Raw genomic sequence first — 144,179 nt, forward strand, 5'->3', positions numbered from 1 at the left:
GAGGAACTTATATCCAGAATATATGAAGAGTTCTGTTGGAGCCCATCTGGGTTTCCTGGCGGCTTTGCCCAGCAGGTCTGCATAAAGAGGATGATTGGATCACAGGCCTGAGTATCAGGTGTTTGGAAGGGTCTACACTTGGCTGTATCTCACAAGGGGGAGGTCTTTGCTCCTCCCCTGGGCATTATGATAAGGCCCTTTGAAATAAAGTTCTGGGCTGGTGGGTTTGTACCCAGGCCCTCCCGAGGCTGTCCTGTGTTTTCTGTCTTTCCTCTCATCATCTAGGTATCTCTTTCTAGCTACTATTTCTCACTTCTCCCTACTCAAGAGTACCCTGGGTCATAAAAGTGGCGGCTGGTCCATCACAGAACTCCCAGAATTCCATGGTTCAAACACAACTAACCTATATGACAAATCAAAATCAAGACAATAACGAAAACATGTTTGCAGAACACGTATTAACAGTTGGTGGGCTTGCCGGGTGGTGGTGGCGCACGCCTTTAATCCCAGCACTCGGGAGGCAGAGCCAGGCAGAGCTCTGAGTTTGAGGCCAGCCTGGGCTACAGAGCGAGATCCAGGAAAGGCACCAAAACTACACAAAGAAACCCTGTCTCTAAAAATAAAAAAAATAAAAAACCCAAAAAACGGTAGACTTGACTGAAGCTTGTGGCTCTTTAGACACATCCAGTGGCTCTCCATTTGTCCTGTAGTGTCACTTGTGGGGCCGCACAAGATGTTAGGTTCACACATGGGTGGCTGCTCGAGGTTCTGCAAGGAGAGCAGGGGGATTGCCCATCATTTAGGAAAGTTCTGACTAGGCTCCCATAGGCTGCATTAGACCTTCCCACCACGAAGCATCCAGGGTTATCATTTACCCAAGTTTCTGCTAACTACCACCCCACCGAAAGGATCAACTCTAAATTGGAACATGTGACGACAAATTCACTTACACGTCACTCAAACCACTGCCTTGAAGACTCCCCTAAACTAGTGTGAATGTGTCCCCTCCAAAGTTCAGGGGCGGGACCCCAAGGGTCAAGGTGGCAGTATGAAGAAGTGATTTAACCAAGATGGTTCCTCCTCTGTGAGTGGAATTAGCTGTCTCTATTCAGGGGCTTGGAAGGAGTTCATCCCTTGGCCCTCTGTCCCTTCTGCTGTGGAGGGCACAATGTTCCTCAGCTCCAGAGCTGGGAAACAGAAATCAGATCATCATCAGTGAATCCTGCTGGTGCATTAGCCTTGGACTTCTCAGCCTTCAAAACTCTAATAAAGAACTTCAAAATATTTATTTTATTTTTAACAGTGTGTGTGTGTGTGTGTGTGTGTGTGTGTGTGTGTGTGTGTGTACATGAATTCAGCTGTCCACAATGGCCAAAAGAGGGTGTCAGACTCCTAGATCTGGAGTAACAGGCAGTTGTGAGGTGTCTGACATGGGCGCTAGGAGCTGAACTCTGGTCCTCTGCAAGAGCAGCAAGTGCACTTACCCACTGAGCCATCTCTCCAGCCTCTGGACAGATAAACATTTGCTTTTTTTTAAAGCTTTTTTTTTTCTTTATTAATAAATTTTCTACTCACTCTACATACCACCCACAGATCCCACCTCCTCCCACCCCCAGCCCTCTCTCTCAAGCCCCCCCCCATCCCCACATCCCCCAAATCAAGGTCTCCCATGGGGAGTCAGCAGAGCCCAGCACACTGAGCCTAGGCAGGTCCAAGCCCCTTCCCATTGCACCAAGACTGTGCAAGGTGTCACACCACAGGCACTGGATTCCCAAAAGCCTACCCATGTACCAGGGATGGATCCCAATCCCCCTGCCTTGGTACCCCCAAACAATTAGAGCCAAACAACCATCTTCTGTATCCAGAGAGCCTAGTCCAGTCCCATGGGGGCTCCACAGCCACCAGTCCACACTTCATGGGCTTCCACTAGTGGAAACATTTGCTTTTTATGAATTATGTTTTTATAGCAGCACAGAACAGACCAGGACACTCCAGCATCCACTTACCTTCTGCAGAAGACTACCCTGGCAGGTGGATGCTTTGGACTGCAGTGCAGCTTCTCTGTGGACACACTGTTCCCCTGGCTCCTAGAACTCAACCTTAGAGATTTGAGGCCCATTGTATAAATCATCGACCCCTGTGAGTCCTTCCTAACCATGCCACATGGGTAAAAGTAAAGAACAGTGAAGTGAAAATTCAAAACCAACTCCAAAACTTCCTCCACATATTATTGATGTAATTCGGTATTTTGTTTTGTTTTGTTTTGTTTTGAAACGTGGTTTCTTGTGTAACCCTGGCTGTCCTCGAACTCACTCTGTAGACTAGGCTGGCCTCGAACTCAGAGATCCACCTGCCTCTGCTTCCTGAGTGCTGGCATTAAAGGCACGCAACACCACCGCTCAACTGTAATTCAGTATCTTATGGCCCCAACCCTTGGAATATAAATGACTATACACAGTTTCCTGCTGTCTAACTAGTTCATTTTAGTTATTACCACACAATGCAAGTTGGGGACGGGATTTAAGGCTAGACAATCCTGCAGTAGTGTGGGTTCTGAATATGATCTGACTAGTCTAAGCACTGTCTTTCCAGTAAGGAAGAATGCCTCTATACGTTACCATACATTAATTAAGAGTGAGGTGTTCTTTCATAATATTTGGCTTGGTGGCCCAAGGAGCTCACTGATTACCACTTGGATTTGATGAGTCAGACTCAGGGTATTAAGTGTCCCTCCAGGCCATGTCTGTTTCTTGGATCTGCCCTTTTGAGGTATCCTGGCTCCCGGCAGGCAGCCGTTTGGGAGCTGCGTGCTCTTCCAGCCCTCCCCTGGAAGGGATCACCCTACACAGAGGCAGGTGGCCTTCTCTGACCTAAGGGGAAAGCCGAGGAAACCTGCAAATGACACGTGTTGTGGGCAGCCTGATGAGAGACTGGAGTCGTGGAGGCTGTGGGTGAGCTGCCTACCGGGATCTCCGCCATCTTCCCTCCCATCCCCCTCCTTCCAGCTCTCCAGTCAGGAGCTAGGAGCCACCCTGCCAAGGACTGTACCAATCAGCTCTCCTGCTCTCTTCCAGCTGGATCTGGATGAAGGAGACATTAGAGGCCAGGAGGAGAGGGAAGGAGGGAGAGGGGGAGGGAGGGGGAGGGAGAAGGAGGGAGGGAGAGGGAGGGAGAGGGAGGGAGGGAGGGAGAGAGAGAGAGAGAGAGAGAGAGAGAGAGAGAGAGAGAGAGAGAGAGAAGGAAGAAGAGGAGGAGGGGAGGAGAGGGGAGGGGAGAGAGGGGGGAGGGAGAGGGAGGGAGAGAGAGAGAGAGAGAGAGAGAGAGAAGAAGAGGAGGAGGGGAGGAGAGGGGAGGGAAGGGAAGGGAAGGGAAGGGAAGGGAAGGGAAGGGAAGGGAAGGGAAGGGAAGGGAAGGGAAGGGAAGGGAAGGGAAAGGAAGGGAAGGGAAGGAAGAGTATTAACTCTCATGTTCTTCCCGGTTAGACCAGCATTTGGCAATGGTGGTATTCCTTTGGCCAAGCCAGTGGCCTGTTTAGGGCCCTTTCCCATGATGGCTGGTCTTGCTGACTGGGTAGTCAGTCGGTCACTGGCTTCTCTGGCCCCATCAGGCCAGTGAGTGACAAGGAAGTGTCTGCTGCTCCCCATGAAGCTTCTATTCCCCCTGTCTCTTAGCCTTGACTGCACCTTTTCAGATTACTTGATAATCATTCTTTGGTCACCCTCTTTTCTGAGCACCATCCATCCGTTGCCTGGCAAGCCAAAAGCAAGGGACTGTGGTAGCAATCAGCCAGTGGAACCAGCAGCATGGGTGAAGCATTTAACATGGCATTTGATCCTGATCCTTTTCCTTTTTTTTTTTTTTTTTTTTTTTTTTTTGGTTTTTCGAGACAGGGTTTCTCTGTGTAGCTTTGGTGCTTGTCCTGGATCTTGGTCTGTAGACCAGGCTGGTCCCGAACTCACAGAGATCTGCCTGGCTCTGCCTCCCGAGTGCTGGGATTAAAGGCATGCACCACCACCGCCCGGCTTGATCCATACTTTTATAATATTTAAAAATGTAATTAAACACATCATACTCTAGTGTTTTCCAAAATTAAAAAAAAAAAAGAGTAAAATCAGCTTAAAAGTAAATAAATATACATAATGGAAGGTGTCCTGGTTTCGTTTTGTTATTGTAATAAAATACCCTGACAACTAGCCGGGCGGTGGTGGCGCACGCCTTTAATCCCAGCACTCGGGAGGCAGAGGCAGGCGGATCTCTGTGAGTTCGAGGCCAGCCTGGTCTACCAAGTGAGTTCCAGGAAAGGCGCAAAGCTACACAGGGAAACCCTGTCTCGAAAAATCCAAAAAAAAAAAAAAAAAAAAAAAAAAAAAAAAAAAAAAAATACCCTGACAACTAGCAAACCGAGTGGACAAAGGAGTTTATTTCAGCTCACAATGCCAGGTTACAGTTCACCAGAGCGGGGAAGTCACAGCGTCAGAGCTGAATCACTTCATATCCATGGTCAAGATGGGGATTTAGGCTGGGCAGCAGTGGCGCACACCTTTAATCCCAGGACTTGGGAGGCAGGGCCAGGCAGATCTCTGTGAGTTCGAGGCCAGCCTGGTCTACAGATCGAGATCCAGGACAGGCACCAAAACTACACAGAGAAACCCTGTCTCGAAAACAAAGAAAGAAAAAAAAAAAAGAGGGGATTTAGAACACAGATTGGAGATACGAGCCCCACAGACATGAATTTAAAAAAATAGAATAAAATAAGGAAGATGATGGAGTGGCCTCTCAATCGTGTGGAAGTGAGTACTGTCATTTTGAAATTTTGGAGTAAGAGAGCAGCAAGAGTTAGAGTATCCAGAGACGCTTCCGTGATGAAGAGAAACACCGGCTGGCTGCTGGAAACAGCGTTGGTACCCCACCAAGTTCATGCTTGAGATGCTGCTAGTGTAACATTTGAGAACATACTAGAAGACAGTTGTACATGAGCCTGGAAGGGACCCGCCCCAGACATCCACCCACCAGACACTGACCTTGGACCCCCAGACTCCAGAACTGTGAAAAGTGCCCATGTTTACCGACACCTAGCCTCTGGGATCTGGTTATAGAAACTCAACACAGACTGTTCACGGTGTGGAAAGGGTAAGGCCTTTTTCTTGAAGGAGATATAGTAATCAGGAATGCTGCTTACTGCTGCCTAAATGAGGAGATGAACTCATGTGCTGGAGAGCAAGCAACCCATGCTACATCTTTATGATCTATATATCCACCCACCCACCCACCCACCAGCACCTGGCACTTTATAGACCTTAGCTAATGTGTTCCGAAATGTAACTCAAGCCAGGAATTACACTTGGGGCTCCACCACAGAAGCTCTTGGAAGGCTGGTAGAAGATTCTAGAATCCATAAACACTTCATCGACTGGAACAGAATGATGCTCTGTGACTCCAGAAATCCTTAGGGAAAGTTAACCTGCAACATTCCCACAGAACAGAAGGGAACACATCACCGTAAAAACGTCTGACTATGAAGAGGCCTCTGCTGGATGAAGCGCCAGTGGAAAGGGGCAGGGAGTTCGCTCTCAGCACTGACCACACAGCAGTACCTCCTCGAGAGAGTCTTACAGAGCCCTCAAGCCAATCTTAAGTGCAAACAAAATGTCCATGTTCAGAGAATCACCAAAGCATTCGCCTAATATGAGTGCTCCGTTGGAGAAAGCAACTGATTATTTTAAATTGTGAAGTTCTTCACTTGCTACAATAATACCATGGTGTTTCTGATCAGTCAGATGTCGGAAGTAGGGACTACACGATCGTTGTACTCCTTATTAGCCAGCTTTTCGTAACTCTAATGAGATGACTGATTCAAGGACAACTACCACAGGCTCTCCAGGGTGAGTCGAAGGTAATGTGAGACTCCTCTGGCTTGGTTGTCTGATGACACACTCACCTCTCCAGGTGTGAGCATCTCTTTCCCCCAAGAGATTCAAACATGACCTCTGTGAGTGACTCTCTTTTCATCACCCAGGCACCTGTCTGACAGGGCACCTAATTACCAATCCCTGACTTGACAATGCTACACGATGCCCCTTCAAAACCTGTGTGGTGAGAGAGCAAATGGCAGAGATATGTATGCTGTGAAGAGTTTCACCCGAGGCAGACCAGCTCACCTGCTTAGCGTTTCCAAAGACATAAAACGGCTTTATTGTTGGTTTGGCTGTGTCTAACTAACTACTCATGCCTTAACCAGCAGCAGCCGAAGAAAACGACTTTCAGACCTCTGAGTTCAGCTAACAGCTGACTGACTCCTGACCTCTGAATTCAGCTAACAGCTGACTCCTGACCTCTGAGTTCAGCTAACAGCTAACTGACTCCTGACCTCTGAGTTCAGCTAACAGCTAACTTGAGGCCATAGCAAGTGTGGCCCTCGCTAATGGGACTTTAAGGCTTACCGACACCACACATTGGACTCTGCAGACTTTGGAGTCCTATCCTGTGCTCAGCTGGAAGCCAGTCTGGCTGGTCTCTGATGGCTGGATGAACTTGAACTGGACCGCTCCTTTGTATTAGTTCCCCGGATGGTAGAATTCCACCCATGAGTTCCTCATTCAGGCTGTAGCTGAGGCTGTGTCTGGGATTTTGCAGCGGTAGCAGATTCAAGCGAATGTTTGTAAATGAATAAAAGAGTATCCTGAGCACACTATGTCCAAAACATAGATGAACACATAGGTCTTCCCACAACGTCAGAATAGATTAAATAGCAATAAATTCACAGGTGCGTCAGCCTTGTTAGCAGCAATTTGCCAAATAGTCTCACTTCCCTGCTACGCCTGGTTAAGGCGAACACAATTTCTTTTATTCCCATCTTAATGACTCTACTGGCTGGTTTTGTGTGCCAACTTGACACAAGCTAGAGTCACCAGAGAGGAGGATTGTGGAAATCCTCCGTGAGACCCAGCTGTAAGGCATTTTCTCAGTTAGTGATCAATGGGCGAGGACCCAGCCCATGGTGGGTGGTGCCATACGCAGGCTAGTGGTCCTGGGTCCTATTAAAAAAGCAGGCTGAGCAAGCCATGGGGAGCAAGCCAGTAAGCAGCACCCCTCCATGGCCTTTGCATCAGCTCCTGCCTCCAGATTCTGTCCTGTTTGAGTTCCTGTCCTGACTTCCTTTAGTGATGAATAGCAATGCTGAAGTGTAAGCCAAATAAACCCTTTCCTCCCCAACTTGCTATTTGGTCATGGTGTTTTGTCAAAACAATAGAAACCCTAGTTAAGACAATTACTAACATTAATTAGTAATTAATGCTAGTTAATTATACATAAATCACACATTACACATCACACAGGGGAAAAAAATTCTATAGGTAACACAAGGGCTGTAAAGAGCCAAAGAGGCCACGGTAGAGTTCCAGGAGTTTCAAAGAGCCCCGAGGGTCAGAGAAGATGACAGAGACGCAGAGTCTCTTGAGGCAGTTAACTAACGCTGTGGGTCCACTGGAAGTAGACCTCTGGGGTCAAAGTTGAGATGCGTGGTATGGTGGAGCCATAGAAGACAAGAGCAAGACCGACTGACTGACTGACTGACTGACAGACAGGCAGACAGATGGACGATAGGGCCACGTGGATGTATGGGTGGAGGGACAGACAGCAGCTTCCACAGGCACACAGCAGGGACCGAGCCTCGCTGAGACCCTTTATGGTTAAGAGTTCTCTGACTTCTAGTCCCTTGATGTGCCCATTCAATGGTCACGTGACAGGTCAGGATCACTGTCATCACAGTGCCAAGTGTCCTCCTTGTCATGGGGTCCAGATGAGGGAGTTGCACTCTTTCCTTAGTCTGATACGTCCGATAAGTTCTCAGGCCTGGCTTTCTTGATATGACTTTAATACTCATATGTGCTTTTCCCAGCCCAGTTCACCCCAATAAATCTACACAATGGCATCTTTTATACTCCAGGAATAAATCACAGGCCTATGGCACTGCGTGGTGCTGGACAGAAGGTGCCAGGTGACGTAACCATTCTCCATCCTCAAAATGGAGTCAAAAGCTGTTTGCTACTCTCATGGCAAGTGTGGTGGTGTGAATAGGTGTGGCCCACATAGACTCACTCACGTGTTTGAGTGCTTGGCCCATAGAGAGTAGCACTATTAGGAGGTGTGGCCTTGTTGGAGGAAGTGTGTCACTGTGGAGGCGGGCTTTGAGGTCTCCTACGCTCAAGCGAGGTCCAGTGTCTCAGTCTCCTCTGCTGCCTGCAGATCAAGATGTAGAACTCTCAGCTCCTCCTCCAACACCATGTTGGCCTGCATGCCACCATGCTTCTCACCATAATGATAATGGACTAAACTTCTGCAATGGTAAGCCAGCCCCAATTCAATGTTTTCCTTCATAAGAATTGCAGTGGCCATGGTGCCTCTTCAAAGCAATAGAAATCCAAAGCTAAGACAGCAAGGCACAATCAGAAAAATCACCGTTTTAAACAATATGGAGTAACTTTGGGCAGGGCACAGCCTGATCTCAAGAGTCCCCCCTACCCAGCCTCACTGCCATCATCTATACAAGCATCAACTCACCATGAATTTCCCTGCCTGCCCTTGATCTTTAGTCTACACTGGTCATTCTAGAAACAGTTCTCCTTCAGTCTACTCATTCAAGTTTCAAGTGTGTGCTCACTGAGTATGGGGCATGAGTGGCTGGAATGTGCCTCGCTGATAAGCCTGAACTTGTCCCTTAGGCAAAAAGAAGAAATGAATATATCTAGTTGGATGCATAAACATTGTCCAACCCTAGGAAGACATTAGTTAGGACTTTTAGAAACATGGAATTGGCGAATACAGCTCAGTATTAGAGTATTTGCCTTGAATGTATTAGGCTCTAGGTTTGATCTACATAGTTGATCTTCAAAGAGGCCAGCCCAGGCTAACCATGAAGTTCACTTCCTGTGTCTCCCCAGGCAGCAGTGGGGATAGGCACTGTCTTCGTTGGTGCTTTTATTGCTGTGAAGAGACATCATGACCATGGCAACTCTTATAAATGAAAACATTTCATTGGGGTGGCTTGCTCACAGTTTCAGAGGTTCCGTCCATTATCATCATGGTGGGGAGCATGGCAGCGTGCAGGCAGACATCCCAGAGAGGTAGCTAAGAGTCCTACATCTTGCAGGCAGCAGGAAGTCAACTGAGACACTGGGCAGTATTCTGAACATAGGAAACCTCAAAGCCCACCTCCACGGTGACACGCTTCCTCCAACAAGGCCACACCCACTCCAACAAAGCCACACCTCCTAATAGTGCCACTGCCTATGAGATTATCGGGGCCAATTACATTCAAACCACCACAGGCGCATTTTCTGCTCCTGCCCCGGCATTTCCCTCTACCTGCTCAATTGCGCCACCTTTCCATGCTGACTGTGACACAGAACTCAATCAACAATTTGTTTGAAAGATTCCGTATCCTCTCTCCCCAACACTGGGCCACTATCTCCCCTGGGCTGCCTTCCAACCTGCTGAAGTCTGTCTTAACTGCATTGAAGTCCGTTTCCTCTTGCCCTCAATACTTGCCAAACACCTTCACTTGCCTCTCATCTTAGAAAACACACACACACACACACACACACACACACACACACACACACACGCACACACACACACCAAAATAAAACCAAATCCTGGTGCATTTGATTCCATGTGGAATTTAAACCAAAAAGCAAAAATCCAAATCCTTTTGAATTCATGTTTTCTGGTCGTTCAACAAATCTTATTTATTGCTTGTTTACTAGTGACAGGGGTGGAGATTAGTGCTGAGCGTGTATCAAAGCCACTGGGACAGGATTTCGGTCATGGAGAAGTCTGTGAGCCAAGGAGAAAACAATAAGGAAGCAGGAAATGACAGCCCAGAGTGAAAAGTGCGGCAGCAGGAGGTTCGAGATGGGTGGAGAACACAGGCTGGGAGCGGGTTTGGGTACCTGCTGGAAAGATAGGCAAAGAATATTCCAGAAAAAGAACAGTAGCACAGACTCCCACATCAAAGGGAGCTTGTCAGGACTCAGACTGAAAGCCAGAGGTGTTCCTCAATGCTCCCCCTGCCCCGGGAGAAGAGTGGACCCAGCTCTAGGAGCAACGCTTCCTGTCTTTGCAGGAAGCTCTGGCTCTTCCTTTTCAGGAGAAAGGAATGCCTATGCTTGGAACTCAGCTGGTGCTGTTCCCCGCGAGGTCTCCCCTTCTCTGCCATGGTCCCCTCTCCTAAACTATAGGTGGGATGACATACATTGTTGCGGTAGTAACACACATTGTGTCAAAGCAACCTGGGCACTCAGCGGTGTGATCAAGATGTCAGGAGTGCATCTACCAGACTGGTGAAAAGACTTTCTGCACCGTGGAGGTAACAGTCTGAGATCCTGCAAACCCTGGGCCCAGACCGTCTTCTCTGACCCTGTGACTTGTTGTCACAAGTTCTAAACTTCTTTCAGAATCTTGTCACTCTCCCTGGATAAACACTAGATAGTGACTGCACACATGCATGTGTACACACATACATGCAAGCACACATTGATGTGCCTGTGGAGACATGGTCCTAATGTGTGCACGTGGTTAACTTTTTAAGTGTAAATGACAAGTATCTGGGTAATCAACACTCTCTCTGTGTGTGTGTGTGTGTGTGTGTGTGTGTGTGTGTGTGTGTGTGTGGTTTCTTTGAGACAGTCTCACTATGCAGCTCTAGCTGTCAATAAACTTGCAACAATCCTCCTCCTCCTCCTCCTCTCTCTCTCTCTCTCTCTCTCTCTCTCTCTCTCTCTCTCTCTCTCACACACACACACACACACACACACACACACACACACACCCTGGGATTACAGGCATGAGCAACCACATCCAGTTTTTCTTCTTAATTAACACAAATGTTGTAGCATTCATTGTGATATTTTAATACAGGTATATGACAGACTTGTATTTCTTAAATTTTGTGAGTGTTTAAAGATACTCATGGTAAAATTAGTAAACAAAATTCCCATCCTCCAGTCATTCTTAAATCTGTGATGTGTCTTCCTACTTAGGCAAGCCTTTGGGGTCCTGTGCAATTTCATGCTCTCTTCCCCTCCCCCCCCACCCCCCACCCACCCCCCGTGGAGAAACATGCTCAGGACTGAATGAGTGTTCCCGAGCTGAGCTCCTTAGCTTTGCATGTTCATGCCAACCTCTTACCCCCCTGAGAAGCGCTCCTGTTCTATCTCTACCTGTGATGTAAAGGTTCTACATCAGTGAGCTTCGAGATGAGTAAACACGTGAGGTATGGAAGGCTTAGGCCGCCTCAGAGCCACAGAAGAAGAGATTCTGGCAACAGCTGGTTTATTCCGCAAAGTGTCCCTCTTTAAGTCATAGGTCTCCAACTGGGTCTAATTTAACTGGCTGCTGCTCTCTAGAGCTGTGACTGTCCTTGTGTGACACATGGTCGTGGTGCCAGCTGGTGGCTACAACTGATCACCGGGGTGGCGAGTTAAGTACATAGGTTCCCAGGTAGTCCTGGTGCAGGACACTGGGCTGGGTGACTCCAGGAATCACTTGAGAGGTAAGGTCCCATACGTGTGACCAAACAATGTGATCTGAGTTATTCTCCTGATCTCCCCTCCCCACTCCACTCCACTTTCCCACCCCCACTCCATCCTTTCAGACTCATTGTCTCTACCTAGGTTGGGCCCTGTCACTCCAAAGGGAGAAACAGAAACACTACTGGGTTCTGTTGACATGGGTGCCTACAGGAAGCCTAGTGGGCGGGGGACATGGCTCAGTGGGTTAAGTGCTTTCTGTCCAAGCATGAGAGACTGAGTATGGATTCCCAGCACCCACATAAAAGCAGGCATAGTGATACATGCCTGTAACCCCAACACTGAGGAAGCAAACACAGGCTGATCCCAGCAGCCTGCTGAGCAGCCAGTCTGGTCAAAAGGCAAGCTGCAGATTCAGGAAGGCCCTGTCTCCTAAATCGCTGTGGAGCAAGGCAGAACATTCTCAAGGTTGTGTTCTGGCCTCCACAAATGCGCATACCGGCAAGCTCACCACACACACACACACCCCCACACACACACACATGAAAGCAGAGGGAAGGTGCATACTCTAAAATCAAGAAGCTTTTAAAAAAAAATTGTTTCACCATTGAAATAAAGCAAAATTGTTCACCCCTTCCTCCTTGTAGAAGCAAAATCAGCTATGGTTTAAGATGTATCTTTCCGTTCAAAATACTTTTTTAAAGTGTGTTTTCTGAGAAAACCATTGTAGACACACATTTCGGTCTAAAACTATAAATACTATCCTTCCGGAAGTGGCCACTCCCTTCCCCTCAGATGTGAGGAAACATCGCTGCTCCAACTGTGATGGGGTTTTTAAAGGGGGGTGGGAAGGAAGCCGAGCCCCCACTCATGAAGCAGCTGGGGCCACAAAGCTGTGCCCCCCCCCCCCCCCCCCCCCCGCCGCCTTCCTCAAGGTCATGTCTTACCTTCCGACTTCTGTGGGCTGGACGTTAAATAAATCTAAATAAAATTCCACAAAGGCTTTTTCACTCTGGGGCCTGCCTCTCTCCTACCTTCCAGTGGCTGAACGAGCTGCTGGAATTTGCTTCATAATCCTACAGAATGACTTTCTTCACAGAAAATCTAAAGGTGAGCCCCGCCTGCCCTCCTTCAGAGGGTGACCCCTCTTTCTTCCTCCGAGGCTCCCGTGCCCTGACTTGTCTGGAATATGTGGTTAGCAGGACATCCGAGCAAAGCTCTTTGCGGGAGTTCTGACTGTCTTTCAAAGGCTTGACAAAAAAAACATTTCGAGAAAGAAGCTCTTTCAAGGTTAGCGCTGCTCAGCCCCGAAGACCTGCATGAGGAATTCGCCTCACCCTGAGGGTCAAAGGCAGAGTCAGCACAACTTACTGGGACTGGCTGCTCAGCAGGCTGCTGGGATCGGCCTGTGTTTGCTTCCTCAGTGTTGGGGTTACAGGTACGTATCACTATTCCCAAGGTGCAGATAAGTGTGCATCACCCTCAGCAGCACCAACAGAGAGCGTGCAATTTCGGTACCCAAGAGTTTGGTGTCTAGTTAGAGAGGATCTTTATCAATAAACACAACTGTCAGGTGTGGGAGCGCACACGCCTGTAAGTCCAGCACTGCCGGACAGAGGCAGAAGGACCGGAAGTTCAAAGCCACCCTTGGCTACATAAAGAGATTGAAGGACATGAGACTATGTCAAAAATGAAAAGGAAGAAAGAAAGAAAGAAAGAAAGAAAGAAAGAAAGAAAGAAAGAAAGAAAGAAGGAAGGAAGGAAGGAAGGAAGGAAGGAAGGAAAGGAAGGAAGGAAGGAAGGAAGGAAGGAAGGAAGGAAGAAAGAAAGAAAGAAAGAAAGAAAGAAAGAAAGAAAGAAAGAAAGAAAGAAAGAAAGAAAGAAAGAAAGAAAGAAAGAAAGAATAACCAATAACACTGCTAAGGGACAAGAGTGACTCCGCCGCCTATTAAGCTAAATGAGGTCCTTCCCTCACAAGTGCCTGGTGCACAATGGCTTCAGACAGCCATCTTCTTGGTAGTGTCTGCAGTCTGTTGCTGGTAAGGGTTGCACCAAGGACCTTGGAAACACATTTCTGGTAGAAATATTCACTTATCTTCATTTCAATGCTCTTCCCAATCTAGGCTTCCAGACAGGTGCTCGGATGCCTCTGGGAAGCTCTGGAGCGTGGTGCTCATGTTTCACATTGGCCAGGTCATCTTGTCCATCTGCAGCAAACCACAGACAGGCGCACACACACATGATTGAGGCCCATCATAGAGCCAAGTTGGATTTATCTGGCCACCAGAAGATCCATATCTCAAAGAAGTGGGCCTTCAGCAAGTTTGATGCAGATGATTTGAAGAAGACTGGAAGCTGAGAAGCAGTACATCCCTGATGGTTATGGTTGTTGTTGTTGTTGTTTTAACTTTCTGCCCTTTGGGGGCTCACCACCCAGCTCCCAAATAAATACACGGAGGCTTATTCTTTCTTATGAGTGCTGGGCCTTAGCTTGGCTTGTTTCTAGCCAACTTTTGTTAATTTAAATTATCCTGTCTACATTTTGCCTCTGGGCTTTTATCTTTCTCTATTCTATATACCTTTCTTTACTTTGTACTCCATTACTGGCTGTGTGACTGGGTAGCTGGCCCCTGGCATCCTCCTCTCCTTCTCCTTTTTCTCTTTCTTAATCTTCTCGTCCCAGAGATTTCTCCTCCTATTTATTCCCTCTGCCTGGCAGCCCTGCATATCCTTTCTCCTGCCTCACTATTGGCTGTTCAGCTCTTTATTAGACCAATCAGGTGTTTTAGACAGGCAAAGTAACACAGCATCACAGAGCTATTAAACAAATGCAACATAAAAGAATGCAACACATCTTTGCATCATTAAACAAATGTTCCACAGCATAAACAAATGCAACACATCCTCAGCTAATATTGCATAACAGACGGCCTTCAATCTAACATCCCCAGTTATCGTCCACTGGACAAGTGGTGAGCCCTGCATTCCTGAAGGCTTTTATTATGCTGAGTCCCACACTCCACCATGTTCAGGAATAAATCTCACATCCAGTCTAGAAAGAAAAAAATAAACAAAAGTGGGCAAATGCACTAAACTATTAAAATCTGTTCTACCACCCCAAGTTTGAGTGTTTGAGAAAGGCCTTATGCAGAATTAACAAGTAGCAGTTAATGTCAAGGGCTTTGACTGCCATCCACCTATGTCCAGAGCTTGGCTTCTCCATTTCCTGGGACCTACGGCACATACATAGTCTATTTCTACCTTACTTTCCTCATCTGTAAAATGGGGGTATTACAAATGCATAACTCAGAAGGCTGTCGTGAGAAATGCACACACAGACACATTTGTTTACTTACTTATTTATTCATTTGTTTGTTCCTTATTGTTTGGTTCCTCACTGCCATGTGAATTCTGTGACAATGGGAAGATCCTTTGCTGTTATGATGACTTTGTACTACACAGCCTAGTTAGCTGGAACTGCATCCCCACCGCCGTCTTTCCCATATGTTACTGGGTTAGAATTGACCACATGCAAGTTTGGAAGAGAAAAGCAAAGATCCGGCCATACATGCATGCTCCCAGGCCAGCGTAGGCTTCAGGCAGCATATACCAGTTGACGTCATCACTGACCCTCTGGCACACCCCATGGCCTGGTCTAGCAGCCAGCCTGGAGCTTCCCCAGTCCTTACCAAATCTCTTCCACTCTGAGTTCAGGGCCAGACCTGTGTATAACTCCATGAGGATGTCCGTCCAGCTGCTACAGTGGCCTGTGGCGTGAGGGTTAGACGCAGTGAGGTAGACATCAGACACAGGTTCCGTTTTGTTCTCATAGGTCAGTCTGCCTTTGTTGACCCCATCTCATCGCTAGCTTTCCTTCCCATCCTGATCCAGGTAACCTATAGATACTTTATTGTCAGGTGGAGAGTTGGCTTCCGCAGTTGGGCAAAAGCTGCTCCCTAAAACTAATCCCTATTCTACATCTCTTACAGATTCTCTGACTGAACCTTGATTTCTACAGAATTCAAGACCAGAAGTAGTTCTAGAAGATGTGTTGTCTGAACCATGTTTTTAGGGACCCAGCACGCTTCCACTGTGCAATGCTGCTACCTGTCTGAATCATTTTTAGGCTGTACAAATTGGTTCCTTGACCTGATTTTACAGGCAGTGATGACCTCATTTCCACCAATAAAAAGAAAGAAGTATAGTGAGTGAGATGGGATGGTCAATCTCCCTTGTCAACTTGACTGGATTTAGAATCATCTGGGAGACACCTTTGAGGGCATGTGTGGAGAGTTGAGGAGGGAAGACTCACCCTGAATATGGCAGCACCATCCTGGGCTGAAGGAAAAGAAGTAAGTAAGGGAAGCACAGCGTTCATCTCTCTCGGCTTCCTGACGGCAGGCCAACAGGACCAGCTGCCTTCAATTCTTGCTGTATGTTTTATCTGATAGTTGTCCTTACTGTAGATAGTTTTGCTATGTTAGACTTAAAACCTTTCCTTTTCATTTAGACAAAAGGGGGGAAATGTTGTGGGATATTTGTACCCCGGGTGAAGATGTGTTTGCCGTGACTGGTGTAATAAAAAGCTGAATGGACAATAGCTGGGTAGGAAAGAATAGGCGGGATCTCTGGGGAGAGAAAGGAAGAGGAAAAGGAATCTAGGCATGCAGAAGATGCCAGGGAGACACTGAAGAAATTGGACATACAGTACAGAGTAGAGGTAGCCAAGCCATGGGGCAAAATGTAGATTAATAAAAGCAGGTTAATTTAAGTTATAAGAGCTAATGGGACAAGCCTAAGCTAATGGCCAAGCTTTCATAATTAATAATAAGTCTCAGTGTCATTATTTGGAGCTGACGAAATCTCTTTTGGTAAAAGTTAAGGCATTGGCTGGAAAATAGGCCCCCAAATTTGGCTAAAGTACATATATGTGTGGTCAACACAGCTGGAGAGCTTAAGTTCCCAAATTCCATCAAATGATCTTCAGCAGAAGGCATAATTCTTTCTTCCCTGTCTAATGCTTGTCAACAATGTGCCTGAAGATTTTTCAATAGTCTCTTCCGGGACCATAAAGGTCAATGGCCACCTTACAAAGAGCTGACGATCCCCCTCAGTGTCAAACACGCACCAGGCCCTATTTCTCATTGCCAGACTCAAACTGTTCCCAGCATAAATATGACCCATGGGGTTGTAATACATAACAAAAGAACTACAAGATGCTACTAATTACTACCAACAGAAACCAAGAGGAAGTGTGGAAATCCAATAAGGTATTGGACCCATGTGTTAAGAATGTAATGTTGGCTTGACTAACTTACATATGTAAAACTATCATAATACACGTATGTAACAGATTCAGAGATTTGTGATTCATTATGTGTGCTCAAGTGGTCAGTGGCTCTTTTTGTTTGTTTGTTTTTTTCGAGACAGGGTTTCTCTGTGTAGCTTTGGAGCCTGTCCTGGAACTCGCTATGTAGACCAGGCTGGACTTGAACTCACAAAGATCCACTTGCCTCTGCCTCCTGAGTGCTGGGATTAAAGATGTGCGCCACCACTGCCCAGCATGGTTTTCTTTTTTTAAGACTTGTCTATTTTAGCTAGGCAGTGGTGGCTCATACCTTTAATCCCAACACTCAGGAGGAAGAGGCAGGAGGATCTCTGTGAGTATCAGGCCAGCCTGAGCTACAGAGCAAGTGCGAGGACAGCCAGGGCTGTTACACAAAGAAACACTGTCTCAAAAAACCCCAAACCAAAACCAAACAAACAAAACACATCTATTACAATGTTTTGTTTGACTGTATGTATGTAGGTGTACCACTTGGTGCCCATGGAAGTCAGAAGAGGTCATTGGATCTCCTGGAACTGGAGTTGTGAACTACCATGTGGGTGCTGGGAACTGAACCCAAGACCTCTTTCAAAGCAATGAGTACTTTTAACCACTGAGCCAGCTCTCCAGCCTCTTGTGGTTTTCTTGTTTGATCAAGCCAATCTAAACCCAAGGAGGCTACGTTCAAACTTTAATCAGCAAGGAGACAGCTTCTCACATAGAATGAACGGAGATAGGAAAGGGCAATAATGATTTCAAATGCATTCAGACTTTGAGAACTAGTGCAAGTCTGGTGTAGTGGCATATACCTTTAATCCTAGCACTTGAGAGGCAGAAGCAGGCAGATCTCTGTGAGTTCAAGACCATCCTGGCCAAGATCCAGAATAGTCCGAGCTGCATAATGAAACCCTATCTCAGGAAAAAAAAAAAAAAAAAAAAAAAAGATGGGGAAATAAATTGGTTCTTTTTGCACCTGTATCGAAGAAATTTAGCCTTTGTGAAGTTGGTCTTACTCTCATTGCGAGCATGAAAGTCACAGGTCATACATCCCTGCCTTGTGTGCCATTGGCGATTTTCAAATATTCTCTCCTCATACGGTCTGCATGGTGTGGTTAATATTAATGAGCGATTCTAGCTGCCTCACTTAGCCATCCAAGCACGAAGTCCCCTGTCACCTCACCGCTGTTTTCTCTTTTTTGGAATTCGTCCCTTGGGCTGAAGTGAGCACATTGCTCTCCCCAGCGACTCGGTGCCAACCACGCTCCCGTGAGTTCGTGACTTTGTCATCTATGGCCCCAATTTCCCCAACTTTGTGTGTTAGGGAAATTTGGGCTCTGTTTGCAGGCTAGTTTTGTTGACACAGCAGCAGACCCCAGGAGCCAGCACTAGAGGAAGAAGGACATGGGTGTGCTGGCTCTAAGGTTTCCTCTGCCCCGTCTCCAGAAATGCTCCAGCTCTTGAAAGTATCAGCCAAAAAGCCCTTGTGAATCGAACAATACCGTGGGCCACCTGAATGCTTCTTTAAGAATGATTAGTCCTGAATACTAATATACAAATATGTTTATATGTTTATAAACATATATATATATGTGTGTGTATATATTTATATATATAAACTTTTTGGGTGGAAAATAAGTTTTTTATTTTTATTTCAAAATCATATATATATGATTTTAAAGTTAGACCATTTGTTAAAATTTATATTTCAATTTAATAATTAATATATTTTTATTTTAAATGTGTTACAATTTTTTTGTAAGGGATGTGGTTATTAAATTTTTGTTCGTGATTTACCTAAATTTCAATTTTAACTTTCATCTTGTTTTTAAACAAATTTACACATATTCCCATGTATCATAAAATTCTTATGTGCAAATCACTAAGTTTTAGTGCAATCATGCCACAGAATGAAGTTTTGATTAATAAGGAAGTCCATGTAAGGCATTGATTATTGGATATTAATATAATATTCAATATAATATAAGGTTGAATCAAGTGGGGATATCGTAGCTGTCTTTGTGAAGGTATATTTCATGACATTTGTTCAATGATGAAATCATCTAATGGCACATTTCTCAGTAAGTGTCCCACTTATTAAGTAACCCTTGACTGTTTATTCAAAGGCTGGCACAACTCATATCACAGCCTAATTTTCAATCAGTCCTCTCACCCCAAAAGGAAGCTGTCTTGCTATCACCAGTTACCTTAGGACACAGTTCCTTCAGTCTGTTATTTTGGATTATAATTAATTTACTTTCTTTCTATACTTTCCCATTCTGAACATTCCATGTACAAGGCCTTATGCGGTATGTGGTGTTCTGTGACTGGCTTCGTCCGCTTAGCTGGTTTCCAGACTTTATCACACATTGGTGAGTTCTATACTTTCCTTGGAATCTGGTGAGTTGATATAGAATAATCCCACTTTACCTAGCCAAAGATCAGTGCTTTCCTAAAAGACTCAGGTCCAGCCTGATCTTTTTTTTTTTTTTTTTTTTTTTTTTTTTTAAGATTTATTGATTTAGTATACAGTGTTCTGTCTACATGTACCCCTGCCCAGCAGAAGAAGGCACCAGATTATAGATGGTTGTGAGCCACCATGTGGTTGCTGGGATTTGAACTCAGGACCTCTGGAAGAGCAATCAGTGCTCTTAACCTCGAAGCCATCTCTCCAGCCCCCAGTCTGATCTTTTTACCTCTCTTTTGTCTCCTTTGGCTCCCACAGTTTGTTATTCTAGATTTAGAGAGTTAGATCCAGAACAATCTGGGGCAGCTGTTGAAGTCACCTGAGGCGGAAGGGAAGACATAGAAAAATACATGGAGTACCAAGTTTAAGGCCTGAAGTCATCTGATGCCATCTACCCTCTCTCTAGGCTGGTTGGTTTTATTGTCAGCCTGACATAACCTTGAGTGACCTGGGAAGAGGGAACCTCAGCTGAGGAATGCTCCAGATCAGATTGGTCTGAGGGGTTGACTTGATTGGCGATTCCTAAGTCAGCCCACTGTGGGTGGCACCGTCCCTAGGCAGGTGAGCCTGGGCAATAGAAGAAAGCTAACTAAAGATGAGCCAGTGAGTGAGCCGAGAGCCGAGAGCCAGCTAGCAACCAGCGTCCCTTCATGGTTTCTACTTCAAGCTGCTGCCTTAAATTCCTGCTCTGACTTCCTTCAGTGAGGGAAGTGTGAGCCACATAAACCCTTTCCTCCCCAGATCACTTTTGGTCAGAGTGGTTTTATCACAGCAACAGGAAGCTGACTAGAACACCTCTTTAGGCTGTGTTTCCTTTGTTTGGATTTTTTTTTTTTGGGTAGGTCCACTCAATGTTAGTTACCATCACCCAGTTTTCCCCTCTTGAAACACTAAGGAAGAAAGGTAAGGAAAGCCGTGTGATTTCACCAGAGTGTGTGCACTTGACTCTGTTCTAGCTGCTTCCTCTGACCCCGGCACCTGCAGGTTCCAGCCTAGACTGCCCAGCAATTTCAAGCTTTCTCAGCTACTGCCCTCCTTCCTCGTCTCCTGATGCAAGCTAGCTCCTCTCCACAACTGGGCGATCCCCACCCACAGTCCCGATCATTCCTCCTACTCACTCAAGGCCTCACTGCAACAAAACCTCTTTTGTCAGGGCCCACCGGTTTTCTGTCAGCTTATGGAGGAGAAAACTTTAACGGTTCAGCCAAATCTCCCCCTTCGCTCCTTTCCTCGGGATTCTAGAATTTTACTCTCTTCGGGCAACTTTGCTTCTGAGAGCTCGGCCTCCCTGCAGGAGGCCTTGGTTGGAGCCCTTAGCTCACCACCCCCTCTGCCTTGCGTGACAGGCTGCTGCGTGCATGCCTGACAGAATCCAGGACACGATCCCTCGCCCTCTGCTTGTTAAATATGTATTTCGAACTGGATGTAGCTTTCAGCTCGAGCTTTCGTCACAGCATCAAGAACGGCCCCCGAGGGCCTTGCCCTCGCCCGTCCCTTTTCCCACAGCAAAACCTGCTCCAATCCCACAGAGCATGCTCAGCTGGCGGAGGGAATTTTTATCACCTTAAACGAAGAAGAAAAGTAGCCAGGACCATCGCTCTCCGCCAACCCCGGAAGAGAGGTCACCTCGAGCGAGGCACTCGTCAGTCAAACACACTTCAGAGGAGCTAAGCTGAGCCAGCTTGCTCCAAACGTTGAGTTTCTTGGAGTGTTTTATTTCTAGTGTCCGATCAACTTCAAATCCCAAATATGTATGGTTCCGGACAGCAGGCTGTCTGCTTTGCAACATGGCTGCCCTGAGGCCGCATTCTTGCTAGAAGTCTAGAGAGAGAGTGACAGACAGGGGAACGGTGGGATCTCCTTTTGTGCTGTGGGAACAATAAGCCGTGGTCCTCAGCTGAGGTGCCCAGGGGTGGTGGCCCACACTTGTAATCCCAGCACTTGGGAGCTCGAGGCAGGAGGATGACTAATTGGAAGTCAGGCTGGGCTACAGTGAGAGAGCTCCTCTGAAAATATTTTCTCAGGAAAAGAAAGGAAGAAGAAAAAGATAGAACAAGGCCTCACCCTCCCGATCTCTCTCCTCAGCCTCAGACTCCTGACCAGTTTAAAGATGAAACATTAGAACCTTACAAATTAGATTGTATCGTGTTAACAACTGCAGGACAAAATGGGATTAAGCGTTTGTCATACGGTAAATAGTAAAACTAAAAGGAAACACCTTAAACATGAGAAATGGATGGCTAGTGACATGGTTCTTTAGTGGATAAAGGCACTGGCTGCCAAGCTCAGTCTGAATTCCATCCCCAGAACCACACGGTGGAAGAGGAGAGAAGCAACTCCTGCAAATTTTCCTGATTTCCACCTGGACACTTGGCATGTGCACAACCCCCCCCCCCCCAACACACACACACACACACACACACACACACACACACACACACACAAATATGTAATTTAAAAGATAAGAATCCTATAAGGAACAAAATATGAAAACATTTTGTGTTCTGTTGTGTTCTTGGGTCAGGATGGGGAATGGGGTGGGGTGGAGGTGGGGTGGGGAGTGGGGTGAGAGTGGGGATGTATCTACATATGCGAGCTAGTCCATACTCAGAATTAGTGCTGAATTTCGTTCTGCCACCCAGATATGAGCTGTTCTCCACAGATGGGGCCTCTTTCTAAGCCGGCCCTACTCGGTAAGAAGGAACCATGTTCAGCTCCAGTGCCAAAATCGGGAAGCCCAATGGCGAGAAGCCGGATGAGTTCGAGTCTGGCATCTCCCAGGCGCTGCTCGAGCTGGAGACGAACTCAGAACTCAAGAAGCAGCGGCGGGAACTCAACATCACCTCGGCCAAGGAAATCAAAGTTGGTGGCGTTTGGAAAGCCATTATCATAATTTTGGTACCAGTTCCTCAGCTGAAATCTTTCCAGAAAATCCAAGTCCGGATGGTTCGTGAATTGGAGAAAAAGTTTAGTGGGAAACACGGGGTCCTCATTGCTCAGAGAAGGGTCCTGCCCCAGCCAACTCGGAAAAGCCGAAGGAAAAATAAGCAAAAGTGTCCCAGAAGCCATGCCCTCACTGCAGGGCGTGAAGCCACACCCTCACTGCAGTGCGTGACATCACACCCTCACTGCAGTGGGTGAAGCCACACCCTCAATGCGGCGCGTGAAGCCGCACCCTCACTGCAGTGAGTGAAGCCACACCCTCACTGCAGCGCGTGAAGCCACCCTCGAGGACTTGGTCTTCCCAAGGGAGATTGTGGGGAAGAGGATCCGTGAGAAACTGGATGGCTGCTGCCTGCTGATGGTTCACTTAGACGAAGCCCAGCAGAACAACGTGGAGCACACGGTGGAAACCTTTTCTGGTGTGTGTAAGAAGTTCACAGGGAAGGGTGTTAATTTTGAATTCCCAGAGTTTCAGTTGTAAAGAAAATGACTGAATAAAGTGTCATTCATAATAATAATAAAAAAATGTTGCTAAATTTCATTTCCCTCAAGAGGCCTCTTGTGAGGCACAACCAAGAGTTATTTAAACAACCTATCCGTTTCCATCGTGTGCTGGCCACACCCATGGCAAGCAAGTCGCTAGGAAGCAATCACCTGAATTCAATGCACTGAACGTGTTTCTTGCAAATGCACGGAACGCTATAAAGTATTTCAAAATAAATATCCATATAAAACAGAAGTTATAAGACTCCAAAGAGACTTTTAGCCTCATAACTAAACAATAAAGTCTCATAGCAAATGTTCCCAAGGAAGATAAGGGCTCACTAAGCCCTTCTGGTATAACGAAGTCTTGGGTTCAGCTCACTGAACCAGAGAGATAAGACACTTCCAGCTGTGGATTCTTCACTGAGCCGGTCCCAGGACGGAGAGAAGCTTTGATTGGGGTACTCTTCCCAAGTACCTCTGCAGGATATCATATGTACATCTGAGCATCTGTATGTTGTGCAATACTGTTCCTAGGGAGACACGAATAAATACTGGCTCAAACCAGATAAGGAGCCGAAGACAAAGTACAGATACCAACAACATCTAACTCAAGGAACCAAAGAGTTTTATTGGGGCTACTTATAGAAATAAAGATGAGGGGTGACTTTCAGCCACCGAAATGACTGAAAGACAGCTGCATCCCCACAGCCCACCCCAGCGTGGGTGACGGACAGCTCATGAGAGCTAGACACCCCGAGCCCACACTGCACAACCTGCAAGCAGCCTGGCAGGGTGGAGGGTGTCCTATCCAGGTGGCTCAGCTGGCCGCAGCCTCTTCCAGACCATTTGGTAGGTCTCCCATCTAAGCAGCTCAGCTGGTCTGAGCGTGTCCCTCAACCGTCCTTATGGTTTACAGATGCTTGGGACGGGAAGAGACTCATGTGTAGATCACTACGGTTCCTGCAGGATGGAATGCCTCATCTCCTCTTAGAAAACCCAGATGCTTTATCTGCCTTTTAACATACAGCTTCTCAACAAGCTTGCTTCCAAGATGAAGGTTTATCCGGGAAGAAGCTATACAAAAGGAGGCAGAAGCAGGTGGATCTCTGTGAGTTCGAGGCCAGCCTGGTCTACAAAGCAAGTTCCAGGAAAGGCGCAAAGCTACACAGAGAAACTCTGTCTCAGAAAAACCAAAAAAAAAAAAAAAAAAAAAAAAAAAAAAGATGGGGTTGGGGATTTAGCTCAGTGGTAGAGCGCTTACCTAGCAAGCACAAGACCCTGGGTTCTATCCTCAGCTCTGGGAGGGAAAAAAAAAAGACAAAATAACAGATGTCTATGTATGCATGCACATACTTGTACCCACACATGTACATGAGTACATGTGTATTCCTTTCTAGACCTTTCCCATCTTCTTTTCTGTATTGGAAATTCAACAATCCTGTGTTGGGCTAATCAGTATCCTGCTCTTTTTTGAGGACACGGAACAAAGGACAGAGGAGACGTCTTCAGAAATCGAATGTTCTGGAACTTCAGGTTCAAATGGAAAGAGAGGGCTCCAATGAAGATCTGGAGCAGAAGGAAATACCCCCTAGGAGGGGTCTTTCCATCAAATGGAAGGGACGAAGGCGGAATTATAATTTTTACCAGCACTGGGCCTAGAGGTGCGAAGCTGAGTTTGATGGCAAAGTGCCTAAAAATACTGTCCGGGATAAAATGGCATCACCCAGCCTTCTCCTTGGAAGAAATGACTGTGGGGCACAGGGAGGTCGGCACCAAGTCCTCACTTTAGTGTCTAGGAAAATCTGCATCTACACATTTGGCTCTCCCCCTCACTGGGAGTTTAAACTTGTGACTTCCCCTTTGTTGAATCCTGGCAGAACAGGGCCAGAGAGAGGCTAATGCTCTTGGGAGTCTGAGGCTCAGTAATGTAAGAACTATTCTTTCCATCATCACCTGAGCTTCCACGCATGGTCGGACTAACAGTCACACCCCACTCAACCACAGTTCACTTATCCAGCAAGTGTGGATGTAGGGATCAGAAAAACAGAAAAAGGGTCTGTTAATGGGGCTGAAATTAGGATATTAGTAAAATGCTCTAAGAGAGACCAGGACAGAAAAACAGGTAGGCATTTATTGTTCGTTGTTTTATTACTCTTTACTCTTTTGGGAGGCCCGCCACCCAGCTCCCAAATAAATCACACATGGAGGCTTATTCTTAATTATAAATGCCTGGCCTTAGCTTGGCTTGTTTCTAGCCAGCTTTTCTTAACTTAAAATTATCCCATCTACCTTTTGCTTCTGGGCTTTTTCCTTTTCTTACTTCTGTAAATCTTGCTTTCACTCTTACTCTGGCTGTGTAGCTGGGTGGCTGGTCCCTAATGTCCTCCCCCTTCTCTTCCAGTCCTCCCAGATTTCTCCTCCTATCTATTCTCTCTGCCTGCCAGCCCCACCTATCCTTTCTCCTGCCTTGCTATTGGCCATTCAGCTCTTTATTAGACCATCAGGTGTTCTAGACAGGCACGGTAACACAGCTTCACAGAGTTAAACAAATGCAACATAAACAAAAGTAACACACCTTAGTATATTCTACAACAGACATTTGTGGAGACCAGGTCAAGATCATGGCCTCCAGAGAAGTTGGTGAGGAAGGACCCTTCCCTAGAACGTCAGAGGGAGTGTGTCCCAGCACAAAAACTTGACTTCAGCTTTCTAGCCTCCAGAACCGTGGCTAAATGATCTTCTTTGTTTACAGCTTCCCCGGTTTGTGGTCTTTAGCTTTGACATGGAAACCAATACAAGGACTTGTTCTGCCTATTTCATTCAATTAATGCAGGCAGTTTCTTTGAGAATAGGCTTTGTTTGCTGAATGATTACCATGTGTTAAACACCCTTCTTCCTGGGTCAACTCACTTAATCCTTATGATGACCCTCTATAGTGGGTATTGTTATCAGAGTGTGTTTTGAAGCTCTTTTGGAACAAGTGGAGGGAAAAAATGAGGCAGAAAAAAAAAAAATGTTCAGGTCCACTCAGCAAGTGAGTGTTGGGATAAGAAATGGCACCCAGCAAACTGGCTCCAGAATCACACTGTTTCCTATAGGGCACACGGGAGCCTAAAGAAGAAATCTTCTCAGACTGTGTCCATAGAGCCAATGATCCCGATGATTTGCTTCTCTGCCTGTGGATTCTTCAGGTCAGAGGTCAGCACACTAAAAACGTCATGAACCGTGTGACTCCTTGGTGATTCTCTACACTGTAATGCTCGTCTTTCATTCACTGGTCACACAAGACTCTCGTTCATTAGCACTTTTTTTGTTTTGTTTTGTTTTGTTTTGTTTTGTTTTTGTTTTTCGAGACAGGGTTTCTCTGTGTAGCTTTGCGCCTTTCTTGGAACTCACTTGGTAGCCCAGGCCGGCCTCGAACTCACAGAGATCTGCCTGGCTCTGCCTCCCGAGTGCTGGGATTAAAGGCGTGCACCGCCACTGCCCGGCCCATTAGCACTTTTAAATAGCCATTTCCTGCAGCGCTCTTCCTGGTTCTGGCATTTTAAAAGTTGCATTTGGGGGCTGAAAGGTGGCTCAGTGGTTCAGAGCATACTGTTCTTGCAGAAGTTCGGTTCCCACCGACGTTGACCAGTTCATGACATGCCACTGTACTTCCAGCTCCAGGGGACCCAACACTCTGGGCATCCATACTCACCTGCACTCACATGCACATAACCCCACACACAGTTGCAAGCAGAGACACATAAAGAAAAAGTAAAATAAGACTTCAAAACAAATCAGTAAGTTTTTTTAAATGCAGACTGTCTTTCATGTCACATCTCACACGCAAGAACACAGGTAAAGGCATATGCATCTAAGTTTGGAGCTTCGTGATACAGGAAGCAAAAACTGACAGAACTGCTGAGAGATTTGGGGAATCTGTAGCTGTACTTGGAGTTTTTACACTCCCATTTCAGCCATGGGGAGAAGTACAAGACAGGCAGGAAGATTCCAGGAAGGATTTCGGAGAATTTGAATGGTATCATCAATCTACTGGGTCTCGGTGACATGTCTAGAACACTGTACCCAGTGACAAAATATGTAATCTTTTCAAGTAAGTAGAAAGAGTAGGAAATATTCATCAAGACAGACTAATCCTGTATCATTACATAAGCCTTTATAGCTCAAAGGAACACACAAAGTATGTTCCTGGGCCATAACAGAATTAAGCTAAAAAAGAAATATAGGCTGTGTATTCTAAATGCTTGAAATCAAAAGTGTTTCAAATTTCATTTTTTTTCAATTTGGAGTGTTTGCTTTTGCATAATGAAATCTTTTTGGTATAGGGCCCAAGTCTATACATGATATCACTCATGTTACATTTATATATAAACACAGCCTGAAACCAGTGTTATATAGTATATTAATAATGTTATGTGTTAAATAGTTTTATGGTGTAGAAATTTTCATTTGTGGCTTCGTGCCAGTGTTCAAAAAATTCAAAAATTGGAGACATTTGGAATCTCAGGTGTTTTGATTACAAAGGCTCAACCTTCCATAGAAAGATAGATGGGAAATCCCCCGATGGCTAGAAATTAAACATTGCACTAATCTCTCCGTGATAACCATGTCAAGGAGATGCTATTATCCTCCTCATTTTACAAGTGAGAAAGTGAGACAGGGAGAAAATAAAGAAGTTCAGGCAACCAAGAGCTTAGTCGTGAGCTGACCTCAGAGACTGGCTCTGGCCTGTACTCTACTACACACTGTGAAGCTTAAATCATCCAGACCCACGTGTCTCAGTTTCATTTTCTATTGTTGTGATAAAACACCATGGCCAAGCCAGCTTACAAAAGAAAGCATTTAATTCTGGATCCATAGTTCCAGAGAGTTAGAATCCATGGCCATCATGGTGGAGATTATGGCAGCTTGCAGGCATGCACGGTGATAGAGGAGTTGCTGAAGGTTCACATCTTGATCCACAACCACAAGACAGAACCAGAGATCATTGAGAATCCCGTGGAATCCTTCTGAAACCTCAAAGTCCAGTCCCAGGGACACACCTCCTCCAAACAAGACCACACCTCCTAATCCTTCCCAAACAGTTGCACCAACTAAGGACCAAATAATCCAACACATGAGCCTATGAGGGCCCTTCTCATTCCATCCACCACACCAGGTTTCCACTGATTTAGGTCTCTGAGCTTCGTTTTGGATAATTTAGAACTTTTGCTATTATGTAATTCTAGGTTGACAGATTTTTTTTCCTTTTGTATGCACTTCAGAGATTTTTTTTTTCCCTGTTATTTTCTTTGTTGTTTTCCAACATTGTTCACCTGTATCTAAGGCACCCTTTTTCTTGGTTGTTTTATTTTTTGTTTTGGCACTTTGCCAGTGCTGTGCCTAATAGTATTTTTCTTTGACTTTATCCTGGTTGAGACTTTTTAAGCTTCTTTAAGTGATTCAATTGAAATAGGTTGGGGGTTTTTATTTCAAATTTAGAAATTTGGAGGTCATAACCCTCTTCGAATTTACATCCTTCCTCTCTCTCTCTCTCTCTCTCTCTCTCTCTCTCTCTCTCTCTCTCTCTCTCACACACACACACACACACACACACACACACACACACACACTGTCTTCTCTCTTTCTGAGATTCTCACTGCACATCAACCTGTCAGACATTGCCACAGTCACAGAGATATTTTGTTGTTGTTATTTGAGAGAGGGTTGCATGGCGCCCAGACTGGCCTTGAACTCACCACATAGCTGATGATGATGACCTTAAACTCTTGGTCTTCCAGCCTCTACTTCCCAAGTACCAGGATTACAGAAATTCGCTACCACCCCCAACCAAGCTCTGTTCATTTTTTTTTTTATCTTTTTTTCTCTGTCTGTGCTTCAGTCTGATTTCTCTCCATTTGTCTTCAGTTTCACGTGTCTTTCTCTGCTCAAACCACCTTACCTATTTTTAATTTTCTGATAGCTATCAATCCCATGGTATCTATTTTTAAGCTTTCATGGAAGAACTGAAATTGAGTTTCTGAACATTTCCATGCCCTTTTTAGCTGAAAATTTTTTACAGAGACCCAGGTAGCTAGATACACAAATCCAACATTTACTGATAATAAATCATACAAAAATTCATTTTAATGCAATTCTCGTATATGTAAAACTTTACCACTTGTTCATCAATTATTTATAGCCAGGCATGGTTTTGCACACCTTTAATCTCAGCACTGAGGAGACAGAGGCATATGGATCTCTATGAGTTTGAGGCTAGCCTGGTCTACATGGTGAGTTCCAGGACAGCCAGAGCTACATTATAGAGAGATTCTGTCTCAAAAAAAAAAGAAAAGAAAAGAAAAGAAAGGTTATTTATATTTAAAATATTTATTTTATTTGTGTGAGATTTATGTGTGTGTGTGTGTGTATACACGTATGTGTATGCAGGTGCCCATGGAAGCCAGAAGGGGCACTGGAGTTACAAATGGTTCTGAGTCCCTTGATGTAGGTACTGGGAGCTTTGACTTTTCTATGACATTCCCATCAGTCATTGGCTTGAGCACTACTAGAGTCGGAGACAGGGACTGCCAGGGGCTAATTCTTCCCTGTTCGTCATCTGTGGTACTAACTTTCTTGGAAAAAGCATGGAGTCAAAGACCTCATGCAGTCTGAATCCCTGTGGGGCACACAACAACGAAGAGGCAGGACATGGGTGGAGTGCTCTCATCAGGCGACACTCATTCACGCTGAGAATAAGTATGAATTAGGATACACACTTATGATACAATGCCAGGTTCACATAAATATTAGCCTTTAGTATAGATGAATCCCAGATCTGGAGTCATCCAACTTGGGTTTACTTAGAACCCCTTCTGGTGATCTTGTGGCCCTGAAATATTTCCTGAATTTCCCTGAGCCTCAGTTCCCTCATTTATGACAGGTATAAGACTGACGAGAATATAAACAAGATCGTGCTGGGCACAAGCCAGGCAGAAATTGACTTTGCATCCCTTCTTCTGGCTTTAAGTCAAAGCAGTAAATTATGGAGTTTCAAACATCAGTGAACCAGGAGGAATCTCTGTGGCCATCAGAGGAAAGGGAAAGACAACTTTCTGGCATCACAGCCTGGAAGGACACTCTTTGCCCTGTTCCCTGGCTGAGTGCTCAGAAAAGTAAGGTGTGATTTGGCAGGAAAGGGGACATGAGAGATACAGGTCATTTCTGTGCAAAGATAACTAAACAATTCAGCCAAGCATCTGTATATTTAATTTATAAAATGCTGAGTGTCTAAATATTGCCTTCAAAGCTGGGCAGTGGTGGATTTAATCACAGAACTCAGGGGGCAGCGGCAGATGGATCCCTGTGAATTCGAGGCCAGCCAGGTCTACAGAGCAAGTTCCAGGACAGCCCGGACTGTACAGAGAAACCCTGTCTTGAAAAACAAACAAACAAACAAACCAACAAACAGCAAAAAAAGAAAGAATATAAACATTGCCTTCAATTTTAACAAGTTATTAGTTCAAAGGAAGCATTTCTTCCAAATAAAATTATATTTTAATTCAGATCTTTAGATCTGAACGAGAAAACAATTCAGAATTTAGCATTTAGCTTTGTCCTTTATCAACTACAAATAGGGAAAGGTTTTTTGTTTTTTTTGTTTTTTTTTTTGTTTGTTTGTTTTTTTGGTTTCTTGAGACAGGGTTTCTCTGTGTAGTCCTGACTGTCCTGGAACTCCCTCTGTAGACCAGGCTGTCATTGAACTCGGATCTCTGCCTGCCTCTGCTTGTCAAGTAGCATTTGATTCTTGTTGACCTCTGTTTCCTGTTCTACTTCATAAGAGGATCAAGTGAAAGCCACACCAGATACAAATTGTTATTACAGCCCCTGTGGTTGCCTGCACAAGATCCGCCCAAGATCAAGCCATCCCACATCCCAGCACAGAGAGAAAGATGATCTCTAGGCTCCACCCCTTACTCAGGAGCTGTTGGCCATGGATAGTTGCTGGGGGAGGGAGAATCGTTCTTTATTTTGAGGATGTGGCCACTAGTAGATTCTCCAGGCTCCAGTAGATGGCCCCACATCCATACACATATGGCTAGCACTAACTGGACTTATTGGGTTATCAAAAATATGACGTTGAAGGGAGAACATGTTGAAGGGACTATGTGGGAGGAGGGGCATTGAAGGAGAACTGAGGGCAGATATAATTAATTTCATTGTATGCTCATGTGAAATTCTCAAGATCAAGGGGAAATGTTAAATACGAAAATGCTAATATTTCTGGGAACTTTCGATCCTGGCAAGGCTGTTAGAAAACTTTGCAAATATCTCCAGAACTTAAGATTGCAATGTTTACATAATTCTCAATGCTTTCCATTCAAGTAAGAGACAGAGTTTTCTCAGGGACCCCAGGAAAATCACAATTGTCCAAAACCTGTCCAGAACCTTTGTGGGCTAACAGTTGGGTGAAGAACCCTGGGGAAAGAGGAGAGGGGGTAGGAGAGGGAGAGGAGGAGGAGGGGGAGAAGAAGGAAGAGGAAGGGGGGTGGAATTCTTTACGGCAGAGAGCCATCAAGGTTTCTGTTATTATCCTCATGTTTCAGGTGAGAAAACAGGAACCCACAGTGTTTAAGGTCAAACAACAGACACATAGAAAAGTCAGGGTTCGCTCATGGGACTGGTCACGAACAGCACTAGTCTCCCGAAGTGCTGATGTTGCCTCCACAGCCAACATGACTACTCCCTATTTTAGCAGTATTCACTCCAGCTGCCGAGCATCGCTCCGCATGGAGGCCCTCCTGACAGTTCTTATTTCAGTGAGTATTTATAGTGGTGCCTCATCAGCTCCCCTCCCATGCTTATTGTTCTCAGAACATCACCCGGGAGATTATTATTAGTGCCACTGAGTGTGAAGAGGAGGCTCAGTCCTCATGTGTGCTCAGAAAATCTACCAAAGACCAAGGCGTTGTTAAAGCATGCTGGGGGGTGTTGGGAAATTCTAGCCGTTTCTAGAATACACTTGGGACTCCTACCTGTGTGTTTGTATTACTTTTATATTATTCACATTATATTTATTCCCACGGAAGTGGTCTACACACAAATCTACAGATGGTCTGCTGTGGACCCGAGTGTTTTGAAATAATCCATCTTGCTGTTTTGTGGAAAGACAGTGGGAACCAAACACACATCGGCTGAAGGAGCAGTTCATCAGTAGAGGGCTTGCTTAGCATGGGTGTGCCCTTCAACTCCGTGAAACAAAACACAAAGAATAACAACCAATCAGCAAACAGATAATAGTAAGTAAGCAGCTTTTTTTTTTTTTTTTTTTTTTTTTTTTTTAGATTTACTTATTATGTATTCAGTGTTTTATCTGCATTTACGTCTGCATGCCAGAAGAGGGCACCGGTTGTGAGCCACCATGTGGTTGCTGGGAATTGAACTCAGGACCTCTGGAAGAGCAGCCACTGCTCTTAACCTCTGAGCCACCTCTCCAGCCTGTAAAGCAGCTTTTGAAAAGAATAAAAGCCAGAAGTAAACTTTCTAATATGCCCAAGGTTTTCATCATTTAGTAATTATTTGCATTTCTTCTGCATTTTTCCAAATTTTCTACTATAGCTACACATGGCTTTTAGAAATAACATAAGAAAATAAATGATCAGGGTCAAAACCTTTTACAAGGGGGCTGGAGGGATGGTTCAGTGGTTAGGAGTACTAGCTGCTCTTACAGAGGACTTAGGTTCAATTTCCAGCACCTACATGGTGGCTCATGGCCTCCTATAATCTAATGCCCTCTTCTGACCTTCATGGAACCTGGCACACACTATGGAGACATGCAGGCAAAACATTCATACAATAAAAACAAATACGAATATTTGGAGGGGGGAGCTGGGGGATTGCTCAATGATTAAAGACACTGGCTGCTTTTCCATAGGACCCAAGTTCAGTTCCAAACACTCACATGGTGGCCCATAACCAAATATCTGGCTTCCACGGGTCCAATAATGCACCTGATACAGACACAGAAAGACGTGCAAGCAACATGCTAATATACATTTGAGAGAGAGAGAGAGAGAGAGAGAGAGAGAGAGAGAGAGAGAGAGAGGGAGAGAACTTCTACAAGCTTTGAAATTGAGAAAAGAATACAAGGTATTCTGGTACTGTCCTTTCCTACCCTAGGTCTGAAAACCCAGAACCAAAGTCAAGCAAGTACATTAAGGCTTTGTTGAGACAGTAATCCCAGGCAGTACAGGCAAGCAGGGCAAAAAAGAAGGGCAAATATTTGCACATCTCTAGGCTGTTCAAAACACAGCTAATTCCTTGTCTTTATTATTTTTCTCTTCTTTCTCTTTCTTTCTTCCTTTCTTTCTTCTTTCTTCCTTTCTCTTCTTTTTGAGATTTTCATATAATTGCATCATTTCCCTCTTCCTTCTCCTCCCTCCACCCCAACATACCCCTCCTTGTTTTCAAACTCATCACCTCTGTTCTCATTGTTACATATTTAAGTATTCGTGTGTGTGTGTGTGTGTGTGTGTGTGTGTGTGTGTGTGTGTGTGTGTGTATTTCTAAATACAATCTGTTCAGTCTGTATAATGTTACTTGCATGGATATGCTTTCATGGCTGACCATTTGGTGCTAGGTAACCAACTGGTATGCTGTTCCCTAAAGACTATTTCTGCAGCCCTCAGCATCCCTTAGTTGCCTGTAGTTCCTTGTGTAGGGCTGAGGCCTCCTGAGCTTTCGGCAGCCATGCTGGTGAGACTTCATGGGTGCAGCTTCTGACATTTCCAGGAGACACAATCCCACTTCAAACTCCCTGTTCCTCAAGGACTTCTAATCTTTCTGCCCTCTCTTTGGCAATGGTTCCTGAGCCTTAAATGAAAGAAAATGTGTTGTGCATGCATAAGCTGGGACTGGGCTCCACAACTCCGAGTTGGGATGGTTGTGGTTTTCTGTAGTGGTCTCCGTCTGTTGCAAAGAGAAGTTTCCTTGGTGAGGGTGAAGACTACACTTACCTGTGGGAAAATAGACAAATATTTAGGGATTGAGCTGGTTTAGCAAAGTGGCGGTTGTAGATTCTTCTCCAAGATCCGTGACTTCTCTAGCCCTGTAGTTGGCCAGGTTTCCAGTCCCAGGCACAGCTTCCCCCTCATTGAGCAGTTTTTAGCTCAATTAGGTCGCTACCAGCTAATGTCAAGGTACGCAGGTCACCACTGCACTGAGGGTTATCCAGCTATACTGGGTGTAGTTGGGGTTCCTAAGCATCATAGATGGGTAGGTCGGTTGTTACTTCCTTCCTTTGGAAGCTTACGTGGTACCTTCTAGTACCATGAAACTTAGTCCTCAGGGAGAAGGCTTTCAGATCAGTCCCATTTTAGTGGCCTCTGGGCCCTGTGTGTAAGGTACATGGTGTCTTCAACAGGGACTTACCTTCCATCTTCAGAGGGCAACCAAGAACAGCAAGAAAATTTAGTCTGTAAGTTTTGGGAGTCTCCTGGACATCCCTGACAACTCCAAAGAAGGCTCCTCTGCCTGCTGTTGGAGTTTGGGGTGCATAGACTTGACTCTTGGAGGAAGCATTTTTATCAGTTAAGATGGAAACTTTTCATTTAAACTATATGCGGTATTTATACACTAACTTATATGTACTGTTAGTATATATAACAGTATTTTAGGTACATAGTTAGTAGTATGATTCCTTATGACTTTTTTTCAGATGTCCTTACTATTATTTTATCCTCCTCTTCCCCTTTTCTGGATTATCTCCCCTCCCCTCCTCAACTAGAGCGCCCTCCCCCTCCCCTTTCTTAAAAGTCTAAGTGGAGAAGGAAGAGAGAATTTACCCTGTGCCAACAGTTGCTAATGGAGCTGGACTCATGGGTCTTGGATTCTTTATTTATTTATTTAGATTTATTTATTGTATTATTTTATGCGCATGGGTATTTTGTATGCATGTGTGTATGTGCACCACAGGAATGCCTGGTGCCCTCAAAGATCAGAAGAGGACATCAGATTTCCTGGGGCTGGAATTACAGATGGTTGTTAGCCATCATACCAGTGCTGGGAATCGAACCCGAGTCCTTTGCAAGAGCAACAAGTGCTCTTAACTGCCAAGCCAATTCTACAGCCCAATCTGGTGGGTCCCAGATTCTTTATTTGCTTTCTCCGTGGGGTTCTTCAGCTAGCCATCAAGAAGCCTGATTCCAAGACAGTACTGGCAGTCTCCCTGCCCACCTTCAAGCTTGGCTTCAGGAGCCTGGCCAATAAGTGTGGACCCTAGAAGATTTCCAGGAGTCCTCTGACTGCTGTGACAGAGATACATCAGTCAGGAGACCAGTGCCGTATGAGGTGCCCAGGAACATCTGCCATGCCAAGAGCTCCATGACAAGCCAGTGCAGTGTGAGCAGGGAGACGGTGCTGGCATCACTGAGCCCAACACGTTCCCTTCCAGCTGAAACCGTGCCATCTCCTGGGACATGTGGGCTGTTTAGGAGTCAGGGACAGGGCAGCTCTCAGGTGGGTGTCCGCAGTGTGTACTGGGTGTGTGCTGTCAAGAACAGTCCTTCTCAATGGCTTTCGAGGAGGGAATGGTACATGTGGGAATCCCAGGGCTCTAGGTACCTCTGGCATCCCAGCCGTGGGCCTTGTTTTCACTGAGAAAGTTTAAGTTCACTCTGTGGTTTGTGGGAGAGAAAGTGAGAACACAAAACCTTGCAGGTTGCTTTCACTGAGACATAGAAATTATAACCTGGACTCGATGATGTGTGTGGGTGTGGCTCAGACGCGCTGGTCCCATCGAGGACCTCCATCAATCCAAAGAGTCAATGTGATGTGGTGAGTGTGTGTGTGTGTGTGTGTGTGTGTGTGTGTGTGTGTGTGTGTGTAGCTGGCCACTCAGGTGACTGTTTCTCCTATCAACGGAGGAGACAGGCTCCATAGGCATGAACTACAGACAATGGAGTCGTTCTGGGGATTCCAGCAAAGGGCGAGTGTCTTAGTCAGGTTTTTACTTCTGTGAAGAGACACCATGACCACAGCAACTCTTACACAGGAAAACTGACGTTGACTTACAGTTCAGAGGGTTAGTCCATTATCTTCACGGCTGGTGGCAGGCAGGCAGCAGACATGATGCTGGAGGAGTTGAGAGTTCTACATCTTGATCCACAGGTAGGAAAAGGGGACTGTGTATCACACTGGGCACAGCTTGAGCATAGGAGACCTCAAAGCCCGCCTCCACAGTGACACACTTCCTCCAGCAAGGCCACACCTCCTAGAGTGCCACTCCCTATGGGCCAGGCATTCAAACACGTGCCTCTATGGAGGCCATGGCTATTCAAACCAGCACAGGGAGCCAAGGAGAGAGAGGGTGAGTTTCGTTGGTCAGGGCCACTAGCCCCTCTTGCCTTGTGCTTCAGGTCTTGGGCGTGTGACTCAGTTCCCAACGTGGTTGATGATAATGCGGAAGAAGTTGCTAAGAAACAGGACATCACCGGCGCTACTTTTGGTCCTTTTTAAAGATCCTCCCAAGTCACTCCCTTTTATTCCAGAAGGTATGACAGTCTCCTCCGGTGGGCAGGACCCAGAAACAGCTCGCTGACGGGGGGACTTGTTAGGAAGGAAGTAGGATTAGTCTGCCTGTGGAGTCTGAATTGCACAGGATACGTCTGTCTGCCCGAGAATTCTCCTGCGCGTGTTTTGACAGAAATCACTGGCACCTTTAAGGCACATCATGTAGGTCACAGTCTCAGATTTACACATGGCTGGCAACAGCATGAAGGAGCATATTTGAATCATTTGTGCTTGGCTTCCTGCTCTCAACAGCCTCAATATGGCTGGGAGGATGGTTCGGTCGGCAAAGTGCTGGCCTTGTGAGCACAAGGACTCACATCAAAATGCCAAGTGTAGTCAGGTGTGGAGGCTCGCGCCTCAGAGGCAGGTGGATCTCTGTGAGTTTGAGGCCAGTCTGGTCTACATAGAGTTTTCCAGGTCAGCCAGGACTATATAGACCCTGTCTTAAAATAAGATCAAAAGCATGCCTTTTCTTTTTTTAAGTATGCTTTCCTTGACACTTTGAGTTTCTCCAACATTTTGGGCTCCCTTACTCTTTCACTGAATGTGGTTGCTTGTCTGCTATGGGTCCAACCTCCATGCCAGCTTCAACGGCATGGCTTTTTCCTCCTCTCTTCCATTCTCCCCTGGTTTGGTTTTCCTTTTAAATCTAATAAAATTGTCTTTGAACTTCCATTTGAGTCCATTCTTAAATTCTTTTATTAATAAGACTAAGAATTCCAAGAGGGGACCCTGATTTCCCTTTTCTCACCTGATGACCATGAAGGGACCCCCAAATTCACAGTGTATCACTGTGGAGCTCAGGGTGGGGGAGGTCTTGTTTGTCCATTAGCATCTCATAGCAGCCAGGAGGGAGGCAAAAAGGGATGGAGTCCCGACAGACCCTTCAATGGCACTCCCAAATAAATCACACATGGAGCCTTATTCTTAATTATGAATGCCCGGTCCTAGCTTGGCTCGTTTCTTGCCAGTTTTCCTTAACTTATCCTGTCTACCTTGCCTTGGCTTTTCCCATTCTCTTCTGTAAATCTTACTCCGTGGCTGGCTGTGTAGCTGGGTGGCTGGCCCCTGGAGTCCTCGTCCTTCTCTAGCTACCTCTTTCCTCTCCTGCTTCTCAGATTTTCCCCTCTATCTATTGTCTCTGCCTGCCAGCCCCGTCTATCCTTTCTCCTGCCTTGCTGTTAGCTGGTCAGCTCTTTATGAGACCATCAGGTGTTTTAGACAGGCACAGTAACACAGCTTCACAGAGTTAAACAAATGCAACATAAACAAACGTAACACACCTTAAGATAATGTTCCCCAGCACCCAACAATGCCTGACCTCTTAGGGTTCAAGCGTTTTGAGGGACTTTCTAAAGTATAGCCACCTCTCAGGACAGCTCTGCAAAAGCCTTAAGACATTCTGCTCTATTGCTTCACAAACGCAAGAGTTCCTTGTGCCTGGAGCCGGGTGTGTGAAGGGCATGCTTAAGGAAGTTGCCATACCAACTTGGAAAGTGGAAGCAGTACTGGCAACTTCCTCACGGATGGATGGCTTTCCCCTGGGGTCCAGGACAGACCCTGCAGATGCCATTTCACCCTAACCACTCCATGCTGTCCCCACTCTCACAGAATTCAGGCTTGGGCCGTTGCAGACTTGACTCGCAGCTGGAGATGAAGTGAACTCCCGTGGTACACAGCAGGTAACCCATTCACTCAGCCTGCTAGAGTTTCTGCAGCCGCCTCCCTACCCCCCAGCATACAAGCGTAGAAGAAAACCTCCCCTGCCTGTCACAGCTGGGGTCCCAGTTTCAAACATAAAAGCTCATTGTCCTAAACTCACCCAGCTTGTCCGACCACTTTGGAAATTTCATTATGCACCATTGAACTTGGAACTGGTCACTCCACACCATCCCGGGTCGGGAGACACGCTGTTTATTATTTGTGCATTGGAGCGTGACACAGTAAATCTCTGCAAAAAGGCCACTCTAGTTTAATTTTCAATGAATAAAAAAAGGGAAGCATCACTTAAAATGGTCCTCACAACCTCCACACTTGGGCAAAGAGGACCGTAACTACAGTGCACACCAGAGGAGCCCAAGAATAAAACTGCAGATAGCAGTCTGTGTGTGGTTAGGATTGGTGTGTGGCACAAGTTCCATTCCTGAGTGATTAATGTAAAATGCCTTTTAAATATAACCTCCGCATGGTGCCAGATCCTGCGGTCATTTCTCAAGGCTGTCCTTGGAACAGCACAGGTTAATATTGACTTTAGGTGTACAATTAATAAAGGGTTGTGTAGGTAGCTATCTTGATTTTACTCCCACGGCTGAAGATTCCTTGTAAACTTTACTTTTCAGAGAGGAGTGATCTAAAGAGAGTTAAGAGCTCACACCCCAAATGCCAGAAAACCACCACAACCAGTCCAAGATCCTTGTCTGCCAGCTAGTCATTTCTGTTATTATTTCATGGAATAAAGTATTTCTTAGAGGAAGGAGCACATAAAACCAAAGCTGAATGCCACTCTCTTTCTTTTTTGAAACACTGTCTCACTATGTAGCTTTGGCTGGCCTGCAGCTCACAGTGTAGATCACACTGGTCTCGAACTCACAGAGATCCCTCCCAAGCAGTCCAATTAAAGGCATATACCCCCATGCCCAGCTTGAAGCTCGTCTCTCTCCTGAAAATGACCAAGAAAAAATGTCTCTCATAGAAAATGCATTTCAAGGTGAGTGAATATACTTAGCAAACAGGAAGAAAAAAGGCTTTTATGTAGAATTCTAGTTGAGCTTAAGAAACATTTTTTGGGGAGGGGAGGGTCTCAAGTAGTCCAGGCTGGCCTTAGAGTGGCTATGTAGCCAAGGATGACCTTGAACTCTTGCCTACATTTCCCAAGTGCTAGGATGACAGGGATTGACTAACCACTTTAGACTCACAAACTCTTAACTCTCTCTCCCAGTCGACTAGAAATACTGGAGATCAAGAAACTAGCTATACAAACGGATCTGGAGAAGTGGCCAAATCTACAATGTTGGATGTTCTACAAGTGACTCCATTTCTTCAACTGCGTTGATGCTGTGAGGGTCGCGGGAGTCTTGGACCAGTGGATCATCAAGCCAACAACAAGGAATACAAAGGACTAGCTTAAGCGGAGTGTCAGGCACAGCTAAGAATGACTGAGTTAAATTATGATCTTGATTCACAAAAGCCAACTATGAAAACAGTGCTTGGTCAATCAGGAAAAACCGCACATGGACTGTGTATTAGACAATTTCAAGGAATCACTGATTTGTTAAAGACACTAACACATGGTTGATTTAAGTGTTTATAGGTGAAGTGATTTAACGAGGAGGTGGATGGTACATGGCTACATACTAATGGCTGAAGCTGAACACACGTGCAGTATCTTGTGTGTGTAGAGAAACTCACACTAAGAATTAAAAGAAAATGATGACAATCTGAAGGGTTGAATATTATAACTGTAGTCTGGCCATCCAAGGGTCTCAAACAGCTCTCCCTTGACAACATTGTCAGCTGTGGCTCACGCCTGTAATCCCAGCACAGGCCGGGTGGAGGCGTGTCTGGGAGCTATGTAGCAAGTTCCAGGCCAGTCTAAAACTACATAGTGAGCGCTGATCTCAAAAACACAGCACACCATCAGCTATCTGATTAAAAAATAACCAGAAAACCAAAAGACCAAACCAGCTACAGTAGTACCTCTCCCTCCGAGCTTCAAGCATTCAGCATCCCACCGCAACAGTGGACTTCTTGGCTTTTTTTTTTTTTTTTTGCTCCTGTTAGGGATGGTATGTGGATTTGGTCCTTTCACAGACCTTGAATTCTCACCAAGATCAGATCGTTTTCAAAATACAAGCTCATTTATTACTCCAATTGGATAAATCACGACTCAAATCCAGAAGGCAGTCTTGCCCTTCAGTTGCGGGGTTGGAAGGTGGGGGACAGCTGCCAGAGCTCTGGGTTTTAAGTGAGTTTCATCTTCCCTGCCCAGCTGCCTTATCAGGGAACGCGAATCTCCAAATCTCCGGGGGAGGAAACACTGGCTTTGCTCAACAGAGGTCCAGCCTACCTTGGAAGTCCTTGCATGCCTTGGTGCTGCCAAGGGCGGATGCCAGCATTCCTTTTCATCCCCTGGAATGTTCTCCTTGTTCTGTTTATTTTTACAAATCTTTCTGTGTGCTCCAAACCTCAGCTTGCCCACTATATCTGCCCGTGGATGATGGAGATGCATTCTCGTATAAGAAAAACACGGAATAACTGTCTTATGAACACGAGGACTAAAACAACTCCCCTGTCACTCCTTGAAGAAGCCCTACCTCCCACCTGGCTCCTCACCCTCCCCTGGGCTTCCCTCCTGCCTTTTGTTTTTATTACGGAACATTTCAAACACATCCAAAGGGAGTCTGAATAGTCTAACGGGCCCCCACGTGCCCTCCCATTCTTTAACACGCCATAGCATCTTGCAGGTTTTACCATCTCCTCCGAACTAAGGGTTTTTGTTTGTTTGTTTTTCCAACAAGGCCTCACCGAGTATCCCTAGGTGTCTGGAGTGCCCTATGTAGAACAGGCTGACCTCAAACTTGGGGTGATCCTCCTCCCTCTGCCTCTCGAGTTGCTGACAATAGAGGCACCCTATCTGATTTCTGGTTTTGCTTTTGGAAGTACTTTAAAGCAACACCAGCTCTCCCACCAGCTTGTCTTGAGCAGCCTACCAAAGGCTGTCGGTCAGCTGTCACTTGTCATGCATGCTGAAACATTTTGGGTGAGGGTGTACTCTAAAACGCAAGACACAGGCCTCATGGCCGCTTTGAGTTTTGCATTCTCCCAAAGATTAGACAAGAAAACTTAATTGCTCAAGTTATCGTTTGCATGGTCCAAAGACCCCGAAACGCAGGCACACTTGGCACTCTTGAGTAAATCTTTCCCTCTGGTAAAAAAACGCGCTTCAGAAAGCAGAGAATGAAATCTTGTGCTAACTGGCTTTTGTACTTGGCTTAAGCAAACTGAATGGGAAGGACAGTTGTTTACAAGTGTGATCTTTGAGAGGAAACTGAATATAACTAAGTTGTTTTTTGTCATTCAAAAAGTGGAATTTTGTATTCATTTAGTGAATTTTATGGAGCTCTTTAAATGTCTGTGGGTGGAAGTTTGTTGAAAGTGAGATGGCTACCAAGCACCAAAGAATGTGAGACTCACTCTAGAAATTTCCAAAAGAGTGACTGATCTTGAAGTAAACCGCTCCTCCAGAAGACGGTGACAATGAGGTGGAATTCGCTTTCTTAAGGTCCTCCTGCCCTGGGTTGTGGTTTTCAGTCAGCAGTCATACATAATGACGGAGAGGATTAGGCCCCCAAGGTGGGAGCCACCCATGTGCCAAGGAGAAACTGAGAGGACAAAATGAAGCTCCATTTGTATTTGGCATCATGGATTTGCTTGACAGTCTCCAGCCGTTAATGGGACAGATAACTGTTTCTTGAAAATGATAAGTCATTACGAGTTATTCATTAAATATAACCCATCCCTAAGTCGTTTTTAAATTCAGAATTGGGCCGTAGGGTGCTTTTTCTGGTTCTGAGGTCAAGAGAGGGAGCTACAGAAAGGTATTTGCTGGGATGAGGTGCTGGCTAGGTATGTCAACTTGGGAGAAAGGAACCTCAAGTGAAAAAATGCCTATAAGATGGACTGTAGGCAAGCCTGTAGGGCATTTTCTTAATTAGTGATTGATAGGGAATGGTCCAGCCCATTGTGGGTGAGGCCACCCTGGGCTGGTGGTCCTGGGTTCTGTAAGAAAGCAGGCTGAGCAAGCTGTAGGGTGAACAAGCCAGTAAGCAGCATCCCTCCAAGGCCTCTGCATCAGCTCCTGCCTCCGGGTAACCACCCAATTTGAGTTCCTGCCTTGGCATCCCTCAGGACTGAGTTTTAGGATATGTGAGTCAAATAAACCCTTTCCTCCCCAAGTCGCTTCTGGCCATGGTGTTTGATCCCAGCAACAGTAACTAAGACAGACTGCACGGACCTGCCCCTTTAAAGGGCGGAGTTTAACTTCCAGGGGCTTTTTTTTTTCTCCTTTGAACATGCCTCCTCTTCCACTGCCGTGCTAATGTGGAAACTACAGCTCAGAACTCTGAGTTATCATTCTGCAGAGGATTGGCAGGAAGGAACGCTACTCTTGGTGGTGATAACATGGACTGTGAAAAAGTGACTCCATTAAAACAAAACAAAAACCAATTCCCTTCAAATAACACAGAGATATGTTCAAATCTCCCCACAGCAGTCACACTCTTTAAAGTGATCTAACTCTAAGAATTCGAGGACAAGGAACCCACGATGGTACAGGTGATCGGAGCTGAGGGATCAGAGTTACAGGTTGCTCCTTTAGGATCACAGATGGTAACATCTGGATCGTGTACCAGTGTTTACAGCAGCGTCTGGGAGTCATGCTTGTATACAAATCTCCAGACTGATACTGTCGGGGTTAAAAACTACCACACGTGGTGTGCACAGGTAAACGGCAATACTGGAAGTGAACATAACACAGGCCAAGATAGGAGGCATTCTCACTCACAAGGAGCGGATGTCCCCAGTGACATGATGAAGAAAGGGGGGAAGACAGGAAGTTAATCAAACAGCAGCTCTTACACCATTATGACAGATTCATCAGATTGGTTTTTGAACCCAAAATAAGTCACAATTATGTTTTTCAATAAACAAACAAATCGGGGCAGTTGTGGCACATACCTTTAATCCCAGTGGAGGGAGGCAGACAGGGACAGATCTCTGAGTTCAAGGACATCCTGGGTCTACCAAGGGACAAAGGGAGTTCCACAGAGGAGCTACACAGAGAAACCCTGTCTTGAAAAACAAAAAAACAAAAAAACAAACAAAAAAAAAGAAACAAAAAATCAGTTTAAAACTAGGCAAGTAGAATATAGTCACAGAATTTATGATATGGGAGAATTCTTGGCTAGAAAAGATACTTTATCACCAGCTGTATGGAAAATTAAAAAGAAAAACAGACTTGTTTATTTGGTAAAGCAGACACAGTTAAGTAAATCTCACTAACGTCAATGCTAAAGTTGCGTATTTATCAGTGACTTGTGTTACAAGCACATCTTATGCTTGAAAACAGCAGTGTCGATGCAGGGGACTTCATTGTTTGTGCACTGCATCCAAGCACCCTACAGACCACGGGGACCTTAAAGACCTTCATCCGGAAGTCTTCAACATTCCAGTTACAGAGGTCATGGGATCAACCTGCAGGTTACAACGAAGAATCAAAACAAAACACTAGGACACAAACCAGAGACCACTAAAGTGTATTTTATGAACTTGTGTATAGTTTATATTAATATGTATGTTTATACACAGGTATATACTCATTTACATTCTGCATTATGTACAGTGTATGACAAATCCGCATACCTGTCCTCCTCGGCCTCCCAGTGAGATGTTAATATTAGCTAATCGTGAACCTCGGCTCTGGCCATGTCCGGCTGTCCTCCCGTGTTAATCTACGTCCTCACAGGAAGCTGTGGGACAGGCCTAGTCAGCTTCTCTTCCAGAAAACTCGGTACACAGGCAGAAACAGTCTCCTGGCCAGCAAGCCACACAGATGAGATCTGATCCCAGTCCATTGCAGAGTCAACCGATGGCCCCTATCTGAAAATCTGTGACATACGGAACTCATGTCTCCCACAAAGCCTTCCCCTGTCCGAGCAAGGATTAGCAGAGCAAGTCTTAGAACCCAGAACACTCCTGACCGCTTTCCGGTAATCTCTTGATGTGTTCTTGGTAAAGGCTGTTATACACACCTGAAACCAAACCAGCTAAAAGAAATCAATGATATCTACAAGCAGATGTGAAAGAGAACATATTTATTTACATCACTATTACCTTTTTACAATATGCCCACGGTCTACATAATAAAATTTTCCAAGAAATTTAAGTAGTTTTAAATTAAGATATTTTACAAAGAAAATGTTCACCATATGATTTTTTTCATTTACATGAATTTAAAGGCATTCTAAATAGCACTTATGAAATTATGTAAAGTGACTGAGAACTCTTACTGCGACCTTGAGTCACTCTCAAAAACTCAGGTTAGGAATTATGTTTATGGTCAGGTCCTTTTAGGAACATACACCTGTTTTATAAATGATGTACATGTGGGTAGAATTTGAAACTTTCTGATGGTAAGTATAAGGTTGACACCTTTCAACTGCCACAGAGTGAGTGAGGTCCAGGACAGCCAGGGCTACATAGAGAAACCCTGTCTCAAAACAAAACTAAACCAAAAAGCCCTGGAGGTCTATACATCAGTCAGACCTGCGATGCTTGTTGAGTGGTGGTGCTAAGCAACAGGGAATTTCTGGGATGGGTCATCTCCAGGCAGAACCAGGTATGATGCATCTCCTCTGTCCAATCACAGTTGGTTATCTGTTTCCACTGATGTTGTACATCCAAGTCACCTCTCTTGGACACACTGTGCTCACCATAAAATGACTTCTGACGGGAACAATGACCTGACGTCCTCTCACGTCACAGACAGATTTGAAATTTTTATTAGTGAAACTGTACGAGAAGATGATTTTCTTAATATTTTAAGCATGAGTTTCTCTGAATAGCTGGTATCATAGCCATTGAAAAATAGGCAACATTAACTTTTCACCATGATCAAAGCTACAAGTCACAATGGGTCTCCTAGGCACTCTCTCGACTCCTCTGGAAGAACACAAGGGCTGGTCCCGGACATCATGCGGCAGCAATAGAGTTTTCATCCAAGAGTCGACCCTGCGGCTTTACAACAGGAAAAGCAAAACGGAATTACAAAATAATAACAAGAAGAGCTCTGTTATGGAAGCACTGAAATTTCTATGACTATTTTACAAAACCGAAATACCACTGCCCGTGTACTTCCACCTGCAGACCCACCTCGGTGGGCACTTCTCTCCTAACCCCGGACTCCTGCAGCTCCCACAGAGCCTCACAGCTGGAGTGTAAAATGGGAGCTCCTTACCATGCCTACCCACCATGGAGGCTCGGGCCTCCTACATCCCAAGACCTGAACTGACAGAAAGCTCCTTTGGGGGATTCAAGATCTTCTCATCTCCTGTTTGAAAACATGTGACTTACAATGAACTCCAAAGTATACATGCATGGATGCACACATCTACCTTCCTACCTACCTACCTATCATCTTTCTTTCTTTCTGTCTGTTTATCTATCTATCTATCTATCTATCTATCTATCTCTCTATCTATCTCTCTATCTCCATCTCAAGGATAAAAGCAAACACTTTCCCTCTCTAAGTATGCTGACAATAAAACACCACACCACATCTATCTATCTATCTATCTATCTATCTATCTATCTATCTATCTATCTATCTATCTATCTATGTGTCTGTCTGTCTGTCTGTCTATCTATCTATCTGTCTGTCTGTTTATCTATCACCTATCTCTCTCCTTCTCTCTCTCTCTCTCTCTCTCTCTCTCTCTCTCTCTCTCTCTCTCCATCTCAAGGATAAAAGCAAACACTTTCCCTCTCTAAGTCTGCTCACAATAAAACACCACACCACAAACCCAGTGCTAAGAACAAATAAAGACATCACAGGGTGGAGGAGCTGGCTCAGTTGGTACAGTACTTGCTCTGCAAGCATGAGGATCTGAGGTTGAACCTCAGCAGCCATGGAAACAGCAGGCATGGCGGCACGTGCTTGTGACCCTAGCAACGGGAAGAAGGCAAAGATGGGCAGACCCCGGGGCTCACTGGCCAGTCAACCCGGCTTACTGACAAGTTCCAGCCCAGCAACAGAGCCTGTCTCAGAAAGCAAGAGGAACAGTGCCTGACAAACAACAGTAAGATTGACAGGCACACATGCATGTGAGCACACACGCACACATGCATGTGAACACACACGCACAGACATCCACAGCATTACAGCTGTTTTGTTCGCTTTGTTTATGGTGTTGAGGATGAATAGACTATTTCAGCTGTAAAACTCTTTTTTTTTTTTTAAAGATTTATTTATTTATTATGTATACAGTATTCTGCCTACATGTGTCCTTGAAGGCCAGGAGAGGGCATCAGATCTCATTATAGGTGGTTGTGAACCACCATGTGGTTGCTGGGAATTGAACTCAGGACCTTTGGAAGAGCAGTCAGTGCTCTTAACCTCTGAGCCATCTCTCCAGCCCCCAGCTGTAAAATTCTTAATAAGTCAGCAACATACTAGAGAACCATCTAATGGGTAAAAAAAAATTTTTGGAGACACAGTCTCTCTGTGTAGCTGGATGCGCTAGAACTCTCTTGTAGATAAGGCTGGCCTCAAACTCACAGAAATCCTCCTGCCTCTGCCTCCCAAGTACTAGAACTAAAGATACACACAACCATGCCTGGCTGTAAAGGAATTTTTGCAAGTAATATTATCACAGATACTCAATAGCCAACTTCTGTAGGGAAAGCATAAGAGACAGTGATCAGAAAATGAAGCAGAAAATGAAAACAGAATAATAAATATGAAGTTGTTTAGTTATAACAACTTCATAACTAAAAGCTATCTGCTAAGCCTGAGGCAGCAGAAGTCTCCAAAGTCGTAAATATACATATATGTAGACGAGTGTACAGGTATACACAGTTATATGTATGTGGATGAGTGTACAGGTATATATAGTTGTATGTGTGTGGATGAGTGTACAGGTATACATAGTTGTATGTGTGTAGACAAGTCTACAGGTATATATAGTTGTATTGTGTGGATGAGTGTACAGGTATACACAGTTATATGTATGTGGATGAGTGTACAGGTATATATAGTTGTATGTGTGTGGGTGAGTGTACAGGTATACATAGCTGTATGTGTGTGGGTGAGTATACAGGTATACATAGCTGTATTTGTGTGGACAAGTATACAGGTATATATAGTTGTATTGTGTGGATGAGTGTACAGGTATACACAGTTATATGTATGTGGATGAGTGTACAGGTATATATAGTTGTATATGTGTGGGTGAGTGTACAGGTATACATAGCTGTATGTGTGTGGACAAGTATACAGGTATATATAGTTGTATTGTGTGGATGAGTGTACAGGTGTACATAGTTGTATGTGTGTGGGTGAGTGTACAGGTATACATAGTTGTATGTGTGTGGGTGAGTGTACAGGTATACATAGTTGTATGTGTGTGGGTGAATGAATGTACAGGTATACATTTGTATGGTATGTGTGTGGACGAGTGTACAGGTATACATAGTTGTATGTGTGTGGACGAGTGTACAGGTATACATAGTTGTATGTGTGTGGACAAGTGTACACATACATATTTGCCTAGTATGTATGGGTGTGAGAACATGGTCCAAGAATGTCCAAGAATGGAGTCACATGTGAAGAGATTTCTAATTGCTTGTAAGTAAACTCCAAGAAAATAAGACAAGAGTCTTGTGACCTCAGTTTCTTCAAAAACACAGAATTGGCCGGGCGGTGGTGGCGCACACCTTTAATCCCAGCACTCGGGAGGCAGAGCCAGGCGGATCTCTGTGAGTTCGAGGACGGCCTGGTCTACAAAGTGAATTTCAGGAAAGGCGCAAAGCTACACAGAGAAACCCTGTCTCGAAAAACCAAAAAAAAAAAAAAACCCCCCCCAAAAAAAAAACCCACAGAAGAGTTTCCTTTAGATTATTCATCACAACTGACTGTTGCTATTTGTTTATATGCCTCCACAGAGAATCATGTTTCTACCATGTGTGGCTTGCCCTGTGACTGGACACTGTACTCAGGTGACTCTTCCTAACCCTCTGAGTATAAGCTGTCGGATACTCTGCATAATGCTGGCTGTTGCATGAGACTTTAGTCCACCTCGGGTGTAGGCTCCATTCTCCCAAGTTCCAGTGCCTTTAGCATGGTGAACATAGGGGTCTTTACCATCTAAAATGGGAACCAAACGTTGAAGAATAGTTCCTATTCCTTACTTTGATTCTTTATTTAATTGTTTAGTATTGATGGAGATGGCTCTTTCAGGAACAAAAGAGTGGCTCCACTTAAGACCTAGCCAAACACAGCTTTACATGTGCAGCCACAGGAACGTATTCACATTACGCAATAAACTGAATCTGATTATTCAAAGAAAAATACTGACCAACTCTGCTTTACAATAGCCCTGTTCGATAGGTGACTAATCATATTTAACTTTGGAGCACCTGAAGTGTGGTTAATGCAGACACTAAGAATTAGTTTAACTTAATTTCCCTTAAATCTCAGTAGTGGCAAGCAGTCACCTAACTAGACTGACCAGCCTAGAATGACACAGAGGTGTAGTAGGATATAAAATCTTAGTCAGTGATAATTTAGTATGTGGGAAAGGGTAGCCCTCAAGTCACTGACAAAACTGACAAAAGTTAGTAGGCTATGGTGACATGCTTATAATCCTATCTCTGTGTAAGCTGAGGCAGAAGGATGGACCGTTTGAGGCCAGGCTGGCTGCATATAAAGACCTTGTTCCAAATGGAATGCAATGTATGTTAAAGATGCACACTCTGTAGAAGAGCAAACCCGTGTTTCTCCAGTGGATGAAGGAGTGGCCAAGGAGTGCAACGCTCACTGCACTGCAGTGAAGGTGACAGAGTGGCCATGGCAGCTGGAGAGACACGCTAGTTCCCATGAAAGCAGTCAAAGACTGAGCCAGCCTTAATTAGAACTGGGTTTGCGTGTACAAAGTACGAAAGGGATTAACTGATGAGGCCGGATCTCTTTCCTCAGTATAGTTACTGCTAGTGTCTGAGACAAGTCAGCCCTAGGGGGCCAGAATATGACCAAGTCTGCGTTCACACACGATGAAACTAGTACTGCTGTGTTTAGTTATAGCACAGTCCCAACAGTCAAACAGCTAGGGACCACTCACTCTCCCACTCCATCAACAGCTAGAGACCACTCATCCTCCCACTCCATCAACAGCTGGAGACCACTCACTCTCCCACTCCATCAACAGCTGGAGACCACTCACTCTCTCATTCCGTCAACAGCTGGAGACCACTCACTCTCCAACTCTTTCCTGCCACGTCCTGAGACACTGTTCCCCTGCAGGTGACATCAGACACAAGAACAGCAAGATGGGTGCCTTTAAAATGTGACCAGGTAAGAATGTTTAAAAATTGAAGCTGGGCATGGTGGTGCAGGCCTTTAATCCCAGCACTCTGGAGACAGAGGCAGGCGGATCTCTGAGTTCCAGGCCAGCCTGGTCTACAGAGTGAGTTCCACAACAGCCAGCACTACACAGAGAAACTCGGTCTCAAGAAAAAAAAAAAAAAAAAAAAGACAGAAAGAAAACCTACATTACTACAAAGGGAAAGTATGTTCATGGACACTGTAAGGATGAGTCACTAATTATCTAGGGAGTGGCAGTCTTTGATGTTAGATTCTATAAAACAGTACATAGAAATGAACAGAACTGCAAATTCATATATTCAAAGCAAAAGCTATCAGTGCTAGCTAGCCCCAACTATTACTCAGTGAACTTTTGAGACCCTGCGGCTGAAGACAGGAAACGGCCAAGGCTCACCTTCACAAAGATGCTGGTCGGGATAAAACGCCTGAGCAGCTGGTTGGTGAAGCTGGGAAATCTAAGCAAGGTGATGTTGAGCGATGGTAGCTGCTGATACCCCGCCATCAGAGGATAGAAATTATACAGCATTTCCTGTTTGGTGCCAGGCAGAATCCGTAATCGGATCTAGGCATAAAACGCCAGAGAAAACCAGTCACACAATTTGCTGTATGAATACACATGTACTTACATGGCTACCCTCTGTTTGTGACACATCCCTCTTGTGAAGCACGCATGCTCTCTTCTGAACGGACAGCCGAACAAGTGTAACAGGACGACAGGCAGACAGGAAATGGACTACATGACAGAGGTGCCACTGCTCAGTCTCTACCAAGGTCTGAAGGGCATCATATGCCTTCTTTTTTTTTTTTTTTTTTTTTGGTTTTTCGAGACAGGGTCTCTCTGTGTAGCTTTGCGCCTTTCCTGGAACTCACTTGGATCATACGCCTTCTTAAGAATGCCACTCAGGTTACCGTTTTGTGTCTTAGACCTGGAATATCTTAACCCTCAAAAATATTATAGGATAATTTGCTTTCTAAAGTATCTCTCTATAGGTATGTTCCAACAAAATGAAAACTATTTGTTTTTGGTTACTTTGTTTTGGGGATTTTTTTTTTAAAGATTTATTTATTCATTATGTATACAGAAGAGGGCGCCAGATCTCATTACAGATGGTTGTGAGCCACCATGTGGGTGCTGGGAATTGAACTCAGGACCTCTGGAAGAGCAGTTGGTGCTCTTAACCTTTGAGCCATCTCTCCAGCCCCTGTTTTGGGGATTTTATACTATATGTTAAGGTAAACAGTTTGGGGGAGTTGTTAGAAATCTTTACTAATACTTGAGAGGCCAGCAAGATGGCTCAGCATGTCAAGGCATTTGCTGCCAAGCCTGATGGCCTGAATTCAGTCTCCAGGTCCCACACAATGAAAGGAGAGAATTGACCCTTCTGACCTCCACAGGCTCACCCTGATGCACACATACACGATGTGCCTATACACACAATAACTACAGAAGTATAACAAAAAAACTGAATTTTAGAAAAATATAAACTTGTAGAGTTTTGGTATTTTATCCTTTCTATCTGTAATCCAATCCCTGGAAACAGCTTACTCATTTATAGATGAGAAACAAGTGTGCATGTGCACCCCATGAGCCAAGGGCAGCACAGCATAGGTTTTTGATGTACTGAAGCTGAGATATGTAATACTTCACGCCATAAATTTATGATGTGCAGTGCATGGCTATACTGCACATTCATACACAATTCTACTGTGTATTTAACAACAAACTCGGATTTCTGAATACGTGGAGCAAACTGGTTCGATTGTTCAGAGTAGACACTTGTGCATTAAGACACATTTGTTTCTATAATTATAACTATCCCTTATTAATAAAACCTATGTTGACAAATGGGGGGTGTCTGTCAACACCCTGACTCTTCTCTGGAACGTGTTTTTGACTGAGTGTTGTATTTACTCATTTTAAAAACTGATAAATTTTTCATCTAATTTGTCTGAACAAGAAGAAAGTTTGAATAAGCAAAAAATGTTCCTGAACATAGAGAAAAGTCAACTGTATGCAAGATAAAAACCTGTCCAGCTCTTCAGAAAAGGCAGGTGGGCTTTAACCTGTCAGTATGGCTGTGCTCCCGGCCTCAGGCCAAGACATGAGGCAAATAAAGATGAGGTTCACGGGTCTCAGGAATTCTACTTGTCATTATAACACAGTCAGCGATCAGCGAACTGTGCTTTCGGAGTAAGAACCCATCTGCCTCATCTTGAAGATGTGAAAAGGGCAACCCACCCCTACAGGAAGTTAAACCTAATCTTTAAAAAGGCCTAAACATGTCCTACTATCAAAACACAAGCCCCACTTGGGTTTCTTGGTCACACAAGCAACACCAGCAAGGACGACCTGTACCTGTTTGAGACCCGAGAACATGAAGGCGTCACTAGGCTCCACAGAAATTTCCACGTCTTGAACCAAGTCAGTCTTATTCTGTAAGTGATACCTGACTGGTAACGACTCTCTGACGCGTCCAAATGATGGCAAGTCTACAGAGAAAGGGCATGGTTCTCTTAATTAAACAGAAAAGGCTCGTCACTCGTGCGCTCATACTGGATGGACACAGTGTTACGCAGGTTATGGCTTTGCTGGTATGAGATTTTTTGACTGAAGGATAGCAAAGGATGCTGACGGGACAGGCTGAGAAGGAAAAAAGTCGAAAATTGACTGACACAGAACGAGAGTCTGGCTACCACAAGCTAAAGTGGGATTTACAAATTACCTCACAAATCTGCAAACACCTCCCCAAATAGCAACCACAGTTCCTAAACTAGAAAAAGCAAACACTGTATTTTATGGAGACTAAGCCGATGCCCCTTTTCCTGGAGCTCTGCAGACTTATTTTACTGACATACAGAAACTGAGTGTCTCGTGCATCTGTGACCACCCTTGCAGAAGCCATGCTAATGCTGCCTGTGCTGCTCCAGTCCCATGCAGCTCTGCTTAGACAAGCACGCATGGCGGGAGGCAGCATGGCGGGAGGCGGCATGGCGGGAGGCGGCATGGCGGGAGGCGGGCACTGCATGCTATTTTTAAATTGATATAGACATGGTAGGGCTGGTGAAGAAACATTTCTCTTGAAAGGAGTATTCATTCAATGAAGAGAGAAGAAATGAGCCAGGCACACTGTAAGCCAAGCTTGGCAGAGGTAGAACAAATAGTAGGAGTTTGAGGCCAGCCTTGGCTACACAGTGAGTCTGAGGTTAGCCTAAACTACGGTATCATCCTATCTTAAAAAGACCAAGGGGGAAAAACAGAGAGTTGGAAATCTGATAGAAACTACTGAGACTAGCCTGCACTGTATGTGATCCTATGTGAAAGGGGAGGGGCCGGTGATGTGTCCATTAAAGGGAACATTAACTGTGAAGCATTCTTAACAAAATGGAACCCTGAGTCTGATCAATTTACAGGGATAGGGAAATGGTTAAAAACGGTGTCATACAGTCTGTTAGAGAGTCTACCAGATGACTCGGTTCCTGCAGTAAATAATCAGGAGAGGAAGAGGGGAAGCTGGAAGCAGGAGAGGAGGTGGGCTGGGGGTAAAGAGAAGAATACTGAAGAGTGACAGGGATTAATAATGACCAGGAGGAGGATATGGGAGACAGGACACAGCCCACCTAGAGATTTAGATGGATTCTCTGAGACTCACCCATAAACTGCAATGTAAAGACCTTAAAATAAGCTGAGGAACATTCAGCCAATGAACGTTTCAACATCAGAATTTGGTGATGTTAAGAATCTATTGCTAGGCTGGGCATCGTGATACACCTTTCATCCCAGCACCCACAAGGCAGAGGCAGGAGGATCTCAGTGAGTTTGAGGCCTGCCTGATCTACTTAGCAAGTTCAAGGCCATCCAGGGCTATATAATGAGATCCTGCCTCAACCACCCTCCTACACAAACACAGAATCCATTGATAATTTTAAGTCATAGTAATGAAACAATAAGGTTCACAAAAAGCCATGCTTGCAATCATACTAAAGCATTTATGGCTGAAATGACATGTGGGATTCGTCTGACAATAACTGGGTAGGACTGTGGAGGGCAATCATGTAAAGTGCATAGATGTTAGTCAGTTTGCATGATACACCGTTAAAACACTAACCTCTGAGAAGCCCTTATCAAGTGCCACCTGAAAGCCGTTACCTGCGTTCACGTGGAGAGGGATGTTCTCAACAATCACGTGAGGCAGCGTGATGACAGTGTTGATGACGGGGATGTTCTCCATGCCTGAGGCCCTACGGAAAAAGTTCAGCTTTGAACTCACACTTCAAAAACGATAATCAACCAGATACAGGCATCTGTTTTACCAGCTAGCTTTAAAAGAAAAACTACCCATCCCCAAGCTCCATCAGTAGAGTTTGTCCAGGAGCTCTCTGAACCCCACTTTTGTTGTGGATGTTTAGGGAGCAGATGTTCTAACCAGGGCTGCCGTGCATTACCACTGGGAGCTAAGAAGGAGCTGTCTGTCTGTGAAGCACACCACTTGGTTCTGTGTCTGGAGCAGGATTTTCTCATGGCAAAAGTACTGCAGATTTACACTGTGATACAAACCCTCTTCTCTTGAGGGATGCTGAGGTGGGCCCCAGAACGCTTTCAAAGGGCACAGTTAGAACTCATCAAAGAACACGGTAGAAAACGAAGAATTAAAACATTCTACTGCCAGTAAAAAGTGTGGGACTCCAAGACTTACTGAGATAAAGTAATACAACAAGCCTGCTCAATGCTTCCTGTGTGTTGGGATTCGGGTGGGAACCACAGAGTGGCTGGCAGTCCTACCAGGAACCTGGCTCCTAAGATCCCCCTGCGCAGTGGAGGGGTAGAGCAACGGACATTGCGAGCTACTACACAGCACCGCCAGCAGGGGGCAGGCACGAGCTGATCACCAGTAAGAAAGGACCTTACTGAATGACAGTAGGAGGGAAGAAAAACTGCCTTCCAGCTGATGCTCAAAACTCCTATAACACAGAAGTTAAACATCAACATGGCAAATTCACAATGAAGTGGAATGAAATGGCAAGTTAGTTTTTTTTTTTAAAGGTTTTTAATCTTAGTAAAATGACCTATTTTTTCCATTCTGACTTGAAAGAATTCCACCTTGAAGTTCTAATATGGAAGATATTGACACACGTAACTCATAAAAACCTCCTGAGTGTTTTCAGTGATTTTTCGAAGTGTAAAGGTGTCCTGAGATGGCCAGGTTTCAGAGCTGCTAACTGTGGCCTACAGTTGGGCCTTGTCAGACCCTGGAACAAATGTCTTCAAGAAGAGCTGCCGGAAGGGCTAGGGATGGAGCCCAGAAGTGCAGCACCTGGTTATTAGCATGTGCTAGGCCAGGGTCCATCCCCAGCACTAGAACCAAGACCAGAGACAATTTCTGAAGAGTTTCTTGCCCTGTTTTGCATTCAATTTATAACATAAGAATATTGATGTCATAGAATACGTCTACTAAGCATTTCTTTCAAAGCTTAAAAGGCAACTTTAGCATTTTCTTCAGTTATTGATTTTATAGGTTTAATTTTTTCTACTTCAGTTAATTCTGGTAATTTCTAACATTTTAGGGACAGCTATAAGAGTAAACTCTTCCTACTCATTATAAATGACTGTACAAAACACTTCTTTACAGGCCAGCAAGATAACTCAGCGGGTAAAGGCACTTCCGAGTTCAGCCCCATGATGGTGGGACAGGACTCCTGTGGGTTGGCCTCTGACCACTACATGTTCAAAATAGCACATATACCATCCCCAAAACAAAAGAAACAAATGTCATAAAATATTCCCTTATAATTATTCCCACTGGGATTCCTTTCTCATTTTAATTAATTTTATCTCATCTTAAAATGCATGAAGTATTAAACCATACCAAGGGAATAACACACAAATATCTCCCATGGACCTCTCTATCAAAGAGGAATATATTGCTGGGTGGTGGTGGCGCACACCTTTAATCCCAGCACTCGGGAGGCAGAGGCAGGCGGATCTCTATGAGTCTGAGGCCAGCCTGGGCTACCAAGTGAGTTCCAGGAAAGGCGCAAAGCTACACAGAGAAACCCTGTCTCAAAAAAAATCAAAAAAACAAACAAAAAACAAAAACAAACAAACAAACAAAAAAAAAACCCAAAGAGGAATATATTAATGCACTTAAATTTTCAACGTGGCTTGTCTGTATGCTCCCACCAGCCCCTCCAAAACGCCATCCCGAATTTGGTATCTATCATTCCCATGTAATGTATTTCTTTAAACTTTTTCCAATTAGATTGATCCTACTAAGCAATATATAATATGTTTTACATATTTTCAAATACATTTTACAAATGCAGTCTATCAATATCTGTGCCCAAAGCTTGCTTTCCTCGCTTTACGTGGAGAGACTGACATGGACCTGTGGTTCACTCACTTTCATTACTAAACAGCATTTCACCCTTGGAATGCATCACAATCTGCCTACTTTCCTTTCGATGGGTACAGTATTTAGGGTTTTTCTGTTTTTTTGGGGGGTGGGCCACGGGAGTAGCTATTATAGCCAATGCTGCTCTGCACGTTCTTATCTGTATCTTCACTGTGTACATGTTTGGTACTGTTCTTCGGTCTGCAGGATCACAGACATCTTCAACTTTACCTAACATTGCCTAGTAGACTGGAACAAACTCTGATTCACCCTCCAATCTTCCACATTTAGCATTGCTAACCCTTCCTGAAAACTAGGAAATGGGAACCATGATGTCTCTTTAGCTGGTCACTCCCCAATTACTGATCTCTGGAAGACTCAGCTCTCACTGTGTTCACTGGCCACTTGGTTTCCTCAGCTCATACCTTTCTCCACTTTCTGACAGATGACCTGCCTATGTCTCAGGACACCAGAGGTGAAGTTCTAAATGTGAATACTTGCCTATCAGTCACACACACTACTAACCCTTATGAGTTACACACACTACTAACCCTTATCAGTCACACACACTACTAACCCTATCAATTACACACACAAAACTAACCCTTATGAGTTACACACACTACTAACCCTATCAGTCACACACACACACACTACTAACCCTATCAGTTACAAACACAACTAACCCTTATTAATTACACACACTACTAACCCTTATCAGTTATACACACTACTAACCCTTATCAGTCACACACACAACTCTTATGAGTTACACACACTACTAACCCTTATCAGTTACACAATACTAACCCTTATCAGTTATATACACTACTAACTCTTATCACTTATATACACTACTAACCCTTGTGAGTTACATACTACTAACCCTTATCACTTACACACACTGCAAAGATTTTCACCTATTTTACATTTTGTCTTTTCATTCTCTCTTTATGATTTCTTCCAATAAATTGGAAATTTTAATTTGAATATTTTTAGACTTATTTATCTTATTTGTATGTGAGTGTTTTGCCTGAATGTATGCTTGGTGCCTGTGAAGGTTGGAAGAGGGTGTTGGATCTCTTAGTTATGAACAGTTATGAGCCACATGGTGCTGGGAACTAAACCCAGGTCTTCTTGCAAGAGCAACAGTGTTCTTAACTGCTAAGCCACCTCTTGTACCCCCAGGAAATTCAATTTTAGACTTCTATCTTCTGTGTCTAAAGAAGCTGCTACTCCAAGGTCATTAAACAATTCTATTTTTCTAAAGTAAAAAGACTTGACTTTCTTACAGTTAGAATTTTAATCTGCTTGGAATGAATGTTTGCCTATAATGCACAGCAGACAACTTATTTTAAATGGAGAGTCAATTATTTCCTTAATTACCAAGGACAAAATGACTTCCTCTTCCTCAGCTGACCTGCAGCGCTATCTCTGTAAAAAGCTGTTCCATGTGTGCTCAACCCATCTGCTCCTCTGGCCTCTGGAGACTCCTGGCCAGCACCACAAGGTAAGGAAGAAAGCTTCGAGGGAGGCTTAGAACTTAGAAGTTAGAACTTAGAAGAAGCACAACAATGCCAGTTCCCTTTATGAAGAACCTAGACTTCTGGGGGATGTCTTTCTGTACGCTGTGAATATGTGCTGCTCTGATTGGTTGACAAATAAAGCTGTTTGGCCAATAGTGAGGCAGAATAAGGTTAGGTGGACATTTGAACTGAAGAGACGGGAGAAGAAAGGAGAGTGACAGAGACACCAGCTGCCGCCCAACATGCCAGCACATCAGTAACACCACGGCCACGTGGCAATGCATAGATTAATAGAAATGGGTTAATTTAAAATGAAAGAGCTAACTAGTTTGTAACTAATATTAAGCCTCTGAGTGATTATTTTATAAGTGGCTGCGGGATGCAGGTGAGAGAGATTTGTCCAACCGCAGGCCAGGTAGGACACAGGAAATCATTCGACTACACCAAACTCCTTCCAACTTTTTACCTTTCATAAAATGTTAGATATGGGTATTGACTTACACCCAAAAGTAGAAGTTACTACATGAGCCACAATGAGTCTGTAAAAGACTGACTCATGTAAAACTACTGTGTACCTTCTCTGTTTGTTTAGTTGTTTTTTCACTTATTTAATTATTATTTATTATGTATGTATGTATTTATTTATTTATTCATTTTTGGTTTCAAAACAGGGTTTCTCTGTGTAACAGTTCTGGCTGTCCTAGAACACACTTTGTAGACCAGGCTGGCTGGCCTCGAACTCATAGAGATCTACCTGCCTCTGCCTCCCAAGTACAGAGATTAAAGGCATGTGCCATCACTGCCCAGCTTAGCTGTTCTTTTAATGGTTTAGGTTCTATAGTTTTCTATGTAAAGAGAATGCTAGGTGAACTCCTAGGTATCTTATAATTATGGATGCTATGAAAATGATAAAATTTTTAAAAGGTTATTTTTACTTTATGTACGTGAGTCGTTTGTCTACATGTATGCAATATGTACTGTGTTCATGCCTGATGTCCAAGGAGACCAGAAGTGGGCATTAGATTCCCTGGAACTAGAGTTAGAGACAGTTGTGAGTGTCCATGTGGGTGCCGGGACTTGAACCTAGGTCCTCTGTGAGAGCAACAAGTGCTCTTAACTACTGAGCCATCTCTCCAGCCCCAAATGACACCGTCTAAAGTGCACTGCTGAGAGGCTTATTTCTGACCAACAGAAATACCACTGGGCTTTGTATACTGACATTTTATACAGTGACCTTGCTTAATCCTTAATCCCTTGGATTTTCTCTGTAAAAAACATCTATTGTGTATACGTTTAAGTGTCTAAATGGGTATACATGTATCTGGGCATGTCTGTACCACAGCACAAGTGTAGAGGTCAGAGGACTTGCAGGACTTGGTTCTCTTTCCACTTAGGCTGCCAGGCATGGGAACAAGCACTCTTAGCTGCTGAATCATCCTACTGGCCACCCCTCGGGTTTTTATGTAGACGATCTCACTGACTGCATGAGGGCATTTCACCCGATGCTCTCCACACCCCATCTTCAGATTTAGTTTGACTCAAATGTTATTGGCATTTCAGTCAGAAACTGGCATTGGACATCTGGCTCCTGTGTGGAGTGGTGGTGACGCCTGTCCTGCCGTCTTCACCACATCCTGAGTAAACAGTGCAGAGGAAAGCACTCTGCTGGGGACTGTGAGACAGCCAGACAACGCACTAGGAAGAGCAGGGCATTGTGTGGATTTCTACAAGTGTGCCTAGGAAAGGCCCTCGCTGCCTGTTGTGTAACGCGGGGTTGTTCATGGTCAGTTCTAGATCGTGCGGTGTGTGCTGCCTGACTTCCTCGTCACTGTAGTTTAGCACAGTGATCCCATTGTTGCTCTCCAGTGACTTCGAGCGGCACTTCAGGTGATCAATGGTAATGACAGACAGTAAGACATCAGAAGACACACGCGCGGAAGCAGAGAGGCCCCTGTGATTTTACCTCTTCCAGGAGATAATGTAATGTCCCGTCGCCACTCCACCTTCGACATTCCCAGCGGACGGGCAGCGGAGACAGAAGCATTCACTAGCACTCTCTCCTGTCTGTAAGACAACTACAAGAAAGACTCCTTACCGCCCACGCCATGATTCTGTCTATGAAAATGTCACCTCAAGGAGACAACAAAGCAATGTCTTTATCTTACAAACTGTTTTCAGAAACACAGAAACCAAGGCTCAGAAATGCTATGTTACTTTCTCTAGGTCATAAAAGTCCAGCATTTGGGCCAATCTATCTATATTCACTACAGTAAAAACCAATGGGGAGCAGCTGGGAGAGAGCTGGGTAAGAGTTCATTTCTCCAGCACCTCCAAAAAGCTGGGTGTGACTGCACATGCACCTGTAATGCCAGGGGTCGGGAAAAGTTTTCCCTGGGGCTTGATGGTTGCCACCTAGTTCCGGGTTCAGTGAGAGACCTGTCTCAAGGGAATAAGGTGGAGGTACAGCAGGACACCTGACATCCTCTTCTGGCTTTTGTTATGTGCACATGAATGCATGTGCGCACACACACAAACACACACACACACATCTGCACTTCATGTGAGAACGATGTAAAGTCTCACCTTTGTCCACTTGGGACTCCAGATGATCCACTGCAGTCATAGATGGAGCAAGCTGTAGCTCACTGGACACAATTGTCAGGGCCCAAGGTGAGGCGCTGAGGAGGTCCGTCATCAACAGAAAAGGGATGTCCGCATAGACTCTTTCCAGGTGCTCAAACTGCCCCACCAAGGAAGATAAGAGGCTGGTCAGCAACCCCACTAGTCCACTGGACTTTTTTCTTTAATTCTGACAGTGTGCATCACAAGAACATACCTTCGTGGAAACAAACCTGACTGCCACATCAAATGGAAAGACAGTTTCTATTGTTACAGTTTCATCCTGCAAGAAACATCAGGAGCACAGTCAATGGCTCTTTTACATCTGTTAACATGAAGTTTTAAAGTCAGACAGCACACACAGCACGATCTAGAACTGACCATGAACAACCCCGCGTTACACAACAGGCAGCGAGGGTCTTTCCTAGGCACACTTGTAGAAATCCACACAATGCCCTGCTCTTCCTAGTGCGTTGTCTGGCTGTCTCACAGTCCCCAGCAGAGTGCTTTCTTCTGCACTGTTTACTCAGGATGTGGTGAAGACGGCAGGACAGGCGTCACCACCACTCCACACAGGAGCCAGATGTCCAATGCCACAAATGTGGCCAAGGCCAGAATCTGTGACCTCCTCTCACGCAAATTCTTTACCCTGCTTTGACTCAAGGGAACCGAAATAATCACAAGGCAATGTGACAGACATGGATATCCTTGCCATGCACATAAACCATCCAGTCTATTTACTGAAGTTTTAAGATGGCGGTCACAAGGCCAGAATGTAAGTGACAAAGGAGAAAACTTAACCAACTCTGCCCATGGAGTGCTACCGTAACCCAGCATGCTCCATCTCCCTGTAAAAGACTGTTTGAGGAGCCATGGGGTTATTCTACCTTTCAAAACAAACAGCCCAACACACTGACGAGAAACCTTTTTAAAAGGTTATGTTGGGCCAGTGAGATGGCTCAAAGGATTCTCTCTAGGTCTGATAACCTGAGTTCCTGTAACTCACACAGGAGAAGGAGAGAACCAGTTCCCACAATTGTTCCTCAACTTTCATATATGCACTATGGCATGCACGTATGTACGTGCACGTACACACACGTAAAATAAAAGTAAATGGAAGAAGGTTGTGTTGTTGAGAAGTTCAGGCTGTGTCAGACATGTCACACACATAAACCTAGACTCTAGGTCTCCGTTTCATGATGCTCAGAGGCGATGAGAATATAAGATAGTACAAGCCGGGTATGGTGGTACACGCCTCTACTACCAGCACTAGGCAGGCAAAGGCAGGCAGAGCTCTCTAAATTTAAGTCAGTCTGGTCTACAGAGTGAGTTCCAGGACAGCCAGAGCCACACAGAGAAACCCTGCCTCAAAAACAAAACAAAACGATGGATCATATGAAGTGTGGGATTGGCAGCCCATTTCCAGGTCCTGTCTAAGAGCCCTGACCTACAACAGGCTATGTGAAATTCTGAGAGTGTTCCTGGCCTTCTTCTCAACTAGGCCGCATTGCTTACCCTTTCAACAACCCTTTTCTTCCAACAACTTATAAACAGCCCACGGCCCACAACCTCTACAAAAACTACACTATCAACCCCAATTCTCGGGCCTTTGCTTCTGCTGGGCTGAAAAACAAACTATAAGATGACATATTACTGCCAAGATAAAAGATATTAAAATAACACAAAATAGAAGTACCTCAGACATGAAAAGAAGTCATGAAAAAAAAATACCTTGTGACACTTGCAAACAATTTCTTTTCCTTCAACAGTGGTATTGATCAGGTAAGAAACATACACAAGGAACATTCTGGAGCCCACTGTCCCACAGCGAACATAGACTGTTTTTTCCAGCTGTAACACAGTAAGCATTGTAATTTAATGTTACAGAGACTTCCTCCAGGTTTTCTCAGACAATGTTTCCATTTGGAGATTTCTAGTTACTTTATACAGATTGTTACAGTGTAACTAATGTGACTAATGAAACTCTGCCACCAGCCACCAAGAACCCTGAGCCAAGCCTCAGTGACATAATCCTCCACCTTTTTCATTCTCTCTATCCACTGCTCAAGAAACACCAGTTGACTGAGAAGTTCCTGCAGTTTTAGACACCAGTGATTTCCCCAGCAACAAGCAGTCCACTGGGGGGTTATTGGTTGGGAAACCCCGCATAAAAACTGCCCATAACATTTTACATATTTAAGTATATAAAATCCTGCGAGGTCGACAGTTCAGTCATTTCCCAGTGCTCTGCTATGCTATTTTAGAACTACAGACCAACTAATGTCCTCTCCAGCCTGTTGACCACGCTCACCTGCTCCCCTGGATGTAAGTCACCCACAGGAATGTCAGTGAGTAAGGCTGGGTAGGACTCATCACACAGCTCGGCTCCATGAAGAGTCACGTGAGTTTTCTGAGTTAGGTTGGCATCCTGCCCTACGAAGGTTGATACAGTGGTGTTTTAGGACATTACCATAGCAATCAATACTATATGAAGAGCACTCTATTGTACCATCTTTTAAACAAATATCCTATCATTGACGTGGTATTTACCTTGTTACTGTGTTGTTGCAAAGGGAACTGTGGTTTCAGATTGCATTTTAATTCACTGTAAAGTGGGCTCAAACATCTTTATGAATCAAAGTTGGAAATATTATTATCAATATATTTTAATTCAGTCTGTATCTGGGCTCAAACATCTTTATGAATCAAAGTTGGAAATAATATTATCAATATATTTTTGCCATTGAGAAAGAAGTTTTATTCTTATAGTGTAAAAATCTGTGCTTTAGGATTTAACAAATTCCTGGCAATCATTTGCACCCTGCTGGTTGTGCAATTGTTTTCCCAGCAAAAAGAGATGCTTAAGGAAGGGCAGTCAGCTGGTGAGAGGCCAGGTACACATGGTGGATGGGCAGCATTTCAAGGCCCAGCTCATTCAACCTTAGAAGCACCAAGTGGAGGATGCGGTCAGTGTGGTGGAGAATGGGATGCTTCTGTCGTCCAATGCGGTTCCAGCACTGCGGTTCTCAGCGCATCTCACGGATTTGCTGCGCATGCTTCTCAGACTGACGGCTTCACAGGGACATGAAAGCTGCAGGGGGTCAAACCAGCAGCAGGACAGCAAACAGCATCCATGAGCTCCTGGTGCAAGTCTGTCTGTGCCAAGTGCTCTGGAGAGGCCTCGTGATGCAGCCACTGGGCTGGTCACCGCCAGTCGTTATACAATCCATTTGCTCTGACTTCTCCATCATGTCAGGAAGACGGTTTGCTCACCTACTTATGGCACCTTTCCCCTGTCCACTTGCCTCAAATGCTGACTACCACACAACAGTCCACGATGAGCTCTTTGGAACTTCTCACAGATCTGAAAGCATCAGCCTTGATGAGTGCTCTCCAATAGTCAACTTCTAAGGGCTGGTCACCGAGCTCCACATCTTCAAGACTCTTGCTTTCTTTCCAAAACCTCTTGAACAACCACCACACTGCGTTTGTTCAGAGGCCAGATGTGTTGTTGATGCTGCAAGCTCTCTCCAGCGCTTTATCATCCATTTTTAACTAGTATAAGAAAATTGCTCAGTGGATCTGCAGGTAAAAGCACTTGCTGCCAATCCCGATGACTGATTTTAATCCCCCAAACACACACGACTGAAGGAGAGAATCAACTCCCACAAGTTGTCCTCTGACCTCCACATATATGCTATGGTACATGCAACCCACCCCCAAATAAGTAAAACTTTATGCAACCAAACATTTTTTTTTTGTTGTTTTTTGTTTTTTGTTTTTTTTGTTTTTCGAGACAGGGTTTCTCTGTGTAGCTTTGCGCCTTTCCTGGAACTCACTTGGTAGCCCAGGCTGGCCTTGAACTCACAGAGATCCGCCTGACTCTGCCTCCCGAGTGCTGGGATTAAAGGCGTGCGCCACCACCGCCCGGCAACCAAACATTTTTTTAAAGAAAAATATTCAAATTTGTTTTTTGTGCAACACAATTTCCATAGTATAATATAAATATAAAATAAATAGCAAATGATAAGTAATTATCAAAAAGACACAAAGGGAAGAATCCACGTTAAAACCATGTATAGTATAACCACATTTATTAATGTATTCTAATATCAAATGTCAAATTTTAGCAATGCAAAGAAACACGGTGACTTTTGCACCAATGTAACACACTGATGCTGATCAAATCTACCAAATGAATACTTACCTGGCTTTAGGCCAGCAGTGAGCTTCACATCCCTGATTTGGGACTTTTCATGGGACTGAACCGTTACAACCAAACAATACATCTCATTCATTAGGGCAGGAGGCTCATGTCGCAGTTGTACAGCAATGTTTGGGACTCTTGAAATGATCCTTTGAAAAGAAACAGCTCAGTAACTAACATAAAGAAATAAAGTAATAAGATGATCTTCAATCTAGTCTAAAGCACACTTACATTGTGCTTGCCTGGATTATGATGCTGTCCCAGTGAACCTCACTGTCGGGAAGTTTTGGCCGTCTTTTGAAAGACCTTGCTGCCTGCAGGGCTTCCTGGGAGGACGCAGCATCCCCTCCTCCTCCCTGCCAGCTCAAAACCACACACCTGCCTGACTCACTGCCCAGAACCAGATCCACAGAGGTAATCTGTAAAAGGAAAGGGAACCAGAAATGCCATCACATATCCGCTTATCATCCCTGTCAACAACATCACAGCGAGGACTATCACACCTGAAGTTCATCTAGTCACGTTCAGGATGGACAAGAACAGAACCCTCTCACCCTGGCCAGGTACTGACTATACCCGGAACTCCCAAGTAATATGTAGCTATGTATAGATCTGATGTATAGATGTGACGTATAGATATGACGCCAGCACCTGGCACAGCACTTGATAGAACAGACGACTCTTGGTGGACACTAACGGAAATAAGGAAGTACCAAGTACCGCTGATACACTGACAACCTAGTGGCTAACCCCACAAACATTGCTGCTGGAAGTACTTACAGTATTAGTAATGAAATGTCTTATTAGCTGAATAAATCCATTAACAAAAGGACTCAACATAGGATTATTAATTATAATGGTAGGTTTCCTTCAGATACCAAGTAAAAGATAAAATATAGTTCTAGGTGTCAGAACACAGTCTAAGAATGGAGTTGTGCTAGGGGAGTTCCCAGTGCTTGGGAGAGAACTGAAAGAAAACAAGAGTCTGTGACCTCGGTTTCCTCACAACCACGGAATTGTCCTTGGATGATGCTTTTGTGACCCTCCCAGGTGTAGTGGATAGGAGTGAGTTTCCTTTAGATTATTCATGACAACTGACTATTGTCATTTGTTTATATGCCTCCACAGAGAAACATGGTTTTGCCGCACACAGCTTGTCCTTGTGATTATATACAGCTTGAACTAGGACACCTTTAGTCAGGTGACTCTTCTTAACCCTCAGGGTATAAACTGTCCGATGCTCTGAAGAAAGGTGGCTAGTGCAGGTGTCTGTACTCTGCCTCATTTTTGGGCCCGCTCTCCCAAATTCATGCTGCCAACTGGTGTGGTAAACATCTAGGGATTTAGTCAAATCATGAAGGACTTTTAAATGGAAGAAACTGCAAGTGTTGGGTATTAGTCAGTAAGAAATTCAATCACTTTACAGAGACTGCTATGCAAATGTTAGTAGTAAACCTTATGTACATGCATTTAACAACAGTCCCAAGGTTTATCACAGCTAACACTCTCACAAGCCACAGAAATCAAGCACTTAGTGAGTGCTTACTGGGTGGGCAGTAAAGACTGTCAGCATGACATGGACTGACGGAACCCCACAAGCCTCTGAGGTACTATTATCACCAGCCCCATCTTACAGAGGAACGCATTGAGACAAAGAGGTTAGAAGGCCCAGGACCTCTCAAGGTACAGAGCCGGAACTGAAGCATTTGCAGTTGGCTCCAGAGGGCATACAGCATAAAATACCATTTTCATCATACAGCTCCGAAGGGCTTTTCAATGACTATATTAACCTGTCAAGTATTTATTTATCTTCATTTTCTTTAATATATACAAACAGCAATGTTTGAACATTAAAAAGGTAAACTCTAAATTAGGTTCTATTATATAAATTTGTTGTATTATATAAATTGTTGAAAATTCCTTAACTGATAATTAACTCATTAAAAATGTACTATTTTTAATATGTACTAAGAACAAATAATGTTTAATTACACTACTAAGTGAAAAAAGCTAGGATTCGATATTATGTACAGCATATTCCTACAGTCTTCCTTCACGCTGGGGATTGAATCCAGGACTTGGTGTATGCTAGGAAATATTTGTTCTACACAGAACTACATCCATGGGGCCCACTTCCTTAATTAAATAATTTTAAAGTACAAAAATGTTGAAGAGTATATGGAAGGAAAGCTCCCAAAGTACTATAGTATTTAAATTTTTAACATAAACATACTGCTTTTGTCAGTGAAGTTATATTTAAGGAAATCTCACAACTAACCTCAATTTTCTTTCCCACATCTTCAGTTTTTGCAACAAATTTAAATGACAATTTTCTCGTTTTCCCAGGAACTAAGCACATCTTTCCTTGAGTCAGATTTTCTAAGACTTCGCTTGCTTTGGATGCTTCTTCTAATACACAGAACTGGTTGTAACCCTTAAAGAGAGGTGAGCAGAGTTACCATTGACAAGCATCAAACATGTGATCTTTTTGTTAACACTGAACACCGAGTGATCCAAATCACACTCACCTGGTCTATCCCTGGTCTCACCCTCACCTGGTCTCACCTCCTCACCTCATCTGGTCTATCCCCGGTCTCACCTTCTCACCCTCACCCTGGTCTATCCCCGGTCTCACCTCCTCACCTCATCTGTTCTATCCCGGGCCTCACCTTCTCACCCTCACCTGGTCTATTACGGTTCTTGTCTTGACTCACCAATAACCACACAACATGTCCTCCTAGTCCCGCACACCATTTTCTCAGACGTGTTCTCCAGTCCCATCTTACTATACTTAACTGGACCTCTTTTTTCTCTGTCACGCCTACCGTAACTATGCTTCCAGTCAAGGTGATACCATTCAGCTTCGTAGCCTATCTGTGAGTCAGTTCTGCCCCGTCCCTAAAATTCTTACATTTAATGGAGTTGATACACAATATCTCTTTAGGTTCACAATGAGAAGAATATTCATAACTCCCACTAAATGTGTGGTTAAAGACTTAGCATACTTTCTAGGTGACCAGAAGATGATTACCTATTAAGTAGGCACATAAATGAAAGAGAACAGACTCCAGCACTTGACTTTACTATATTGCACTTTAAAATGCTCATATGCATACAGTATGAAAACGTTGCTTATGAGTACACAGGAAATACTAGACTGTTTGAGAGGTCAGCAGAGAGGGCCATGGCAGGGCAGGACTGCAAGGGCACATGTCCACTGTGCACTTCATGTCTATCTACTCCATCTGATTACCGCAAAACCACACCTACATTAGTTCCAAAAACAATAACTAAGCTGGGCATGGTGGTGCACACCTTTAATCCCAGCACTAGAGAGGCAGAGACAGGCGGATCTCTGTCAGTTTGAGGCCAGCCTGGTCTACAGAGTGAGTTCCAAGACAGCCAGGGCTATGTAGACAGACCCTGTCTCAAAAAAAAAAAAAAAACACAAAAAAAACACAAAAAAACAAATTTGATTGGAGGCCATTTCAAGTTATATAGTGAGTTTGAAGCCAGCTTGAGTGTGAGACCCTGCATCAAACAATAAATAAATACATAAAACAAAAACTAATAATGGTTAAAAAAAAAAAAAGCCAATGATTTTGAAAATTAGAATATCTTCACACTGAATATATCTTATTTGAAATTCAAGTTACACATTTATAAAAATTAAGAATAGTATTCTTGGCTTTCTTAAACCTGAAGTGGAAATAAAAATAAAGAGTAGGAAAAGCATATCTAAATTGAAAGACATTTGAAAATGTAAGTACATTTATTTTTAAATAAGCCCGGCAAAAAGTCACTTGATAATTTTAAAATCAGTAAGATCAGCCGGGTGGTAGTGGTGCACGCCTTTAATCCCAGCACTCGGGAGGCAGAGCCAGACAGATCTCTGTGAGTTCGAGGCCAGCCTGGGCTACAGAGAGAGAGATCCAGGACAGGCTCCAAAGCTACACAGAGAAACCCTGTCTCAAAAAACCAAAAGAAAAAAAAGAAAAATCAGTAAGCTCTACAATTGACTAAACTCATGAGAAGTGCTACAGTAGGACATAGCATAGACACAGACATGTACACACAGTGGAAACACACGCAGTGATACCTTACCTGATTATTAAAGCTGACACAGAGCTTGGAAAACCTAATGGGGTGTGGACAGTCAGCCTTCAGATAAACATCAAACTGAACAGGAACATCCACATGAAAACTGGGAGCATGAAACTTGGCTTTGCACTGTACTAGAAATCAAACAAGAAGGGCGGAGTCAAACAGGGCCAGGCACTCACGTATACACTGTCCTAGGAGTTAGGTTTACAGAAACAGCTCATCTGCATTCTTTTTTAAATTAATTTATTTTTATTTTATGTGCATTGGTGTTTTGCCATGGGTGTCAGGTCCCCTGGAACTGGAATTACAGACAGTTATGAGCTGCCATGTGGGTGCTGGGAATCAAACCTGGGTCCTCTGGAAGAGCAGTCAGTGCTCTTAACCACTGAGCCATCCCTCCAGCCCCTCAGCTGCATTCTTACTGCCTTCTTGCTTACAGTGTCCTCACAGACGGCAACTGCTCAGCAAATACAAACACAACTCCCTCTGATTAATAAACAAAGGTCTAACAAAAATTTTACAACTCTTGTTGTTGTTTGTTTGTTTGTTTTGAGTTCTCTTTGTAGGCCTGGCTGTCCTGGAACTCACTCTGTAGACCAGGCTGGCCTCGAACTCAGAGATCTATCGCCCCTGCTTCTTGAGCACTAGGATTAAAAGCATACGCCACCACTGCTCAACTTCATAAACATTTTTAATTTTAAATTAATTTTAAATGTTGGTGCCAAAACTTAAAAGGAAAAGGAGCCACTTTGAATTAGCTGATTTCAAAACACCTGCCTAGACAATAAAGCACACTTTGGGTTGTGAGCCTAGCCTTTAACGGCTGAGCCATCTCTCCAGCTCAATAAAGCATAAAACTTTTAAATAAATATCTTTTCAAGAATACTTCATATAATACGTGATATACTAATAAGCAAAGTATATTTTAATAAACAAATAAAAGTATTTGAACAGGGGAAATTTTCAGACTGTAAAACCCCTCCTGGCAGTACAAAAAAGTTTTTTAATTCTCTTTTTCTAAGTGGGTCACCACAACAATCGCATACAACATCAACTCATTCTATTATAGCATTATTTAATATGTAAACCAGTGGTTCTCAGATATTTACATTATGATTCATAACAGTAGCAAAATTACAGCTATGAAGTAGTAACAAAATAACTTTATGGCTGGGGTCACCATAACATGAGGAATTGTATTAAGGAGCCACAGCATTAGGAAGGTTGAGAAACACTGATGTAAACGATTTTGTTATACATAAAATATAGCATAGTTTTTAAAAAAGAAAATAGGACAACACTAAAAAAAGTTCCTTCTTGTAGTGTTTAAAGTAACAATAAATGAGACAAAGGCTTTCATCACTCACATATTTGTTCAATAAATACTTGTTGAGCTTAAAACAAAGTATCTGATAGCCTGTTATGACACTGAAGAGGAAAATAAGAAGTCATGATTATCCACAGGACGGCTGTACTCTGACTCCCTTTCATATTTATACTCTGCATCTATTCACTTCAGACACAGGCTTTCTCTGAGCATTGTGGCTGTTAACTACCCACCAAATGGCACGAAGTCCTGTACGCCTATTGTGAAAACATTGCTTCCAGCCAGAGAGACCCGGTCAGCCCACAGCTTCTGAGCAGTCTTCACGGCTAAGACATCACAGTCAGGTTCAGGGTCTGGGCTTTCATTCTGCAACGACAGTTCCAAATTTGCACAACTAGCTGGGAAAATACACACAGACGCAGATCTGTGTACACTTTTACCAAGTGTACACACACTACACTTCGTACAAAGAATTAACAACCCACCATTAAGACGTTCATGAGGTTCTTTTCTATCCGAGACTTGTGGTCATCTTTCAGAGTTGAAGCTGAGGCAGGAAGAGAACACAGACATAGTCATAAGAAGACAGGTCAGTCCATCACCGTACCTGTGCGGTTCCAGGCAGCTACGACCTGCCCAAGGGTGCTGGGAACTGAGCCCCTGCAGCCCTGCTAACATCTGTTCTTCACACGTGTGCCTCCTTTGAGACAGAGGTGCTCACTGGTCTGGAGGTCACCAATATAACTGACTGGCCAGTCAGCGAGCCCTAGGGGTCTTCCTGTGCCCACGGTCGCAGCAGTGGGCTCAGACGCACAGGCCACCATGCCTGGCATACACATGGGTACTGGGGGTTGAAATCAGGCAACCACTTTACCAAGTGAGGTATCATCCCAGACCCTTACGATATTTTTGAGTAAATACTTCTAAGATGACTAAGTATAGTGAATTTTACATAATAAAAGTACCTTTTCTGTTTTTGTTTTCGTTTTTGTTTTGAGACAGAGTCTCTATATAACACTAGTTGTCCCCAAATTCACTCTGTAGACCAGGTTGGCCCTGAACTCAGAGATCTACCTGCCTCTGCCTCCTGGGAATAAAGGTATGCACCACCATGCCCAGCACAAAAGTATATCTAAATATCTGACAATGAACTACTATTCCAACTTTAAAAATATTAATGACACAAACAATTGCGTGGGTTGGACTTTACAGAAGAAACGTCGTTACCTCTTCCGAGGAGTTCTAGCGAATAAGTAATGTAGTCCTTTAGCTGGGCCATGAGGTAGGAACACTTGAGCGCTGTTGTCAATATAGACGTGAGCAGAGTCCACCACCCTTCACTGCGGTAGTCACACATGACATAATCCAGCAGCCTAAGACAGGGAGAGAGAAGGACAGCCTCTCCAGAAGGTGGAAAGGGCCGCGGAGAAACCCCATGAGCTTGTCTCACTGTGCACATACAAAAAGTCTGACTGCGATGCTTTCACAGCCATTGTTCACATTTGGGCAAACCTGAGGTTACCTAAAAACTTAAAGGATTATGCCAGCAGAGGGCACTAGAAAAAATATCACATAATTGGCATTTAATAAAAATAGACAGGGCAATAACAAATCCTTCAATATAAACGTCTATTCCAATTTCATCTTAAGGCAATCAGAGTACTTGTGAAAATACACAGCAAATATGACTCACTTCAAAGCTTTGGTATAATCCTTTGCATAATAATACTCCTCTCCCATTTGAACCACTGCAAAGGAAAAGAAGGCTTAAACAACTTAATATTACACCAAGGAGCACAAACTACAGTGTGGTGGGGTACATACTGAGGTGGCTTTTCATTCGGGGACACTTGTACTTCTTGAACTGTGCGACAGCATTGCTCAGAAGAGTGATGATTATTTCCTGTTAGGAAAGAAAAGGTATGAGCCATTGGAATAAAAACCGCCTCCTATTTTACTACAGCAGTGCCCAAGTAGTTTATATTGGGGTGGACAAGTAACTCACAGAGTGGACAACACTTCTTTCCTTCAGCTGAATGGCAAGAATGCCCACTTTCTCTTTTTCAGGATCAGAAAGATCAAAGCCTATGAATGACAAGAAGCAACCCATCTTAGCTCATTAACAGAACTCCTCACACGACTCCTTCAAGCCTTCACTTGACTCCAGAGTGCACTGAAGACTGAACATTCTGGAATCTTCACAACTCGGACAGAGCTTTATTCCCACGCAGCTCTCGGCAGTTTCTGTTCTGCAGAGAACGTTCCTGCCCCCGACGTTCTCTTCCCACCTGCCCCCAGTGCTAGCCTCTCAGCTGCCCCAGATGCTGCTCTAGTCCAATGTGCATGGAATGCACAAAGACGAACACAAACTCTTCAAAGGCACTACATGGTAATGCCATTTTAAATGGTGAAATAAATCCCCAAAGTTAAAATCCTTAAACACTCAGATGTTTTCATCACATCAACACCTTTAACTCTAAGTTATTCTACTATATAATGGAAGAACACATTCTAAAAACTGCAAGCACAGGTCTTCAAACAAAAAACAGACTAGGAATGGTTCCCTCAGTCATCAGAGAGTCTAAAAGCTATGTCTGTCTTCTTGAGGCTGAGAGGAAAAGGAAGGAAAATTACTTACTTAGGATTCCTTGTCTCCAGGGCCTCTGTCCATAAAAGTCAAGAACACCTGTTTGTGTTTCTAAGGGATCAGGACTGGGGTACATCACAGAAGCCTGAAATCAAAAGAACAAATCTAAGGAAGAGTTTATGACATCCACCCCAAATCTTTGATTGAATAAAGAAATATCCATAAATATAAGCATCAAACATTTGTTTAAACGGCACCATTATAAATATTTTAACATGCTTTACTAACATTTAGAAATCCTATAAACCTGAAGTGGGTGTGGTGGCGCATGCCTTTGATCCCAGCACTTGGGAGGCACAGGCAGGTGGATCTCTGTGAGTTCGAGGCCAGCCTGGTCTACAAAGCAAGTTCCAGGACAGCCAGGACTGTTACACAGAGAAACCCTGTCACAGAAGGAGGAAAAAAAAGGAATTCCTATTTTACATTGCAAACAATAAGCCTATGAGAACTTCCTAACTAAAGACTGGTATTGACTCTTAGGATCTGTCATCCTATTTCTGAAAACGAAATTTGTGTCAAGAGATTATGATTAGCTTTAAAGCTCCTCAATGTACTTTTTAGCAGAAGAATTACTTTATGTTCTATTAAATCATATTTGTTAATGCCCCATTCCACATATTCTTTACAAAACCTAGTTTTACTCATCTATTAAAATACTATATTTAAATTACAATAAGCCAAACCTTAAAAATTTAATACATGTAAAACCTAAATATAATACACTGCTCAAATACGTTTAAAGATAGAATACCTGGGCTAAAACTGAAAAGTCGTAACTAAAAAGATACTCAAAGACAAAGGGAAAAGTCAATACCAGGAGCCCTAGTTTCTCTCAAGGAAAGGTTAATCGGTGTACTGAGTGCGAGGTGATGCAGGCCAGGACTTACGTCATGGTCACAGAGGGCTCTGACATGCTGTTTCCGCTCCTGGGCATAGTAAGCTGCCTGCTGATAGTAGAAACCAGGGTTCTGTGTTTGAATAGCTGTCAACCCCAACTTAATGGCTTCATCAAATAAATCTCCAAAGGCCTGGAATCTTAAAGAAAGCAAGCCAAGGAATTAAAAGAATGGATAGTAAAGGGGAGGAAAAAGGAGTATATCTCCAATAAGTATGCATTCCGGAAACCATAAGCTTGACATACCATATAATAAAATAAGACTATTAAATAACAGCTAATTTATTTGTAAATAATAACATACAGTAGTGATAAGTTACAAACAAGCTTTTTAATGAAGTCATCTGTGGTAACTCAAGTCCATGACTACACCATTATATTAGATCTTAACATACTCCTCACTCTTCAACTATATCCAAGTTTCTGGAACTCACTTTATTTCGGCAATTTTTACATAACACTGTCCTGGTGGGTCTTTTTGTTGTTGTTAATTTAACACAGGCTAGAGTTATCTGAGAGGGGAACCCCAGCTGAGAAAACGCTCCTCTCAGATCGCCTGTAGGGAAGTCTGTAGGGCATTTTCTTGATTAATGACTGATGTGAAAGGGCTTACCCCCTGTGGGCGGGGCCACCCCTGAGCAGGTGGTCCTGACTGTAGAATACATAGGCTGAGCAAGTCATGAGGAGTCAGCCGGAAGCAGAGCTCCTCCACGGTTGCCGCTTCAGCTCTTGCCTTGAGTTCCTGCCTTGAGTTCCTGCCCTGGCTTCCCTCAGGAATGAACTGCTACTTGGAAGTGTAAAATAAGCGTCACTGAGGGGAACTCTGAGGAAACACTTCCTAGGGTCACCTCACAGAAGCTGTGGTCCAAAGGAGGCCGAGGCCACAACCTGAGCTGGCAGCCAAACTTGGCAAAGTTGTAAGAGTTTACCAGGTGGTACTGGGTTTTGAGGTGTGAAAGAGTCATGGAGAGAGATGGAGGCTTGCACTGTGACAGGACAGAAGAGGATAACGGCGAAGGTGTAGCCCAGCGGCAGCAGAGACCTCGGTATTGTAGACATGTCAGGACCACGAGAACAGCAGCCACTGTGGAGTGGAGCGGCCTGAGCCTACGAGACGAGCCGTGTGTGTGCTGCGGTGGGCAGGCAGAAGTGACACGTGTGTCCAGGCCCTATGGATCCCGCAGGGTCGGGAGTGGGTCCCTGACATAGAGCACTGGACTCCTTCACTGTCAGACTTAGGTTTTGCTTGACTTGACTGTTTCTGTTCTGACTCCTCCTTCTTGGGATGAGACAGTATTTTAACTGGTTTTTACTTTGTAGAACCCACAGTTATAAGACACTGGCTATTTTAGAGAGACTTTGGGTGTTTTAAAGGGATGTTGGATATTTTAAAGGGACTGGCTGTTTAAAGTGAATTTTTAAAGGCTGTGGAACTTTTAAAGGTATTTGTGTTTTATACTGTGGTATTAATATAAAGAAGAAACAAAGGCTAGGTTTAATAGTAATATATTGGTGTGTCAGGTTGACAAGGAGTCATTTGTCTTGACTTTTTTTTTTAATTAACTTGACATAATTTAGAGTTATCTGGGAAGAAGGACCTCAATTGAGAAAATACTTCCAACAGATTGCCTGTAGAGAAGACTGTAGGGCATTTTCTTGATTAATGACTGATGTGGGAGGCCCCATCCTCGGTAGATGGTGCCATCCCTGAGCAGGTGGTCCTGAATGTATAATAAATAGACAGAGTAAGCTATGAGGAGCGGCCAGCACGCACTGCTCCTCCCTGGCCCCTGTTTCAGCTCCTGCCCTGACTTCTCTCAGTGACTCCTGTGACCTGGAGGGGTCAGATGAAACAAAGCCTTTCTTCCCCAAGTTGCTTTGGTCATGTGTTTTATCACAGCAATGGGAACCCTAAGACAGACACTAAGCTCCATGAAACAAGAATTTTGTTTTGTGCTTTCCTATATTTTCAGGACGCAAACACGAAGTGAAAACCTAATGAATACATGCTGAATGTAAAAAATGGTAACATAAGTTACCTGACTTCCATTAAAAAATCATACCAATCAATATATACTATGCCTGGATACATACTTAGGGTATATACTAAAACCCCATTTAAAAAGCAAAAGATCCGCTTAATGCTGTTTAGAACCAAAGCCCTTGCTAATGCAATCTCTTCAAATCTGACATTCTATTTTAAAGTATTAAGGAAACGAACTTAAACGTACTGTTTAGACATCCACGCAGCATGCTCAAATGACAGCTCTGCACTTCCAATTTTTTTCTTACACAAGTCAATGTGTTTCCGAAACTGAGCGATTGCATCCAGTGGGGTGTTGTGCTGAAAACACAACCTACAGATCTGAAGGAAAAGGAAAAAGCAATCCCCAAATAAGGGAGAAGAAGTCCAAAGACACATTCACCCACATTCAAAATATGTGAACTTGAAGAGGAACTTTAAAAGTTAAAAATTCCCAGCTCTAGAGTTCTCTGTAATATGATTCTCCTCCTAAGATTGCTTTGAGAGATGAAATAAAATAACTCAGTACACTGAATTTGTCCTATGCCCTAGAAAAGCTTTTCAAAATATAGAATTTTTAAAAATTATAACAAAGAATGTAACAATGGGCTATAATATTTCCAATGAGAATTTACAGAGAGACTAACTTTGAGTATTAGAATTGTCAGAAAATTAAACATTTCTGCTGCATAATCAAGTTTAGTTGCCTACACATCAAGGTTACAGAAAATTTCAATTTTTTTTTCCTGGAACACTTGATATACATTGTTTCCAAATGGTACAATCTACATGACCTGAGGGTAAACAGAAACCCAACAGCAATAAAGCCTAAATTCATTTCCATATGCTTATGACAACTTTCAATGTTATTTTTTAGGTACAAAGAAATATATAAAAAAAAAAATCTGTGTGTGTGTGTCTGTGTGTTTTGCATGTGTATGTGTGCATGCACATGTGTGTTGGGGGGTGTGCATGTATACCTGAGTGCATACGCTAGAAGATGGCTTTATAGTATCTTGCTCTATTGCTCTCCATTTTACTTAGGAGACCCAGCCTCCCCCAAACCTAAAGCTCACAGTCACAGCCAGCCAGTGAGCCTCCAGGATCTGCCTATCTGTGCCCCACACACCCCACCCCTAGCCAGTGCTGGAGGTACAGGTATATGTCCCACACCCAGCTTTTATGGGTTCTGGGATCCAAAGTAAAATCCATTGCTTGTGCAGCAAGGACTTCAGCCAGCTCCCCAGCCCAAAAAGTTTATAATCCATCTGTGTCCTTCAGTCATTTAATTTTTCTTTTCAGAGGCAATCAGTGTTTAGCATATGGCCAGGATAGTCTACAGACAGGTAAGTGTGCGTATATCCACATTTATATACTGAGAACCATATGGTATCAGATTTACTATGCCAAGTTACACCTTACTGTCTTCATCTAATACCTTAATATGCTAGCTGGTGGTTTTTTTTTTTGTTTTTTTTTTTTTGGTTTTTCGAGACAGGGTTTCTCTGTGTAGCTTTGCGCCTTTCCTGGAACTCACTTGGTAGTCCAGGCTGGCCTCAAACTCACAGAGATCCACCTGGCTCTGCCTCCTGAGTGCTGGGATTAAAGGCGTGCACCACCACCGCCCGGCGCTAGCTGGTTTTTATTAGCTTGACACAGACATATCTGTGAAGAGGGGATCTTAATGGAGGAAATGCCTCCATCAGATCCCCAGTAGGCAAGTCTGTAGGGCATTTGCTTGATTAATGATGGATAGTAGGAGGACACAGTCTACTGTGGGTGGTACCACCTCTGGGCTGCTGGTCCTCAGTGCTGTAAGAAAGCAGGCTGAGCAAGCCATGAAGAGCAAGCCAGTAAGCAGCACTCCTCCATGGCCTCTGCATCAGTTCCTGCATCCAAGTTCCTACTTTGGCTTACTTCAGTGGATTGTGACGTGAGATATTTAGGCCAAATCAACCCTCTCCTCCCCAAATTGCTTTTAGTTAAGAAACCAGACTAAGACACATAGCTACCACTTCATCTTAATTGATGGAGCTGCCACATTCATAATTGTATAGTTATTAATGTCCCATTAAAATTTATATAAACAATCACCTATTGTTAGCTTATTTCCAATATTTTCCTATTAGAAAATACAGTAAGTATCCATAGATTTTGAGTTACAGATATTACCATTAATTGGCAAAGAATTTCCTGAAAAGGATTGCCAGGTAGGGGAATATCCCTTTTTAGATTTGTGTTCACTACAAACTTTCTCTACTACTCATCGCCCACCTGTCAGACATTGTTAAAAGAGGAATGGGAAAACAGTAACTGTCTTGCTTGTCTGCTGGGAAGCAGGGGACGGGTCAGGACACAGGATGGAACGGGGACAGGACAGGAATGCGACAAACAGGATTAGTTCTACAATATACAATCTTAAAATGTTCAAACAACAGTTATGCTTTCTCTAAAGTGAACTGAGACAGTAGAGGGAGTGGACATTGAGGTCCAGCTACTCAGCAGGCTAAGGCAAGGATCACTTGAGCCCCAGAGTTCAAGAGCAGCTTATGCAACAGTGAGTGAGACCAGGTCTCAAAAACCAAAAATAAACCCACGAAACTGAATAGATGTGTCTTTTCTATGGCTGACTCACTAAGTCAAGAAATGCTTACATAATTCCAACATCTCTTAAATTTCAACAACAGGCAGCTTTCTTCTCCCTACTCCTTTTTCTTACACACAAACAGTAAAAGACTCACTAACTCGTTATCTATAAACTCAAAACACAGCTATCACTATGAGGACTCTGAGAGCCAAAGCCATTCTTGAGTAAAAGGACATCAAAAAGAGGAACATAATCCATCAAACACCACCTTTTCAGATCAAGAAACTGATTTTGGTTTTTGCATCTTAAAAAGGTAATATTTAAAGGTAAATCTCCTTTATTTCAAAGTAGAACTATACCTTGTAGTTTATAAATCCTGCCATTGTCTTAATTTCCAGAATATTAGTTTCATGGGCTCTCAATTCATGTACAAGGTTATAGGCAGTCCTATAATTCCTAAGTAAACATAAGGAGAATGGTTAATTATGATATAAATTAGTGTTTAAGATTCCTAAGAACAATATTATTATAACAGACACTACTTATACATTTCTTACCACTCAATAGCTCAATAACAGCATATATATAACATATATATATAAATCGCTAATATTCTAAGAAATTATTGATTACTAGTCAATGACGTCACAACAAAAAGACCCACCCATGTGCACTGTTCTTTCTATCATTAACTAGTCAGTCAATAACAAGTAGAAATGAGTTAAAAACTGAGGGTAAATTGGATGTTATCTAAAATTACACTAAAAAACAACCCTTTGATTCCAGTACTTGGGAGGCAAAGGCAGGAGAATCTCTGTGAGTTCAAGGCCAACCTGGTCAACACGGTGGGTTCCAAAACAGCCAGGACTACATAGAGAGATCTTGTCTCATGAATAGATAGATAGATAGATAGATAGATAGATAGATAGATAAATGAAAGCATTGTTAATAAATATACATGTGTGTATTTGTGTATATTTGAGACAGTCTCATTAGATAGCCCAGGCTGGCCTAGAATTTGTTATTCAGCCGAGGCTGGACTTGAACTTATAGTCTTCCTGCTTTGGTTTCCCAAGACCTAAGGAGATGCCACCATGTCCAGATAAGTTTTTTTTTGCTTTTTAAGTACCACCGTAAGTTTCTCCAAGGGAAGTAATTTTAGCAACAATGGTTTAAAGACAGAACAAGTCACAGGCATTTTAAGGGCAAGTACACAGAAAAGGGCTAAGTAAACAGTATTAATCTTGAATAGAGGCTGCAGAGGAGAGAAATATCTTTAGTGGATCCAGTACAGGAGAACAGGGAAAGAAACCAGCCCTAAGATGGGAGGCAGTGAGAAAAAGTGGCTTGTCCCTAGGCAAAGGGGATCCTCACCCTCTCCAGCAAACGGTTTCCTCTACAGCATTAGTTTTTATAGCAGTTCTAAAACTGAAGGTCGTAACTGATGTCGCCCATCCACAAACAAAAATAAACTACATTAAAGCCAGCTATTATTTTGATCTACAGCTATTTTCTCCTCAAGTATAGGGTAAATAACTGATTCCTTTTTAAATCCCTTCCCACACTGCCACCGGATATCCAGAACTCTGAGCTAACGCAGAGAGAGATCACGTTTTAGTAAACTGCGGTTGGTAAAAACAACAGAATAAAATGTCTGAGCATGTCAACACACCTGCAACTGACCTTCAGGGTCCACCAGGGCCTTTCAACGGAAACTGATGTGATAAACTAGTAATGATGAGACTTGATTTGAACTGAATACATGAATAATGGTTATTATACTTGGAAATAAGTGTCAAGAATTTCACTGAATACACAGATAGAAAAAGAAAACTAGAAATATGAAGACAATTGTTTCCTTTAGATCATGAAATTTAGTTAAATTAGACCAGGAAGTTTATGAAAACTTATTTTTAGCATTAAGATAGAAAAAAACTACTTATTAAATATCTGAATATAACATGAATACCTTAAAATCAAGGAGACTGAGATTCATAGATGGCAATTAGTATGGTATTATTAACATCAAGGTAATAAAGATGTAGTTTGAAAACAGAAACTTACTTGAGAGCATTTTGTGTATCTTGTTTCAACTCACTGAAAAAAGCTATTTTGAACTGGTGTCTAACAAACAAAAGCTGAGAAGAAAGATTAAAGAATGGTTAGATGCACACTTTAATGTGAAAAATGATATTTATTAGGATGCATTAAGGTATGAGGAAAATTATTCAAAATTAAATACACTATGATTCCAACAAGGACACAGCTAAAAAGGCTCCCAAGAGCTCTTCTTACGAGTAAAAGGGTTTGAAACTAACTTTAAGGGCAAAAGAATCTAATTTGAAAACAAATCCATTTTTAAGAGCTAAAGAAAGGGCTGGAAAGATGGCTCAGTGGTTAAGGGGACTGACTGCCCTTCCAAAGGACCCAGGTTCAAATCTCAGCACCCACATGACAGCTAACAACTGTCTGTAACTCAAAGATCTTACCTGCAGGCAAAACACCAATGCACATAAAATAAAAAAGTAAATAAAATAAAATAAGAGCTAAAAAAACTTTTGAAGTACTAAAACAATTTAAAATATCAGTACTGCAGAAATAAGAATCATCTAAAAATAACTATAACGAACAATCTGTTTTTGAATGCTTCTCATTAGTTTTTTTAAATGTACCTGGTGTGTTGTTTTATTCAGAAATTCTTTATGAGATTTCACCCTTCTGATCTCATTGTAGTAATAGGTCTGGGCATGCTCATAAAACGCATTTTCTAACCTGTTAATAAACAACAAACGTATACACATATATACATATATAGTTACTCAAAACCAACTCTTCTTAAGAATGGTATTTGTTGAGACCTGACAGTAAATTTGTGACCAACACTGCCTGTTCTACTTGATGATCAAGACGAAAAATGAAGCACTTTTTCTAGAAAAAAAAAAGTCTAGAATTAATATCTCCCCTAATTGAAAATCATGTAAAACACGGGATACAACAGATAAAAAACCTTGTACTTTATAAAAACTAGGTGATCTTTAAGAATACTTTCATCCCTACTATAATTTTATAAAACATCTGAAAAAAGATTTAAAATTGAATCATGTTTCACTATTTTTTGTTCTACTAATATTTAGTTTAAAGGAATAAGAAAACTTACAGGGAGATTAGAAACAGTTGGCCAACGAGATGGAAATAACACTGATATTATTAAAGTCTGCTTCACTGTACAACTCTGAGATTCATGAGCCCCAAAGAAGAGGGCTCAGCAGAGACCAGGAAGCAGTTCACACTCTTCCGGAGAAAGGGCATGTCTGTCAGAGTAAGTGTTCGGGGCAGGACAGAAGTGAATTCACGGGCAAATAACTGGGGACTTCAAGGTTCTCCTCAGGATAAACACAAGTTTAACCTATATTCAAAAGATTTTTACTGCCAGACAGTGATGGCACATGCCTTTAATCTCACCACTCAAGAAGCAGAGGCAGGTGAATCTCTGTGAGTTCGAGGCCAGCCTGGTCTATAGAGTGAGTTCCAGGACAGGCTCCAAAACTACACAGAGAAACCTTCTGTCTCGGAAAAAAAAAAAAAAAAACCAAAACAAAACAAAAGATTTTTTACCACATCTGAGGAAAACAGGATAAGTCAAAAGTTTTAAATCAAATGTTTTATTTATGTCTTTAGAGACAAAGTCTTACTGTGTAGTCTTGCAAGCTTTAAACTCACTACTGTAGCCCAGACTGGCCCCAGACTGGCAACCCTCCTGTCCCTGATTCCTTCATGATTGGGAAAATGGGTTTTCTAGGTTAGGATATTTTATTTTCAAAACTATAGTTTTAAAAAATGTTAAAATATGAAAATAAAGTTAGGTTCTAATCTTGAAACAATAATGTTATTAATCTAAACTTGTCCTTAAAATTTTACAAGAAAGAGCAATAAGGGACTGATTATAAAATACCTAACTACAGTGAGGTTATTCTCAAAGATGAGAAGATAACCTTCCCAAAGAAATTAGTTCCAACTATATCAAAGATAAGCATGTTTCAGTTTCCAAATAGGCTGTGTACTCAGATAAAACATGTGTTAATCAAATAGAACAGACCCGAGAACATATCGGCCTGGTTAAATCCTTTAAACTTAGACTTTGGGCTGGCGAAAGGGCTCAGCAGGTAAAGGTGCTTGCTGCCAAGCCTAACAACCTGAGTTCAATCCCAGGGACCCAGATAGTGGAAGGAAAGAACTGACTCCTGTAAGTTGTCCTCTGACCTCTGCGACATGTGCATGCCTCTCTTCCCCGAGTGATTCATAAAGAAATGTAATTTTAAAGCAAAAAACCTAGTTACATGAATTAAACCCTTCCCTGCTTTTAAGGAAACCAGGTTAGATAGTTGGAGAAAGTAATATGATCCTCACTGTCTGTCTGTCTGTTTGTTTGTTTGTTTGTTTGTCTGTTTTGGAGACAGGGTCTGACTTTGTAGCCCCAGGTAGACTGGGACTTGCTAATGCAGACCAGGCTTTTCATTTAGTGATTCACTTGGTGAACTTCACAGTCCACGGTGTTTTTATGAAAATTTTGTTGTTGCTTGTAAAGAAAAGGCTCTAAGCTACCAACTTTGCATTCCTAGGGACCAAGAACACTCTGATTTACCTTATAATGTAGCCCACGAGGTGGTCAGTGTGGGGCAGCACAAACAGAGACTTGCCTGAGAGTTCACACACGTTGCACAAAGCTGCAGCCCGCTCGGAAGCAATGACATCTTCTCCTGTTGGCAAGCCCAGCAGAAACAAAGCCAAGGTGTTAGTTTTCTGTAGTAAAAGTGACCCCAGTTTGTAACCAGGAATAGAGTGCCAAGCCCCTGTCACCAGGTCAGTACGACTCCTGCTCTCCCCGAGGACTTAGGGCTCCCAGAAGTTACTATGTTCATTCATATTTTCTCCTAAGAACGGCAGACAGGACAACTAATGTCCCAAGCTGTTTCAAAAGAAAAATAAAAACGGGGGCAGCCATGCAGAAAGGAAGTTTCTAAAACCTCAGAATGCTATGGGCTTCAACATGGCAACAAAAATTATTCTAGCTTATGAAAATCTGGGAAAGCAAAGGAAAGAATCATTTAAATGAATCATTTCTCTGGACAATATTACAAATCCTGTTTCTTTATGTAAGAGTAATTTTAAATAGCATCAGACAAGGATCACACTTTTTAAGCAACTGAATTAACCGTTTTGTCAACTGATACATGCATACGTGAGAGGCTCAGCAGAAATGAAACAGCAGGACTTAGCATTTGTAAACTTCCTTTGTTCTTACTACTATGACAAGAATTAGTTTGTGTATTACTGATATCTTTAACATTGATTTATTTTGTGTGTGTATGTGTGTATACATATGTATGGATGTCTGCACCTGAGCCACAGTACCCCTGTAGAGGTCAGAGGTCAACTTTCAGGAACTGATTCTCCCCTTCTACCAAGTGGGATCTGGAAATTGATTGGACTCAGGTGGTCAGCAAGTGCCTTTACTTGCTGAGCCATCTTTCTGGCCTTTTATTAGTGCTTTTTAAAAGTCAGCATACTGTCAGCCCCCAAAATGAACATGTAAAACATTTAAATATTAAAAAAAAAATCTACCTCCTGGTATTAGCAATTGGGGCATAAAGCAATTAATGAACCTTCCAATACCTGGAGGTAGAGGTGTTTTCTTCTGAATCAGGACAACAGCCACTTTTGTGTTTCTCCCCTGCAAACTCTGCCTGCAATGGAAAAATAACAATTATCAAAGGAATTAACCTGTTTTAGTGTAACTATGTCAGGCTTCACATAAAACACGGGCTTCATAATCCAACTGAAGATATATTTCAACTAAAAACATCAAGATCAGAGTAAATCTTTTCCTGCAAATGACCGTATCTGCCATGATGACTTCCATTTTCAAAGTGTAATCTTACATCAAGCTTATCGTCTTACTAAAATCTGCTTTAAAAGTGAAACTTAAGGGCCAGTGAGATGAGCTGAGTTGACTCCCCAACCCCATAGCGAAAGGAGAGACCCAACTCCCCCAAGATGTCCTCTGACCACACATGACTTGCCTCCCAAATAAAATAAATAAATGTAAAGATGATTTGAATGTGAAATTTCAACATACACTTCTATATAAAATTACAGTCAATGTACTTCTTCATGGTGATACATTAGTCATCTAGATAACTGCCTTAGAACTACATGGTGATAAAGCATTATGGGGACCAGTGAGACACTCAGAGCGTCTATGTCCGCTATGGAAGCCTGGCAACCTGAGTTAGAGCCCAAAAACACGTGTAAAAGTTGAAGGAAGAAACCAACTCTCCAAGGCTGTCCTCTGACCTCACACGTGTTGTGGCACACATGAACAAAAACACAGATCATGCACACAGATATGCACATGCACACACACACACTAATAATAATAACTAGTTTGTAAGCGTCTTATGAGAGTGCTAGAGAGATGGCTCTTAGCAATTAAGAGCTCTTGATGCTCTCCCAGAGGACCTGAGTTCAGTTCCCAGCAACCACTGTGGGGTGGCTCACAACTGCATGCAACTCCTGTTCCAGGGGATGTGATGCCTTATTCTGGTCTTTGCAAGCACCAGCATGTGTACATGGACGTTCGTGCATACATACATACACACACACACACACACACACACACACAAAATAATAAATTATAAATTATATCTCTTTTTTAAGAAGTTCTTTGAAAAAAGTATCTTATGGGGTCTGATAATATTGTTATCTCCCAAAGAGATCAAAGTATAGACAAAAAATTGGAACGCCAGGCCAACTTGCCTTCTAAATTTCCTCAGATCCCTGGCACTGTATAGTTACTACTTACATTACCTCTTAGAAACAGAATGAGGTTAACAGTCTCCAAAGCAACCACTGCAGTTTAAACAGTACTCAGTTAACCTTCAAGTGTTTGCACACAGAGCTGAGGCTTACCTGGCACACACAGGCCGTGGGCTCAGTCCCTGATATCACAAACAAATAAGTCAGTGAGCAACAGACGTTTGCAAGTACCACAGAGGCCCACCAGCGTCGTACCTGACGATTTCCACCCTGGTGGCGCACTCAGACTGCTTTTCTTTCCACTGAGGCTCATCCCAGTCCAGTTCATAGAACACAACCACCAGGGCCGGCACCAGGGTCAGGTGCTTATTCATCCAGCCACTCTTCAAGATCCCTTTAGGAATGTACCATTCATAGGACGTTCTCTGCCAACAGGGACGAAACTGGAGTTACTTAGTAAGAAAGGCACAGAAACCACCACCAGAGGGCCGGGCACTTCATACGCGTTTGCTTCATTTGCTTCATTAGATACGAACACCGCCCGTTTCTAAGATGAGGATGTTCTGGCCATCAGAAATTAGTAATAGCTCTAAGTGTTTGGGGGTTCAAGTAGACTCTCAACCGCACAACACTACCCTTCCCACGTGAGGAAGAATGGCCCAAGCACAGGAGTCCTAATAATGCCCAGGGTCTGAGTTACGTGTAAAGAAGTAGTCAGCCCTTTCCAGTCTACCTCTATTCCCCACTCCTGTCTCTGTTCCTGTAAAATACAACCATCAAAAGTCTACTACAGCTCCATCCATTTACAGACACACTGCCATGATATCATGGCACCCTTCCTGTGGATGAAATCAAAACGGTTGAGAAACTTGTGAAACTGAATCTAACTCAAAAGTCATGGATTCTATAATGAAACTGCAGATGATGAATGGGTAATGTGAGATCTTGCTTTTAAGGAGACTTTGTTAAAATTATGGAGATGTGGGGGTTATTTTAATGAAAAGAAAAGGGAGGCAGATGGAAAGGATATTTTCTGCAAAGCCAAGGACTCCCCGAGTTCAATCCCTAGGACCTATATGCTGGAAGAAGAGAACTGAGACCTCAAGTTGTCACCGGCCCTACACTTACACACTTACACACACACACACACACACACACACACAAAAAAAAAAACCCAAGTAAAAAATTTTAAAGAAAAAAAATGTAGGCTCACAGTAGAGGAAGTATTAGTCAATCCTCTTGAGGTTAAAAATAAATGTTATTAAACATATGCATATATTCCATAGTACATGAAAACACCTGTTCTTCTTTAGGTCCAACAGTAACCTTTGGTTGCCCTGATAAACTCAGGAGTTTATACACACACACACACACACACACACACACACACACACACACCAACAGTAACCTTTGGTTGCCCTGATAAACTCAGGAGTTTATACACACACACACACACACACACACACACACACACACACACACACCAACAGTAACCTTTGGTTGCCCTGATAAACTCAGGAGATCACTCACACACACACACACACACAAACACACACACCAACAGGGTTGGGAGTGGGTTAGGAAAAGGACAGAGAATGAATGGATGCACGCATCCTAACGTCATTACCTTGGATCTACATTTTGGATATTCATGGTCACCTGGGAGCACCTTGAAAGAAATTGGTACCCGATCGGCTCTCCGATTGGCACAGAAAGCATCCCAGACTGCTCGATGGACAGCATTATAAACTACATCAAGGCCAGTAAGTGTAACAAAAGCCATAGGCCGACAACATAGTTCCACTGGGAAGTCCCACTGTGTGGGGCTCATGGTTAAGACGTCACAGAAAAATCTGAAATACAAATGTCAGGATATTTACAATTAATTTAAAAAAAACAACATCAATACTAACATATAAACATTAGAAAAAGACACAAGGCTCTGCATGTACACAGTCAAGCAAACAGAAGAGAGTAAAACTTTAATTCCTAAATTGAATTTATTAAAATTACTAATTGCATTGCATTTTTTTCTCTTAAATTTCACAAAAAAAGTTGTAGTCAATTTTTAGACAAATTTTCTATTTTCAGTAATCTTTCAGACTGTATAAAGTTGGGATGAACAGGTTAAGTGAGGAAATGAAAATAGGTCTAGCCTGGCATGGTGGACATGCTGCAATCCCAGCCCTCACGAGGCTGCAGCAGGAGGGTAAAGCGTTCAACACAGCCTGGTGTAAAATAGTAAGACTCTGTCTAAAAAGTGTTTTGTTTTTAATTCAAGCTATGTGCCCTGTATCAACCATAATCAATAAAATTAAAACATAGTTATTGACTTATATATATAAAAAAATCCAACTTCCTCTGATTTCTCTGGAATTGCAAATATCCTCAACGTTTAGAAGATAATTCAAATAATGTGTGCATTTAATAATTCAAATAATGTGTGCATTATCTAATAGCTGTGTTCTCAATTTTCATAATATAAGATGATTTAATAGGTAAAGGAAGATCTCGAAGAGAAACACTAATAATGTAGGAAACACCTACAGAACATGCTTCTGTTGTGTCCTTTAGCTAAGTCTATAACAGATGCTGATATGTACTGATGTTAGAAAATGATTATATATCTAGGGGAGTCAAGGCTACACAGGGACCCTGTCTCAAAAAACCAAAAACAACAACGAAGAAGAAGAAGAAGAAGAAGAAGAAGAAGAAGAAGAAGAAGAAGAAGAAGAAGAAGAAGAAAAGACAATTATATAAACATGTCCTTATTCCAAATTAAGTTATCACTGTATTTTTAAAATAATTCCTTATTTCCAAAAGGATATATCATATGCTTCTTAAAGAAGTGATTATCATCATCGAATTATACAAAACACAGTGTAATCTCTGGGGAAACTGAAGTATAAAATGCCACTTGATCCCTAAAATATGGACTATTTCTAACTGAAAAGTTATCTTTACTAAAGTGCTATCACATGCCTAAGTGCTAAAGGAACAATGGGTATTGAAAAATTATTTGGAAAGCTTGCCAGAAATTATGTATATTTACAACATAAGCTTGCAGAATTGCTTTAAAAGACTTATGGGAAGGATTGTGCTATGAGGACAAAGAAATACACTGCTTCTAGAGAATTTAGGATGAAGAATGAAATAGCTGAGAAATGGTCAAAATATAATACGGCTACCGTGTTTGCTTAATACCAGTCTAGGCAAGAGTGCGAAAGACCCATTTCCCTTAATAACTCCAGAGTCTCAAAAGAAATAGCTGTAGTCCCTGAATATGGCGTGGACATAAGGGGAAGTAGAAAGGACTCACAAAAGTTTTAAATTAGTACTGCCTGAGAGGATTATAGTACGAGTCACATAAATAATGTTAAAAGTTCCTGCAGTTATATTAGAAGGTAAAAAGCTTAGAAAGCAAACTCCTGTAAATCCAGCACTCAAGAGGCAGGGGCAGGGAGATTGCTTCAAATTCCATAGTAGCCTAGTCTACAGGGCTGTTCCAGGCCAGCCTGAGCTATGGAGATCTCAACATCCCTCCTCTCCTAAAAAACAGGAAGAGAAAGATACACAATTTCAGTTAACACTCTAACTCAAAAAAATTCTCCAAACATCACTATAAGTTATCGATGAACTTTTCAGAACTTTTCTGTATACTGTCTTCAGACTCGGGGTTGTATCTTATGCTCACAGCGCATCTCGGTGCAGACTGGCCGATTTCAAGTGGTCTATAGCCACCGTGGCTAATGTCCACAACTGACACAGTAACTCTCAATCACCAGCCAATCTGTTCCAACAGGATCATGAAAACTACACCAGCAATCCCTGCCACATTCTACCTTACAAGCTTTGGCACTTGCAATGGTCCTGCTTATGCCGTGGATTTCAAAGGGATGGCACAGGACAGGTGCCGACTGAATAGGTTTCAATGACACACGGGAAAGGAACTGTTTCCTGATCTCCTGGAAAATAAATGGAGAAACCTGGCCAGCTATTGACAGGGAGGAGACATGCAGCAGTACAAAAGTAAGTCCTCAGCACCAGGTCACCTGGTTAGTGCAACGGAAGTAATGGGACAGCTAGCGTAGAAGAGAAACAAGCTAACCCAACCAAAGTGGCTTACTAAAGATGGTTGTCAATAAACAGGTGGATCAGGGAGCAAGACATCGGCTAGTAAGCAAAGATTCGGAGACGTCCAACTGCAAAAAAGATCAAACAAAGAACCATGGCTTGGTGCATAATCTACACTGTAGAGGAAGAGAAGCGAGCGACACAACCTGACAAAAGACACCGTCCCCGGGGTCGCAGCATTCGGCTCTGTCAGCTACAACAGGGAAAGGAGAATAGCCTCACAGTCCTAGAAGCTGACTCAATCTTCCTCTATCAGAAATAGCCTCTCTATCTAGAAATAAATGCGTTCTTCTTCGCAGCTGAAAGAGAAATGCCAAGACTGCATCCGTGGATGCCACGGGAAAACGCAGGCCCCCAAGGCCGCCCGGTTGGCCTGGAGCCCGGAAGGTCTCTGGGCCCAACTCACCCAGGCCGCACGCCCTGGGCCCGCTGCAGCTGCGGCGAGTCGCCGCCAGCCCCGAGAGGACCAGGAGAGCCAGGCAGGGGCGTCACGGAACGCGGCCCCCGAGTTCCGACAGCCGGAGCCCCAGCGCCGGCGGCAGAAGGCGAGACTTCCTTTTCCCCGCCTCCGCTGGCACAGGAAGCACTTTCTGGGCCTGAGTGACAGTACTCGAAACCAATCCCCGAACAGAACGGGACGCCCTGTCGGGAAGGTGCTCCATTTCCTAGAGGGGAAAGAGTTGGGGGCGGGGAAACAAGGAGCCAATGGGAGAAGCGATCGAGGGAGGGGGCGGGGCCTCCTCGTGCCCGCCCCTCAGCGGCCGGTCCGAGGGCTGGGTGTCCCCCCCCCACTTCATGCAATCCCGGTTCCTGGTCCCGCGTAACGCGATCCTGGGTTCCCGGCCCGCAGCCGCCTGCCAGTGGCTTGGCGCCGCCGAGGGCCGGGAGCGCGCGAGCTCGTACCCGCGGCTGCGAGGAGGGTTTCCCCAGACCGAGGCGCGGAAACGGGGTGCTCCGGCCTCCCGCCCGCTGCCCGCCTGTTCTTCGCGGTCGCAAACGCCGTGCGCCCTGCGCGATGGGTGCCAACGAGGACCAGGAGGTGAGAACCCAGGACTGGACACCCCTGTCCCGGCACAGGTCCCAACGCGGGGCACCCGGGACTCCGCACGTGTCCTTTGCGTCGAGAGCCCTCGCAGCCTGGCCGGTTGTCCCACGTTGGCGGGTCCACTGCCAGATGGCACCGGTCAACAGTGAGGCCAGCAAGCATGAATGGGTCACGTGCGACTCAGCCTCCCGCTCCCCTCACTTGTCATTCTTTTTTGCAACCCCGGGGGTCTCCCCAGATTTTCTTGCGAAGATGAGTGTCCTTGGTCCGCGACCCTGGTGCACTTGACTGTCCTTAAAACCCGAATGTGGCTTAGAGCTTATGTGTTGAGTTATCCTGTCTTAAAATCTGATCTCCTTTGAATTTTAAAACCTGTGTGTGGTCTCGTAAAGGGGTCCAGGAAGTAAAATTTCTGTGGCGGAAAATGAATGACCCTGGTGTCTCGGTTTCTGTCCATAATGCTTAGTGAAATCGCTTGACAATCTGTTGAGTGGATGTAAAATCTGTTTTGAGCATTTTTTTTGCTCAAAATTCAAAAGAATTTTGTATAGTTTGTGCTTTTTTTTATTGCAAAATGTCATTTTTGATATAGAATTGGAAGGAATGAGTGTTATAAAATTTGTTTTTGAATATGTTTCTTAAAAGTTAGCATTTTGACAGTGTGGATGTTAATAAAAGCTCGCTGGGCGGTGGTGGCACATGCCTTTAATCCCAGCACTCGGGAGGCAGAGCCAGGCGGATCTCTGTGAGTTTCAGGCCAGCCTGGGCTACAAAGTGAGTTCCAGGAAAGGCTCCAAAGCTACACAGAGAAACCCTGTCTTAAAAAAAAAAAAAAAAAAAAAAAAAAAAAAAAAAAAAAGCTCTAGGTTACAAGTTCTCTGTAAAGGACCCCAAAATGCAACAAGTGAATTGGTATCTGAATACCCTGCTAAAATATTCTTACCAGTTCAGTGAATGAATCCAGGGGAGAGAATAGAGAGAAAGGGAAAGAGAAATGACTAGTAAGTGGATACAAACTCAAGAGAGAAGAGCAAGGTCTGATGTCTTGTTACACAGTAGAAACGACTAGTTTAAAAGTATCCTCTCTGCTTTCACAATAGAAGAGTTTTGAATGGTTCCTTGACAAATAAATAATTGAAGATTTTAGGTGATAGATATGCTAATTACCTTAATTTGATCATTGTGTAATAGGTCCTCTTATCAGAAGGCTATATCATGCCCCATAAATACAATTTTTAAAATAGTTTTATGTTAGCCGGGTGGTGGTGGTGGTGGTGGTGGCGGCGGCGGCGGCGGCGGCGGCGGCGGCGCACGCCTTTAATCCCAGCACTTGGGAGGCAGAGGCAGGCGGATCTTTGTGAGTTCGAGACCAGCAGAGCAAGATCCAGGAAAGGCTCAAAGCTACACAGAGAAACCCTGTCTCGAAAAACAAAAAAAAATAGTTTTATGTTATGTATATGAGTTTTTTGCCTACATGTATGTATGTGGACCATTTGCGTGTCTGGTGCCCACAGAGAGCATAAACCACCATGTCCGTGCTGAAAATTGAACAATTTTCTTGGAAAAGCAGCCAATGCTCTTAACCACTGAACCATCCCTCCAGCCCAGTAAATACAACTATTATGTATCAATTTGGAAATAGTTCTTTCTCCCAGCAAAGCACAGTGTAACACTTCTCCTCCTTGACTAATGGAGCACCATCACCACAGGGAGATGACGCCACCTCAGACCTAATGAGTTAAATTCCTGTGGTAGAGCCCAGGAATCCCCATTTTAACAGTAAAATTCTGTTCTTCCTCATGATGGGTGTCTGGATCTTTGAAGACAGTTTCCTGCCCAGTTTTGAAGATGCAAAGCCAGACAGTGGCTGCTCACGCCTTTAATCCCAGCATTTGGGAGGCAGAGGCAGGCGGATCTCTGTGAGTTCAAGGCCAGCCTGGTCTACAGGGTGAGTTTGAGGACAGCCAGTGCTACACAGAGAAACCCTGTCTTCAAATTGAATGTGTGTGAACAGAGCCTCCATTTTCTTCTTCTTTTTAAATAACTTATTTGTTCTTATTTTATGTACATTGGTATTTTGCCTGTGTGAGGGTGTCAGATCTTGGAGTTACAGACAGTTGTGAGCTGCCTTGTGGGTGCTGGGGATTGAACCTGGGTCCTCTGGAAGAGCAGTCAGTTCCCTTAACCACTGAGCCATCTCTCCAGCCCGAGCCTGCATTTTCTTGTGCTGAAACTGTGACTTCTCACTGTCTTCTGGTTTACTGTCAATCAGTGCCCCCAGAGTGCTTCATACAGAGCAGTTCATCTCTCAACCTCTACTTACATATTTAGTTATTAAATGCTTACGCTGTCAAATATTATCATTAGCTTGGTTTTAAAGGACATGGGGGGGCGTCTTATTCTTAACAAGCCTGTCTTCTGTCTTTATTCCTGCCCAAATTATTAATTAAGATATGGAAAGAGATTATGGTAGGAGTGAGAATACATTCTGGAATCCAGTTTGGATTTCTAGACTTTCCATTTTGGTTTTTCGAGACAGGGTTTCTCTGTGTAGTTTTGGTGCCTGTCCTGGACCTCACTCTGTAGACCAGGCTGGCCTCGAACTCACAGAGATCCACCTGCCCCTAATTCCCGAGTGCTGGGATTAAAGGCATGCGCCACCGCCACTCAGCTAGACTTTTTTTATTGTTTTGTATTTTGTTCTGGTCCATTCTGTAAAGAGAGCCTTGCTAAAACCTTAGTAGACTGAGTCTGGTGCGTTTCTGTAGTGTACAGAGTTATGCTGAAAAGGATTATTTAGTTCTGTCTTGTAAGCCTTGCTGGATCCTAAGGATTCTAAACTCTCACAAGTGCATGCCGTTTCTTTATAATCTGTTCTAAAATTTGTACATGGAGAACAAATCAGTATCACTATCTATTATCTGTAGAATTATTGACATGAGCCGGGCAGTGGTGGTGCACTCATTTAATCCCAGCACTCGGGAGGCAGAGGCAGGCGGATCTCTGTGAGTTTGAGGCCAGCCTGGTCTACAGAGCGAGTTCTAAGACAGTCAAGGATACACAGAGAAACCAAAAAGGGGGAAAAAATTATAACATGAGTCTTTTTGAAAACTAAAATAGGTTTTTGTTTCTCCATGTCTTTGTTTCTCCAAGATTCGTCTGTCACTCACAGTGATTGAGATTTTTCATTTGTGGGACCACAGTATTCCAAGAACAAATCCTAGGCAAGGATTACTACTGAGCATCTTCTCTTCTGGTCTTTCAGTCATCTTGAGTAGATCCTGTCGACTTCCTTACTGATAGTCTTTCTTGGGGGCTTTTACATACTACTTAATTTTCATTTCACTATGAAAATGAGTAAAAATGTAAGTGATTTTTGTTGTTGTTTGGGGGTTTTGGGTTTTTTTTTTTTTTTGGTTGGTTGGTTGGGTTTTTTTTTGTTTTTTTGGTTTTTTTGGTTTTTTTTTTTTTTTTTTTTTTTTTGGATAGGGTTTCCCTGTATAGCCCAGGCTGTCCTGGAGCTCACTCTGTAGACCAGGCTGTCCTTGAACTCAGAGATCTGCCTGCCTCTGCCTTCTGGGAGCGCTGGGATTACAGGCATGCACCACTACCACCCAGCAACTGATGTTATTTCTCTTTTTTCTCTTATTTCTCATTTCCAAGTTGAGTACATTTTCTATACATCAGGTTAGTTGTTCGGTAGAGTGATTAAAGACACAAAATATTCTTAAATTACTTTAATCTACATCTTCCTCACAGTATGGAGAAGGGAATATGGTAATGAAACCAAACTGAGGTCCTCTGGAGGAGCAGCAAGTGCTTTTAACAACTGGGCCATCTCTCCAGCCTCCTAACACATTTAGATGAGAACTTATCACTATGACATTGTTATTGCGAACATGTGAAAACTTAATTCAGAAACTTCTAAAATATATATATTATTTTATTGTGTCTGGGTGTTTTGCCGGTGGGTGGATGTGAGAATTATGTGAGCTGATACAATGTAAAAACCCTTAGCATTGCCCGACAGATCGTCTTAAAGTACGTGCTGTTAGTATAATTGTACTATCATACACTATAATTGTGTTGGTTTATACACATGTCATAGCGTCTAGGGCCAGTAAGTTAAGCCATGTTTTACGAAGTTGAATGGTTTTGAATGAGATGCTAAAGACTCTTTTTAATCCATATATGCCACTAAACATCGCTTTTTATTTATTTATTTTTTTTTTTCAGATGGAACTAGAAGCTTTACGTTCTATTTATGAAGGAGATGAAAGCTTCCGGGAATTAAGTCCAGTGTCATTTCAATATAGGGTAAGACACAACATGTACAGTGAGTGTATCTCTGTGCTAGGGAAGAGGAGGTGGAGACTACAGAATCTGAGTCCACCTTCTAACTTAGAGGATTAACTCTATTATGTTCCTGTATTTCCTGAAACTTTTGTTTTTCTAAAAATGATTTTTTTAATTTGTGTGTGTGTATCTGGGGGCCCATAGAGGCCAGAAGATGGCATCAGATCCCCTAGAGCTGGAATTACAGATGGTTGTGAGCCGCCAATGGTGGAAACCAAACTGGGGTCCTCTGGAGGAGCAGCAAGTGCTTTTAACAACTGAGCCATCTCTCCAGCCTCCTAACACAGTTAGATGAGAGCTTACCACTATGACATTATTATTGCTAACATTTGAAAACTTAATTAAAACTATATATTATTGTATTATGTGTCTGGGTGTTTTGCCGGCAAGTATGTCTGTGCACCACGTACATGCCAGGTGCTCACCGAGCCCAGAAGAGGGCATTGGATCCCCCTGAACTAGAGTCATAAACGATTGTGAGCTGCCTGCCATGTGGGTGCTGGGAAATGATCCTGGGTCCTCTGGAAGGGCAACCAGTGCTCTTAACCACTGAGCCACCTCTGCAGCCTAATTCAGAACCTTTTTAAAAGAATAATTTGACTTGATTATAAAACGTTAAGAGATAAAAGAAATCTTAAGGATTACATGGTGCTACCTTCTTAAAGATGGCTTCCCTAGGTGCTAATTTCCTAGACCTTTGCCACAGCTGATGTTGGTATCTAATCCTCAAATTTGCTTGTTGTAGACTACAACAGGAAATGAGTTTTTGTTTTCTTAAGACAGAGTGTCACCATGTAGCCCGGTCTAACCTTGAGTTCTTGATTGTAGCTGGAGTTATCTCCAGTCCCACAGCCACTCAGACACAAATAAACACACAGATGCTTATATTATTTAAACTGTTTGGCCTAATGGCTCAGGCTTCTTGCTACCTAGTTCTTATATCTTAAATTAACCCATTTCTATTCATCTCTAAGTTGCCATGTGGCTTGTGGCTTACCGGTACTTTACATCTTACTTCTCATGGCAGTGGCTGGCAGCGTCTCCTGACTCAGCCTTCCACTTCCCAGAATTCTCCTCTGTGCTTATCCTACCTATACTTTACTTCCTACCTGGCTACTGGCCAATCAGCGTTTTATTTATCAATCAATCATAGCAACACATTTTCACAGCATACAGAAAGACATTTACAGCACTTGATTCTTTTATCTCAGACTCCCAAGTAGAGCTAGGGAATAAATTCTCTAAGCGATGGTTCTTAACTTACCCCTAATGCTGTGAACCTTGAATACAGCTCCTCATGTTGTCGTGACCCCCTACCATAAAATTATTTTCATTACTGCTTCATAACTGTGATTTTGCTACTGTTAGGAATCGGAATGTAAATATCTGTGTTTTCTGATGGTCTTAGGCAACCCCTGTGAAAAGGTCATTCGACCCGCAATGGGGTCGAGACCCACAGGTTGAGAATTACTGTTCTCTGCTAGTTCCCAGTTCATCAGGCCCAGTAGCTGCCTCTATCTGTGTGACAACTATAATTGCTCCTTCACTTGTTGCCATGACAAAATGCCTGACAAACACAACTTGCAGGCCAGGCCAGAGAGATGAGAACTCACTGCACAAGCTCCTCGGTCTGAGCTGGGTCCCCAGAACCCCCACAAAGGTGGAAGTGTGGAACCGAGTCCATGAAGCTGTCCTCCGTTCCTGTGGTACACGTGTGCCCCACACAAATCACACATTCACGGTGATAACAAATAAATAAGGATTTTTAAAAGATTCATAAACTTAAGGAAAGAAGAGTTTCTTTTGGTTCACAGTTTGAAAGTACAGTCCACTAGTGGAAGTCTCGGCCAAAGGATCCCGTGTGAGGCCACTGCTCAGGAAGCAAAGAGAACATTGCTTCTGCCCGCTTCCCTCTCTCCTGACTCCAGCCCCTGGAATGGTGTCCACATCAGGGTAGGCTTTCCCACCTCAGTTAACCCAAGCCAGAAAATCCCTCACAGACATGCCTAGAGGTTTGTTTCTGTGGTGACTCTAAATCCCATCAGGTTGGTGATATCAACCATCCCAACAACTAGAGATCTCTTAATGACCAGAGTTCATGATGGAGTTAAGACCTGGGCCCTTCTAGTTAAATCCAGCTGCCCCCGCCCCCAGATTTTCCCAGCTGCTGCCACCTTTCTTTAGCAGAGACACTGAGAATTCCCATGTGATTTCCTAACTGTCTCCAGTAACCACACAGTTATTTATTGAGCACAGTATGCAGAATGGTCCTGGATCTATGTGTGCACTCTACAGTAGACTGAAACAGGAAATTGGAGAGAGTGTGTCAACTGTCAACAGAGGAGAGCCGGGGATCTGCCCCGTCAGACCCTCTGTTCTCCAGTAGAACAGTTTGGTAGGCTCCTAGATGACTCCCCCGCTTCCACATCTTTCTTTAGCCTCCCCCCTACACTGAACCGCGAGGTCAACGGACTGCTCCTTAGCGCTCTGGAACATTTAAGTGGTCCTGCAATAGCCTGTTTAAAGAGGTTTCTTCCTGGGCTCCTCTTGCCCGTAAATGATGGCTCTATTCTTAGCTCCATAACCATGGTCCACTTAAAAAAAATGATTTATTTTTGTTGGAGAGATGGCTCGGTGGTTAAGAGCACTTGCTACTCTTTAGGAGGACTTGCGTTTGGATCCCAGCTCTCACGTCAGGTGGTTCACAATAGCCTGTAACTCCGTTTCAGGGTGTCTGATACCTCTGGCCTCTGAGGACAGCTACACTCATGTACACATATTCACACACACACATACATAATTAAAAATAATAAACATAAAATATTAACAAATGATTTATTTTTGTTTTGTGTATATGAGTGTTTTGCTTGGATGTAGTGTTTGTGTGTGTGTGTGTGTGTGTGTGTGTGTGTGTGTGTGTGTGTGTTACTCTTAGAGGCCCAAAGTTTTAAGCTGCTGTGGGAGTTTGGGGAAGCCAGCCCGTCCTCTGCAGTGGTGGCGAGCACTCACAGTGCCTGAGCCGGCTCTCGGAACTGCCTCTGGAAAACGTTGTCAAACTTCATTAGACACCAGGGAGTGCTAAATGTATCTCTTCCCTCTTAAGCATTGTCTTTGGATACATTGTAACTCTTCTCTTCCCCTCTCCTCTCTCATCTACCTGGCTTCTCTGAGGTGCCAATCAACCTCCTGGGACACAGTTGGCCCTCAGTTTGGAGCAGAATTAACTCCACTATCACTCATGCCTCTTTCTGTTTGGTTTTTTTTTTTTTTTTTTTTTCGAGACAGGGTTTCTCTGTGCAGCTTTGCGCCTTTCCTGGAACTCACTTGGTAGCCCAGGCTGACCTCGAACTCACAGAGATCCGCCTGGCTCTGCCTCACGAGTGCTGGGATTAAAGGCGTGCGCCACCACCGCCCGGCTTCTGTTTGTTTTTCACGAGAGGCTTTCTCTGGGTTGCCCTGGCTCTCCTAGAACTGTAGCCCAGGCTGGCCTCCAACTCGGAGCTCCATCCATCAGCCTCTGCCTCGAGAGCTGGGATTAAAGGCGTGTGCCACCACCCAGCTGCCTCCTGTTACTTTAAAAACTTGTCCATACTGCACTTTTGTGAGTCATTAGGTATCTTTGAAGATGGGAGTGGTCTTGCCTCCGTCTTTAACACAGTGAGACATTGGCAATTCGTTTCTAAGTACGCCTTGAGTTAGGACTGGGGGATTACATGAAGCTCCTACCTTCTGTCACTTTTCAGTGCATCCGTCCTGCCTGTGATTGACTCCTACTGACATATCGAAAGGTCCTAAGTTTATTGGATGCTGTTTCTGTGCTTCAGTTACATTGGCACAGAATGTAGCTGAGGGTCCGGGGAGGAGGATGTGGGCAGAATAGAAAAGTAAAGCGAATAATAATTGAGGTGAAATTTTTTTCTAATTATGTTACATTTATTTCTCGTGTGTGTGTGTGTGTGTGTGTGTGTGTGTGTGTGTGTGTGTGTGTGTGTTTGGGGAGGGGCACATGTATGCCACAACACTTGTGAGTTGGTTGTCCCCTTCCACTATGTGGGTTCAGGGATCAAACTCAGGTCACCAGGCTTGACAGCAAGTGCCTTTCCCCCCCTAAGCCGTCTGGCAGGCCCCTGAAGTGAAAAACTTGATTCAGGTGAGCATTATTAACAGACATTAAAATCTCTAGGCAAAGGTTGCTAAGAAACAGAGTAGTGACGTAGTTTTGTGTTATTGCTGCACAGATTTTCTTTATTACCTCTACACTGAAGAAATTATCCCCAGTGCTGAATCCTGATAGGAAGCCCAAGAGCTACCACACCACCTCTCCTCACGTAATGGTTCATCTGAGTCTGAACAGGGGAAGTAGTCATCTATATTTGGGGATGTTAGTCAGAAAAACCGGCCGAGACTCTTAACGTCATAACAGACTTTTGGAAAGCCAGGAAGAAGGTTCTATTAAGGTAGACTAGGGAGGCATGACAACCAAATATAGTAAAACTTTGGTGAATTTCATATTTCTAGGGTGAGAGTGTTTATTAAAGGACACCTTAGGTATAGTTGGGAGATATAATTATATATTAGATGAGGTTTTTTTTATGTCAGTGTTGAATTCTTAGGGTAGGATGATTGTCTTGTGGCTATAAAAGATATCCTAAGGGGTTTTTTTCACCCATAAATAACTAAAGACATTTCATTACTTCCTAATGCGTCAACAAAAACCAGAGTCAGGAAACTCATGCATGTTAAAGGAGTAGGTGCTGATTTCTGTGCTAGAGGGGAAGATGTGGAAATGAGACGGGGTGTTTAGTAAATATATGCCGGTGAGCATTTATCTATCATGCCAGTTTAGCTTCTCCTTAAGATTGACAGTGTTTTCAATCAAAAGTTGACGAACAGAAGGCACTCTTCTCAGAAGTTGCTCTGGGGCCCGAAGCATCCTCTCCCTGGTCCTTTGCTTCTCTCCGGGTTCCACTCCATCTTCTGGTCTGTGGCCCTTGAACAGTGTGTATCCGTCTCCCTGTTCTCCGTGCCTGTTGCAGTTTAGCGGTTGGAAATCTTAAAGACCAGGTGTTACAAGTTTGTGGATAACTATTTTCGTCCATTGCCGTCTTTTGTTTTGTTTCGTGGTTTGTGGAGCGCTGTAGCCCAGGCTGGCCTCAGGCTCAGGATTCAGCTGCCTCTCTCTGCCTCCCAGGGCTAGCATGGCCAGCCTCATCTTGTTCCTTGTTAATGTCTTATCTTCCGCCTCAGAAACAATGTCAAGTGTATCCTTGGCATTGCAAAGCTGGCCGCTGATTGAGAAATGGGCCATCCGCAGTAATGAAGCTTCCTGAAGCAGGAGGGACTGAAGCTGTGTATACCCTCCTTACCCTTAATCAGTCCTACCCCAATACCTCTGAACTTCTCAGCATATTCTGCTTCGGAGTTTGAACCTGAATGTTGGAAAGCATCATTTTGAAGATAGTAATTTGGGTCTTTTGATGACGTTCCACAAGCCTAAGATTCCCTTTTCTTCAGATAGGTGAAGATGGTGATCCCAAAGCCTTCCTAATAGAGATTTCCTGGACAGAGACGTACCCCCAGACGCCGCCGGTCATATCCATGAACGCATTTTTTAACAACACCATGTGAGTACCCTTGTTTTCACTGATTTCTCGTTTCCTTCTGTGGGACCTGCTCTTGACAGTGGGGTTTCTCTGCCTTGTAGCTCCTCAGCTGTAAAGCAGAGTATCTTAGCCAAACTACAGGAAGCTGTAGAGGTGAATCTCGGCACCGCCATGACCTACACATTGTTCGAGTATGCCAAGGACAATAAGGAGCAGTTCATGGAGAACCACCATCCCGGGAATTCTGCGCCAGTGAGTGTGCGGTTGGTTCTGCCAGATGGCTTTGGTCTGGGCGTGGTAATTAATTTTTGCCAGTTGGTTTTTTTTGAAAAAGACTTTGTGTTAGATTTAAATAGAGGATTATGTTTGAGTTAAGTGAGAACAACGAACCTTAGATTCCCTCTGTTTAATGGAGAAAATGAACTTATGTTCTGTCAGAATCCCTTTTCGGGGTCCCAGTTCAACTGCCACCCCAACGTTGTGTCCTTGAGAACGAGCCTGTGCGAGCCAAGGCCAGTGATGCCTGAGGACACCTGACTGACTGAATAGTGAATGGTGGCAGTAGCTCCTTTTTTTTTTTAAATTGAGAGACCCACCACGCCCTTCCAGATGTAGCTGGGTTTGGTCTAATCCAATAGGTTTTAAGGTGAGTCTAAGGTCTGTTTCTGCTCTTGTAGACACCCATAGCCAATATCATCGCGGTTGAAACTCCTAGCACAGCCCCATCAAGTAAGAAAAAAGACAAGAAAGAGCAACTTTCCAAAGCTCAGAAACGCAAGCTGGCAGATAAAACAGGTTTGCATCCTTGTTCTTTGTCTTTCCTTACACAGAAAGTAGGTTCATTTTACTGTCATGGGGTGCTTGTTATGTTTAGGCTTACAGGATTAATTCTTCAGGCTATTCGTGGGACGTTTGAATCAGACCTGTTGGTAAAAAAATATACCATATTTATTGCTACTTCATCATGAGATCATCATCTGGAAAAAAAATAATGAGTCACAAAGTAATTATAAACATTCCCACTGAGGAACATTAAAAAATTGGGCAGCCGGGCGGTGGTGGTGCACATCTTTAATCCCAGCACTCAGGAAGCAGAGCCAGGGTGATCTCTGTGAGTTCGAGGCCAGCCTGGTCTACAGAGTAGATCCAGGATAGGCACCAAAACTACACAGAGAAACCCTGTCTCAAAAAACAAAAAAAGGGGGGGGGGGGCAAAACACATGTCCTGCCTAAACGCTGTAACATCATATGGGATTTTATTTACCTGTGTGACAGGTGTGTACTTGTAAAAGCTGTGTGAAATAAAGTTTTCATTTACAATCTGGTGCGTCATCCCCATTTTAGCACAGTGATTTAGTATTTTTTGCCCATGGTTAACTTAACTATACCATAAGATTTCAGAAAAGAATTCCCATGTGTCTGATAATAGACTCCTTAGAAAGGGATTATAAGCCAGGCAGTGGTGGTGCACGCCTTTAATCCCAGCACTCGGGAAGCAGAGCCAGAGGGATCTCTGTAAGTTCGAGGCCAGCCTGGTCTATAAAGTGAGATTCAGGAAAGGCACCAAAACTACACAGAGAAACCCTGTCTTGAAAAAACCAAAAAAAAAAGAAAAGAAAAGGATTATAAACTTCAGTTCAGTAATGTTTTGGGCATCAGTCTGAATTTCCCCAATTAGGAAAAACAAGAACATTGTTGTATGTACACACACATTTACATAAAGGGGTGTGTGCGAGGCCCAAAAGAGTTCTTGGGTCCCCTAGACTGGAATTGCAGGCAGCTGCCTGATGCAGTTCTGGGAAGCTGCCTCACACCCTGGAGAGTAACAAGTGCTCTTAACTGCCGAGCCATGGCTCTAGACCCTGCCCTTTCTTATAGGAAGAGATAATAGGTTTATTTTTGTTTACTGTCTGTCTACGGTAGAATAAAAAGAAACCCACACTGTGTTGCTCCTCATAAACAACATTTGAAAATTGTAACTGTTTGTGGTATAAAAGTCTCCCGCATTATTCACCCCATGTCGGGCCGCAGTAAAGCGTAAATAGCTGAAGTAAAAATTGTAGCCATTGCAGTCTGTTGTCTAGAATCTTGGTTCCTGTCTTTTTGAAATATTTTAGCATCTGTGACAGGTGGTTAGGTTTGGCAGCATGGATCTTTACCTGCTGAGCCATCTTGTCCCTAATATTGAAGAATTTTTTTAAGTAAAGTGTTTATTTGTTCAATTGTTTTTTTAAATTTGAATATTAAAGGATGAAAGCATTTTGTAAACTATGCATTTTTATCTGAGTCCTTATGAGCTTTGTCCTAAGCATCTCAGTAGAGCACTGGTTCTCAACCTTCCTGATGGTATGACCTTTTTTTTTTTTTTTTGGTTTTTCGAGACAGGGTTTCTCTGTGTAGTTTTGGTGCCTGTCCTGGATCTCGCTCTGTAGACCAGGCTGGCCTCGAACTCACAGAGATCCACCTGGCTCTGCCTCCCAAGTGCTGGGCCTGGCACTCTTCGACCTTTTTAATACAGTTCTTCATGTCGTGGTGTCCTTCAACCATAAAATTATTTTGTTGCTACTTCATAACTGTAATTGTGTTACTGTTATGAGTCATAGTATAAATATCTAAGATGCAGGATATCTGATGTGTTGTCCGTCGTTCCCGGGGGTGGGGGTGGGAGTCATGACCTACAGGTTGAGAACGACAGCAATATCATGAAGCTCCTTTTGAAAAATATGTTCTATCAGAGCATGGCCGAGTTGTACGTAAGTTAACTTGCACTCCTCTTAGTCCTAAAGCCTAACATTGGTCAATGCCGTCTCGCCTATTTGGAGCCAAGCGCCCGGTGTGAATCCTGACACAGTGAGCTAGCACTGTTTCCTACCCAGATAAGCACTGGCCTTGCAGGAAGTGGGACTCCACACCTGCATGAGTATGTCAATCGCACCCCTCATTTCTCCTTGGTAACAGGTTTTGTCTTGAGTGGATGTGGGGTAAATGTAGAAGGGGGGTTGTGTCCAATACTCTGCAGGTATCTCCAGGAGGGTGCTTTACGGCCACCAAGATAATGAGAAACTTTTTTCCAACTTAGTAGTATGTGACGCACATCTATTTGTTGTATGCAGTAGTATAAAAAATACTGTTTGCTAGGATAGCGGTTCGTTTACAACTAGCCAGCTGGTCTTACTAAAGATACTGATTTTGTCCTCCAGATCACAAAGGGGAGCTTCCTCGAGGCTGGAACTGGGTTGATGTCGTGAAGGTATAGCATATTTACATTCAAGTCTTCAAAGTTGTTACATTATTGCCACCCAATAATGACATGTATATTTTCCCTTTTCCTTCCTGCCTCCTTGGGAATTTCCCGGATGTCTGTTTACGCTTTTGAATTCAGCACGTAAGTATTCTTGAAGGCTTCACGTTCTCTGCTTCCTCAGGGTTAGATGCTCTTAGTGGTCAGCTTAGCTCTCCTCCCTCTGCTGGGATGTCCCCAGAGTCAGCTCCACTGTAGAAGAGATCTGTGCAAATCCAGCCATCTTGTGTTGAGCTAGATCATAAAGAGATCTGCAGAAATGGAAACCAGCACCACGCCAAGTCTTTCTTTAGAAAACATAGTTTTTGAGGGACTGGAGATGGTTCAGTCAGGAAAGTGCCTGCCGTGCCAGCATGCGGCCCCAAGTTCAAATCTCCAGCACCCACATAAAAAGCTGAGTTCAGTGGCGTGCATTTGGGGGGTCAGAAACAGGCAAATCCAGGACTCATTGCCAGCATGGCCTAGCTAAATTAGTGAGCTCTAAGTTTTTTGAGAGGCCATGTCTCAAAAAATAATGTGGAAATCAAGAAAGGCAAGGCATCCAGCATCCATGTAAACACACTCACACAAACATCTTCACTCATTGCATATGTCCACACACAAAGAAAGTGGTTGGGTTGTTGGATTTTAGGTTTATTGTTAGTTTTATATGAACAAACTTTAGTTTTAATCCTAAATGCACCTCTATCCTGTGTTATAAACAGTAAGCCCTTAATATCTTCAATTATCTAACAAGATCCATGTGTTTGGGAACTATTACCCTCCATAGTTCCTGTTTTCCATAGCTTCACACATTCTTTTTCAAGATCGTTTCATTTCATTTTTTTATTTTGTGTGTGCACACAGATGCTACAACATGGATGTGGAGGTCGGAGAACAACTTGAAAGAGTTGGTTCTCTCCTTCCACCATGTAGATCTGGGAGATTGGAGTCAGATTGTCAGGCTTAGCTTCAAACACCTGTACTGGTGAAACCATTTTCGCAGCCATTTATGAGTATGAACATTCGTGCATGCTTGTCGGTGTGTGCACCATGTGTGGGTGCCTGTGAAGGCCACAAGAAGGCATCAGGTGCCCTGGAACTGGAGTTAGAGTCGTTTGTACTACACAATGTGGGTTCTGGGAACTGAACATGGGTCTCCACTAGAGCAGCAAGTGCTCTTCAACACTGAGCGTCTCTGCAGCCCTAGCTTCCACATTCTTGGTTATCAGGGACAGAATGGGATTGGTGGTAACTAGGTGGTTATCTTACGTAGGGTTTCTATTGCTGTGAAGAGACACCATGACTATGGCAACTCTTTTTTTTTTTTTTTTTTTTAAATATTTATTTATTTATTTTGAATACAGTGTTCTATCTGCACATACCCCTGCAGGCCAGAAGAGGGCACCAGATCTCATTACAGATGGTTGTGAGCCACCATGTGGTTGCTGAGAATTGAACTCAGGACCCCTGGAAGAGCAGCCAGGGCTCTTAACCTCTAAGCCATCTCTCCAGCCCGATGGCAGCTCTTATAAAGTATGTAACTGGGGTTGACTTACAGTTGTAGAGGTTTAGTCTGTTATCGTCATGGCAGAGCATGGCCACATGCAGGCGGACATGGTGCTGGAGAGATACCTGAGAGCTCTACCTCTTCATCCTCAGGCAGCAGCAGGAGACCGTGTGCCACACCAGCCGTAACTTGAGCATATGAGACCTCAAAGCCCGCCTCCACAGTGACACACTTCCTCCAACAAAGCCACACCCACTCCAACAAGGCCACACCTCTTTTTTTTTTTTTTTTTTTTAAGATTTATTTATTTATTATGTATACAGCATGTATGACCAGAAGAGGGCACCAGATCTCATTAGGTGGCTGTGAGCTACCATGTGGTTGCTGGGAATTGAACTCAGGACCTCTGGAAGAGCAGTCAGTGCTCTTAACCTCTGAGCCATCTCTCCAGCCCAAGGCCACACCTCTTAATAGTGCCACTCCCTATGGGCCTGTGGGGGCCATTTTCTTTCAAACCACCACAGTGGTTATCCTAATCAGAATCATGCTTCCGTTGTTTGAGAATTCATCTGCTTCCTTCCCAAATCTGTCAACTCTTCACAAAGATTGTTATCAGAAAAAAAAAAAAAACAGCAAATTCAAAATTTGTTAAATTATGATTTCACACTTACAGTTTAACAATTTGTTATCTGTAAGGTATATTGTTTTATTATAGCAATTATTTTTTAATTATTACAAAGATTATTTATTCACACAGACACACGAGAACAAGCATGGCACACACATACACACTACATTACATGCACACATGAAAAAGAAATTTAGAAAAGGATTTATCTTTTGGTCTGAGGATATAGGTCCCCACCACCACATATGTACACACCACAGGTAAAGGCACTTACTTGCTGTTATGCCTGATTTGAGCAGAGTTCAGTCCGCAGATCCCACATGATAGAGGAAAAGAACTGACTCATACAAGTTGTCTTCTCACCTCCATAGACACAACTGGGCATACTCACAAACACTCACACACGCGCGCACACAATAAATGTGTAAATTTTTTGAAAAATACCAGTTTATTGTCTATCAATGTCATGCTTTGTTATATTGACACATGCATAAAATGGTATGTGAGGAGTTAAGACCTCAGCTGAGGGCAACTGAGTCAAACTGCCAGCTTGGTGCTTTGGGACAAATTACTTAACCCCCGGATCTCAGTTCCCACACTTCTAATAAAATGTGATAGAAAATAAAGTTCATATTGAGTTAATATGTGTTCATCCAAACCCTTAGAACAGCACTACTTACAGAGAAAGCTAGACATTAGACTAGACATTATGATGATAGCATGATTCATTGATTATTATTGGTAAAAACTAAGCCTGGGTGAAAAAAGCACTACTGATGATAGAACACAAAAATAGAAGAATGTCATTCACTTAACAAACCATGCCTGCTCTATGAATGCTCGCGTCTGATTTAGTCTTAGAAAGCGGCAAGGGATATTCCCCACCTAACCTTGTTCTGTTGAACGGGCTTTTGGTTGTTTTTAAACCTGTGGAAAGTAATACGGCCTACAAGTAGAAAGTAGTCAGGTGTAGAAACAGTTACAGTTTAAAGTCCCATGACTTGGACTTTATTTCCTATTGTTGATTGATTGATTGATTGATTGATTGATTCTCAGAGAAATAATGACTCAGATACTGTCATCGCTTCCACTTAATGCTTGTTTTGTTTTGTTTTGTTTTGTTTTGTTTTGTTTTGTTTTTAACAGTTAAGTAAAACTGGTTCTAAAGATGATGACTAGCACCTACCTGCAGATGAAGCAAGAGCATCCTTTGAAAAGCAGCCTGGATCAACATGTCTCCTTACTTTTTCTGGTACTGAGCGGCTTTTTACAAGACATGGTTCTTTTGTATGTGTCTTGAAAAATGTAAGTGGAAAGTCCGTGAAGCGATTTGGTTGTAGTAAATTCTTTTCACAGTCTTGCCTTAATAAAAGGTGGAAGTGGAACCATTTAGTGTGCTTTCTGACGCTGTGGAGCATCATTGGCAATGGATGGTTCTAAGGCGTGAGTCCGTGCTGACCTGACCATCTGATCCAAGCGATGCGATTGTTCTTAAAGGCCAGCAAAGCCGCTTGCAAACTGTCCGTTCAGTAGAGCCCAGTACGGAGTCTCTGGTATTCCACAGCATGACCCATAGCAATAGGCGTCTCCCCTCAAGTCCCCATCCCCTCCTGCTTAGGTGATGAAGAGGAGGCTGCGTCAGCAATCTGAGTGCCAGTGTTGAGCTTCCAACGGTTCTCTTTGTAGTTCCTCATCATTTGTCGGCACTGAATTACTTCTCCTGTTAGTTACACTTTTCTCGTGGTTTGATCATGACGGCTTTCGATTCTATAAATACTAAAAGACTGTCAGAAGAGAATTGGGGGCTGGGAAAGAGCTCAGTAGTAAAGGGCATGCTATGCAGGCCTGAGGACCGTGAGTTCAGGTCCCCAGTACCCACATACAGAGCCAGGCCTGCACCTGAAACCCAGAGCTGGGGAGGTGGAGACAGGAGGATCTCTGGTGTTTGCTGGCCAGCCAGTTTGGCTGCATCGCTGGGCTGGTTCAGTGAGAGATGCTATCTCAAATAAATACGGTAGAGAGCAATAGAGGAAGACACATAACAGATCTCTGGCCTCAACAGGAAAACACACGTGCATGCACCCATCTGCACACACACACACACACACACACACACACACACACACACACACACCATACACCAAACAAAACAAAAACAACAAATTTGCCAAATACTTCGGAAAGCATTTGAATAAGTGCTAGCTCTTATTTAAAATATTTCTCTTTGCTGCATATGCCAGGATGAGTATAAATAAGATGCCTTAATATTTGATTTTTGTATTGTTGGAGACAGTGGTTTTAATAAATTCCTATTATCTGCTATTGTGATGTTTTGTTGGTAACTAAAGTCTTTCGCTGGATTCAGCATTCACCACATTTCAAATCCTGAGGGTGGTGCTTGACTTTGTGGGGGGTTTGCTTTTTGGTGGGTCTTTTATTTGTTTTTATAGTGTCTTTTCAAATACCGAATGTGTCTCCCAACCTCTGTATCTTTTTAATAATAGACATACAAATCTTTCACATGCTGAACTATTGTTATACATGCTTGGTTTTTAAAATAATTAGGAGAGGAGACTTGCTATAGTTTTACCTGGAAACTTACTGCTGTGTGTATGTGAGTTATGGTGACTGTGTGTGCATCAGCGTTGTTAGAATGCCAAGTTGTACCGTGTAGTGTAGACCAACAATTAGCTTTTAAAGAAGTTACCTTAGCATAAGAGCAGATTAAGAGGTAGGTATCCATGGATTTTCCAAAGTTACCCTTGGCTTCAGTTAAATTGTATGAGCTGTAAAGTAAGTGTGCTTACAGAGAAAGAGTTGGCTCACATTTGAAAAAGCTGACTCCCATTTTGTCCCTTGGAGTAATATTGAAATTGAAAACACCCAGATTGTGACATCTTTTCTTTTCAAGGTTCTTTTTGTGCAGTTTTTATTGTCATCTTGATTTGTTTGATTTTTTTTTTAAAGAAACATCTTGTAATGAAAAAAAAGTGTTTTGTTCTGTTTTAAAGATTATTACACTTGTCCAAGTTATTGTGGTTCTTAGATTGCAAAGAATATGCTAGTTAAATGCCAATGAACTATTTTTACTCTTTTTCTATGAATTGTACAAAGCTCTGGAGCAGATGGTGGCAGGGGTGCCTCCCGTTACCTTATATGAACACTTCCATCAATGCTGCCATCATCCCATAATGCTCCCAGTATATTTTCTCAGAGTCTATTTACTCAAGATTGTATGGAATGACCTGACTGATAAGCAATAAAGTCTGAATCATAGTGATTTTTTTTCTATACGTTTTGTTTCAAATCATTTCAGAAAGAGTTGTTAACTTTATAAATCTATCTGCATTATAATCTTATGGTATGAGATGTGTACTCCTGCTGGGAACCATCCAAGTATCATATTCAAAGAAGAAATATTCCAAAAGAGCTCAGAAGAAAGTCAGGAATTCCCACAATAAGTAGATGGGAATTTAAAAACAGCTTGCGCTTCTACACCTTCGTGGTCTCCGAAGAAAAGAGGCCAAGTCCAGGGTCAGCCTAGCATTGGAAGTTACATTTAGACCTGTCTGTGGAAGTTACATTTAGACCTGTCTGTGTATGCTTAGTGGCTGAGACTCTTTCTCTAGCGAGGGCCCTGAGGAAGAGCTCCCATCTTGAACTGACATATACTCTCAGGACATGCTGTATCAAAAGTTACTCCACAGTTGAATTTCAGCCTAAATCCTGCCAGCTGATGATGGCTGTCACTTAAGGATGAAATGATCCCACGGGCTCATATGTTGGAACACTCGTCCCCCAGCTGGTGGTGCTGTTTTGGAAGGCTGTGGAACTCTTAAAAGGAGGAATCAACCTAGCTCAAGGCAGCGGGCAGGGCTGACACTGTGGGTCCTGTGTGGGCAGGCTCACTTACTCTGCCCCAAGCTCTCTGCTTTATTATCCACTGAAAGGAGCATGTGACCTCATGCTGTCACACTGGGCCTTTTCCACCCCCTGAATTATGAACCAGAATATATTCTAATTAGCTAGGTACTGATGGATCACACCTGTAGTCCCAGCGCTCAGGAGGCAGAGGCAGGCAGATCTCTGAGTTTGAGGCCAGCCTGGTCTAAAAAGGGAGTTCCAGGACAGCTAGGGTGTTTACACAGAGAAACCCTGTCTCAAAAAAACAAAAATAAAAATAAAAGCCGAATATATTAAGTTACTTTTGCCAGGTGTCTGTCATTGTGATGTCAAGATAACTAAGGCTGTTATGAATTAATGCGCAGGGACCTGAGGGCGTCCTGCAAGAGCAGGGAAAACATGCTGGGCAGATGCATGCCATGCGGGTATGGCAGTAATTCACAACCCAGATGCTGCATCCACTTGAAGAGTTTATTATAACAGAGAGGTGAAGAGCAAGATAGGAAAGAGAGAGAAGAGAGAGAGAGAGGTCAAGGGTGCACACATCGTAAGAGGAAAAGAGAGAGAGAGGAAGGGATGGAGTTTTTCCTTAAAGAGGCTTTCAAGTCGGGACGCAGGGTGGCCCCAAGGGGCAGGATTTCAAGGGAGCAGTCAGAACATTAACAAAGGCAGTATGGAAAAAACAAAAATTCACAAAAACCTCAAGCCATGGTTTTAAGATAGTACCAGGACTCAGCAGGCAAAGGTGCCTGCAGACAAGCCTCACAACCTTTGTTCTAACTTTGGAACCCGGGTGGCAGAGCCAAGTGGATCTCTGTGAGTTCGAGGCCAGCCTGGGCTACAGAGTGAGTTCCAGGAAAGGTGCAAAGCTACACAAAGAAACCCTGTCTGGAACAAAACAAAACAACAACAACAAAAAGCTACCTTTGGAACCCGATTGTTGAAAGAGAGAAGCCATTCCTTTGCCTCCACATGCTCTGTGGTGCCCCAAACCCCCACAAAACTAAGTAAAATACTTAGAAATAAAAGTATTAAATGGAGCTGGGCGGTGGTGGCGCAGGCCTTTAATCCCAGCACTCAGGAGGCAGAGGCAGGTGGATCTTTGTGAGTTCAAGGCCAGCCTGGTCTACAGAGCGAGATCCAGGAAAGGCGCAAAGCTACACAGAGGCAACCCTGTGTGGGGGGGGGGGGGGGGGCGGGATTAAATGGTACTCAAATTAGGCGGATATGTAGGCACCTGATAGAAATGAACACAAATCTAGAACAATCACTTTCAACACAGACCTCCAAAGAGATCTGAGTATATGGAATGTCCGCTCATCCTCAGGAGTCTCAGGCTAGGCTCACATAAGCACCATCCCATGAGAACTTGCCAAGAAAAAAATTGAGAGGAATAAGTGTTAGTTATTTGGCGGCGCTGTTACCCTGCAAGGAAATGTCACGAAACACGACAGAATCCACTAACAAGAGTTTTATTAAGATAAGAGAGACAGACAAGTGTGCTCAGGCCTGCAGAAGAGACACATGCATAGAGAAGAAGAGGAAAACCGGAAATATGGCGCAGGCGTACACCGGAGCTACTCCACGCATGCACGTAGATCACATGGTTGCATTGTGCGCTCTTACGCAACCACGCAAAGCCACGGGGTCCTGGTCACTCAAGACGCCTTGACCCGGAAATGGCTATTTTGACCTGGAACTGGCTAGGCAGGAGTGTCTAGGTCCGCTGACCTGCCCAACCGTGGGGGCGTGTTGTGAATCTATCAATAAGAGCCCCCAATAAGCCGGGCGGTGGTGGCGCACGCCTTTAATCCCAGCACTCGGGAGGCAGAGCCAGGCGGATCTCTGTGAGTTCGAGGCCAGCCTGGGCTACCAAGTGAGTTCCAGGAAAAGGCGCAAAGCTACACAGAGAAACCCTGTCTCAAAAAACCAAAAAAAAAAAAAAAAAAAAAAAAAAAAAAAAAAAAAAAAGAGCCCCCAATAAGGATACACTGACAGTGCCCACATTCTGAAGTATTTTAAAGAAAGGAGTTGCATAAATTCCAAGAAACGTAAACAGCAGCAAGCTGGGGAGTCATACAGAACTTGTCAGTGGACAACAGTCATTGAAATTAAAGTGCAGGGGCCAAGAAGTGATGTGGCTAAATACCCTGCTGAGTGAAACTAATGCTAAACCTGTAATTGAGGGTTTTTTCCTTTTCCGATTTCAGCATTAAAACTTCATTCATCCTGTATCATTTCTTCACAGGCCAAAAAAGTTTAGATTAACTGGGTAAATCTAGCCCCAAACTCTGCTGCTGCCTGATTATATGCCCAAACCTAGGCTTTATTTCTAAAGATGAGTATGCAAGGATTTGGCCAGTGTTTCCCAAGGACTGAGAGGTAATCAGAATAACAATAAACTTAAACTGGATGTGGTGGTTCTCGCCTTAGAGTCCTAGAATTGAGAGATAAAGGCAGCAGGATCCTGGAGAGCCTGAGGCCAGCCTGGGCTACAGAGAGCCTGTCCAAAAAAAAAAAAAAAAAAAAAAAAAAGGAAGAAGCTAAAAACTCCTGCCATTGGCAGAGATTATTTTGTTTTTACCATAAAATTTCCATAAAGTAAAAAACAAGAATGATAGCGTGGGAAAGCTACGTTTCAGAATTCAGTGTTTTCTGTTACACCACAAAATTCAGAATGTTTTTTAAACTGCAATTTATGGTCCATTCATGAGGAAAGAATGGAGGGTCTTTGCTAGCATTTTTTTTTTTTTTAAACGGAATGTAAGACTAGAACTGAGCAGAAAATAACTTCATGCCCTCTACCTTTTATGGGTGTTTTCTTCCTTGTGAAAGCTTGTTTGAGTTTCTGTGCTGGAGGGGGGGGGGGGGGGGGAGCTGAGTCATGATATCTAAATTATTAGGGAAGCAGAGTTATAAATAAGAGTCTGAGCCCGGCGGTGTTGGCACACGCCTGTAATCCCAGCACTCGGGAGGCAAAGGCAGGTGGATCTCTGTGAGTTTGAGGCCAGCCTGGTCTACAGAGCTAGTCCAGGATAGGCTCCAAAGCTACAGAGAAACACTGTCTCGAAAAACCAAAAAAAAAAAAAAAAAAAAAAGAATCTGAAAGCCACTGACCATAAAGGCCCAAAGACTTAATTTTTTTTTAAGACTTAATTTTTAAAAACATAATTTAAAAAAAAAATTTTTTTTAAATAATGTGCCTGCAAAGCGCTGAGGACTTTTATCACTCCTAATGACCAAGGAAGGAAAGCCACAAACACCCACCGGAAGAGGAACTGTTAAAAGAGTGGGATTGTGAATGACTTCGTAACATAATGATGAAGATCCTTACGTGATAGTTTTTGCTGATGTGAGGAGTCGGACATGTGAGGACATTTCGGGCAAAGGCAGATAAGTACTTTCTTTTCTTTTCTTTTTTTTTTTTTTTTTTGGTTTTTTGAGACAGGGTTTCTCTGTGTAGCTTTGCGCCTTTTCCTGGATCTCGCGCTGTAGACCAGGCTGGCCTCGAACTCACAGAGATCCGCCTGCCTCTGCCTCCCGAGTGCTGGGATTAAAGGCGTACGCCACAAATTGTTCTTGTCTCGTGCTGATGAGCACCCCAAAGAGTACCATTTCCACTTGCTGAACTTCCTGTGTGGAGCTAGTTTCCAAGATAATTTGTTTTAATGGGCCCAAGGTGGAGACGGAGCAGACAGGAACCGGGCCCACCCTGCCTGTTTTCCCCCCACGCTGTGACTCCAGGTCTCTGGGATGTAGGAAGAGACCCCGCAGGCTTTCCTGCGGCTCTTGCTCGCTAGGCCTGCTGAGGCTCTGTCCTTGACTTCTGAACAGCACTCTCTAGGTGGTCCTTTCTCCTTCCATTAATAAAAGAAAATGTTATCTTAGAGAAGTAGGAAAATACCCATGAGAAGTACAGATTAAAATTGCAAAAAAAATTGGGGGGGAGGGAGTTGGAAATTGAGCCTAGGACTTCGGGCAATTGCCCTGCCACAGAGCTGCAGCCACAGCACCCAGTTCCAGGGACTGTCACCCTCTTCTGGACTCCATGGGCACCTGCATGCATGTGGGACATACATACTAAGGCACCAAATGTAAGAATTGATAAGAGGCGCTGGTTACCAGGTCACGACAAGACCCAGTATCAGTATCGGTGCTTTATTAAGAGGAAGAGGGGGCGCGGGACAAGAGAACCAGGCCTGGGGAAGGAGCACGTGCAGAGAGAGAGAGAGAGAAAGATGTTGGGGGGAAGAGAGAACAGATTAGAGAGAGGCTGGGGTCTGAGTCACTGCTCCTTACGGCGCAGGTGGGCTTACAGAGCTATGCCACACATGCGCAGATTGCGTGACCACGCCGTGTATGTAATCACCAGAGCATCCTCCTCTCCTCTTTTTCTTGCTCCTCCTTTTCTCTTCTTCTCTTATTTATTCTCTCCACCCTCCAGCTCCACCTATTTATCTTTCTTGACTAGCTACTGGCTCTTTAGCTCTTTATTAGCCCAATCAGGTATTTTAGGCAAGCAAAATAACACAGCTTCACAGAGTTAAAAAAAAATGCAACATAAAAGAATGCAACACATCTTTGCATCATTAAACAAATATTCCACAGCATAAACAAATGTAACACATCTTCAACTAATATTCCACAACAGAAGAGAAACCAGTTTTTCTTTCTATCTTTCTTTCTTTCTTCCTTCCTTTCTTTCTTTTTTGTTGTTTTTGGGTTTTGTTGTTGTTGTTTTTGAGACAAGGCCTCACCATGCTGTTCTGGCTGTCCTCTATAAACCGGACCGGTGTTGTGGGATATTTGTTTGCACTGACACTCCAGACTTCCAATAAAGTTAAACTTTGAATCAGAGGGTGGAGTCAGCAATCGGCTGACCAGAATTAGCCATAGATTTGTTGAAGGATGGAGGGAGTCCAATAGAGAGGTACAGGAAGAGATAAGGAGGGGCTTGGAGAGGTTTCACAGGCTTTTCAATCTGGGAAATGTGGAGAGTAGGGTTGGCCAGTCATTCCCCTGCTGTTCTTTGGATTTATCAGGTTTTTATCTCAATTTCTGACTTCCCAAGTTTTACTAATACTAGAACAACTAAGAAAAACACATTATCTGGTGCCCCATGTTGGTGCCAAATGTAGTAGGACTTTTTTTTGGACCACCAGCTCACAAATAACAATATAGAGACTTATTAATTATGAAAGCTTGGCCTTAGCTTAGGCTTTTCCCCAACTAGTTCTTATAACTTAAATTAACCCGTTTTTATTAATCTACATTCTTTCATGTGGCTCGGTTACCTCTCCTCTGTACTGTATGTCCGACTTCTTCAGTGTCTCGCTGGCATCTCCCCTGTGCCTAGATTCATCCCCCCTTCCTCTCTTTCTGCCAGGAAGTCCCGCCTATTCTCTCCTGCCTAGCTATTGGCTATTCGGCTCTTTATTAAACCAGTCACAATGACACATCTTCACACAGTATAAACAAATATTTCTCAACAGGCTGGCTCAAAAGCACAGAGACCCACCTCCTTTTGCCTCCTGAGTGCTGGCATTAAAGGTATGTGCCACTACACCTGGTGAGAAGCCAATTTCTTAAGGGAAATCAAGCATCCAGACCAACTACAAAAAGTCTTGAAACAACCAGACAACTGCTTAGTGAACAGATTTCAAGCAGCACAAAATTAAATAAGATTAATTGTGGTGATATTTCATTTGTATGTTAATAAATAAAGGTTGCCTGGAGATCACAGGAAATAGCAAGTCATTTTAAGTAAACACAAAAGTCAGGCAGTGGTAGCACACGCCCTTAATCCAGATCCCTTGGCAGGCAGAGTCTCTGTGTGTTCAAGGCCACAGTAGGGAGCAGAGCCAAGCATGGTGGCACACACCTTTAATCCCAGTACCAACTATAGAGACCTGCAGGTCTGTACAGACAGGCAGTGACAAGGAAGTGATGTGGCTGGGCTAAGAGCCAATGAGAGGGCAGAACAGCAAGACAATAAAGGTGCAGGTAGACAGGAAGTAGCTCACTCTGGAAGCTGTGGCATGGTGAGATAAGGTTAGCTGGTGGCCATTCCTATTTCCCTGATCTCTAAGGCTTTCAATATGGCTCCATGTATTTTATTTAATAAGACTGCTTAGAAATTCGTCTACAATTAATTGCTGAAAAAACAAATAAATGAGCAAAATAAAAATTGAAAGCCAGGTGTGGTGGTGCCTGTCTGTATTCCTAACAGCCACACACAAGCCATTATCTACAGAGCTGTGGTCTGACCCATCCCATGGGACTTGGAGTTGGAGACACTGGTTCTGTCACACTGAGCTGCTAAGCTGTCATGCTTTGGTCCATTGTGCCTCCTTCAGCAACTGTGGTACTATGACACATCCATTCATTTGCTTGCCTAGCCGTCTGGAATCTGGTTACTTCTTACCTTCCTCTATGAGGTTGGAGTTCTTCCTTTGACGAGAATAAATAGCATCCCCAAACTATAGGTTGTTAGGAAGGAAAAAAAAAAAAAAAAAAAGGCCAAGAGCCTGCTATAACGATGGATCAGGCTTAAGTAATGGACTGGTTTTTGAGCAGCAAGCTGGGGAAGTAGCTCAGTTGACAGAGCACCTGCCCAGCAGCATCAAAGCCCTGGGTTTGACCCAGCACGGCATAAACTGCAATGGTGGTGTGTACCTATGATCCCAGCACTGGAGAGGCAGAGACAGGAGGATGGAGGGTTTCTGCTAACCATGCAACAAGTTCAAGTCCAGCCTGGGACACATGAAACCCTGTCCCAAACAAAACACCAGGCGTAGAAGGTTTGTCTCAGTGATAGAGTTCATACCTAGCATGCTCTCAGACCTAAGAGTAATCCTCCATTCCAGAGAGAGAGAGAGAGAGAGAGAGAGAGAGAGAGAGAGAGAGAGAGAGAGAGAGAGCATATAATAGTTTTATCATCTTTATTCTTTAATTCAAATGCCCTAACATATCAATATCAGGGATTACCTAGTTTATAAAACCTTGCCTCTCCCACTATGTAGATACCTAAAATGAGAATATGTGTTCCCATTCTGTGTTTGCTTCCAAACTGGCTCACAACCCATTCATTATAGAAGCGATTGGATGGGGTTTTAGCAGCCTCTTTTTAAAATGAACAAAAGAGATTGAATGTCATATATATTTTAAGACTAGATTATGTTTTATGAGATATTTTCAACTTGTGCCAGAATGGAGGGCTCTGAACGGACTAGATTCTGATGTAAAAGCTGGGAGTTCCATGACAAACACATCAAAACCCATTTTCCTCAGCCCTCCGTTGCTACTGGTCTTGAAGGTGTGTGACGGTGTGAGTAGAATCAGATGCTGTGACCTTGTGTGTGCCCCCAACAGTGCTTAGATGGGACTGAAAGTGGCAGAATCAGTAAGAGTGAGTTCCAACAAATTAGACAGCCAGCATCCTGACATCCTGAGAGCCGTACCCCGCTCCCCGCCCCCAGCCAAGAGATGTAGAAGGTTGGAAGTCCCAAGAGGGTTCAGGCCAAAATTAAAGCAAACAAAAGAATCCACGGCTTTTCGTTGTCGGCAAATGGATTCTGCACAATTGTATTTTCAATACAGAGCAAAATTAGGCACCCTGGGGAAGGAAGCACTCTGGAGGTTCCTTTCCTACGCTGCGGAACTGGTTGTACAATGCTCCCCACCTGAGCCGCGTCTGAATCATTCTGAGCACGTCATGCTCTACGGCAGGACACCCACTTTACTACTGTGTTGAGTCGGTGATTAAAAACAAAAATAGACTCAGCCATTTCACCCACGGTGTGATTCTTTCATCTGAGCGCGAGAGAAGCGTCATTTAGAAGCCGTTGATTATCGCTTCAAATATCGCCTTTCTAAGTGTTCCCCCCCCCCCTTGGGTGACTTTTCCGTCTCCAGGCATGGTGGCTTTTTTCTTATTGCTGCAGGAAACGCTGAGGTCCTGGGGTCCTGAAAGACTTGTCAGGCATCTCCACTTAGACAGCAGGGCCCAGATCTGACTGAAAAATAAACATCTGAACATATGTTCAGATCTAGCTGTCCTGGTTAGTTGTTGTCAGGTAGAGACAAACTGAGAGTCCCCTGGGAAGAGGGAACCTCAATGGAGGAATTGCCACCATCAGACTGGCCTGTGGGAGGTGCCACCCCGTGGCAGGTTGTCCTGGGAGGAAGAAGAAGCCAGCTGAGCAAGCCAGAAAGCAGCCTTCCTCCACGGTTGGTTCTGCTTCGGTTCCTGGCTCCGGGTTCCTGCCGTGAGCTCCTCCGCTGGCTTCCCTCTGTGATGGACTATGGCTTGTGTACACTGTAACAAACTCTTTCCTCCCCAAGTTGGTTTTGGTCAATGTTCATTCACAGCCACACAAAGCAAACTAAGGCATCTTTTCTCTTCTGCTACTGGGAGAAGGAAGTTTTTCTGGTTGTTTTCTTAACTCACCCCCACTGCTGGGAACTATAGTTTGGATTGAATGGTTATTGGGCGGTTCAACAGACGGGCTTCATCAAGGATTTACAATGAGACCAGGAACAGGAAATCTACGGATGGATGCTGGTGAATGGAAACCTAGACTACAACCATGCACTTACTTAAAACTGCAAAGGTTGAGAACCGCACTTTCCACCTGGTGTCTCTCTCCTGTCACACACACTCTCCGCCCCCAGACACTATCAGAAACCCTCAATTTCCTTCTCCATGCCCTCATCCTCTCTCATCCCCTCTGGACCCTAGCCATCACTCCAAATCCCCTTTGTCTATAAAAGCTCATCAATACCTCTGATTAAGTGCCACTCTGGGTGTGGAGGAAAATTGCTTGCTTAAAGTACTTAATTCATCTTTGTTCCACCCCAGCTCCCATCCCGTGCCCACACCCACAGCCATCCCTGGTGCATTGTTGGGAGCACAGCACAAAGATCCTTGTAGCCACAGATCTCCAGAGAAACCAGGAATGTTAAGCACACAGGATTGTCCTCTCAAAGGAATGGATGTAAAAACCTATTCATCCATCCAGAAAGCCGGGAATTGAAGGTGATTCAAAGCCTGGTCATTCTGCGTTATTTGTTAAGCCAGGCTATATCAAGCTCCTACAACCAGGACCCCAGGTGGCTAATAATCTAGATGACCCTTAACAGCCTGGGGCTCCCCAACCTCCCACAACCGGGACTAGGGGTAGTTAATAGCCCAAATGATCTCTATGCTATCTGTATGACCGAGACCAGGCCAGACCCTTAGACCCTTAAGCTAACACAGGTAGCCTATCTCTAGAAACCCATCTTTGCGGAAGGAATGGTATGTGCCCTGAGTTCAGTTTCAATGTAATCATGCTTCCTTGTGCACTGGGGATTGTATTACACCAGGAAACTTTTTTTCAAATTTATGATGGGCCTTAAATGCATTGGGAATGAACCACCTGATGTCAGACTCCCTGAAGTTTGATCAGGGTTGATGAAGTCAGTCTGAATTGAGTTTTCATTCTTACCTCTTCGTGGTTTTTGTCCCTACCTGTCTTGACCACCTCCAGGGTGCCCCTCAGTGCACCTTATGAAATGCCCACCCCTCTACTTGGGTTCTATGTCCCATACTCTAACATTCTTGGTGACTTCTGCAGACCCCCCCTTTCTCTGTTTCACTATCAGTTCCTGCCTCCTGGATTGTTCCTGTCAACAATAGTACGCTTTAGTGTTTCCTTTCAGACAACAGAAATTAGCCCTGCCTTCCTCTTCCACCCAGCTCTGGTGTGTGCTGGTCTCTCTGCTCACCTGACCAACAATGTCCCCGTTCATCGTTGACCATACTGTGCATCACTGAGGCCAAACTGTCCTGCTGTGCACACTGAGTGGAACTCCATTTGCTTCCCACTTTCCAGTGCATCCCTTCACTCCCATTGCCTCTGACTTGCCTTGGCCAGTGTGTCCTTCAAACACAACAAGCCGAAGACATCAGGGAGCCTCTGAACACCTGCCATTTTACTTCATGTGTCACTGAGTTCCACCCTCTCTCCCCAGAGAGACTCATTAGCTTACCCAGTTGTGACCTGACCTGATAGAAGACTGCTGTACTAGAATACAAGGATACTGTCTTCTCAGCTTCTGGATATCCACTGAAGGGCAAGCCCCCCAACACCCCCAAAATACTAACATCAGGTCTGGCAACCACAGAAGTAAGTTCTTTTTTGTTTTGCATTCTTTGGGGGCGTTCCTACAACTTGGCATCAGCAGTCAGAGCAGATGGCTTTGATTTTAGCAAATGTTTCTGCTGTCAGCTTATAGAAGCCCAAATAGCATCAGGCTACAGAGCAAGAGGGGGAAATGTAGGAAAGAAATAGCCAGAGGAGTCTTCAGGGATGCCAAAGCAACCGCTCTCCTACCTTGTCCTACCCTCAGCCTGATGAGGTCACCCATCTCCTGTGTTTCTTCCTTCACCTTCTTCAAAATATGACTTTCAGAAACCTTCTTCTCCCCAGATTTAAACATGAACATGGTAAATACAGTATCCTGTTCCTCCAAGCCACTGTTACCTTAAAGACAAGAGAAATGTGACATTTCAAAAAAATGGAGGCCACCCTCCTGGGCTATGATGTTTTGTCTGTCCCCTACCAGCCAACAGTATGCAATGAAAGTCCACCGCTTTCCAAGATGCTTTTTACCAAAGCCTAGAATCTGTAAGGTCTGAACTTGTTGCTGTCACTCAAGCAGTTCAAACTTGAGTGAGAATCATACCAGCAGGGACTGTGTCCCTTAAAGCCAGGTAGTCACCAAAGGGACATAGGTTAGAATCAGGAAAAGCTCCCCGCACTCGGGAGGCAGAGGCAGGAGGATCTCTGGGTTGGAGGCCAGCCTGGTCTACAGCGTGAGTTCCAGAACAGCCAGGATTACACAGAGAAACCCTGTCTCAAAAAACAGTATTAAAAGAAAAAAAAAAGAATTAACATCATCATGATAGTACTAAGGAATGACACTGTTCCACTCAGCCTTGGAGCCAGTAACAATGGAAAGGGAAGGAAAGCGTGGGGCATGATAGAACTCAAAAGTAGCCTGACTATTTGGTGGCACCCAAGTCACCGTGGAAGAAGGAAGGCACTGTAATAGAACTTTAAAAGAGAAGCTCCCCCACACACACACACACAAAAAAAATCTGTCTTTTTTTGCAGGCTCACTCAAATTTAAATTTAATTATGTTAGGTCCTTAAAATACCTTCAAACTATGCTGAACAAAATACAGCTGTGGACTAGCTTCAGATCTTGAGCCGTGAGGTTGTGGTCTTTGTCTTTGGAGCTGGAAACCCACAGCACAGCCAACCTTCAGCTCTGTGCCCGGGCCTGCGATGGCATCACGTAAAAAGAATAGGTCTCCCTGGTTGACCAGCTAATAAGTGGGGTCCCCTCTCTCTAATTGCCACAGTGGTGCTCGTGTGTGCCAGATGTTACTCTCCAGCCTGTAAAGGTAAAGCTACTGAGGGGTTTCCCATGGCTCTTGGGTGCAGAATGGGAAAAGTCACAAGTTGGTGATCCTAAGTGCAGACGGCCGCTGTTAGCAATGCTGACTTCTTTGGGTTCAAGGATACTTTGCTTTGCATTTGTGCAAGCTTTTATAGCAAAAATCAAGTACAAGTATACAAATATATGGTGCATTTCAGGAAGGACAAAAGAGGGTTTTATGAGGTAGGCCAGTGGGGAAGAACACACTCTTTTTTTGAGGGGAGCGGGGGGGGGGTTGGTTTTCGAGACAGGGTTTCTCTGTGTAGTTTTGGTGCCTGTTCTGGATCTCACTCTGTAGATCAGGCTGGCCTCGAACTCACAGAGATCTGCCTGCCTCTGCCTCCCGAGTGCTGGGATTAAAGGCGTGCGCCACCACCGCCTGGCCAGAACATACTCTTGTTTGGTAATAGCCAGACAAGGGGAAAGTGCATTCCAGGAAGTGGGAACCATGTGCTGTCAGCCGACCTTGGCATGAGTGACCCATGTTCTTTCTGGAGAGACAGTCTCCTGCCTGTGGAAGAGGGAGGAGAAACCGCTGGTGGGAAAAACACCCCCTGGATTTCCTTTTGTTTTTAATTATGCGTATACATGTGGGTTTGTAGATGTGAGTACGAGTGCCTGTAGGGGCCAGAGGCATCGGATCCCCCCTGGAGCTAAAACTTACAGGTAGTTCTGAGCTGAGACTCCAACTCTGGTCCTCTGCAAGACAATACTTGCTCTTAACTGCTAAGCCATCTCTCCAGCCCCAACACCAGCTGATTGAACTTTTTTTCTTCTTTAGTTTTCAAAGATGGAAATGAAGCTGATTGCATCAGATGCTTTAAAATTAAAATTGTTTGAGAATTTCAGACGCACATATAATGTGTTTTGATGAAGTCTCCTCCATCCCCTCACCCTCTAAACCCTCTCCCATACTCCCTCCCACCACTGTTCCCTCCCGATTTTATGCGCTCTTCTCTTAAATTCCACCAAGTTCACTTAGTGCTGCCAGGGCCTGGCAGCCTCTCAGGAGCTGCATCCCTGAAGAAAATCGGCCTTCTCTTCCTCTCCACAGCTAGGGGTGGGGCCTTGTGATACCCGCTGTTTTGATTATCACCTTGCCATCAAACCTTCTATGACCTGAGTCCAATCATGGCATGTGCACACACACACACACACACACACACACACACACACACACACACCCCAGATAGATAGATAGATAGATAGATAGATACATACATACATACATACATGCATGCATGCATGCATACATACATACATACATACATACATACATACATACATACATAAATAGATGGGTGGGTGGGTGGATGGATGGATGGATGGTTGGGTGGATGGGTGAATGGGTGGGTGGATAAATGGGTGTGTAGGTAGATATAGATAGATACATAGATGGGTGAGTGGGTGGGTGAATGGGTGGGTGGGTGGGTGGATAAATGGGTGGGTAGGTAGATGATAGATAGATAGATAGATAGATAGATAGATAGATAGATAGATAGATAGGTGGGTGGGTAGATGATGGATGGATGGATAGATGTAAAAAGGAATCGTGTTTGTATTTGGGAATAGCGGAACTTTGCAATGGGACTAGACGCTATACTGTGAACACATTCAAACAGGTTGAGACAAGAAAAAGTTTTAAAAGACAGAAGTGAAGACAGTAATACCATATATTTTGAAATTACAATCTTTGGCCACCATGATTAATAACCTCTGTGATAAAAGAGAGTTGCTGGGCAGAGCTTGTGGAAATGCTCTTTGTACAAGGTTGTAGGGGAGCTGCTAGAGTCTGCTTTTCTGTGTCTGTGGTAAACACCATTTTAGCTTACAAGTTACAGCCCATCAGCTAGGCAGGCCAAGGCAGGAGCTTCAAGTGGAAACAAATGGGGGAACACTGCTCACTGGCTTGCTTTCAAGCTCATAGTCTGCTGCTCGTCATGTATTGCCCAGGTACACCTGCCTAGGGATGGTACCGCCCACAGCGGACTGGGCCTCTTATCATCAAGAAATAGTGACAGAGACCTGCCCACAGGCCACTCTGAGGGAGACAGTTTGTCTATTGAGGTTTCTCTTCCCAAGTATGTCAAGTTGACAACCAAGATGTGCTGCCACAGGGGCCTATGCAAGCTTGAAGTCCTGGCAATTTTCTGTATAGACACAATCAGGCAATGTGGCTTTATTTACTTTGGGGAGTTGGGGTTAGTACAAACAATTCCTATTTTGATTTTAACAACTTTTGCCTTTTGTTTTTATAATACATACACACATTATCTTTTTATATATATGTGTATGTATGTGTGTGCATTTCTCATGTATATGTGTGTATTTCTCACATATGTGTATGTGCATTTCTCATATACATGTATGTGTATGTATTTCTCATATGTATGTGTGTATATGTGTCTATCTCTCACATATGTGTGTATTTCTCGTGTGTGTGTGTGTGTGTGTGTGTGTGTGTGTGTGTATTTCTCGTATGTATTTTCCCTCCCGACAATGGTAAGTTGGCATGATGGGGCAATGGAGTAATCAGCTGTCCCACCACACCACTTTAATATTTTCTGTCATGCATTTGTTGCCCCATCATATTTTTTTTATAGCCTGGAAGCCAGAGATGACGAAGTGCAAGTCTGAGCTTAGAGACGGTTTTTCGAGACAGGGTTTCTCTCTGCAGTTTTGGTTCCTGTCCTGGATCTTGCTTTGTAAACCAGGCTGGCCTCGAACTCACAGGGATCCGCCTGGCTCTGCTTCCTGAGTGCTGGGATCAAAGGCATGTGCCACCACACTGCCCAGCAAATGCCCTTGTTTTAAAGCAGCACACACTGAGGGGCTGGAAAGATTGCTCAGTGGTTAGAGCTCTGGCTGGGCTCTCAGAAGACCCATGTTCAGTGCCCAGCACCCACCTCGGGTGGTTCACCAGCACCTGTAACTCCAGCTCCTTCCTGGGTACCCACATCCACACACATGCACATAATTACAGATGTTTTTGGGTCACCACGTGCATACTGAGAACTGAACCCTTATCTCCTAGAAGAGCGGCCTTTGCTCTTAAGTGCTGAGACATCTCTCCAGCCCCACATAATTAAAAAAAAAAAAAAAAAAAACACATTTTTTTAAAAAGACATACACATTGAAGAATTTAGAAGTAAAGGAGCATAGTGTTTCCAAATATGGTTTAGAAATATATATATATATATATATATATATATATTCTGTGTGTTGGTATATGTATATATTTTCTTTATCTCTTGGTCCAATTATATATAAATTTAGATATAAGTGTTTAGAGAGAGAAACAGAGACAGAAAAAGGGGTACTTACACAGTAAGACAACACATTTAACAACAGGGCAGAATCTGTGAAGAGTGTGTGAGACTTTGGACTCTTCATATTGTTTTTGTTATTTCTCTGTGGGTCTGAGATTATTTCAAAATAAAATTAGCAGCAGGGGTTAGGGATGTGACTCTGGCTCAAAACTCCAGCATCACAAAACAAAAGCAAAAAGAAACGGAACAAAACCCAGACATCAACTTACACAACCATCGTTTAAATCTCTTTGTCCCAGTGTGAAACTTAACATAAGCAGTTGCCGTGGTAGTAAACACCTTAAGAGCCCGGGCTTTTCCCAGAGAGGATGTAGTTTCTCCTTCAGCTCACTAAAGGTAGACCACTTACTCCCTTTTTCTTTGATTTGCAGAAAGTTCAACGCTAACTTGCTGGCTAACTATTGTAAGTGCACAGAACTCTACAGAAACTCTCTGCGTTCTCTCTACCCACTGATTCTATTTGTCCTGTAGTTCCCAGACCGGATGTTTTTCTGTTTACACATCATCTGTCAGGAACTGCACAGTCTTCAGACAGGTCTCCATCATACCTCCGTAATTCTTCGTTTGCTGGCACATCAATATACAAGAAGTTACTTCTCGGTAATTTCATAAGCAAAATCCTAAAGTGTGGCTCCATGAAAGCAGGTCTGTAGACAGCCAAGACTCTGGGATCTAGAATTACTGGTGGTGAGTTTTGCTTGGCCCAAGGCTAAAACTCAGAGTAATCTGAGGAACCCGCACCCATCCACCAATCTGCAATAAACAGTGCTTCTTTTAAAAGGGCTTCTGATGAGAAGTGGGCATCGGCCAATTCCAGGCTTTGTTTTCTGCCCAAGATCAGCATAACTGTCCAATACAACCTTCCTCTGTGATGAAAGCATGCTACAGCTCTGTCGATCCCATGAGATAGCCACTGGCTGCCTGCCCCTGCTTAGACGTGGCTATTTATGTGCATGTGGCTAGCGTAACTGAAAAACTTAACTGCTAATTCTTAGTAGGTCGTTACAGGGTCTGGAGCATAGTTCAGATATAGAGTGTTCGCCAAGCTTCTCCAGAACCCACAGAAAAAATCTAAATGGGTTGGTTGGTTCCTCTGTCAGCTTGACGCAAACTAGAGTCACCTAGGAAAGAGGAATCTCAATTGAGAAAATACCCCCATTAGATTGGCCCTAATGAAAGCCAGTGGGGCATTTTCTTGATGAATGATTGGTCAGGGAGGGCCCAGCCCCCTGTGGGTGGTGCCACACCTGGGCAGCTGGTCCTTGGTTGTATAAGGTAACAAATGGGAGCAAGCCTTGGGGAGGGAGCCAGTGAGGAGTGTTCCTCCATAGCCGCGGCTTTAGTTTCTGCCTCAGTTCCTGGCTCCTTGCTTGAGCTCCTGCATCGACTTCCCTCAATGATTGACTGTGATGGTGACTTGTAAGGCAAATAAACCTTTGCTTTCCCTCAGCTGTTTTTGGTCGGCGTTTTAGAAAACAAATTAGAGACACTAGCTAATTCGAATGTAGAAAACTGCATTTGGTTAACGGGTAGGTATCCAGTTGAATACTCAGGGTGAGAGTGAGGGTTTTATATGGAATTGACAGGGGGTGGTTTAAAAAACACTCGATGTGTAAAAATAAATAAATAAATACATAAATACATAAATAAATAAATAAATAAATAAGTAAGTAAGTAAGTAAATAAATAAATGAATAAATGAATAAATAAATAAATAAATAGTAGCCTTAAATAATTAAAGAGTTTTGTAGGAAAGCCGGGCAGTGGTGGCACCGTTTAGGGAATCATGACTATCGGCTTGAAGGGATTTGAAATCACCTAGGAGACCCACTCTGGGTATGACTGTGAGGGCATCGCCTCTCGGTCAAATGTCTGGAGAGGGAAAACCTACCCTGAAGATGAACAGCACCATTTTCTGGGCTAGGGTACCAGACTGAATCAAAGAAGAGAGTGAGGGACTTCAAAAGTGGCTCAGTGGGGAAAGGCGCCTGCCACCAAGCCTGATGACCTGAGTTGAATCCTGAGACCCTCACCGTGCAAGAAGAGAACTGACCCCCATACCTGGCGCTCTGACCTCCACATGTGCGCTTGGACACAACAAATCAATAAATGTATTTGTTTTTAATGTTAAGAAGGAAGGAAACTGAGCACCCGCACTGGCCCGCTTCCAGGCTGTGGATACAATGTAACCTGTTGCCTCACTTTCTTGTCCACAAGCCTTCCTGGCCATGACCACTCCTTAAACCATGAGCAAAAAAGAAACCTATTAAGTGAGTGTTGCCATGCAGTTTATCCCAACAGCAAGAAAAGGAACTGATACACTAGTGTTACTCACCCCAAACTACTAAAATCACTTACAGTTACAGCATTATCTGAACAGTAGGTTGCAAAGTCACCATGCACCACTGAGGCCACCTCCGTTGGTGGCAAGATCATCCAAGCGTCATCTTATGGGACACTTACTCCTGGGATCTTGCTTTTGGGTTTTGGTGCTGAGGATGAAACCTGCCAATCATGCACACTAGGCAAGTGTCTCACCACTGAGCCTCATTCCCCAGCCCAGTTCTCTGTGTTCTTTCTCACAAGGACTGTATACGCAGAGCATCAAAAAGCTGTTTGAAACTGGTAACACCTGCTGTTGGAATTTTACTTAAATATGTTTTATTCATGACTTTTCTATATACTTCGTGGATAGGAAGACAGACTTGACCGTGAATGCTAGCACAAATCTAATGAGCCCCAGCCTCCTCCTGGTCCACAGCAGGAGGGGCTGTGCTCAAATTCAGTGGCCCACAAGGTCAACAGGTGCTGACAACAGGCGGTCTAGACAGCCGACTCCCTGAGCAGCTGTCAGCTGCCTTCAACCTGCTGGCCGCCCAAGCTGGCATTTTGTCTCCCTTGGCAAATCTGCTCTCAGGCTTGCTCTATGAAAAGAGGAAGGAACCACTAGCGTGGGTGAGGCCCTCGCTCCTCTGGGAGTCCTGAGCCACGCTAGTCCGACCTGTGCGAGCCAATGTCCTCCCGCGGAGCGCTAAGAGGCAGGAGCCACGTGGGCAGCGCCTTCACTCACAAGTCCCAGCATGGTATCCGTAACGAGATCAACCTGTATGTTCTTCCGAAGACCGGAAATCACCATGGGAAAGGCAATACATGACCCCAGAGAGAAAAGGGCAAAAATTACCATGGATCTGAGATCATGCAGTCCATTTTCTAATGAGATTTGTGTGGAAAGTCAAATCAGCTAAGAGTTGATTAATTGCTAGTTAACCTTCACTAAGAAAACATTAAGTCAAATGCTTGAAATTGCCTGGCAAAGAAAAATCAATGTTGCTTTCAAAGCAGATATTTCTGCCCGTCCTCTGTATGTGTTGGCTGGGCTAGACGTTCATGCCTAGTTGTGTTCAAACGCTGATCTAGACAGGGTGCTGTAAAGGAATGTGGCAGTGGCAATAATGTTTACAATGAGATGACTTTAAAAAGGAAATGGACTCTCATAGTGTGAATGAGCACCCTCCAACTGATGGAACCCCAAAGAAGAAAGAATTCCACTCCAAGAGAGAAATATGGGAACTGTGCCTATGTGTCCAGCCTGCCTGGCCTGGCCTGCAAATTTTAGACCCAAGCCTGCACCACCCACACCTACCCGCATTTTTTCCATGCAGGTCTTCCTTAGGAATTTCAGACCTTCATTACCCACAAGCTCAAGAGCAACTTTAAATAACAAATCTCTCTCTATGCCTTTCTCATATACGTGCATACACACACACATCACATCAAATACACACACCACATCACATCCACATGAATATTTACCTCCCATTGGTTCTATTTCTCTAGAGAACTCTAACAAACACAGATATATTCTGAAGTTAAGGATTCACAGAAATTTACTTGAGTAATTTTGTTTATTTGTTTGTTTGTTCATATTTCAAGAGAAGGGTTTCTCTTTGTAACAGTCCTGACTGTCCTGGAACTCACTCTGTAGACCAGGCTGTCCTCAAACTCACAGAGATCTGCCTTCCTCTGCCTCCCGAGTGCTGGGATTAAAGGCGTGCACCATCACTGCCCTGGAGAGTAAGGAATTTTTAATGGCTCAGTCTCACTACACTTGGTTGTTGAAGAATGCAAGTCAAGGAACTCCCTCTATGTGGCCATTTGCTTCAATGTTAAAATCTACTTGCTGGAATTTTGTCTGAATGCGGAATCTGACTTTCATCACTATTGAAACCCATTCTCAAACATGCTCAATGTCTCTGCACTATAAAATGAGAGCATGAAGCTGTATCTGACTCATGTTATATTCTTTTCTAGCCAACAGTAACTACTTTAATCCAATCTGGGATGCTGGCAAATTTGGATGAATTTTTTGCTTAGCTTTTAGCAAGACACATTATTCAAGGAAACACTGGAACTTTTCAGAAGTCACTGTATTTTTTCCTAAATACTAAAGTAAGTAATGTCCCTTGTAACTTAACTGCGGTAGCTTGACTAGGCATGGCCCCCCAGAGGCTCATGGGTTTGAGTGCTTGGCCCATAGGGAGTGGGACTATTAAGAGGTGTGGCCTTGTGGGAGGAAGTGTGTCACTGTGGAGGTTGGCTTTGAGATCTCATATATGCTCAAGCTATGCCCAGTGTGGCATGCAGTTCACTTCCTGTTGCCTGGAGAACAAGATGTAGAACTCTCAGGCCCTTCTCCAGCACCATGTCTCCCTGCATGCCACCATGCTCCCCGTCATGATGATAATAGACTAAACCTGTGAAACTGTAAGCCAGGCCCAATTAAATATTTTCCTTTATAAGAGTTGCCATTGTCATGGCATCTCTTCATAGCAATAGAAACCCTAAGACACCAACAAACCTAGGCACTGGAGTGATAAATAGCTCAGGAGCAGAGTGTTTGCCAAGCATATGAAAGGCCCAACTAAAGAATGAACACACATGCACACACACATGCACACACACACACACACACACACACACACACGGTTTATAAATCCAATGCCATCAGGCAGTGCTGAGCAGAGTACACATATGAGTCAGGTTTGACCAGAGATTGGTAGGTAAATGTTTGAAAGGTGATTGGGGGCACTGAAGACTTGATTTCTAATCTTTGCCAATTACTGTGGTATAAAAACATCTAGTATGGCCAATTCCAAGCTACCAACATAACCCGAATGCAGAGTTGGGGAGTGACATCACAACTGATGGTCTAAAGCTTCTGTGAGCAAGCTCCAGCATTCCTTTGGTTGGATTGGCCAGTATGGGGTGTTTTCAGCCTCAGTGAGGTGAGGAAAGAGATCCTGTGGAAGACTGGATCATCAGGGCCCGCCATGGGTTGCTGGAGCCAAGAGGAATGAGTAAGAAGATTGGGAAGAGGAGGGAAGAACAGAGTCAGCCTCCCCACATAATATGAGACCCTGGTGTGGTGAGGAGAACAGCCACTTGGCTCATCCTGTGTTCTTGGCATCTAGCAGAGGAAGAGGCATTCACATGCAGGAAAGGGCTGAAGCAGGTCACCTGAGTCAACAGGATGATGTAACCATGTGGCCTGGCACATGCCATAGGAGGCCAGTGGTGAGGAGAGGGTCTCTGCATTAAGTGTCTGCAGCAGGGATGGGAATCTGGGACTTGATGAAAGTCCAAAATACTAAGACTAGTGAGAGCCTTCTTTTCCATTATTGGAAAGAGGTAGGGATGCAAAGAATGAGAAAATGAATCTGAAACTTATAGGGTTAGATTGGAATTCGAAGTGTTGCTGGGAACTCATGCTTTTAAGTGGATAGATATGGCTAGGCATATACTATATAATACATTGTACAGCTGTATATGAGTTTGAGTATGTACTGTATGTATGTGCAAACACCTGTGTGTCTATATCTGTGTGTATAGATTCCTGGGAGGTCCTAACAGTAGCAGCATCCTAGTGATACTGAGATGGCTACTGCCAGTGGTTTTGTTTTTGTTGTTTTTTTCCCAGCTGTTCATTTTCCTGTGGTGTTGAGGATGGGAACAAGGGCTTCACAGAAGCTAGGCAAGCACTCTGCCACTGATTTGTAGCTTTAGACCTCTTTTTAAAATCTTTCATTTTGAGGCAGCATCTTGCTAAATTGCTGAGGCTGGCCTTGAACTCCTGTGATGGGTGATGTCGCTCTGTATGCTGTGAATGTGTTGCTCTGATTGGTTGATAAATAAAATGCTGATTGGCCAGTAGCCAGGCAGGAAGTATAGGTGGGATAAGCAGACAAGGAGAATGATGGGAACAGGAAGGCTGAGTCAGGAGATGCCAGCCAGACACAGAGGAACAAGATGTGAAGGCAGAACTGAGGAAAAAGTACCAAGCCATGTGGCTAAACATAGATTAAGAACTATGTGTTAATTTAAGCATAAGAGCTAGTCAGTAATAAGCCTGAGCAAATGGCCATACAGTTCATAAATAATATTAGCCTGTGTGTGTGTTTATTTGGGTCTGAGTGGCTGCAGGACCAGTGGGTGAGAGAGATTTGTCCTGACTTCGGGCCAAACAGGACACAGGAAAACTTTCAGCTACACTCCTGAAGCTGAAGGTAGCCTTGAATTAATGATCCTCCTCTTTCAGCCTTCCAAGGCACTGAGATGAATGGGCTGTACCACCAGACCTAGGACTAATGCCAATTCTTGCTTTACCAGTCTCCACTGAACAGAGTCAGGGTTTCTGGGGGAAATATCTGACACTGAGACTGGAGCATGGAAGGTTCAGGATGAGTCTGTGACATCTTGTTGTGCCCAAAGTTAAGGATGGTCTCAAAAAATGATGGAAATGTGATTAAAGGACTTCACCCACTTGAAGGGCCTCCTTAAGGTCAGCAGCAGGTCCTAATCCATGGGACCAAATGGGAATCCATGAATCAGTATCAGAGAGAGAGGTGAAGACAAAGATGATGATGAAGGTGGATAGAAAGATGACAGGTAGACAAATAGATAGAGGGTAGGTAGAAGGTAGATAGATAGATAGATAGATAGATAGATAGATAGATAGATGATAGATAGAATGATAGATAGATAGATAGATGATAAATAGATGATAGATGATAGCTAAATAGATAGATGATTGATAGATAGATGATAGGTGATAGATAGATAGATAGATAGATAATAGATAGATAGATAGATGATTGATAGATAGATAGATGATAGATAGATAGATAGATAGATAGATAGATAGATAGATAGATGATAGATAGTTGACAAAAAGAAAGATAGATGATATATATGATAGGTTAAAACATATAAATAGATTATAGATAAATAGATGCTAGAAAAATAACAGATACAGGATAGGTAAATAGATAATAGAAAGACATATAGATGATGGATATAGATGATAGAAATAGATGATATATATACATATATACATGATAGATATTAGAAACATAGATCAATGATACATACATACATACATATAAGATAGACAGACAGACAGATAGATAGATAGATAGGTAGATAGATAGACAGATAGACAGACAGACAGATAGATAAATAGACAGAGAGAGCATAGAGATTTTCTTCCAACAGGTTAAATAAGCAGAATGGTGGCCCCAAAGACGTAGGTGTGCTAACTCCCATGACCTATGAATATATGACTTTGCACTGTAAAAGGGACTTTGCATATGTAATTAAGTTAGAGGGCTTCGGGTGGAAATTTTATGCTAGGTTATTCACATGGGCCCCGTGTGGTCACAGAGTCCTTCAAAAAGCAAGCGCGAGAGTCAGATTCAGAAGACGCAACAGTGGAAGCAGAGGTTAGAGGGGGCAGAGACACTGTGCTGTTCACTCAGAGATGGAGAGGGGATGCAGATGCCCTTCTGGAATCTGGGAAGGCCCAAGAGAAGGCGCATAGCCTGCGACACCTGCTGTTAGCCTAGTGAAACTGATGTAATTTGACCACACAGAGTTGTAAAATATTAACTGTATATTATTTTCAAGAACTAAGTTACAAAGGTTTGTTACAACAATAATAGGATATGATACAAAACAGGACATGAGTACCAGTTTTTGCCGACAGAGAAACGGAGAAACTAGGAAGCAACTACAAAATCCCTTCGGATAATGGATATAATAATAATTACTTCAGGAAGGATCTGCCAGCTGGGGCTGGGTGGCCCACGGCTATACCAGAGCACTTGAAAACCTGAAGCAAGATAAAAAAAAAAAAAAAAAATGAAGGCTAGACTGGCTATGTAGTAAGGCTTTGTCACAGAAAGAGACAGAGACAGAGAGAGAAAGACAGGGGGACAGAGATGGAGAAAAGAAATGAGGACAGGAAAAGACAGCCCTGTTATGAAATCAGTGGGTCAGATTTGATTTTTTAAAAGATGGGGTATTTAAGCCAGGTGCACTCCTTAGATCCCAACTCTCAGGAAACAGAGGCAGATGGATCTCTGGGAGTTAGAGGCCAGCTTAGTGTACACATCAAGTTTCAGGCCAGCCAGAGCTACACAGTGATAGCTTATTTCAAAATAAAAAGAAATGTGATATTTTAGTCACTTGGTGTTTCATTTCTGATTTCAAAGGCATCACTGGAAGTGGAAAGGGCTTGACAAGTGCCACCTTATCAAGTAACTGTAGTTCATCTCCTCAGTGACGACACATCCAAGTGTGCGCCACTGCACAGACTATAATGAAGGAGAGTAGAGACATGTGACAGGGGTGGCGCAGAAAGCCTGCTCCTGGACCTTTGGTTACTAAGAGGGACATTAGAGCTGGGCACCAGCACTCGGGAGGCAGAGGCAGGCAGATCTCTGAGTTCCAGGCCAGCCTGGTCTACAAAGTGAGTTCCAGGACAGCAAGAACTAAACAGAGAAACCCTGGGTTGAGAAAGCAAAAAAAAAAAAAAAAAAAAAAAGGACATTAGAGTAATGGAGAGACCTAAGGGTACACTGTTCCTTTCTGATTCTAACTATAGTGTGTTTTGCTTATAGAGGAGAATGACCTTGTTTACAGAAATTATTAGCCAAAGAATTTGGGGGTAATAAGATATTCTGTCAGAAGTTTACTCTCAAGTAGGAAAAAACAAGTTTCTTGGTGTGGCAAGGGGTTCATGAGGCCACAACCTTTCCTGGGGAGCTATTGGTAGTTAATGGATGCTGGAGAAGGGAGAGACATTTCCTACAGTGGTGTAGCGACTGGTTAGTTGTCCATGCTCCCATAAGTCCCCTCACTCATGTTCCTATAAGCAGCCCTAACCCAAAACTCACTGGTTCACACACACAAAAGAACATGAAGCTACAACTATCTAGAAAGAGGAAGGCCATTAGCAGAAGTAGGCGGGTCAAGAGAGGATGGGGGGGCATATGGTCAAACTATGTTACATGTATGTATAATGAAACAATGATACTTGTTCCGCTGGAAGCTCCACCTCAGCCCCCCTCCTCCCTCTCCAAACCCTGCCCCTCAGAAAGCTCACCAAGCAGAGGCTCCTCCCCTGGAGCTGCTCAAGACTTCACTGACAGTGTATTTAAGCTTCTGTCCATAGACCTGCCACGTGATTTCTCCTCCCTTCTGGGCCTCACTCCTGGGGGCTTGGGAGTCACCCCAGAGTGCTTTGCTCATTAAATCCAGATTTTAATTCAACTTGATCTGGCTTATTACATCATCGGAGAATCCTACAACAGGAGATTCAAAAATACTTATCAATACTCCTTTTTTGTTGTTGTTTTTTGTTTTGGTTTTGGTTTTCCGAGACAGGATTTCTCTGTGTAACAGCCCTAGCTGTCCTGGAACTCGCTTTGTAGACCAGGCTGGCCTCAGATTTATGTAGATTCTCCTGTCTTTGCCTCCTGAGTGCTGGGACTGAAAGTCACCACACCTGAAACTCATTATGTGTAATTAGTATATCCTAATTTAAAAAGCTTTTTAAAAAGAAGTAATGGTGAGGTACCTCGGTTAGTAAAGTGCTTGCCATATAAACACGAGGACCTGTGTTCAGAAGCCCAGCATCCACATAAAAAAACAAGCTAGGTGGTTTAACCTCAGAACTCGCAGGGGCAGGGGCAGAGACAGATGGATCTCTGGAGCTCACTGGCCAGTCGATCTAGCAAAATTGATAGGCTCTATGTTCAGTGAGAGAGCTAGAGGTTAGAGGAACTGAGGAAGGCGTCCTACACACACGTACGCATGGACCTGTACTTGCACATGCACGTAGGCAAACACCCATACTCTGCTGTGGAATAGTCCTTCTGTACACTGTGAAAATGTGTTGCTTTCATTGTAAATAAAAAGCTGGTTGGCCCATAGCTAGGCAGGATTTGGGGGGCAGAGAGAATGATGGGAAGAAGAAGAGCAGTGTCTCAGGAGTCGAGAGAGTTGCAGAGAGAAGCAAGGTGAACGTGCCATGTTGAAAGAAGGTACCGCTGCATGGCAGAGGGTGGATAAGAAAGATGGGTTAATTTAAAATGTAAGCATTAGCTAGTAACCAGCCTGAGCATTTATAATTAATAGTAAGTCTCTGAGTGGTTATTTGGAATTGACTGATGGGACAGAAACGTCCACCTACAATACTCCATACACACACGCACACACACACAAACTTTCTTAAGAGGAAAAAAGGTATTTCTACTATATTTGTAACTTGTTTGTGTACATAATTATTTAAAAAGATGCAAAGATGACACAGAGATGAAGAGGTCTGGCTGTTCTCCTGAGGACCCAGGTTTTATTCCTAGCAACCATGTGGTGGTTTGCAGTGGTCTATAGCTCTAACTCCAGGGGAAACAATGCCCTCTTCTGGCCTTTCTGAGCACCAAACACATTCATGAAACACTGATATTGGCATTTCTACTTCTTCGCCACTGGAAACAATGTTGCATCCTCCTCTTTGTGTCCATATTTCTGTAGAAAATTCCGGCAACTGCTGGATCAAGCTATGGACCTGATACTTTGTTTAACACTGGCATTGTGGCTCCCAAAGACTGTCCCTTCAATTTCCTTCCAGTAGAGAGAGTTCGCACACACTCTTATCTAAATGAAGCGTTTTCAAAGAGTAAACTATGGTATACTGTTATTCCATGGCCCTTCCTTACTAGGAAATTTGATCATATGTTCATCTGTATTTCTTCTGACTGTCAGTACCCCTCACACATTTCCTCTCTGACTGGCCTTTTGCTATAGATGAACAGAATTTTACATGCAGTCTGCTGGCGAGCAGGGCAAGCCTTTGGCAGTCTGACAGCCCACTTATAAAATAAACACACAGACGCTTATATTATTTAAAAAATGTATGGCTGTGGCAGGCTACTAGCTCTCTAGTTCTTACATCTTAAATTAACACATTTCTATAAATCTATACCTGGCCACGTGGCTCATGGCTTACCAGCATCTTCACATGCTGCTTGTCATGGTGGCGGCTGGCAGTGTCTCCCACTCAGCCTTCCACTTCCCAGAATTCTCCTCTCTCCTTGTCCCACCTATACTTCCTGCCTGGCCACTGGCCAATCAGTGTTTTATTTATACAGAACGATATCCACAGCACTCTCTTTCCTGTGCTGCGTGCTATAACTCTTGCCTTGGCTTTCAAACAAATTTTGAGGCTTCCAGGATTCCAGAACCCGCACCATAAACACCCAGAATTCTCAATCACCAGCTGCACCTTGCTTTGTTTTGTTTTGTTTTCCTGTCTGGTATTGATTAATTAAAGCCTATATTCTCTGTTATTGTCACCAGATTTAGGGAACAAAGGAAGGAAGATAAAGACAAACACTGGGAGCTGGAGAGATGGCTCAATGATTGAGGGGACATACTGCTCTTGCAGAGGACCCAAGTTCAATTCCCAGCATCATATAGTGCAGCTCACTACATTCCAGCCAGGACATCCAATGTCCTCCTCTGACCTCCATGAGTACTGTACGCATGTGCACATAACCCACAGCAGTCACACATATACATAATTTAAAATACACAAATACACAAATAAATAAAGATTTTAAAGACAAATACTAACCAGAGTGTCCTCAAACAGGAGGCCCACTCTTTTTTCTACTGGTCTCTGAGGACATGTTCAAACGCAAGCTTTCAAGTAACATAGAAGAAGAGTGGATTCTCTCTCTCAAAAGGAAGGCAGCACAAATACCAAGAGTTGCTAATAGGCATATGTGGATTTTACACAAAAAAAAGAAAGGTAAAAGTCATTCACTCCCAAAGGCAACAGCCACGACATGCTTAAGTGATAAGACTAATCAATTATTAAAGAAACGCCTTCTCCATTAGTTTTTAATTAAATGTGAGCATCCCCGGGGCACTGACAGGGAGTCCAAAGCTCAATTTTTCCAAATGATGGTGAATTTAACCTCAGGATTAGAACATCAAATATTAAAGCTGAGCGTGTAACTAGAAATCTGCATGAGCGCGCAGGAAATCGTTTGATGATTGAGAGAATTCACAGTAGTATTGGATGTCTCAGAAAGGCAACCCATTTGAATATATGAATATTTCTTTTTTTTTTTTTCTTTTCAGAAATAAGCCCTTGATACTGCTGAAGATAGTTTCCCCTAGAAACGAGCTTCAAAGCTCTTGAGGAAGAGACAGTAAGCCTGAAGGATCTGATGCTAAGGTGCCTTAGAGACTGCACGTGAGTGAGCCAAGCCTGACGCTTCCTTACAAGGATGCTGGCTGGGGGCAGAGTCTATCAGAGCAAGGATGAGAGAGAGAGACACAAAAGAGTGTGTTGTGTGATATTTTGTTTGTGTTCTGACAAATAAAGCTTGCTTGGAGTCAGAGGGCAGAGCTAGCCATTAGTTAACCATAGAGGTCTGGAGGTCTATACAGAAAGGAGACAGGAAGTGATAAGTTGGGGCAAAGAGGGGTTTGGTCCTTTGGGATGGAGGAATAGAAGAGGTATGAGGTTACTGGTGGCTGCTCCTGGTTCTCTGATCTTTCAGGTTCTTACCCCAATATTTGACTCCTGATTTTTCATTGATAAAGATTAATTAGAATAACACATCAGAAGAGTATTAATGCCTATGAACATGACCTGTGTGTCCAGTAGGACCACCTACCCTGGAATGGAGAAGACTCAGCAGGACCTGTGTTGTTTATCTAGCATGGGAAGCAGTGAAATATGGAGTAGCCATGTGAGCAGGGTAGGGACAAACATGTCACCTCAAAGCCAGAGGAGAGTATAGGCACATGCTACAGGAAACAGGGACCACCAACCCTCAACAAATCACTCAGCATTCTCCAGAAAGCAGAACTAATCCAATATAAATAGAACAATATTTAAGAAACAGTTTATATCACAGCTCATATGCTTGTAGATCCTGGGAGGTCAAATCCCTACAGAGAGGACAGGCAGGCTGGAGCCCCGGAGAAGGACTGATGTTGTAGTTCAAATCCAAAGGCATCTGTTGCCTAAATTCCTTCTTCCCCAGATCTTGGTCTCACCGATATCTCAGGAGGACTTCAAACTGACTGGATGAGGCCCACACACATTGTGGAGGCTAATCCACTTCATTCAAAATCAGTTTGTTTAAGTGTTCCTGTCACTGAAAGAACACCTTCTTGGAGCTGAGGAGATTGCTCAATCTGTACCATAGTTGCTGAGCAAGCAGGAGGACCTGAATTCAACCCCCAGCACCCACGTAAAAATCCGGGTATACTGGAGTACGCCTGGAATAGCAGTACTGTGAAGTCGAGACAGGAGGATCCCTGGAGTTTGCTGGTGGGCCACTTCAGCCAAATTGGTGAGCTCAGGGTTTAATTAAACACCCTGTGTCAAAAGATAAGGCAGAAGACACCAGATATCAACCTCTGGCATATACATACAACAACTTCACACGTACACATATAGCAACAAAGGCCAGGTTCACAGAAACATCTAGAATGGTGTTGGACGAGGGCATACCCAAGACGATACATAAACATTGTGATCACCTTCCTCTTGAGCCCGTCCTGTCATTGAGGACATCTGAGACTTGGAGGCCTGTGTCACCTGAGATTATGAAGCCAGCAAAGGAAGGCTACTTGTTTTCTGTTGTTAGTGCATGGAAAGTAACCAAGCTGTGTTAAAAGTCAACACCGCTAACTCAGACCACGACAGGAACAGGCCTAGCAAGTTGACTGGAAACAAATCCTGCTCTTGTTGCTGAAGCCCATCCCTTAAGCCTTGGTCCTCAAGGTGCCACAAGACAAAGAAGCCATACTGTAGGCTTTCTTTGTTTTGTTTTGTTTTTGGGTTTTTTGTTTGTTTGTTTGTTTGTTTTTATTGCAGAAGGAGAAACGATCAAAGCTCCCCATTTTTCCTTTTCCTTGAAAGAGCAAAGACTTAGTCTGAACTCTCTGGGCTTCACATTTCTTCTGAAGCAAATGCTTCTGGGAAGAAAAAAAAATATGTGTTTCTGAGATCAAAAGGTGACATTGGGACACCCGACAGGAATGTAGTTTTCTGTTTATAAAGGATTTGGCTGAGAGCAAGTTTGGCCGGAGTAGAGTGGACCCTGTATATAGGAGGGCTTTGTATGTGTGAATTCAACTACAGGTCAAAAATGTGGCCTCCAGTGGCTGTATCTGTACTGCACATGTACACAGTCCTTTTCCTTCTCTTTATTCCTTAGGATTTACATGTTAACAATGGCTTAAACAGCATTTGAATAATCCTCTTGTACACTGTAAAGATTTGCCACTTGAATTGGTTTAATAAAACGCTAATTGGCCAGTAGCCAGGCAGGAAATATAGGTGGGCCAATCAAACTAAGGATGATGGGAAAGAGAAAGGCGGAGTCAGGATTTGCCAGCCAGACACAGAGGGAGCATGAAATAAATGAGCTATACTCATAAAGGTACCACCACATGGTAAAGCATAAATAGAAATATGGGTTAATTTATATGTATGAGTTAGCTAGTAACAAGCCTGAGTTATCGGCCAAGCATTTATAATTCATATAAGCCTCTGTGTATTTATTTGGGACTAAGTGGTCAGGACAGGAAACGTCTGTCTACATGTTTGCATTGTATGAGGTATTATATATAATCTAAAGAAGATTGTATGCACACAGGAGTATATGAATAGATTGCATACTCACATTCCAGGCCATTTGGATAAGAAGGAACTTGAGTATCAGCAGAGTTCTTAGCTCTGGGGATCTTCTAACCAATCCCCATTGAACATCAACAAATGACTATCCTTTCTGTTATGGTTCAAACAGGAAATGTCCCCCATAGGCTCATGTGTTTGAACACATGGTCCCCAGATGGTGGTGCTGTTACGGAAGGTAATGGAATCTTTAGGGTGTGGAGCTTTACTGGAGGAAGTACATCACTGGACACGGGCTTTGAGGGGTTTTGTTGTTATTGTTGTTTTTGTTTTTTTTGGGGGGGAGGGCATTCAAGACAGGGTTTCTCTGTATCCCTGGCTGTCCTGGAACTCACTCTGTAAACCAGACTGGCCTTGAACTCAGGTCCACCTGCCTCTGCCTCCTGAGTGCTGGGATTAGAGGTGTGCACCACCACCACCCAACAGCCTCTAAGGTTCTATAGCCCTGATTCTACTTCCTGTAGAGCATGTTTGGAGAACAACTTGCTTGCAGTACGTTTTATAGTCTATAGAACTGTTGACTGCAATTTTTACTTTTCCTTTAGCTCTGGGCCCAGAATGAGCTGAAGTGGTGTTGGGGGGCTGGGCTTCTGTAGCACACATACCATCTGTCCAGCCTTCTTGTCTTGGGGAGACTTTTGTTCTCTGGTAGCTCTAAGAAGGCTGTCAATCATGTGGGTTCTTTTTTTTTTTTCCACTCTGAATATCACAAGAGTTTATTTAGCAAAAAGTTTCGTATGAAAATGTACATGACCCAATTCTACACCCCAATCAAACAGTCCTTAGAGGAAGGATGTGGACTCCTCTGCTGACCAGCCATTGTTTAGACTCTTTCCAAGGCTTCTAACATGATGATGCTGTTTCCTCGTATGACCACCATGCCGATGTTTTGCTGCCCACTAGTTGCCATCTCCACACACTCATCAATCACAAGATTCACAAAGGGATCAGAGCCCCGTAGTATTCCTTGTACGTGTCGGCCACCATTTAACTTCAATGATAACTTCTTGTCCATAAATTTCTTCAGCTCGGGAGGGTGGGCCTTGCTCATGGCGACACTTCAGCGGGCTTGGTACGGTGGAAAAAAGCTTATATGGGTTCTCTTGACCCTGTGCAAGTGAGTATGTGACTCACGCTAGCCAATCTACATGCTCTCTTCCATTGAAACTGTGATGGGGGGTGTGTGTGTGTCGTGTGACCTAGGTTGATGCCTGAGCTGTTTCTAGAATTGATATAAATGTGGAAGAAGAAAATCTTCCTCCTTTATATTTGGAGATGTCATTTTTATCTTCTTTCTTAAACAAATATGCAGGAGTGCTCCCCTGACCATTCCACCCAGAACTTCAGAGTGTGACCCTATTAAGAAATAGAGTCTCAGAGGAAATAATTCGTTAAGGATTATGACATGAAATTTCCTTTGATCTAAGGAGCGTCCTAAATCCCATGACCAGTGTCCTACTAAGAGACAAAAACAGAAGGCACAGAAAAGCAGGAAAATGTAAAGGTGGGAATGACCAGAAGCTGGGGAAGAGCGACCTTGGTTGTCTCTGAAAACTTCCCTATCAAGGTGGCATCGTGTCTGGATTGGGGTAAGGGCTCTCTCTTAGCTAGTTTCCTGTTGCTGTAATGAAGTAGCCTGACAGAAGCAACTGAAGGGAGAAAGGGTTCACTCTGGCTCACACATTCAGGGTATGTAGATACATTCAGCCGATCACAGCATAGAAGTCATGTAGCGGGAGCTTGAGAGGCTGGCCACATTGTATCCACCTTGTATCAGCAGAGAACAGTGAATACTGCCCTCAGCTCATTTGCTCCCGGGGCCAAGGAAGGGAGCCACATCAATCTAATCTAAATCCCCCCTCAGCCATGCCTAGAAGCATGTCTACCATGTGATTCTAGACCCCACCAAGTCGAAATCTAGATTAACTATCACAGGCTCCCTGCCAGACAGAAGACTGTTGTCCCTGTGTGTATTTACTTGGCAGAAAAAAAATATATATATCACAAAGCTCTCTGGTGTCTTCTTTCACAACGGCATTAATGCCATTCATGAGAATTTTGCTGTTAGTTCTCATAGCGGCAGCCAGCAATTACATCATCTACATCATCGCCTGTCACCAGCTGCCTTCCCACCGTCAGATATTTGACGTATGTACCCCTTAAAAGTATCGCCGGGCACAGCTCGCTCACTTGTTTCTCTCTTACCTTTCTTGCCTCCCTTGCCTCTTGTTCCTCTTTCCTGTTCTCTCTGTCTGTCTGTCTGTCAGCCTGCCTCTCTCGTGTCCCCATTCAGAAACAGCCGTTGCTCTGTCACTCTCCCCTCCCCCAATGAATCTCTTGCACTAACTCTGTTTATTGGACATGGCACGTTTGCTCGGCGGCACTTCTTGACAGGGCCCTCCGAGACGTACCCAGCTTGCCTTGCTTTTCTTAATCCTTCATTTGCCCTCATAACTTAATTCCTTCCTTATGTTCCCCAGCTTCTGGTGTCACCACAGTGGGGTTAGTTAATTCAACATACGTGTTGGGCTGGAATCTCCCTCTCAGTCCCATTCCAACCCCACCCCACCCCCACTCTCTCAGAAAGACCACCAAAAAGCATAATTCCGCATTCCTGGTGGTCATGGCAGCTCCTACTCTGAGGCTGCCAGCTCCCCGAGTCCACACCTAAAGCTTATGATCAGGCACAAACTGTATGTGACAGATGCATCATCGCCCCATGCCTACAGGGTATTTAAACCCCCTCCTCTAGACAGGCTGTGTGATCTGTCTCTTGCCTTCCTCCCCTACCTTGAACTCTAGGGACTGGAGGACTCACCTGGGAGTGCTTTGCTCAAATATATCTGATCTTTTACTTTTTGATTTGGCTTGATCTGGCTTACTGTGTTAGTAGGGAAACCTATTATTGGGGTACAGAAACCTCTCAATACAAATCTGCTAGATAGCTAGACAAGGATCAACATGCTTGGAAGCCATTGAGGATGGATCCCTCCCTTATGATCAGCTTTGCTCCCAGCTCCTGATTCCCTGGTAACCCTTAAAAGGAAAGCATCATAATTGCTCCCTTAAGATTTAAAATTCTGTGTGAAAAGATAGAGATTTCAAGGCTTCATTGAGGTCTAGTAAGGAAAAACTACCTCCTCCCAGTCAAAAGAAAGGAATCTACCTCTGGCCCTGAGTAGAAACTCAACTTTCTGCTCTGCTCCAAAGATTAGAGCATCAAGAATGGCTGTCTCCTCCTTTAAGAGCTGATCTAACTGGACCTGTCAGTCACCTGGCCAAGAGACCATGTCTCAGTAAAGCTAATTCACCTGAAGACATACTAAGGCGATGGGAGGAATAATTATCCCCTTAACGGGATAATGCATTCATCCTTTCCAGAAGTCTTTGCACCCTGTCATCCACCCCTCACAGAGCCCTCCACCATGTAACTCTGCTAAGCTGCCCACTGCTTCTGAGTTTCTCAGAAAAGCATGACTTTTTCTTTTCTTTGATCTCTTTTTCTTTTGAACTGACCAAATCCTGAGCATGTTTTCCCTGACACCTTAGGCTTTTTCGATTTTTCTCTGAAGTCCTTCCCCACCCCCACTGCACCTCTTGCCGTAGTAGCTGCTCACCCACCCTGTGGCTGATTATTGACCTCCGTTATTGAACCTGACTGCTTTCTTAGACCCTAACTCAACAGGCATGGCTTTCTACGCTGTCTTTCTTTTTTTTTTTTTTTGGTTTTTCGAGACAGGGTTTCTCTGTGTAGCTTTGCGCCTTTCCTGGAACTCACTTGGTAGCCCAGGCTGGCCTCGAACTCACAAAGATCCGCCTGGCTCTGCCTCCCGAGTGCTGGGATTAAAGGTGTGCGCCACCACTGCCCGGCTCTACGCTGTCTTTCTAAATACCTAGCCTGTTTGTGTTGTTCCAGCGCCGAACTCCTTTACCTAGGACATCATCAAAAGACACATCTACAGTAACCTCCTGCTCCAGAATTTCTGTTTCCAAAGACTACCCCAAAACTCATCTGATGAGGATGATGTCTCATTTAATGTTCAATTGCTGTGAAGAGACACCATGACCAAGGCAAGTTTTATAAATAAAGCATTTAATTGGGGATTGCTTATAGTTTTACAGAGTTAGTCCATGATCATTATGGTGGGGAGCAGATGGGGCATGGCTCTAGAGCAGTAGCTGAGAACTTCAGATCCTGATCTGTAGGCAGCAGGCAGAGAGCAAGACACCAGGCCTTAGCCGGGCATTGGTGGTGCATGCCTTTAATCCCAGCACTCAGGAGGCAGAGTCAGGTGGATCTCTGTGAGTTCCAGGCCAGCCTGGTCTAGAGAGTGAGATCCAGGACAGGCACCAAAACTACACAGAGAAACCCTGTCTCGAAAAAACAAAACAACAAAAAAAGACACTGGGCCTCCTTTTGAAACCTCAAAGCTGGCCCCTAGTGACACTGGTTCTCTAACAAGGCCACACCTACTCCAAGGCCACACCTCCTAATCCTTCCCAAACAGTTCCCCTAATTGGTGACCAAGCATTCAAATGTATCAGCCTGTGGGAGGGCATTGTCATTCAAATCACCACAGATGCTACACCTGTTCAGCAGAAAGTAGTTAGAATGAAAACTATTCTCCTTTTTCCATGGATCTAATAAAAATCAAAGGGTAAGAATGTTATGCCTGATCACAACATTTTGTAAAGCTCTTCCATTTTGACTAAGCAATGCAATTCCCAAAACCCATTTGGTTCCCACTTGCTTCTCTAGCTACCCTGTAGATAAATTTCTAAACAGTCTTATTAAATAAGAAACACAGAGCCAAATACAGAGGTAACAGCCAAAGAGATCAGAGCAATAGCCACGACTAGCTTTAGCTTACCACCAGCAGTAGCTTCTACAGAGAGAGCTTCTTCCTGTGTAACCTGTGTTTTGATTGCCTTTCTATTCTGATTTCTCATTGGCTCTAAGCCCAGCCACATGAATTCCTCGTCATTGCCTGTCTATACAGACCTCCAGGTCTCTGTGGTTGGTACTGGGATTAAAGGCTCGTGTCACCACGCTTGGCTGTGTCCTTGACCACACGGAGACTCTGCCTGCCATGTGATCAGATAAAGGGCATGTGCTACCACCGCCTGACTCTGCTTATGGCTCGTTATGTGACCTCTGATCTCCAGGCAAACTTTATTTATTGTACAAATAAAATCACATTTCAGCACAATTAAAATATCACCACACCACCCGATTCCCCATCCAGTAA

General features: G+C 43.8%; 3 protein-coding genes, 1 non-coding gene and 1 pseudogene across 5 annotated transcripts; 3 read left to right on the forward strand and 2 right to left on the reverse strand.

Moving 5' to 3' along the window:
* Positions 1 to 13,466: 13,466 nt before the first annotated feature.
* Positions 13,467 to 13,600, forward strand: LOC131894790 (small nucleolar RNA SNORA70). Its single transcript, XR_009375021.1, has one exon. It is a non-coding gene; the product is annotated as a small nucleolar RNA SNORA70 (small nucleolar RNA).
* Positions 13,601 to 22,024: 8,424 nt separating this feature from the next.
* On the forward strand, positions 22,025 to 22,742 carry LOC131894510 (small ribosomal subunit protein eS7-like; annotated as a pseudogene).
* Positions 22,743 to 44,840: 22,098 nt separating this feature from the next.
* Trappc11 (trafficking protein particle complex subunit 11) lies at positions 44,841 to 89,266 on the reverse strand. 2 transcript variants are annotated; one of them, XM_059244294.1, is made up of 30 exons: positions 89,135 to 89,266; positions 86,222 to 86,447; positions 84,850 to 85,019; positions 83,452 to 83,522; positions 82,421 to 82,535; positions 80,451 to 80,550; positions 79,843 to 79,916; positions 78,138 to 78,234; positions 75,400 to 75,533; positions 73,161 to 73,308; positions 72,265 to 72,358; positions 71,632 to 71,711; positions 71,451 to 71,529; positions 71,320 to 71,374; positions 70,854 to 70,999; positions 70,112 to 70,173; positions 69,860 to 69,992; positions 68,300 to 68,430; positions 66,474 to 66,629; positions 64,427 to 64,614; positions 64,196 to 64,344; positions 62,300 to 62,421; positions 61,720 to 61,839; positions 60,206 to 60,271; positions 59,953 to 60,109; positions 59,333 to 59,444; positions 53,602 to 53,693; positions 51,811 to 51,944; positions 49,849 to 50,016; positions 44,841 to 45,085 (listed from the first exon to the last, which is right to left on the reverse strand). In XM_059244294.1, exons 2-30 carry the CDS (start codon positions 86,423 to 86,425, stop codon positions 45,047 to 45,049), a joined length of 3,396 nt encoding a protein of 1,131 aa, XP_059100277.1. In that variant the 5' UTR covers positions 86,426 to 86,447; positions 89,135 to 89,266; the 3' UTR covers positions 44,841 to 45,046. The 2 variants fall into 2 exon arrangements, with proteins under 2 accessions (XP_059100277.1, XP_059100276.1); XM_059244293.1 differs by having other exon boundaries at positions 44,841 to 45,091.
* Positions 89,267 to 89,478: 212 nt separating this feature from the next.
* Rwdd4 (RWD domain containing 4) lies at positions 89,479 to 103,050 on the forward strand. The gene is made up of 6 exons (XM_059244289.1): positions 89,479 to 89,767; positions 94,010 to 94,090; positions 99,644 to 99,753; positions 99,834 to 99,984; positions 100,410 to 100,527; positions 102,933 to 103,050. Exons 1-6 carry the CDS (start codon positions 89,744 to 89,746, stop codon positions 102,986 to 102,988), a joined length of 540 nt encoding a protein of 179 aa, XP_059100272.1. The 5' UTR covers positions 89,479 to 89,743; the 3' UTR covers positions 102,989 to 103,050.
* A 36,580-nt stretch (positions 103,051 to 139,630) lies between these two features.
* LOC131894650 (small nuclear ribonucleoprotein G-like) lies at positions 139,631 to 139,997 on the reverse strand. The gene has a single exon (XM_059244959.1). The coding sequence runs from the start codon at positions 139,979 to 139,981 to the stop codon at positions 139,754 to 139,756; it is 228 nt and encodes a 75-aa protein (XP_059100942.1). The 5' UTR covers positions 139,982 to 139,997; the 3' UTR covers positions 139,631 to 139,753.
* Between the last annotated feature and the right edge of the window lie 4,182 nt (positions 139,998 to 144,179).

The sequence above is a fragment of the Peromyscus eremicus genome, chromosome 17, assembly GCF_949786415.1.
Source record: "Peromyscus eremicus chromosome 17, PerEre_H2_v1, whole genome shotgun sequence".
Lineage (NCBI taxonomy): Eukaryota > Metazoa > Chordata > Mammalia > Rodentia > Cricetidae > Peromyscus > Peromyscus eremicus.

What these genes read in the sequence shown, in the direction of transcription:
- Trappc11 (XM_059244293.1), bottom strand. Translation starts at nt 86,425, where the DNA reads ATGAGCCCCACACAGTGGGACTTCCCAGTGGAACTATGTTGTCGGCCT. An exon ending in CTCGTGGGCTACATTATAAG is followed by an intron (nt 80,551 to 82,420) that starts GTAAATCAGAGT and finishes GTTTATTAACAG; the next exon opens with GTTAGAAAATGCGTTTTATG. An exon ending in GCTGCGTGGATGTCTAAACA is followed by an intron (nt 73,309 to 75,399) that starts GTACGTTTAAGT and finishes GCTTTCTTTAAG; the next exon opens with ATTCCAGGCCTTTGGAGATT.
- Rwdd4 (XM_059244289.1), top strand. Translation starts at nt 89,744, where the DNA reads ATGGGTGCCAACGAGGACCAGGAG. An exon ending in GTGCCAACGAGGACCAGGAG is followed by an intron (nt 89,768 to 94,009) that starts GTGAGAACCCAG and finishes TTTTTTTTTCAG; the next exon opens with ATGGAACTAGAAGCTTTACG. An exon ending in ATCCCGGGAATTCTGCGCCA is followed by an intron (nt 99,985 to 100,409) that starts GTGAGTGTGCGG and finishes CTGCTCTTGTAG; the next exon opens with ACACCCATAGCCAATATCAT.
- LOC131894650 (XM_059244959.1), bottom strand. Translation starts at nt 139,981, where the DNA reads ATGAGCAAGGCCCACCCTCCCGAGCTGAAGAAATTTATGGACAAGAAG.